This window comes from Ixodes scapularis, unplaced genomic scaffold (genome assembly GCF_016920785.2).
Source record: "Ixodes scapularis isolate PalLabHiFi unplaced genomic scaffold, ASM1692078v2 PGA_scaffold7__128_contigs__length_106722199, whole genome shotgun sequence".
Classification (NCBI taxonomy): Eukaryota; Metazoa; Arthropoda; class Arachnida; order Ixodida; family Ixodidae; genus Ixodes; species Ixodes scapularis.
The window spans coordinates 88,422,587-88,560,463 of record NW_024609882.1 but is presented as its reverse complement, the minus strand read 5'-3'; the positions used below and the strand labels follow the sequence as shown (position 1 = coordinate 88,560,463).

Here is a 137,877-nt window from a genome sequence, read left to right as displayed (position 1 = left end):
GAACTGCCTGCGTCGCGGGCTGCTTGACGTTCGCTCTCTTCGTTCGTTTTCCTGCGAAGGCCGAGCAGGCTACGAGCCCTGGTATTCCCTGGTTCTCACAGCGGAAGATAACATACAAAGGGTAAGCATCCTAAACAGGCGAATAAAGTAAAAACTTCCAAGAAAAGCCGGCGAACTCCGAATGCAAAATGCAGGTGGGGAGTCACGCTGACCGGGTTTCCACAGCTCAGGCGGGTGCCAGAAATTTCTGGCTGATAGGGGTCGCTCGATTCGCAAAATGGCGGCGGCCAGAGCGCTCTTTTTGCAAAAGTCTATAGACCTTTTCATTTTAGTAGTTGCCTCACAGGCGGATAGAGAGCGCTGACGCAGTCGGCGCCATTTAGCGCCATTAGGTTGCTTCAATTTGGTGGGTTTCGGTTTCAACGTGAACGCGTCTGTGTTGCTGTTTTACGTTGTTTTTGCTTAATTTTGTGATACGATTATTTTCCTTGTGGCACACAACCAATGAAATCGTGGTATTTAGCCACTTTAAGGACTACGAGGTGTATTTTAGCCTAAATTGTGGGCTTTGTTTTTCCAACCCCTTTGATGCATCTGATTATGGTTGGTTGCGAAACGTCTGACTGATGTACAGGGAAGATTACCATCGTCTACGGCCGTACCCGGTTACACTAGTTTCCAGTAAAGACAACCAATGAAGAGACTAACACGTTAATATAAAGAAGCATATCGACGGCTTGATTAGCGATGTGCTGAATCGGCCAGAACAGATGAACTCGCGAGTTTACTACTCACTGTTTGGTTTTCGTGGACACCCAACCCTTAGTTAACTTCGCAGACTAAAACCGTATCGTGTAATGACGCAGGTAATTGATATAAAAAAGTAGTATCGTCTCGGCCTCTTTTTTGTAATTCAATACTCGAGCATCTTTTGCCAGGCCGAGTAGGAAATTTCTTAAATTATCAACTCTGCTAAACTACTCATAAGGAGCATTTCGCGATATAGGCCCTAGGAAAGAAATTATTTTTATATTAACATTTGCTTACTCAAGATATGATGTAAGTGACAGGTCCGTCAAGTTGAATGTGGCATTTGTCTCCCGTAAAATTGGCCAAATAAAGATAAAAGGCGCAGGAGGAGAAATACCTCGGAAAGTTTTACTGAATTCTAGCGCTAGGCGCCACTTCACGGACCTTTGTGAACAAATATTTATTTGTTTGAACAGATTCGCGTAGTAAATTTCGGCATCGCCAGCCACCAAAATTAAACCTCTATTTGCCATCGACAATCCTGGACTCAAATAATCGTTATAAAAACGTCTCTTTTTTTTTTCGGCGTCAAGTGTTGTGTTTTTTAGATACAGGCAAAAGTTAAAACAACGTACGCAAAAAAAGAAAAAAAAAGAAAAGCGTTGTCATTATTGCCCATGCGCCGAACCCAAACTTCGTTTTGGATTTGCAAATAGAAACGAAGTTATTTCTTTGTGCACGCTATCCTAAAACTCGCTACTTTTATTTACAGAAAAAAAACCTGCTTCGCCGTGAGGCATTATTGCAGGGGGTGGGTTTCATACAAACACTTTTGTTTTAGAACATAAGTAATACACAAAAAAACAAACAAAAAGCAAAACACTTTCTATGGATCAATAATGAAATTAAATAAAAACATACTGTCTATAAAAACACTACACAATTGAAAATTCAAAAAACCAAATTTGCCGCAAGCACATCTTTCGGCAACCTATTCCACTCTTCAATGGTTTTCGGAAAGCAGGAAAAAGCAAAGGTGTCGGTGCGGCAAGAGTACGGTCTAATCCACAGGTCTAATCTTCTTGGGGTGATCTGCTCTTTCGGACACATAAAACGGTTCATGTAAAAACACATCTCTGTTAATTAATAGTCTATTGTTGTAGATATCATCTAAAAATTTCATCCTAAACAATTTTCTACGCTCACTGAGTTTCTCCCAATGTAGGGCATGTTTCATGTATAGTGACACTCGCTCCAAGTTCGTAATAGTTTAGTACAAATCTAGCACATTGATTTTGTATCTTTTCAAGTTTGTCTATTGTCGTATCTGCGTGTGTATGATAACAGCATGCCATGAAGTATGCACTTTTATGTATGACGTCAGAGTGCTGTGCGCCTGCGTCCGGTCTATCTTATCTGTATATATTGAGCCCCGATTTGATGTACCACTAGTTGTTGGTCCCGAGGCTGCCTGTGTTGCACTTCGCAATAAAGTGCTTTGCCAGACTTGCATCCCGGCCCCTAAATGTAACAATTGGCGACGAAGATGGCTGAAGAAGCCAAGGAACGCAAGATGACCGCAACTATCGGGAAGCCACCGGAGTTCCAGGCGGACAGCGGAAACTTCGAGATTTATCTGGAACGCTTCGAGCTGTTCGTCGCAGCCAATGACATCGCAGAAGAAAAGAAACTGCAAGTCTTCTTGACGGCTATCGGTGAAAAAGCTTACACCGTCCTCCGGAGCCTGCTTCTGCCGAAGACGCCGAACAAGGTATCGTACCAGGAAGCTGTCAGCATCCTTCAAAAACACTACGCACCTAGACGTTCATTGGTCACAGAGCGCTTCCGTTTCAATCGACGAAACCAAGGGCCTCACGAGACCGTGACTGACTTCGCCGTCGAACTGAAGAAGCTCGCAGCGACATGCGAGTTCGGCGCTTTCCTCGAGGAAGCTCTACGCGACAGACTCATCGCGGGTCTGCACGCCGACACCATACGCTGTTGTCTTCTCGCAATGCCCGACACGGAACTCACCTGGGACCGTGCATGCAGCATAGCTACGGCCATGGAAGCGGCGGCTCAAGACACAAAGGAAATGCTGACGTCAAGCAACGCGGGACAATCTTCGAACGCCGCGGACGTCAACTGGCAACAAGCACCGGCACCTCCGCGTCGGACAGCGACGACGAACGCGCCGACCAAGTCAAGGGGGCACGGAAAAAGAGCAACGAAAGCTGTGGACCAAAGGACTAAAAAACCGTGTCACCGGTGTGGAGAACAACACTTACCTGTAAGTTGTCCTTTTCTGAACAGCGCTTGTTATAAGTGTGCTAAAAAGGGACATGTTGCAAAGATGTGTAAAACAAAAGTTGTGCAACACGTAGCCGAGGGCGAGTGTGACAGCGAATTGCTCTCGTTGTGTCACACGAACCAGAGTTCGGGCACGCCTGCCATTGTAATTACAGTCTTGTTAAATGGTAAGAAAGTTCCGATGGAACTAGATACGGGTGCCGCAGTGTCGGTAATGTCCGAAACGGAGTGCACAAAGCACCTTCCTCATGCAAGCTTTAGGAAAGCGGACGTCAAACTCGTGACATACAATGGCACGCCTGTCGCGATGAAAGGAATTGTGGACGTGGAAGTTCGATACCATGATCAATGCTTTCAATTGCCACTGGTTATCGCAAAAGAAACTGAAGGCGCAAGAATGCCTACGTTATTTGGCCGAGACTGGCTCAGCAAAATAAAAATCAGATGGCATGAAGTCGTGCAAGTGAAGGCCTTGACCGCGGAAACGATACCGTTGACTGAAAAGTATCGCCACGTGTTTCAGCCAGGGTACGGAGAGATAAAGGGTTTTAAGGCTAGCATTTGTATGAAAGAAAACTCCGGCCCGGTGTTCTGTAAGGCGCGTCCAGTGCCATACGCTTTGCGCGAGCAGGTCGAGCAGGAATTGGCAAAATTAGAAAAAGCTGGAGTCGTGTACCGGGTAAGGCACAGTGAATGGGCTACGCCCCTCGTAATCGTGCCGAAAAAGAACAGCAAAGAGCTTAGGATCTGCGGTGATTATCGAGTCACTGTTAACCCTTGCATGGAAGTTGACCAGTACCCTTTGCCGCTGCCCGAGGACATTTTTGCCACCCTACGTGGTGGAACCGTGTTTTCGGTCCTTGACCTCTCGAAGGCGTATTTACAGCTCGAACTGGACGAGCGAGCACAAGAACTGCTTACTGTCAACACTCATTTGGGCCTATTTAGGTTCAAGCGCTTGCCATATGGCGTAGCGTGTGCGCCGGCACTTTTTCAAGCCGTCATGGATCAAGTCCTGCACGGTCTGCCGGGAACCGCCTGCTATTTAGATGACGTTGTTATCGCAGGAGAGACACGTAAACAGTGTCATGACAGACTTGAGCAAGTGCTCATACGCCTAAGTCAGCACGGCATAAAGGTCAACGCTGAAAAATGCAAGCTATTTCAACAAAGAGTGAAGTATCTGGGGCACGAAATTGACAAAGATGGGTTGCACCCCACGGCAGAGAAAGTAGAAGCCATAAAAAACGCGCCAAAACCGGCTAACGTGACTCAGCTGAAAGCTTTTTTGGGCTTGGTAAATTTCTATGCGAAATTTTTACCTAGTCTAGCTACAGTGCTAGAACCGCTGCATGATCTGCTGCGCAGGGAGACGAAATGGCACTGGTCACGTCAGTGTGACAACGCGTTTAAAACTTGTAAAGAAATGCTGACTGATGAAAGTGTTCTCCAGCTGTATGACGTCACGAAAGATATTCAGCTAACGTGTGACGCGTCAGAATATGGCCTTGGGGTTGTCTTGGCACATATGGTGAACGGTGAAGAGAAACCAATAGCATTTGCGTCGCGATCACTTTCAACATCTGAGCGCAATTACAGCCAGATAGAAAAAGAAGCCCTGAGCATTGTGTTCGGCATAAAGAAGTTTCATAAGTACCTGTACGGGCGAACCTTTAACGTGATGACAGATCACCAACCGCTGACGATATTGTTTGACCCTAAGAGACAGGGAAGCGCTGTTGCCACGGCAAGAGTGCACCGATGGCTGACCTTTTTGGCCGATTACCGTTACAAAGTAACGCACAAACCCGGAACGTCTATCGGCCACGCTGATGCTTTGTCGCGACTGCCACTTGCAGACACTGAGGAACACGCGGAAGATATTTTTTATTTTTCTCCGGTCAGTGATCTGCTACTCACTGCAAAAGACATCGAGCGTGAAACAGCCCGCGACGACCAATTAAGGGTTGTTCGCAACATGATATGGTGTGGATGGCCTAAAAGTGTGCCTGACGAACTGCAGCCATTTTGGACACGACGTCTGGAACTCTACATTGACGACGGTTGTATTATCTGGACAAACAGAATTGTCGTTCCAAAATCCCTGCAGAATGTTGTTCTAGGTTTACTGCATGAACAACATCTCGGAATAACAAAAATGAAAGCTGTGGCAAGGTCAATGGTCTGGTGGCCTGGTATAGACGAAACACTCGAGCAAACTGTACGGAAGTGTAAAATTTGTCAAAGTGTCCTGCCCGCAGCACAGCCTGCACCGTTGTCACCATGGAAGCTCAGTGAAAATCCATGGGAAAGAGTACACTTGGATTTTGCCGAGAAAGAAGGAAAGACGTTTCTTGTGGCGATTGATACTTTCTCCAAGTGGTTGGAAGTCAAGATAATGCACTCGACGACCGCATACAATACAGTTGAAACTGTCCGTTCTTTATTTGCATCGCATGGGCTGCCGATGGAAGTAGTGACTGATAACGGTCCGCAGTTCCGAGCCTCAGAATTTCGAGACTTTTTGAAAGCTAACGGTGTCAAGCACACGCTCACGCCGCCTTATCACCCGCAATCGAACGGGGCGGCAGAGCGTGCTGTACAAACAACAAAGAAAGCACTGCTGAAACAGTTGCTCGATGACAAAGAAAAAGGCAATACTAGGTCACTACAACATAGAATTGACAATTTTGTGTTTTCATATCGCACAACGCCGCACACGTTCACGGGAAAGACACCCGCAGAACTGTTCCTTAGACGGAAACTGCGAACTCGCTTATCGTTGCTACGGCCAAATATAAAAAGTGCAATGATTGAGAAAACTGAAAAAGTAAAAATGTGTGCCGATAAGCGTAGATCTAAGCCGAGATCTTTTGGGGTGGGCGACCGTGTACTTGTACGTTCTTTGCATGGTGATGTGGTCAAATGGTTTCCCGGTAAAGTGGTTAACGTGAAGTCGCCATCCACATACTTGGTTGTCGTCGGAAACAAAGTAAGGTTTGTGCACGCTGATCATTTGCGACGATCGTCCATTGAAAGTTCGGAGCAGCCGGAAGGTAGTCCCGAGTTAGACATGCCGCATGCCGCAGACATAGTCGCTACACCTGCTGCTAGTAACCACAGCGGTGATCTGCCTGCACAGCCTGCACGTCACCCAAGTGGGATGCCTACCAGTAAGGAACCTCCTTGTGTCATACGGAGGAGCACGAGAGACAGGCGACCTCCTGATCGCTTTCGGTTTGATAATTTTCAATAGGAGTGTTTTGAATAATAGTTGGGGAGGGAGTGTCGTATCTGCGTGTGTATGATAACAGCATGCCATGAAGTATGCACTTTTATGTATGACGTCAGAGTGCTGTGCGCCTGCGTCCGGTCTATCTTATCTGTATATATTGAGCCCCGATTTGATGTACCACTAGTTGTTGGTCCCGAGGCTGCCTGTGTTGCACTTCGCAATAAAGTGCTTTGCCAGACTTGCATCCCGGCCCCTAAATGTAACATCTATTAAATACTTTTGGTGTGGGTCCCAGACAACTGAGGCGTATTCCATACACGGACGGATATATGTAAAGTATAAAGTTTCTCTAACTTTCCTCGGGGCTTGCCGAAAATTTCTCCGTACAAAATTAAGCATTCGTATTGCCCTTAGGGCTATCATTTCAACATGTCCCGTCCACGTTAAATCATTAGATAACATAACACCTAGGTATTTTACATTCGAGCTAGGTTTAATTATTTCATTATTTATCATGTACACGGAAGTAGTGGGATTTTTTTTCTTAGTAAATTTAACATGCACGCACTTTTTAACATTTAGGTTAATTCTCCAATTTTTACACCATACAGAAATTTTATCTAGATCACTCTGTAAAGTATTAATATCTTAGAATCATTAATTAATCTATAAATAACACAATCGTCCGCAAATAATCGAATATACGATTGCATGCCAGAAAGGACCCAGTACCGAGCCCTGGGGGACACCAGACTCGACTTTTACATACTCAGATTTTTCCCCACCGAGCACGACACATTGCCCCCGTCCACTTAGGTAATCTTTAATCCAAGCCAGTACGTTGCTTTGCAGTGACAGTAAGCTAAGTTTATAAAATAACAAATCATGATCTACAAGGTCAAATGCCTTTCGAAAATCGGAAAACAAACAATCCACTTCGTCTCTAGCGTCAATGGCTCCAGCAAGAAAATGAAAGACATCAACAAGTACTGTGTTACAGGATGCTCCACTACGAAATCCGTGTTGATCTTGAATAAGAAACTTTTCGACGTTTAGATGAGCAATGAGATTACTATAAATGACGTGTTCCATTAGCTTGCAGCAAATGCACGTCAAAGAAATAGGTCTATAGTTTTCCACACAGTTTTTTGCTCCTGACTTGTGTATAGGCACCACATTTGCCATTTTCCAATCAGATGGAAGCTTTTGGTTCCAGTAGAGATTTATTAAAAAGAACACATAAGTAATTTGCCAACTCTTCCGAACAGTTTTTCAATATAACCGGAGAGATGTTATCCGGTCCGATTGCTTTCTGGACATCAAGTTCTCGCAACAGCGAGGCTATACCATTATATGTTATTTCAATGGGTGACATGACATGTTTAATTTTTTGTTGCACGTTTGGGTGATAGCACGTTGCAGCAGGTTTAGAAAAAACAGATTCGAAATATTTATTTAGATGCGTTGCCTTTCTTTTTTCATTCTCGATAAGTTCATCGCCTACTAAAAGAGGAGGAACAGACTTATCGTCCTTGTTATTTGCTTTTACAAATTTCCAAAATTCTTTAGGGTTCATTTTAAGTTTATTTTCTAACTGCTCGTAATACGAGTCTTTGGATCTTTTTATTGTAGCTTTAAAAAGACTATTTATGTTTTCTAATTTCACCCTATTGGATTCACTCCCCCTACTCTTATATCGAAGGTATGCTCTTCTTTTTCGTTTGATAATCTGTTTCACCTCTTTTGTCACCCAGGGCTTATTCTTAGTTTTTGAGGATTTTACTCCGGAGGGGATGTATTTTTCAACTAGGTCATGGATTTTACATTTGAATATGTTCCAGAGTGCATCAATACTAACGTTATCGGATTGTTCTAAAAAATACGAAAAAAAAACTAACAAGTTCGCTTCTTATGGTATCATATCGTCCTTTATCGTAATAAAATATTTTTCTAGCTTGACATTTATATTTATTTATTTTTGAATGAACCAAATCAGCTGTCACAATCTTGTGATCAGAAATGCCCGGTAGCACACAAACATTGTCTATGGCCCCCGGTAGGTTGCATAACAACAAATCCAATACATTTAACAGTCTCGTTCCCTCCATGACGTATTGTGTTAAGTCAAACATTTCCACAATGGCACTCAATTTAGTATGAAGCGTGCTTCCTGAGTAGGTCGCCTTGCCGTCCTCCCAAATTAAATCGGGAATGTTAAAATCTCTGCCCAGAAGGATATACTCTTTTGAGGATGCAAGGATCAAATCAGCTAGTTCATCTAAGCCGTTACTGTTCTCGTGTGGAGGACGATAGTATACACCAACCGATAAATGTTTACCGTCTAAACACATCTGGCACCATGCTGTTTCTATAGTTACATCTGGTATTGGCAAAGGTGTAGTCGGAACACCTTTTTCCACAAGGACGAACACGCCTCCGCCGTGCGAATTTCTATCCTTTCTGTAAACAGCATAATTATCTGGAAATACTTTGTTTGATCCTATAGTGTCATCCAACCAGGATTCCGTCGCCAAAACAATCGTAGGTCTGACCGTTTCGATTAAACCCATGAATTCGTCCACCTTATTTTTTATACTGCGGCAGTTAATAATCATGACTGTGCCCACCTCCGTGTTTCTCGTGGTCACAACAGGCTTGTTTGCCCCTTGTATGTCACGACGATTGGAATTGCCTAGGTATGATGAACGGTTTGCGCCGTTATACTTTACGTTTAAGCTTCATTGGATGGGTGCCTGGTTTGATGCCGATGGAATATCGATAAGTTCTCTAGACTGGATATCGTCGACCTCACGCACAATGTCAGATCCATGATCAAAGATAAAGCACCTATCGTTGATATGCAGTCGGTCCATTCGCAACCTGAACCGGCTGTTTTGCGTTTTCGCAAATTCCACTAGTTTCCTTCTTGCCAGCTGAACTGGCCTAGAAAAGTCATCACTAACAGCGAAGCCACTATCTTTAAGCCTGTATCCGGAAGATAGGACCGCTTCTTTGTGTTTAAAAAAACAAAACTTAACTACAATGGGCCTTTTTTTAGCTCTGTTGAACGCTCCAATGCGATGTGCCCTATCAATATTGTCCGGATTTATCTGTTAAGTGTCCGTGGAAGTTTCTTACGCGGGAAGACCCAACCTTTGTGTTAAAATAAAAGACTCAAAATGGGAGCGAGCACAGTATACAACTTCTTAAACTTCATAAGTAAACCGACCAACCGAATGATTACGCCGCAAAAAAAGATTGAGAACCTTATACACATGTAGGTGTGATATTATGAACAAACAAATCGTCTGATGTTGACGTACCATTACTTCTAGCCTCAAATAAAATGCAAGTTAAACGCTCGTTGTCGATCTCCTCCACGAGTTTCCTCACATCATGAAAACAAACTGTTTTGGATATATTATGAATACAAAGAATGATACTTTCAGGAAATACAGATAGTCTCCTTGCGCTGATTCATCGGTTAACTTTCAGATTATTCAAGTAATGCTTTAATTGCAATTTTTTTTCTGCTGGTTAATTGGAGTCTTGTGCTCGAGAAAGTCAGGAGTAAAAAATGCCTGCTTTAATATCTTTGGCGTCTTCATTTCTTTTGTCACACAGGCTTGCACGGTAAGCCACTTCAGCGTGCTTGTCATTTCACCGGGGGTGATTATACTGTTTAAATAATAACTTAAAAAATACTTCATTTTAAAAGGCTTCCCGTGTTCATATTTATGTAGGACTCACAACGCGAAGTTAGAATGGGAATGCAATATGCCATTTATGACATAGTAAAACCAGTGAAAAATGTGCAGTTTTAAGGTCTTTCACGCAATATGACCGGCGAAAAATCGACACACGGGTTTATTGATTGATTAGTATATTAAAGGATACCGATCAGTCGGGTTAATTTTTTAATCAAACCACAAACCCACTCAACATTCAATGCTTTATGAAAGCCACGGTTTGTGCGAGATAAAAATACGTGGGACCAGCTATTGTATACAAACCAACACGCTAAGATTATGGAAGCTTCTGACTTATTAATAATCGCTTTGGTGAATTTCTACGCATGGGAAACGATACAACACAACCTTTAGTAAAAAGAAACGGCAACAAAAACATAAAACATTTAATAAGAATGTCAAGCTCAGCCTGAAACAAGCTTGCCTCGTCGAGATCCATGCTTCTAAACGTGCGCCCGTAGCAGACGACGCACGGCGGTATCCCCGCTTTCGCGCATTTCCAATTTCGGCCGCACGGTGGCGACACGGTTCGATCTCGAGGCGCACTTCTTACTGAGAATGTTCCGTCACTATTAGTTAACAAACCTCGGTTTCATAAGGACCTTTGAACCCTCGTGATGTCTTAGCCATGGAGTAGTTTCCGAAGTAAGGCAAGAAAGCGCGGTGAAACGCAACGAAAAACACGGATATAACGCATCCGCCAAGGCGCGGAGGGGAGAGCGGAGCAGCAAGTTGAAGCAACCTAATGGCTGCCGCGTCACGTGATTCCAAGATGGCAGCGCCCATGCGGAGGAGGATGAAAAAGTCTATTCCTTTCTAGTATGCGTCGCTTTTTCCACCGCTTGGTGGCGGGTAATTCGACGGGTCATTTCTTGTTTCCGTACTTTATAAACTGCATTTGTTTCTTTATTGATCTAAAGTACTGAACAAAAACTACTTTTATAAATAATTGAAAAGTTTCGCGCCACTTATATTTTGTATTTCGACTAAAAAGAAGCTTTTAGCGGCTCTGACCAGTAGTAAGCCCAGGACCAAAGACGTCACATTTTGCGCGCTTTCGGTACCGCGGGCCGCCCTCGTCGGTGGAGGAGGTTTCCGCGTCGTCCGGTTAAAATATGACGCACTGATATTTAGTTACTCTCTCCGGGCCCGCTGGCTTGCCCGGACCCCAAGAGACGTGGAAACTGCAAAAAAGGTGGACGCTTAAATATGATTGCAGGGCCCCTTTAACGAGCCGCCGCAGACTGCCGCCGTGAAGCGGCGGAAACGCAGCGGGGGGCCCAAGCACGCGCACCAGTAGGTAGTTTAATAGCGCACGCTAAAGCTTTGCGTACGCAAAGAATAGCGTCGTCGCCACTGCGCATTCTCCGAACGCAAACCAGGTTTTGCGCTTTGCGTGCGTGCGTTATTTCCCGGAAATAGCCTGCGCACGCAAAGTGTCTTTGCCACTGATTTCTACACTAGGGGGCTGGATGGCGCATCGAGCACGCTGGCATGAAGCCACCGGAAGCGAGCAGCCTTGTCCCGGAAGTGAGTAGCGGTCTGCTCTTCGCGCATGGTTTCTAGGCTGCTGGCGCTTGTGGTTTCCATCCTTTCCAACCTTTTAAAGACGCCAGCATGCCAGCATGCTCTGCGGTAAACTGCACGAGTAGGCCGGAGAAGACCTCAGGCAAGACGTTTCACCTGTAAGTATGTATTTCGTTGATCTCAGTGTTACGCGGCCAAGTGGCACGCAGTTTCAGTTCTAGCTCGGGTTGATCAAAGCAAGAACCGGCGCTGCCACATGGCTCCTTCAGCAGGTTTCCGCGCTGTCAGCCGAAACTGTACCAGCAATGGGTCGTAAACTTAAAAAGGGACAAGTGGAAACCATCTCCCGGCAGCAGACTTTGCAGCGACCACTTCGATGATTCGTGCTTCGACCGAACAGGAGCCAGAACCCGGCTGCGAAGCGGCGCAGTCCCAATGCTCTTCAACTTCCCAGAACACCTGCAAAAGGTAGGACTGCCTTTTTCAGGCGGTAAACGAGCAGTAGCGTGGATACCGTTCTAGTTGTGCCGTGCATGATGTACGCGCGATTGGGTGCAAGTTCAGGTCGTCGCATCTTGCTTGGGCGAGGCAGTTCGTATTGACGTTTGTCTTGCAAAACCACGTGCGTTTTAACTTTTCCCAACGCACAGGTGAAATTCTGTTCCTCAGCAAACAACTTCAAGGCTATAATTGATGACACACTGCTAATGTGCCTGCAGATGCCTTGTGGCTAAGTGCGCATAACAGCAGGACCAGCAGGCAGCGCATGTAGGAACTGAAAAGCGAACAGGCATTTTTGGGAAAAGGAACAACAGAAATTTTGATCAAGCAATAAGTTAAATTCACTGACCCAGTGGAAGTGACATAGCAGCAATAGTTCTGCCTTGATTGATGTAATGTATAATCACAAACTTTTCCGGTAATGTCTCAGCAAGTTCTCGAAGATGATAAGATCCAATATTGCTGGCTTATTAAAAGGCATATAAATATCTGGGACTATAGATGCCATTTGTAGCATGTGCTAATAGCTAATGATTAAATATTATCTATATGCTAATATTTTTGCAATGTCTTGCATTTACGGTGAGGATTAATTTGTCTAACAGAACATGTTTATTACATGCTTATTTCAGAAAACTGCGACAAGGAAGCCACCAAAGCTGAGAACTCCGAACCTGGATGCGACACTACTTGACGGGGAAGCCAGCGGCTCGCCGAGTACACCACAAAAGGCCTCAAATGATGTAAGCTTACTTTTGAGCAAACTGCCTCAATGCAGAGACACCGTAAGTAGTAGACAAGAAAGGCTTTCATGCTCTATGGTTTTCTTTTGCTGCAAAGAGAGATTAAGCATCAAGGAGGAGTGGGGGCATTTAGATACCAAATCCTTTTGCTAACATTTTAAGTGGTTGCAATGCACAGTTCAGTTATGTATTACACTTGCATAATATTAATCTATCAAATGCATTGTTCTCAGGTTGCCGAGCACAGCTATGCTGTCAAGGACACTCCAAAAACCCTGAAAAGGAAGCTTGATGCCTGTGCAACTGCTGCAACCAATGCCAAGAAAAAGCTCAAGCTCAGTCAGCAACGAGAACGTCGACTGAAGAGGAGAGTAGAAACATTTAGTGAAATTATCGAAGACCTAAGAAAGAAACAGCTAATTTCAGAAGATGCTAGTGCAATGCTTGAGAGATGTTTCTCAGGAGTCTCCCTAGCAGTGATGCAGCGTTTGCTCAAACAAACTCCGGTCAGAAGTGACGAGCTGGCTAAGCTAAACCGAGAGAAATACTCGCCTGCACTACGTATGTTTGCGCTCACGCTGCAGTTTTATTCAACTAAAGGGTACAACTATGTAAGAGAGACTTTTGAATGTGCCTTGCCACATCCATCAACGTTGACCAAGTGGTACAGTTCTCTAAATGGAGAACCTGGTTTTACTGGTGAAGCTATGGATGCCATCCGGGCAAAAGCCAACGAAGTGAAGCAGAAAAACAAGGAGCTTCTTTGCAACCTTGTCGTTGACGAGATGGCGATCAGAAAACACATAGAATGGGATGGAAAAAAGTGCAGGGGCTACGTTGACATTGGTAACGAGCTTGATGATGACAGCAATGATGTCGCTACTGAAGCCCTCGTTTTTATGCTTGTATCACTGGATGCGCACTGGAAGATCCCCTGCGGATATTTTCTGATCAATGGACTTTCAGGAAAGGAACGCACAAACATAGTCAAACTGTGTCTGACAAAATTGCATGATGCAGGAGCATGTGTAACATCGCTGACATGTGACGGACTCCGTTGTAACTTTACAATGCTCAAGAATTTGGGGGCTTCACTTGAAGACAGATCGATTATGGTGACATCATTCCCTCACCCTGTCACAGACGGGAGGGTATACTGTTTTCTGGATGCATGTCACATGATAAAGCTGGTGCGGAATGCTCTCCCTTCACTGAAGTGGCTCAGAGATTCAACCGGCTCATTGGTAGAATGGAACTACATCCGACAACTGTATGAGCTCCAGGAGAAAAAAGGCCTGCATGCTGCAACAAAGCTCCGTGCTGCACACATTGACTGGCAGAAGCAAAAAATGAAGGTTAATCTTGCTGCCCAGACCTTGAGCTCTAGTGTTGCAGATGCCATAGAGTTCTGCCGGGAAGATCTGAAACTCCCACAATTCAAGGGATCGGAAGCAACTGTGAAATTCATCCGGCTCTTTGATCGACTCTTTGATTGCTTAAACTCGCGTAACCCCCTCGCTAAGGGATTCAAGGCTCCTCTCCGACCTGGCAGCAGAGGCACTTGGATTTCTTTTCTTGAGAAAGCCAAGGATTACATAAGAGCACTCACTGATGCTGCAGAAAGACCTATCTTCGACACACCAAGGCAAACTGCTTTTCTTCGTTTCCTGATCACCATTGAAAGCACAATCGGCCTTGCATCCTCCCTCCTTTTTGGTGAAACCCCACCACTGCGCTACCTCCTGACCTACAAGCTTTCGCAGGACCACATTGAGCTTTTCTTTGGTGCCGTTCGTTCCAAGGGAGGCTGGAACAATAACCCCACGGTGCGTCAGTTCATAGCAGCATACAAGCGACTGGTTGTCCACAATGAGGTAAAAGGTGGCGTGGGAAACTGTGCTTTACTAGATAAAACACGGATTTTGTATGTGAGCAGTCAGTTCTGCGCTCCTGATGAACTGGACATGACTACAGCAAAGCAAAATGATACAGAAGACCTTGTGCAAAGCGTAGACCTCCCTGACGAGAGTGAAATGGAAGGTGAACTTGAAAATCTTCCTCTGCTGTCACCCTACTTGGGAGATGTTGTAGGCTACATCGCAGGGTTTGTATGCCGAATGGTTGAAAAAAAGATACCTTGCTCAACGTGTCGCTCAGCATCTAAGGCTGAGGCGTGCTCGTCAGCACTTCTGAACAGAAAAAATTCTGGTGGCCTGACCAAGCCATCGCCTTCCACAACATACAACTGTCAGCTGGCGGAACGGGTAGTTCGACAGCAGGAGAAGGTGGATGGTGGCAGTTTTCCCAAGAAAGGGATGACTGCCGACACTCTGACAGCCAGAGTTATGAGGGAGCTTTCGGGGCAATTAAACATGCTCTATCCAGAGCTACATGAGCACATGTTCCAATCCGCAGTCGATTCAAATCATTTTGTTCGCCTCGTGAAATGTGTCATTGGATGCTACATAAAGATAAGGATGCACCATGCTGCAAAAAGAGCAACTATGAAGATCGCTGGTCCGAACATGTGTAAGCGCTTGACCAAACTGATTCTTTTCAACCACCAGTAAAAACCAAGCTGTCTGAAACTTGCTGACAAGCGTGTCAGTTTTGCACAAAATAAACAGTTTTTTTTTTTAAACCAGAATTTTATTTCCTTTTACATTTAGTATGCCCCCGGGGCCAGCAACCAGGTAATGGCCTTTGATGGGGCTCTTATCATTTCTAGTAATAGTATTATGGCCAGAGAATGCTAAACCTAAATCAACATTTATTCATACAGTACTAAGGAAATCAGTTAAAATGATTGAGAAAGCTATTATACTTTATAATAATTGCAGGCTGCAGCATATGCTGCTCCCCACGCGAGGTTGCAGACTGGTTCCCTGTCTCTAAAAGCAGGTAAATCTACTGGATACCGCGCAGACCACTTTACTGACAAAGTTGTTTTCTACGTTACGAATGCGTGCAGCGACTTACGCCCGCGACTTGCCCGGACATTCCTACGAGTAGCTGGCACGCGGCGTACGAAGCCCAGGTATCTCGGTTGCATATCTACGCAACTGTCAGGTCCGAGCCAGCCCTTAGAGCCTTTAGGTATAGGCCCTGCTCATGAATGTAATCGTGCATGGCATTTCCTTCTAGCACATCTAAGAACATCACTTCATGGTGACTATACTTCGCGCGCACATTCAGTTACTGACATTACAGTTACTGACGTTACGGGTTAGCCGTAAACCCGATATAGAAGGGCGGAACCCGTATAGTCTGATGTTACAAGCTGAGGAGCGGTCAATTCTTCTCTACTCTCCGGAGGCCAAAAAAGGCTGCGCAACACTGCCCCATTACGCTACCGTATACCGTACCCTCTGTCAACAACCAAAAAAACAGCGGTGACAATTGTTTAAAATCATGGTAGCGCTTTTAGACCAGGACGAAGAAGAGACAAGACACATACGAGCGCTCGTGTGTGTCTTGTCTCTTATTCATCTTCGTCTAAAAGCGCTACCATGATTTTGACATCCCAATACCAACTAGCCCAGCGTTCAGCTTTGACAATTGTTTCTTTGCAATTATTCAAACTTTCCTTCATTAGATTTAGATGTTTTACATTCAAGTGTACTATTCAAACAGTACGATGCTAAAAATCACAATTAGACCTCAAGAAATCGCGGGCAAAAACAGCGACTTCATATGTTCAGAAGCTCAGAGAAGTGTAGCAGACGCTCGACTTCCGGGACAAGCACCAGAACTTCCGGTGGCTTCATGCGCGCCCGGCTCGAAGAGCGGCTAAGCGCCATCCAGCCCCCTATAATAGAGATTAGGGGTGTCGCAAACCAGCCGAGGTTCGAGTTCGACCAGGTTCGACTTTTTCGACCTTTTAGTGGAAATTTCGACGAACCTTGTATTGAGGTCCGACTCGTGTGCGCATGCGCGACAAGCTGGCCAGTTGGCTTCGGATTGGATGGTGATGGCTAAGGGATGAATCAAGGGCAGCGCTGATTCGTTATTTCAGTTAATAGTGTACAAAAAATTAAGCTATTAACTTCTTCAGTGATTAGAACTGGTTTCTTTTAATTGCAACTGTTAACAAAATAAAAATAACCCTTTGCCTAAAAACAAAATTCTCCAAACCTAGACATGCTTGTATTAAGGTCTGGGCACACTGTCCACAAAGTCGAACCGGTCGAATCTGGTAAAAAGTTCGAAGGTTCGTCGGACCGGTTCGACCCAGTCGAACCCCGGAAGTTCGACCTAAAAATCCGGTTCGACAGAAGTTCGCGACACCCCTAATAGAGATCAGTGGTCTTTGCGCTTCTCCAAGGAGAATTCGTGATGAGAACTTAGCTAAAGCCAAGACGAGCAGAGTTAAAAAAAAAAAATGGCGGCTTCCAGGATTATGTCGGCGGCGTCGGAGGCATCCTCGCGACTGCGATTTTCAATACTGGAAGACATTGCACTAGGTTTGGCAACGATCCCCGGCAACCAGGGGGGTAAAGGTGGGTGAGGAGGAGTGGCAAATCCCGTGCACCAACACCCGGGGTCCCGAGTGAACGATCGCAAAAGAGAGCGACAGAACACGAGAGAAAGAAAGCAACGTTGCCATGGTAAACGCGAAGAGTGAAAACTCTCAGCAATATAAACAGTGATAATTTAACGTTGTAAACTAAATTCTGAGCTTATAAAAAAGCAATAAAGTCATTACACTGCATTAACTTCCCTTCTGTCGAAATCTCGGAAATCTGGTGGTTGCGCAGTTTCGTATTCCTCAACCGCGCCCAGCTGCGCCCCACCGGCGAAGCCGGGTATATGGTTTAGTTTAGCGTTAGCGCAAGGCCGTACATCTGCGCGCTATGCAAAAAGAAAGCTTCGAAAGGAACGCGAATATCTTTCCACCGGTAAGTTCGTGGATTGTTGAAGTTCACGAAACTGCTCTGATGATGTAACCGTGTTTGGGACCCCAAGGGTCTGCCTGCATGATCCGCCGCTTGCGGCAGCCAGAATGTATGGGAAAATGGCGGACCTTTTCCTCTAGAGTTAATATGTATGATCTCTATGCCGGCAACTTGATGCTTGCGACGCGCGAACATTTCTCGGCGAAGGTACGATGTGCGAAGGTCAGTACACGGATAGAGATCATACATACTAACAATACATGAGACCAGGGTGTAAGATAGACAGGTGGGGAAACGGCCCATAGAAGCCTACCGCAGCGCCGTGACCGGATTGTGTACTCGTCTGTAGGGGTGTCGCAAACTTTTGTCGAACCAGATTGTTTGGTCGAACTTTTGGGGTTTGACTGGGTCGAACCGAACCGACGAACCTTCGAACTTTTCACCAGAATCGACCGGTTCGACTTTGTGGACAGTGTGGCCAGACCTTGATACAAGCATATCTAGGTTTGGAGAATTTCTTTTTTTATGCAAAGGGTTATTTATTGTGTGAACAACTGCAATTAAAAGAAACTAATTCTATTTACTGAAGAAGTTAACTTAAATTTTAGTACTGTATTGACTGAAATAGCCGATCAGCACTGCACTTAATTCATCTCTTAGCCATTACCATCCAATCCGAAGCCAACTGGCCAGCCTGTCGCGCATGCGCACACGAGTCGAACCTCAATACAAGGTTCGACGAACTTTCCACTAAAAGTTCGAAAAATTCGAACCTGGTCGAACTCGAACCGCGGCCGGTTCGCGACACCCCTACTCGTCTGCTTCCGGGTACCGCCGATTTGTGACAGATGGCGCTGCGGCGAGAAGAAAAAAAGTCGGAATCGGATTTGCGTGGAACTCTCTGGGAGAGTGCACAAAATAAACCGAGGCACGGCAGTCCTCCATTGAAAATCCACGATAAACCATCTCCGTCAGTTTAGCCGGTCGCCACCGTTCGCCCACCTAGAGCACTATATAGACCTTTTCACCCTCCGCCGCAAGGGTGCTGCCATCTTGGAATCACGTGATGCGGCCGCCATTAGGTTGCTTCAACTTGTTGCTCCGCTCTCCCGTCCGCGCCTTGGCGGATGCGTTGAATTCGTGTTTTTCGTCGCGTTTCACCGCGTCTCTTGCCTTACGCCGTAAAGTGTCGTCCGATACTTATACTTACCATGCAATTGCATTACATCATTATGCGCACAACTTCTGTAGTGAATTTCGTTACACGTTTTTAATATTTTTTACCGTCGGCGTGCGGGATACGTGTGAAAAGGCTTTATAAGAACAGGAATAAGCGTTAGCACTTGCGCACATTGAATACATATATGACTTGAAGAGAGCCTCGAGAGTTCGAATGCTAATAACTTATGAGAACTGAGGTTTGGTTACTAACAAGGGCGGAACATTTGCAATAGGAAGCCCAATGTTATTATATATATGAGTGCGCATTGGTGTCAAGGATGGAAACAAAAACACTCAGCGTAATTAGCCACGTGTTTTTCCTGAAAGCATGATGTTTTGTAGTTACAACAGATCGAAAACAGTTTATTTTGATTACACTAGGGAACTTGTGGACAAGATGCGGGAACAAACGTTTAGTTTGACATATTTTTTTATGCTAGAAATAATGGTACCTTAACATTAGGCAACTTGTTTATTCGCAATATCACACCTATATCTGCTTCACGTTCTTAATCGCGTGTGCGGTATAAGCATTCGCTTTATCGGTTTATTTATGAATTCCACGGAATTGTATATCGTGCTTCGTCCCATGTCCATAGTCTTTCAGTTGCTTAAGTCATTTTTTTAATATAATGTTATATTAAAAAAATGTGGACTCCCCGCGTAAGAAACTGTCACAGACAGCTTGATAGTGCCTATGATTCACAAAATGTGACGACGAAACGAATCCTTCGGCATGAAAATCACCCGAGTACAGCCGGTTGTCGACGGCGAATAGGGAGTTCCTTTCAGTAGCTGGCGACGTCAAAATGTGCAAAGCGCATCGTTTCAAATCAGTGAACAGCTTTCTTCACAAGTCCATTGGGTGGCGTCTGACGTTCGACTTCAACCAAACTTATCGGAGAGAATTTCTTTGGCGCTCTTCAATTTCCTTCGGCAAATTTTACAGAAGATGAATATCAGACTTTATTTGAAGTCTGGCATTCACTTATCTCACCATTCTCATACCTTGAGAACGTCGTAAGCAAATGTCCATATAGCAAAAAGTTTAGTTCATAAGGCCAATATTTTGAAATGCTGTTAATGAGTACTTTGGTTAAAGAAATTTTCTAGTCAGCCTAGGCAGGTCTATCAAAATATTTCTCGAGCGCTTAATTTCTTTAAATCAAACCAGGCCGAGACAATATCACTTTTTTATATTATCTACGCGATTATAGGAAACTTTTCTAGCCATTATAAAAGACGTTTCCAGTCTCGAAGTTAGAAAAGGTTGGTGTACGGAAACCAAACATCGAACAGTAAACTTGTAAATTCATCTGTTCTTGGTGATTCAGCAGATTGTTAATCATGTTGTCGACCTGCTTTTTCACTAATCACTCATGCAATATAGCCTGTTGGAATATAAGGTTAGCAGTAGCAGCTCTGACTTGAGCGCGAGCTATCTACCTTCCGTACCGCTCGGCGCACGCACAGCCAAGGCACGGCTGCAGGCAACGAGCGCACGCTGCAGGCGGAGCTTGTCCTGCTCTTTATTATTTTTTTCTTCTGGAAATTAGTGTCCGCGGGTACGGCCGTGGACAATGGTACTCCTCCCTGTGCATCAGCGCAGTTGTTTCACCGCCGAACTTGGCCGAAATTAACGATGAACGGAATCAGACGCATATAGTGTTCGTAAAAAAAAAAAAAAAAAAAAAAAGATCGCAACTTAGGCTTGAAATTATTTCGTGGTTTGCCAAGTGGCTCAATACTATTGTTTCATTCGCTGTTTGCTACAAGAAAGAAATTTATATCGCAAAATTAATCAAAAGTGGCATCAAACAGCATCACAATCGTGTGCACGTTGAAACCGAAACCGACCAAATTGAAGCAACCTAATGGCGGCGAGTGCGCCAGCGCCCTCTACCCGCCGGTCAGCCAACTGCTGAAATGAAAAGGTCTATAGCTCCTTCGGAGCAGAGTAGCGCAATCTAGAACGCCGCCTCTCGGCGACTAGCGGCGAACGCCCGGAGGTTCCAACTGCGGTCAGAAATGCATGGAGAACGTGAGACAATCGCTGTTTCTTCAGTATTGTGGGGCTGTACGGAGTGGCAATTGTTTTTGACATAATAATGGACTATTTTAGAATAATTTGCGCTAAGTTTTGTGCCCCGCAAAGACCTGTCTCTTTTTTAAAAATTGCTTGAGCGGCATCATGCAGCAGACGACACGGCGACGTCACACCATTCACGTGACCCGCTCCAGCCAACCCGAAAAGCCCATCTCCGCTGCGAGCAAAAATCGTCTGCTTCAAACGCCATTGCCTTGGAAATTGCCTTCTCAAAATTTGCACACGCATCCGATATTATTAAAACTTTGATAAAGTGTTTAGTGCTTTACTAACTTCACGGCAGACTAGTTTTGAAAAGTGTGAACTCGACGTTCATTTTTTAATCAGCCGTGTTGTATCGATCTCCATGTATTCTCCCATAGGGCGGGCCGCCCCCTGGAACCCCGAGTACCACGTGACTCGCGCCGATCCGCTCTGTCGGCCATGTTGTCGGCAAAACACGGGGTTCAAAGGATTGCGTTACTCTGCTCCGTAGGAGCTATATAGTGCTCTACGCCCACCCGGGGTGACAGTTCACGGTGCTCCACGTAGATGGCGCCACAGAAAAAGAGAAACCCGAGGGGGACACAATCTGGTCGCTCATTTGGCTCTCGTTTCCCCCACCTGTCTATCTTATAGCGAGTTCGTTTCACGGCACTCGTGCCCACGCGTGCCCACTCGCAGCGTGGAACGGGTTCGTTTCGGCCGGCACTCCACGAGTGGTTGCACTCTCCGAGTTTGTTTCAGCGCTGATACCCCACGCGTGCATGCACTCGCTGCACCGAGAAAATCGGGAGTGCGCCAAAATGCAATCCCGTCATGCCTCGCTCCGGCGGGGCCGGCGAGGAGCGGGAGCAGACGACGAGGGTTCGTCTGCTACGATGTGTCGCGGAACCAAGCGGAATAAAAAGTAGATTTTCTGATAGAAATCGCGTCCCGTGGGCCACGAAATCGAACGCGAGCTTGAATTGTGGGCGTCTGCTATTTCCCGAAGGAAGCAATTGACAACCCGTGATTTATTTGCAGGTTTTAAATCGCTCTGTTGCCGTACAAACGCTGAAATATACCAGTGTGTAAAGAAATGCTCAGAACAAACGTAACAGCGGCCCCCGAGATGTCCATCATCCGTGTGCGGGTGAAAAATTTAACATTTGTCGGCAAAACTCCCCCAGCAGAAACCTCTGACTGCCCAATAAGCATCAGAGAAAGCTAAAGATGGTAACTTTACCCGAGGATTGGGCAACATCATGTTTAACATTTACCTACGTCAGCTGACTCGCCCCTTCGTATTTTGTTCGAGAAAGCTCTCGTTCTTGACGCCCTCACCAAGGCTAATATCTGATCCACCTATAATGACGATCCAAATCGAAAGTCCCAGTTTTGCTGGACATTCCAACAGGCTAGTTTTAAGCCGTACCCTTTCAGTGGTTCACGCATAATACCATGTTCAAACGGATCAAGCTTCTGCTCGGACAGCATCATCAGTTTTCTTCAGTGTAAACGGTTATAAGAATTGAAAGATCGCAACCAGCTGCTTTGTACACAACTGGGTGCGAAAATTTACGCCGTCTGTAACTATCTCCACGGCAGCCGAGCTGCTTGAAGTCATCGCAACTATAAACTACAGGTTGCAGCGACCAACGTTTGTAGATAAACGTTGGTAGCCGACTGCATTCTCGCGTTCCCACGGATCACTCCGAACAGAAAGGCGCCAGTTTCGGTTTGAAGCCGGTACCTTTTCTACAACATAGATGGCGGCAACATCAGTCTTCCGCACTCGGTGCATTTGGCGAGTTCGTTTTAGTCCAGTTTTCCGTGCAACACTCTGTGAGTGCGATACATTCTGGGAGAGAACTCGAACGGTGCCAGTGCGTGTGAAACGAACTCGCTATTACACCCTGCACGAGACCTTACGAGACCTCTCTTGCCGAGGCGACGCAAGCGGACACAACCGGTCAACCGCTCGCGTCGGATTCTCATGTTTAAACAAATTAAGACAATACTCTGAACCAAAAAATCTTGTTGTTTTTTTTCTAAAGTTGTAGCATTTCGTGTGTGAAATAAAAATTGTGACTGTATCTTGGTGGCGTCGCAAGCGCGAGCTGCTTGGGCTTTTGCGTCGCGACCATAGAGTTATTATAATGTACGCTAGAGGTTCAACTGGCGCTAGTGTGCTGCTGCAAATTGAAGCAGACAGCAACCAGTCCGAAATTGACTTCCGGTAATGCATTTCTATGGGAAAAAGCGAGTGCATTTTCTCTCTGCGCTCGATTATAAGAGCAAATATCACAAACAATTTGTACGTACTGGGCACATTCGAACATTTCTAAGTTACGCAGACGAAATAATTGGTCAGTTGCTGTGTTTTTATTTGAAATATGTGGCATGAAAAACGGTGCTTAAACCGCTTTGTACGTGTATTTATGTGCACTGTCAAACACTGTTAGCGCGAACACGGCGTCGGCGCTTTCAGCATGGGGGATATACGTGCCAAACGAACGAAGGACAAGTGGAAAACCAAAAGAGACGGCAAGAACTACGCAGTACCACTGGATAAGTACGTCCTGTGAATGCAGACGATCAAAATTAATTGAAAGCCACATAATATAGTCAGATCTGCAATGAATGAGTACTGCTTTATTCTTTCTGCTCACGAATATGTGCAAAGATGCATGTTCTGGGTTCAAATCATCAACCGCACGCTCTAAATATTTGCAAGTAGGGAAAAGTCGGAAAACAGGTGCCCGATAAAAACTGCCCGGCATAGGAGATAATAAAAAGGCACACCTTTTGCAGTCCACATACTTTATTTCTTACATTCAAATGTTTTTTAACCGTCGTAAAGATGCACGACGGAGTCATTTTCATAGAGCGACCGGACGGGCATATTAGCAATATATAAGTGTCACCACATTGCTAGCGAACCTTGAGCACACTCTACATTCTTTTCGATCGTTAGTTTGCTTAGAATCATCGCTTGTTTTTGCATACCTGCCATGGAACATAGGTTTGGGCCTGAAATATAGCGAAGCTTAACATCGTTCAGTGGTAATGAAAAATGCTGTAATTAAAGCAATTACACTTTTACAATATTAATAAATGTACATACTATCCGGTACAACCGAAATAATAAAAGTTATTCATGTCATTTTCCGGCGAAGAGACAAAATGCACGCGCGTTTTCCCATAGGAATGCACAGGAGCACCGCAAAAGTAGACTGGTTGCTGTCTGCTTCAATTTGCGTCACGGAAGTCACATAGACACTAGCACCAGTTGAACCTCTGGCGTACATTATAATAACTCTATGGTCGCGACCAAGGAGGTTAGAAGTACTAGGAGAGGGCACGTTGCAATATTGGTGAAGCCTAGTCATAAAAAGTTTAAACGATGTTGTGGCCAACGTGACCGTAGATCTCTCTGGCAATTGGTACGCGTGTCATGTCACGTGTGAGATGGAAGGTTGATTGTAGAAGGACTCCTTGCAGGCTTGCGTGCGCTCCGTCCGGTAGGTTTTATCAGATCGAAGGCTAGACTGTGGTGTATTCTAGTACCCCATAGCTAGACGAAGGCTAGCTATGGTCACGTGATGTGGTCAGGTAAGTGAGGAGAGTAACAAGGAAAATGAGAAAGAGGCGAGGCGTCAAGGGAGCATGGCTCGTGGAGGCTTTGCGGCTGGCGTCATGCCCTCTCCTACCCTTCTATCCTCCTTGGTCGCGACGGAGAAACGCTATTCTAAAACTCTCTTGCGTCGCGTGCGCTAATACAAGCGCTAAATTTAGCACTAGCGTACATTGTTTAGGACAGCCTTTTCTAAATAGCGTCTCCCTTTCGATAAACAACGTTTCTCTAAACTGAGGCTCCGCTTTCTTTAAACCGTGCTTCGATAGGACATTCCCGACATATCCAATTTACTACTACAAGCAGCGGCAAAACTGCGACATATGCTCGTCCATAGCTTGTCAATGCACACATTGATAGATGCCGTCCGGAGCAGCGTCAAAAGGTGTAGCCGACCAGTAAAAGAAAGCAGACGAGATGAAATCAGCAAGATCGCAGTCGTTATGCAACCGCATTTTATTTTTGTTACTTTTGCTATCATTGTCCGCATTCATTTTTAAACTAAAGGTACACTACAAATATATTCATATGTTGATTTTGATAGACCACAATCTTCATGGGCAATCATAGACATGTTCTTCATGTTTAAAAAAAAAAAAAAAAAGAGTTTTTGTCAATGTTACTAGTTTGTTGCAACTCAAGAAGGTAAAGCAAGAGTAAGACGGACCAGGGAGAAGGAAGCAGACGGAATGCTGGAGGAAAGAGGGGGAAACCTTGTTCTCTCTTTAGCGTTCTGCCTGCTTTTTCCTCCTCGCCCTACTTTCTTGAGCTGCAAATGACTATAGAACAACTCAATGGGGACACTGCCATACAGCCGGCTTTGAAAAAGTGGCTCCAATCCGTACTCGAGAGCCAACGTTACTGAAACGCTCAGTTGGGAAACCCACCCTTGAAACCCGGATGGCTCGCGTGCAAGAGCAAACTAAATACGAAAACAGCACCCCCTTTAGCGACGAGTCAAAACACGGAAGCTACTGCGAAATGGCACTACGAGATGGAGTCACCGACCGTCATCAGCCTTTGCACCAAGCGACCTGAACTGCCTGAACCAATACGTGCAGTTCCCGGAGTCGCCGCTGTGGGAGAATCGGCGGCGTTGCGATCGATTTTAGTTTCGTTCTCGAGTATGGATCGGAGCCACTTTTTCGAAGCAGGCTTTATGGCAGTTTCCCAACCGAGTGGTTCTAGTAACGCTGTCGAGAACTGAACTAAAGGCAATCACAATGCCGCGATTGCTCCCGCAGCAGCCACTCCGGGAAGTGCACAGCTGCACATATTTCTTCAGGTCGAGTTGCACAAGGACCGATGGCGCCATCTCGCAGTGCCATTTTTGCAGTATGGATACAGATATAAATAACAATAGGGACAGTAAGTTACAATAGTTCCTAGTTCTTACCTTTTTCTTTTCCTGATATTACGTGGCAGGGCTCTGTTTGAATATTTGGCAGAATAGTTGGCCGCACCAGAGCCGTGTATTGGGAGAGTTTGGCCATTCATTGTTTTGAATGGGCAAGCAGCTCGGGGCCAACCACAGGCCGCGAAACAGCCCCTAGCGGTGGTCGTGAGCTCTAAAATGCGACTCGACTAATTTAAGCCATTTTAGCTTCGCTAGAGTAAGAGGGCACGACTCTTGGTAACTGAAAACTTGCCGCATCTCAGATTTTCGTCACGTCCATATTCAACGGTAGAATAAACGAATGTGTGCTCCAAACCAGAGCAAACTGCATAGTTGCAATCATTGCTGCTGATTTGCTACTGACGCTATTCTCACAGAGACGCCGCGACTGAACGCTTTTATTTCACGCTTTAAATGTCGTTTTCAATATTCTGACGTCGCTGACTGCTGATTCGTTGATGCTGTGCCACACTTTTAGTTTACGCTCCAACTGCAGGGGGAATATTTGGCACTGGCAGCAGCCTTTGCTACGCCCATCAGCCGAACTCTCCCAATACACTTGCGCCAGTAGTTCTGTTAACTGCTTCCTCAGACTGTCTTGCCACTCGGTGGAGCACGTACCAGCTTTGTTGGCAGTTTTAAATAGCGTCGAGAATTTAGGTCAGCGTAGGCACCGGAGGCCGGGTGGGCCATTAGGGTCAGGCATTGCTTAGATTTAGGCGGGCTTTGTTCCGATTTTGGCGGCAGATGAGTCGCAGAGGATGGAAGGGTAAGAGGGAAGCAGAGTTGGTAGAGTGCGAAGAGTGCAAGAGATGGTGCTACTTAGAGGAGATGAAGAGCTTAGCTGATGTGGTGGAGGGCAGCGTCACTTGGCGTCTCTGTGAGAATCTTGAGGTCGGGTTTACGAGAGTAGAAGGGGAGTGGGCTGCTAAGTTTGAGCAGCTTAAGGAGGAGTTTGAGAAAAAGAAGCGGGCTGCATTCGAGACGCAGGTCGAGGAGCTTAAAGATGAACTCGGGCAGGAACGGGAGAAGTGGGCTGAGCTGGAAAATCTAGGGGCAGGTTTGAAGAAGATAGAAAGAGACAAGGCAGTTGGAGGAATTAAAGGATGTGTGGACGGAATGGAACAGAGAGAGAAGCAAGAGCTGCTAGAGGAGGCCTGGCAAGGGGCAGCTGGAGGAGCTGAAGGCGACGCAAACGTCCAACAAAGATAAACATGAAGCAATGGAATGGAAACTGGAGGGGGCGAGAGGCAGTGGAAAGGAGCTTGAAAGGGTGAGACGTGAGCTTCAGGATGGAGGGAGGAGCAGTTGATGCAGTGCCGGTTATAGAGAGGGCAGAGGACATAGACACTAGTGTGGCGATGAAGGCAGTGGGGCCATTGCACAGTACACTGGTGCCCCCTATTCCAACAGCTCCCAAACCTGTGATGCAGAAAAAGGAAGGGGGCAGAGAGTGGTAGGAAGATCTAATCAGTCTAGGTGGACAGCGGGGGTCGCCAGCAAGGTCAGGAGAGATGGGAGAGGCCCAACCAGGCAGGGGGATGAAGGAGGTGACGGACACCGCAGTATAAAGGTTGACCAGGGGGAGGAAAACTCTGTGGTGATACATGCTGGCTCGAATGACATCCTAGGTAGAAGGGACCTGGCCACAAGAGGTCGAGGAGGGTCTGAGGCAGTTGAAGGTCATAACCTCTGGCATGGTGCACATTGCAAAGTTCACTATCAGGGAGGTTAGGGGCCGGGGACTAGGTGCAGAGAGAGCAGTCTAGGAGGCTAACGGGACCGTCAAGAGACTGAGCTCTAAGAACCGATACGAGGTCACGAATGTGAACAGGGAGGTATAACAATTCAGCCCAGACAACATCCACTAAGGGGAACTGATGGTGATGCGGGTGGGGCGGGAGACGGGCTGTATAACAAAGGCTTTTTTAGGAGCTGGCAGAGTCTGCCGGTAGCCGAAGGTTTCAATGCAAATTGGAAGAAAGGGAGGAAGCCTCGCAGAAGAAGAAAAAAGCAGCAGCTCAATATATTATTTATAAACATGCAGGGGGGCAGAAATAGAATGAAGTGCGAAGAGATTGTGGAACAATTACATGATGAAGATCTTGTATTGAATGGCACAGATGCATCTTAGAAATACGGAGGAACCACCCTGCTTAAAAGGTTATTTTTGGGTGGAAAGCAATCGATGTGAAGGGGAACGGAAAGGAGGCAGATTGGGAGTGCTAGTGAAAGGGCAGGACTGGGAAAGGGTGAGGGAAAGCTGTGGAGAACATATGTGGTTAGAAAATAATATCGGAGTCTAGACACGCTCATAGGATTGGTATACCTGAAAACACAAACTGATTCAAGTGAGGAAAATGCGCAGCACTTGACGTGCCTTTCCTAAGATCTTGGAGAAATTGGCACTAATTGGAAAATAATTATCTTAGGAGACACGAATGCACACTTAGAAGACTTTGGCGGATATACAGATTCTACAGGGAGGATGCTTCAAGACTTCAGCGATGCTCTTGATCTAGCGCTTGTTAACGCCCAAGTAATATGCGACGGAAGAATAACGTGGGAGAGAAACAATTCACACTCAACAATTGATTACTGTTTAATGTCTAACAAATTGTATAACAGATTAAGACGCATGAAAATAAATCAGGAAGGCACGAAAAGCTTAGGAAGTGATCGTAAGGGAATTAAAATAAAGTTTGGTACAGGAGAACCAGAGACCCAAAGTTTTGAACGAGGAAGTATATCGACCCTAAACAATGCCCAACTACAAGAACTATCAGAACAAATTGAGACAATAGTATCCAGACAACTGGAGAGAGAATGGACGTATGACGATTTGGTGAACACTTTTAAAAGAGAGTTGAAGAAGTTCAACAGAAAGGAAACACACACAGCAGAAAGCTGGTGGGACGGTGAAGTTAAGGCGGCCATAGCAGGGTGACAAGAGGCCTCGAGGGAACACAGATGGACGAAGAAGAGGGGGTCACAGCCACTGAGGCAGCGTTGAAATGGAATACATTCCAGGAAAGAAAAGAGGCATCTGCTCTAATCCAGGTCACGTTGGGTAAAGAAGCTGGAGTGCACTGGATGATGGAGGGAAATCCAAACGATAGGAATGCAGCAGAAAGGTTCTGGGAGCACATGAATGCACAGGGGAGAGAAACAAAAAATCGCATTGGTCATTGACCAGAGATGAGAGGATAAGTGTAGAGGGCGAGGAGGGAATTTATTAGACAACGAGGCAACATTCTCAAAACTTGAACTGAGCGAAATTGGACAGAACAGAAAAGGCAACACGGCACAAGACGAGAACACTAGTAATGGCAGAACTCGGACAACCACGGGGGAAGGGGACAGAGCCATAGGCGTAGACTTCAGGGGGGCATCGGGGCTCGTGCCCCCCCTAGTGAGATCCGGGGGGGGGGGGGGGGGGGCGGGGGGGGGGGGGGGGGGGGGGCGGGGCGGGCCCGAACCATGATCCTTACCGAGACGCTATTTACGTGCTATGTAACGAGCTTCTAATAGTGGCAGGAAAATAAAATAACGCCCACGTTGCCTTTATTGACAAAACACATAGGAAATGGAATCCCAGCCAGCGTGCTTTCGTTAGCTTCAATCTCCACTTCTGGCGAAAAGGTAACGCGCAGCAGCACCCCCCCCCCCCCCTCCCGGGGAAAATGGAAAGTCTATGCCGCTGTATAGAGCAGAAAGTAAAGTACCTGCTGGAATGGCAACAGGCACAGATGGCATAGGAATGAGACTAGTCAAGACACTAGGTACAGAAAGCAAATTAAAGCTAAGACAGGCAACTGATCAAACAATAATGGGGGGAGAGGTGTGCAATGATTGGAGACTAGGCAGAACGGGATTGCAATATAGAGTCATACCACCCAATAACAGTAATTTCGGTCCTGTACAGACTAGCGATGCAGCAAGCAAAAAGGAGAATGGGCAGAAAACATTTTAGGGGAGCTACAGAACGGGTTCCGAAGAGATAGAAGGTTAGATGACAACTGGTTCATCATTACTCAATGTATACAGGTGCCAAAGATAAGAGAAAGAACCCATTATGAATAGCATTTTTAGACATTAAAGGAGCGTACGACAATGTCAGTCAGGGAAAACTCTGGCTGCGGAAGAGAAAGTAGGATTTAGATACACATCTGATTAGGCTTTTACAATAGGTATACACCAATAATAAGGTTGTTGTAACGTGGGAAGTAGAAATAACAGAACCGGCAGAAATGAAAAGAGGACTGAAACAGGGTTGCCCACTACCACCACTACTTTTTACGATATACCCGAGTAGAATGGAAAAGAAATTAAGAGTGCTATTTGGGTTTGAATGTGTCATGTGTGGAGAGAGGGAGAAAAGTAAATCAAGTTGTTTGCAGAAATGTTCTACGCATATGACATTGTATCAGCAGATAGCCGGAACAAGTTTCAGGAGCTGATTAAGATCAGTGGAGAAGAAGGAGACTCTCTGGGCCTGAAATTCAGTAGCGACATGTCAGGAATAATGGTTCATAACGATGAGAAGGGGAACCCACTGAAAATTCGATGTTTTAATAAAACACGCAGAGAAGTATACATACCTAGGATTATGGCTGAATGAGGGAAAACAATACGTAGAAGGACAGGAAGAAAATATGCTAAAGAAAGAAAAAAAGGAATGCAGCAATTGTGAAGCATAAGACAGTGTGTAGTTACGATAGATAAGAAGTCGTACGGGTTCTACAGAAAGGGGTCACGGTGCCGGGGTTGTCTTTTGGCAATGCAGTATTACGCACAAACTCTGAGGTCCAGCTGAGCATAGAGACCCGGCAGAGGAGCCTGGGTAGACTGGCACTGGGGGCACACGGGAATACACGAAAATGAAGGAGTGCAGGGAGACACGGGCCGGCCATCTTTCGAGGCTACAGAGGCGATCAGGAAGTTGAAATTTGAACAAAGACTGGACAAAACTGGGGACAAACAATAAGCGAGAAGGGTATATAAGCATCTGTACATGAAAAGTTTCAACAATAAAATGGACAAACCGAACCTAAAAACTGGGATTCAAATACCAACAGTCAAGTGCTGGTACAGAGCAGACTACCTCTGTGCAAAAGGAAGCAACAGAAGCCGAGAGAAAGATGTGGGAGGAAAGAATGAAGGGAAAATCAGCTTTAACTATGTACAGGGGATGAAAATAGGAAATGAGGAAGGAACATTGGTATATGATAACTCACGGGGGAGCTCTTCCAGGCTAGAACCAGAGTATTCAGGACTAGAAATATAGGAAAAAGTATAAGCAAATGGATACCCATAGGGGGAAAACGAGACTACAGGACATGTGGTGTTGAGGTGCACAGGGCTTGCTCCCGCCCTCCCGGAGGGGGTGACGGATTTAGCCGGAGCACTGGGGTTTGCAGACGAGAATGGAAGAATGCATGACAAGTGCATTTTACTAACAAAGAGGGGATTGGAAGACTGGTGGAAATTATCTAGGGTGAATTGAATCATGTACCACTAACTGACAGCTGGGGACAGGTGGGACAGAGGAAAATTGGGACTCCCTCCAGCATGGCTCGGGCTCAAAGTCCCCCGTGGGTCCGGTGCCAACGTAACATTGAGTAGGACTAGAAAAAAATTGGTGACTCCTTCGCTGGGGGGAAGAGGCGGGCGGGGGGGGGGGTGATGACCATAGTTTTTTGTCCGGTCTTCCAAAGGTCATCCTGGCGATATCCCACACCGCCTGGAGATAGTTACGAAATTGCGGAGGGCAAGCAAATCGGCGAACTAAAGAAATCATACTTTTGGTTCTTAATTCTAGGCTAGGTGGCGCCAGCTACCGCCTGTTATAAAGGGTACGGTTGTTAGCATCCATCCATCCATCCTTTTCATCTCAGTAGTTACCTGACCAGTGGGCAGAGGGTGCTGACATGCGGCGCCATAAGGCGGCTTCACATTGGTTGGTTTCGGTTTCAGCCCTGCCTTGGGCTGCTGCCTAAGACAGGGCTTTATGGCGGCAGCTGCTTGCGGTTATCTTTGGGGACTACTCGAATACGAAGTCCTGTATCCGACAGCGTGCCAGTGATAAGGTGGACTTCATTCCTTCAGAGCACGTTTGAAAGCGCTGCCAGTGTGATGCGCAGGCGCTATGTTACATGGTCTTTTTTTTAAATATTTCGCAGGCTTTCTCTCTAGGCTAATAAAAAAAAAAGAGCACAAAGCACATCATGTAGGAAACACCTTATTTGGCCGTTTCTCAATGTGCTATACAACTTTCCAATTCACCACCTCCACTCTTAAACAAATAATTAAAAAAATAGTCCATTAATCTTAATTAACTAAATAACTAGATGCACTAAAAGAAATTGTGCACTTTTCCAAAACACTTTCTAACAACATACAGTTAATTTCACTCTCGCAGAGTGCTCAGTTTTTTTAGTAAAATTTGGTGCAAGTTATCTGGGACACCCTGTGTGTATTTGTGTGCGCCATCCTTATCTTAATAAAGTGTAACAACAAAAACCGTAATATCCCGAGTCATTGCCCACCAACGTTTTGAGCGAATATCATTTAAAAAAAAACACCGAGTCATTGCTTACCCCTAAATACCCCAGCACGAACTTCACGATCCGTGAACATTCATCCTACCCAAATGATGCGGCCGCAGACCTTACAGTTGGAGGTCCGAAATATAACACAAGCGGTAACCCATTCAGGGATCGTGAGGTCAGCGAACGCACCCTTATCCTGGAATGTAAAAACGGAGTGTAAGGTCAAAGTATCTCTCAGCCGAAATACGGTCGCTGCAAACCTACTCTTTCTCCCGGAACGTCACAACCAGTAGTGCAATGTTTAAGACGAAGCAAATGGGTAAATAATAGGGATGGGCGAATATTCGGTTATTAGGAATAGTCAATCAAACTCTGTTCTATTCGGCATTCGCTTCGAATCGAATTTAAGTATTCGACAATATAGAATTATTCGACAATATAGAATTATTCAACCTTTCTAAATACGTAAACCCGACTATATCGAACCCGTTTACATCGAATTATTCCTTATATCGAACAATTTTTGTGCACAGTAATGTTACAGTGATAGTATATAGCAAAAACTATGGTTACATCGAACAAAAATAGCAGCCGCTACCGATATAGCAAACTGCCAAGAGCGCCCTTTTGCTCTGCAAGCTGGCTTTCCCCCAGCGCGAGCGGCCGCATTGGGGAAAAGCCAGCTTGCAAAGCACGCCAGCTTTTTTTCTTCTTTTTTTCTTTTTCTTTTACGGGCGTCGATTGTTTGGAAGAACAGAAAAAAATATCTTTTGCGGAGGGAGCGGAGAGAGGGTGCTCCGTGCTCCCTCTCCCCGCTCCCTCCGCAAAAGAGAATATCCTTTTTTCTTCCAAGCGATTAACGCAACCGCCCAAAAAAGAAAGAAAGAAGAAAAAAGGGCAGCTTGCCACTAAAGTCCCTCGATGTTTCTTCACTACCAGGGACGTTACTTGTCACGTGTCTTAAGGGGAAAGCCAACTTACAGAGCAAAACGGGGCTCTGCCGGAGAAGGTGCTCCTGCTCGGGCGCACTCTCGGCACAGTTCGGCGCTGAAGCGCGAATATAGAAGACAGCGGCCCCAGCATTTTGGAGTCAGTCGATAGCGTAGAAAAATATCATTAGAGCGGACGCAACGAAGAAAAAGCAACAAAAGATGCAAGACTACTTCATTGTGTAATATTTCAGCAGAAAGTCGATTTTTGAGTCAAATTCATTAAAACTTGTATATCGAATTACCCGCTATATCGAACTGGTAGACGTTTTTTTGAGAGTTCGATATAAACGAGCTTGACTTGCTCTGGCTCGGATTTCTGGTCAGGTGTCGCAAGCTTCCAACCATTTCGTGCTCCCAAATTCAATACAATTGAAATTAACAATTACGGTACTTCTAACACCAAATAAGGGAAAATATAAAACTGTAGTTTAAACGTATCTTGTGGTATTTGTTGCTTGTACTATTTGAACTATTCAATTCGAAATTATTTGGCCAAAATCACTATTCACTTCGAATTCGATTCGGACCGAAAATCCTCTATTCGCCCATGCCTACTAAAAAACATGAAGGACGAGTAGAAGAAGGACATACATCACAGAGCACTACCTTCGAGTGGTTTAATTTCAAAGAAAACATACATGCCGTGACAACAAGATACACCATTCAATGTTTACCCCCCAATCGCTTATGAGTTTTCCTTGTTTAAACCCTGAAAAGCTAAACACACACACACACACAAAAATAAAGAACCTGAGTGCATTGATGCAAGACATCACGGGCCAGGGTCAGAAAGTTCTGGGAGCGCTTTGTGCAATGACTGAACTCCAGACAAACAAGTGCTGCGCGGGTTCAGCGTGCAGACATTGCCTTCATTGCTTTAGCTCACTTCCCTTCACCAACTTTCTTTCACGGCAGAATTTTCACGTGCCGAGGTCCCTCTCGAAAGGAGGCCCACCGAGAGGAATCTAAATAATCGATACTTTGACAGAGCGGTCTTCGAGTTAGAGAGGAATTTTTGTAGTAACGTACGATAATTAAACGAGAACACGAACGTTGATGAACGTGCGGCTTTACTTAGTTTCATTTTAGAAAGCACCATATCTGCAGCGACATGGGGTTGGCAACACCCGACGTCGCAGGACCACGGTGACTGGAAGGCAGGAACCAAATATAGTTTTCCCGCGGCCAGTGCTTTAAGGAGTGAGTGCTTCAGCTCAGAAAATAACTCCCACCGCGCAAAAACGTGGTTTTGTTTCACGGCACGGCTGGTACCCGGCACGCTGGGTTCCGAGTGTCCGTAGAAACCCCCGTCTATAAATAAATAAAAAAGACGTCAGACGAGATTTACGAGAAGACGAGAGCGCAAAACGCGAGACAGGCGGAAAAGGCATGCAAGACCGGATGGACGATTAATGCGGGGTACTTTGCGCCGGGGGGCCGCTTGTGCCACATAACACACGCATGCTCAACTACAGTATGTACTGAGTTTAGTTCCGGTTTTGAAAGGCGACCAAAATGGGATTTTGGCGCAGGCTCGGTGCAGGTTACCCATATTTTGGCAAAGTGTAGCGGGATGTAGCAGGGTTAGCCACTTGGCGCAGTTTGGCGCAATTGGCGCAGCAATCGCATCACTGTTAATGAAAGGCTGAGGAAACACACCCCGTCGGTACGATCGGCCCCCTCGGATAATATTGCGATGTACTGTAGTAGATGCAAATGTGTACACTATTATTGACGACGCAGTTATCGTAGCAAAAAACAGAAACAAGAAGACAAGAGATATAACGGAAGCATCTTTTTATACCCTAGTGCAACGAAGGCACGTGTCAGTGCTCCTTCGATAAGCTGGTTTGATCCCGAGTTGTCCTATTTGCGACTGTTCGGGGTTTCAAAAAGGAAAAGGGATAAAACATTGGGTGGTAAAGATCGGATGAAGTGTTTTGTTATCAAGGTACATACGTCTTTCGCGAAATTAAACCAGTTGCAGAAATTAAACCACTCGAAGGAGTGCTTAGTGGTGTACGTCCTTCTACTTGACCATCACGTCTTTGTGGGACAAAATTTTAGCTGCATTTGGAGTGCAGTGTTCCTCTATCCCATCTTCCTCTCACTTCAGGGTTCATGCAAGGTCTTCGAGGAACACATACTGTAAATAGACGTAACTAAGCACAGCTATAGTTACATCAATTCCACATGCTGTTCTCCCGTCGTATAACACAATTGATTTCATGAGTCTGCATTGATTGCACGAAATACAACTTTCTTTTACCAAATTATAGTAGACATTGTTTTTCTCTCTTATTTCCAGAGTACACTAGCCTAGGTGAAAATCAGTCCGCATGCAGCTGGATTATGTAACTGGTCTTAGCCGGATCCAGCTGGATCATCAAGGTACACAAAAATACAGTCACCTCAAAATATTTCGCTTATATTTACAACCAAAATGCAGTTCAGATGGGACACTAGCAGCATGCATCCCTTGCACAAGAACCGTGATGAAGACACCTTTGAGCCCAGTTGAACATTGGCCGCTCCAATCACAGATCAGACCTCTGCTTCTCGGCGGTCAACTTGCGAGTTTACGGAACACATTTTCAATGGGCTTCTTAAGAAACGTTCGATTAGCACTGACGACACCGGACATGCTCTCCAGCTGGTCCGGAGACATCTGCGAAGAAACGGGAGAACTATATTCTACTCAATGCACGTCAGCCAAAACTCATCTGGGAAACATTTATGCTCGAGCAAAATTGACAAACCTCTACACGGGTCTTGTAAAATAACATCCAAATGATAGGTGATGCCGTTCGTCTATGTGCCGCTAATAATGCTGAGCAAATTACTAACCCCGCTGCAATTACATTGTGGCTTTCATTACACAAATAGTTTATACAATCCGCGATGCCTGTCCGGTACAACGTCGGACCTGAAAACGTTACGAGGTATCTGCCGAATTAAGCAGCAAAAACGACCCCGATTTTCAAAGTGTGGCAACCAGTACAGCTCACTGTCTCCTCCTCAGAAAAGACATATTCGTTTTCAGCTAGTTTCCTGTGAATATAAAATCTCGAAACCCCAGACAGGTGGGCACATCAAACAGAGCAGACGCCTTACAAGGTTAGTGCAAGTACGGTGTGTAGCGTCCTACCGCACTAAAAATCATTGAAGCTGGTACCGAAGTGGCAACAAATGACGGCCAAAAAGCCAGAGTGCCATGCTGTCGGATGTCGCGACCCTGGCAGTTAGGCGTAGAAGTTCCAGAAAAAAAGCAGGAAAAAAGGCAAGCATCGCCGTCGTCGCGCCCCCTGACAACGGAAATGTGCAATGGCTTCGTAAGGTGGGTAAAGAAGGGGCATGTTGTTTCTTGGGAAGAGGAGTGCTCGGTAATTTCACAGAACTGAAAGAAAATCATTTCCCTTTTCACAAATAGCCTGAAGCCAGATTTGGGGAACTAACCATGTTTTGTCTTGTTTTGCTAGAATGGGAGCGCTAAATATGGCGGTGGTTGACCGTGACTGAACAAGAATGACTAAGGACAAACACAAATCTCCATGCACAGCTAGGTGACTGGTGTGCGACCGAAAAAATCAGCCTGGTGCTGGTATCGAACCAGGGACCTCTTCATTTACAGTGGAGCGCTCTACCAACTGAGCTCTACTGACGCCTAACTCCTGGTTATCTCAGTTGGTAGAATCCTCCACTGGAAATGGAGAGGTCCCTGGTTCGATACCAGCACCAGGCAGATTTTTTCGGTCGCGCACCAGTCACCTAGCTGTGTTTGTCCTTTGTCCCCCTCGTTCCCTTTCTCCAGGAATTATTTTCGTGACTGAACAGTTTGTCTGCTAGAGGAGCAGAGGATCTTCGCAGCAATCATGGCGCTAGAACTTTTTGACGACGGGTTCAAATTGGCTTTATTAGGCGAGAAAAACTTACAAAATGTTCTAAAAAAACTGTTGGTGCCTTCTTCACGTTTCGTTTTTTTTGTTTTATTTTTCGCGCATTCGACTCGGTTCTCACCATTGCCATGACATTTCTTCCAGGCACAACTGCCAATACTTTCATTCACGTTTCATTCACAACGAAAGAGTCGTTCTATAAACGAGTCAAGATGTTTCTGATGTCGGCCACTCTGACCACACTATCCCAGATTCTGGTTCGGAAACTGGACTACAGTGAAGCAGCAGTGACCTCGACCATGCGCAGTCCATACCGGAGAGCCAATTGCATCGTTTCGTTTGTGCGAAAACGGTCCCCTAAACCTCTCTGATGCCTGCTACATACGCTACGTGCAGCGAGGTGAGCGAGCAAACTTGCGCGGCTGGGCAGACCCACCTGAGGTCCGCAGATGCTCAGGAAATCCACGAGCAGCTTTGCAAACCTGGCGTCTCCACTGTGCTCCTCCTTCGCAGCCAGCAGCCAGCCCACAAGCTCTGGGAGCACACCCTCCAGGGGACCCTGAGACCGAGACGTCCAAGCAATGCAAGAAACTCTAACACGCCCAGTTATAGATTCGGCGGCCTGATTCTGGTCACTGTGAGAGCCTCTTGCGGAGGTTTGTCTCTCGCAAACGGTTCATTTGCTGATGCGAGCGAAAAGTTTGTCCCCTACAAGGCGTGATTTGCAGACGGAAATAATGCAGTTTGTTGTCTGCTAACAGACCAGAAAAAATGTTGCACGTCTGCTACGAACCGAGCGCCACGGCAGGGCGAGATCGAACAAAGTCTGAAATCGCGATCGTCCGCTATTTATTGTTGGAGGTCAGTGGCAGCCCACGCTTCGTCTGCAAATCTCAAGTTGCTCTGCTACCGTGCACAAGCTGACATCGACAGGTGGATGAAGGAGTACAAAGAATGAGCAAATTAAAGGCCAAAAAAGACCTTTGACGTGATTGCTTGCTGTTTGTATGTTTGTAGGACATTCCCACCAAAAGATTGCCCAATTGTGAACTCGCAAAAGGGTCAAAAATGTCTTGCCGGTTGATTACACGCAAGCAGGGTACTGTGTCCAATCAGCAGCAGAGAACACTCTCACTCTCACTTAGAGAAAAATCAAACCACTGGCTGCTACTACCTTTAGTCCATTTGTTACAGGTGTCTCCTTATTCGTGTCTTTTAGCAAAGAGAGCCAACTGGTTCTCTATCTATTGTGTGAGAAAGCATAGACGATCGAGCTTTGTTCGTACAGAGACAGACTTGCACGCGAGTGAATACGCCTACCAATTCGTAACGTTTTAAAAGTTATTTTAGCGAAACTGCTCTCTACAAAAACCAGCAATAGCTAGTTGCCCCAAACTAAAAGACGATGGACACTTACCCTCTTGGAGACGAGGCAGTGGATGAGACCAATCATCGCCTCGGTGTTGGCTTTAGACTCCTGCAAAATTCGTCTGAAAGATAATCGTCTCTATAGTTTGGGACAGTTAATAAGAGATTGGGAGAAGCTTCTCCTACCGCTCTCCACTTTAGCAGAGCGGACACTGGAGAGGAGGCGACATCCTCTCCAGTGTTTGCTTCATACTTTGCAACGCAATGGCATTGCAATTCCAGCATTCAAAACATCAAACCCAACTGAAAATAAAACAATCCATTTCTAGTTTCATTTTTGCATCGCGAATGGGATCGGGCAAACGGGAATAAATAGAAAGAAATATTTTCTAGAATATAGAAATGTTGCTGCTTCGCAAAACCAGCTCTAGTGGCATCTTTTGATTGGGTGCAGTGTCATAAGAAGGGCCAAGATATTTAAAAGGTTTAAAAGCTTCCGAAGTAATTACGGTGTTCAGTTTAACAACGACATCCAGGGAGAATTGGTGGTCCAGTGGGCTGAGGCGCACACCCAGCTCGACGCACGTGGAGCAAAAGCTCGCGCTGCAGAACCGAGGGATCCTGCCCCACCCCTGCCCGTTTCGATCTGAAAGAGCACCGTAGCGGCGTGTGGCCGTGTATCACTACTGCGCGGTGCATGTTAAAGACCCCAGGTTAGCAGTTGGACTGTACTGGCAAGATTGCTCATCTGCAGTGTAAACCAGAGTTGCACCATCCTGGCAGACCGGCCTTACGCTGTTTAAACACTAAACGTCCAATTTGACTTCTAATTCTGACATCCAGAAATTATGTTTTTAAAGGGGTACTCCGTCGATTTGTAAACTACCTGAGCTATTTATGTATATTGTTTGAAGCCTGGAACTTTAACTTTTTCAGCCTGTATCTCTAAATTTACGAGAGCCATTGTGAAATCGGCAAATGAAAGCTATGCCAAAACCAACGTTCAAATCTACCCGCGCTTTTCAGTGCTGCGACGTCACTGGCAGGCACGCTTGAACACTGAGCAGGCGGTCTAAAAACAGAGTATGCCGCGTGTGTGTCTTGTGCTGCTGCACGAAGGGCTGAAGCAAGCTTCCAGAGCATTCATCTGAAACCCTTAAACTTCTTGTAATCAGTTGGAAACAAATTTTACAGCCGAAAGAACAAACTCCTGCTAGCTGCTGAGTGCATGGATGGATGCTAACGACTGTACCCTTTATAATGGGCGGTAGCTTGCGCCACCTAGCCTAGGAACTGAAATCAAAAGTATCATTCCTCCCTTCGCCGTTCTAAGCCAATTGGCTTCCACTCTGCAAGTTTGTAACTACATGAAGCAGCGATTTTGGGTCCATGGCTGGTAGAGACAAAACACACTATTTCAATGCATCGTATATTTCGCGATCATGCTTTGCGCGAGTGTCCAACAGCGCAGCATCAACTCTCTGCCTCGCTCCGTTCACCGAGAACCTGACGACGACTATCGATAATCACAGTTTCCAGCAAATACGATCAGAACCGAACGCACACATGCTCGCACCCTTTGAGCACCGCTATAAACCGTCAACAACCGCGAACGTCGGGGGAACGCTCATATCTACAAGGAGGTTTGTTTCGTTTTGTCGAGGAAAGAGTGAGAAAGCGCGCGAAAGGGGCGAGCGTCGAGAGGGCACGGCTTACGGGAGCTACGGGGCCGACGTCAACGTCATGGCCTCTCCACGTCTACTGCCTCCTTGTTAGAACTAATTAAATATACGTTTCCAAACAACTTTGAAGTCGTTCGGTCACTCTTTTCACGTGGTGATAACAAAAGCGTAGTTGGGTTACTTTCTCAAGTAGTGCCATTACTAGTAACCACTCCCAATTTTACACCCCCCGTAGTATTTCATTTTTGAGTCGCAAGAGTGAGACTGACACCATATGACTGGATGCACGTCCCCTTCTGACAGTGTCGCCAGACAACAGAAGGCAAAAATCAGTTCTAGAAATCCTCGGAAAGTAACAGGATCGTGCCGACGTTCGCTTCGAGACGAATATTCATATTCTTTTAAGCGTCGATTGTGTCGGGTAAGCCTTATCGGGTGAACTTGGAGCGCATATGCACTGTGGAGAGGCAAGACCCACGATGCTCGCTTCTGCGGGAGTTGCTTTTCTGCAGCGCCCCGGTGCTCGGTAAGAAGTATGCTCAACGGGGCCGCAATGAATTCTTGGAAAAGTGGGGATATTACAGTCCCACGCTTACTAAAAGAAGCTTTCAAAAAGGAATAATGTGTGCCTGGTGTATTTAGAAGAAAAAAAAATGGAAACTTTTTATTGTTGATATTGCAGTAAAAATTTCAAAATTGAACTCTGGCTATTATGCAACTTTACGTTAGGCAGAAATGCCCTGACAACCTGCACTTATCATTGGTGATCTTTTCTTTTCATATTAAAGATTGAAGAAAGGATATTTGCATACAGGAAGATTTACAAATACCTTATATTAGGTAACTGGGCACCTCTGCGGGTATAATTTTATGTCAGATGCGTCGTTTATTTGCGACCCAATGTGCGTATTGGACTGTCCGAGTCCACAGTCCATAAATATAGCTGGACCGGAATTCACTGAGCGTACTAATGGACAGGTGGAAGATTAGGAACAACCTTCGTGAGTTGAGCTGCGTTTCTGTTTAAAGAGCCCCTGAAAAGAAGAAAAAAAGTTTTTTCTATACAGCCTAATAAGGAGCACGCGTGCCAAAAAATTACGCAAAAAAAAAAAATTTTTAGAGCAATAGTGACTGCGAGAGATTTATTTGAAATTCTGTGCACGAAATCCATGACATCACTGGTCATTCCAGAATGACCATCTCGGTCGTGAGGGCAAAGCCGATCCACCTCTCCTCCATGCGCTCGAAATGACGGGAGAGAAAACAAGTGGAAAGGAGGGGACTGCCGACTAAATCGCGTCGTCAATGCACTAAAAACATTTTTTTTTCTTTAGTAAAATTTATTTTTTGACACGCGCGTCCCACCCAGAGTGTTTAAAAAAAACACAACTTTTTTTTTCAGGGGCCCTTTAAGCAGGGTGCAGTAGTAAAAGGCTGAGAGAAACTGTTCGACATTCTATTTGAAAATATTCGACCCAAAACGCTAGTATTCGCTTCTAACTCAAAATCCACTAATTGTTCATGCCTAGAAAGTAATCATGGCCGATATATGCTAACTACATTTCTTTAATAACATAAAAAATGGGGTACAGCCACCAGTGCCAAACTGTTCCCAATGAGCGCCGTTGCACTGCCGCGTTTCTTTAATCTCTTCGGCAGATCCATGTGGCTCCCGACAAAAGGAGCCCCTGCGTGCATAGCCATTCTAAAGATAACTCGTGAAACGAGAGCTTACCGAGCCTACGACAAGTTTGTTTCCCGATGCTTACGGAACAAAGTGCGTAAGCTGCGAAAGATACGAGATGTAAGACGACGCAGAGAATCCTAGCTCTCGTCGTGCACCGAGCGGCACACGTACTAGCTGCATTCCCGAATCGCGCGAAAAGACGAGGAAACAACGATTCACTGCGTCCTTTCCACGGCCTTCGTCCATTCTTGACCGCGATCATTCCGATACCACCTCCCAAGAAATTAACGAAGCTTGGCGAGAGGTTCTCATCACGCTTAGGGCACCGTCGTGGAAGTTGACTGCGCAACACCACCCGACGAGCCGTCCTTTCGTCTTGAGCACCTTATTTGTTTAAAGCCGGCACGCCGAGAAGCGTGCCGGCTTCCGGTGGCATCTGCTCCGCCGACAAAAATGCTAAACAGCGGGGGCGCTCCTCATCCAGGGGGAGGAGAGGCGCAGTGCGGCGAAACTTTGGCCGAACGGAAGTGGAGTACCTGAGGCAGAGAGGAGCGTAGTCCTTGGGGATGCCCTCCTTTGCTGCAGCCTGCAGGACCTCTCCCTGGGCCTTGCCTGGGAGCCAAATGATGATGCGCGCCAATGATGACGATGAACGTGCAGAGATGATCGTGAATATGTATTGATGGTGACAAATATGCATAAAAGATGATCATTAGTATAAATATGTGCCCAGGATGACGAATATGCGTAAAAGGTGATCATGAATATGAATACGCGATAAACATCAATTGCGTCGTACGCATTTTTATACAGCCGGAAGTTAGCCTGCCTCGACGAGTCTCTCAGCCGTAGATGAGAAATTTAGCCAGTGCGGTACAATCGTTAGTTTGGGGTCTTTAACGTGCACCACGTGGTAGCGATACATGACCGCACGCTGGCACAATGCTCATCCAGACTGGACACGAAGGTGTGCCGATTACGACGAATACGCATAAAAGACAATCGTGACTTTGTGCTGCCGACGACGAATATGCTTAAAAGGTGATCGTGAATATGTGCTGCCAATGATAATGAATGTGCATTGGTGCCGATCGTTAATTTGCGAAGATGACGATGAACGTGCGCCAATGCGGCTGCCGGCAAACTGAGGAGGGCAGGGCGCGTTTTTCGGACGCTGGGCGGGTGCTCCCCGTCTTCCGCCGTCCCTCGGCCAAGCACTCGAGGTGCCCGAGACGCCCGAGCTTTGCCGCGGGCGGGAAGCTGGCCCCAGAGGCAGGCCGACCAGAGCTCCTTCCTCTCACCTTGTCAGTGACTAGAGTCAGTTACAGGTTAGGAAAAGCTTTCGAGGGAGAGCAGGGGCGGGGGAAGCAGACAGAACACTGGAGAGGAGGAAACCTCCTCCTCTCTTCAGCATTCTGTCTGCTACCTCCTCCCCAGCCAAAAAGCTTCTCTTAACCTGTCACCGAGTATAGAGCGACTGGACTTAACGACAAGTGCCTTTGGAGGGTTCAAGACGTCCGTTCTACGTGCACGAGGCAACCGCAAAGGAAATAGTGCGACACTCTCTTCGACGTAGTCCTCTCGAAAAGTCACTTCTTCTTATACGTGACGACAACCAATACAAATGACAAAGCACATTTCGCTGGAACAAAATGGCGCCATTCAATTCAGTCCTCTGCTGTGCTCCACCATTCGCTTCCTAAAACCTGCACCATCACGCAGTCGCTGCTTCGAAGGATGACGCTACCAGTAAAAAGCTCTTATCGAGGAACTTTAAAAAAAAAAAGTCGTTGCATCGCGAGATTCCTCCGCACCTGGGTGGGCCAGCTGGGCGAGCGGCACAAGCAGTCCTTCCACGCTGACCTGCGGCAGCGCCGTCACAAACGCGGCGATCGACTCGACCAGGAGTCGGGGCGCCGAGCTCTCCTTCCAGCTTTCTATCTGTGACGGGGAGAAACCAGGGTAACCCACAACGTGTCCCATATCGCTTCGCGACGACCTTGCCGAGGAACTCTGTACTTATTTTATGCCTAGACGGCACGAACGTCGTCGTGCGCGGCGCCTACGCAAAAGATAGCTGCCAAAGTTGGCGCTCCAGCGCAAGTGGAATGCAAAGGTTGCACCTGGAGGTTGCGCATCCCAGCTTTGACCCCGCCATTTCGCGTGTCCCTGTCTCGTCCGAAGCGTGCGCCTGGTCTCTTCCCCTTTGCCCCCTGCATCTTTTCCCCCCCCCCCGACGCTAGGTACCTTCTAAAGGGGCCGATTGAAAAGCCATAAGACTCATTTTTTTGTTCGATATAAGATGACTCTACAGGTCTGAACATTCAACATATTTTTTAGAATGCATTAAAGATCATCTCATGAAATGCAAAACACTGTTTCGTGACATTTCCGAAGAAAATTACTTTTCATGCAGTTTTTCTTCTTTTAATTGGTGGGAATGCCCAAAAGTCACGGGGCAACAAGTCCAGGCTATACGAGAAAAGTTACAGTGCAGATGCTTCTTCGAAAGCTTAAAACAAATGAATGAATGAATTTTGAGTTTCCTGGCGCAGCAGCAACATGGGCCATAGTGCGCCAAACACAGGGCAAGTAAATATCACAAGACTAAATGTTTACTATTGCAGTGGGTCAAAATATCAAATATCACTTAAACAAGATTGTAGTTTAAAGTCGATGTAAAATATTAAACTTTTCTAAAAAGTTAAAAACTTGTCTGTACGGAGTAACGGGCTGATCCCAAGTAAAAGGGCCAAGTGGAAAGGTATTCGTTTTCTGAAAAAGATACAAAAGTAGGAGCGGCGTTCGTTATTAAATTGTGGGCAAACTAAAAGGATATGAAGTACACTTAAAGTTTCTGAGCAGCAGTCACACATCGGTGGGTCGTCGTTTCTTAGAAGGTAGCTGTGAGTCAGGTGTGTGTGGCCTATCCGCAGTCGACATAAGATGACCTCATAGAACCTTTCTCGATGTCTGGCGCTGCGCCATTCACTCAAAACAGGTTTAACTTTATATAGCTTATTGTGAGGGTCAGAGTCCCACTCTACTTGCCAAGAATTTTTGATTGTATTTCGTAGTGTGGTTCTATAATCTGTCACTGGGAGGGTGTGAATTTCAATGGACCTGTTTACACATGCACCTGCGGCTCGGTCGGCTTCCTCATTGCCGTGTATTCCTATATGGCTAGGAACCCAGCAAAAGTGAATAGAGATGTTTTGCTTTATAGCATTCATTAGTTTAACACGAAGCAGACAAACCAGGGGATGCTTCCAGGATGTTGCAGAGTTAAGGGCAAGGAGGGAACTGAGCGAGTCTGTAAATATCACAGATAATCTGTATTTTTGTTTGATTATTTCATCTACAATCACTAAGAGTCCATGAAGCTCAGCTGTAAACACAGATGCATTGGCATTAATTTGAATAACACGATGGTAGGATTGCCCAACTGCAGGGCAGCCAGCATAGCCAGCACCTTTCGTCCCATCAGTAAAAAAACTTTTGTCCGTCTCGTAACGACTAGCAATCTCAAAAAATTCTTGTTTTATAACACTAGCGGCTGCCACTTTCTTGTTGTATTTTGTCAAAGAGAGGTCGCATGTTATAGTTAGGTCGTCCCAAGGAGCAAGTCTTTGTTCAGTTTCCATGACAGAACAAGATATGTCAAAACTATAAGCCGCTGCAGCATCCTTCACACGCAGTGCAAAGGGACGCGTTACGGATGGCTTGTTTTGAAAGGCCTGCTCATATTTTATGCTTTCAATCAAAGAAAAATTTCGGTGCTGTGGAAGAGTACGGAGTCTTAAATAGTACTGCGTGCTAAGATAAAATCTACGTTAGTCAAGCGACCACTCATTTGACTCGGCATACAAGCTGGGCACGGGGGACGTTCGAAAGGCTCCGGTTGCCAGTCTGATTCCCTGGTGATGGATTGGGTCTAACATTTTAAGTGTAGAGGGTTTAGCAGAACCATAAACAATACTTTCATAATCCAAAACTGAGCGAACACAGGCCCCGTAGATTCGCAAAAGGCAGATACGGTCGGAACCCCAAGAACGGTGTGCAAGGACCTTAAGAAGATTCGACTTTCGCTGACATTTTAATCTTAGTTCCTTTATATGCGGGCCAAAAGTTAATTTACTATCGAATACTAGGCCTAAAAACTTATGCTCCGGTTTAACCGGAATGGGTGTACCTTTAATATACAATGATGGCTCAGGAGACATTCCTCGTTTTCAAGAAAAACAAACAGCTACAGTCTTCTCGGCAGAAAACCGGAAGCCATTCTGGTCAGCCCACCTACTCATCCTGTTCACCGTAAGTTGAACTTGTCGCTCACAGATGGCTAAGTTACACGAAGAAAAACAAACCTGGACATCGTCGACGTAAAGAGAATGAGAGATTGTGGGCGGAATTACTTGAGATAGAGAATTTATCTTTATAATAAACAAAGTGACGCTTAAGACACAGCCCTGCGGCACGCCATTCTCCTGGGAGAAAGGGTCGGAGATTGTAGCTCCCAGGCGTACCTGAAAGCTACGATCCTGCAGAAAGTCAGCAATGCAGTTGAACATTCTCCCTTTCATGTCCATAGAGATAAGGTCCTGGAGTTTGCCATAACGCCAGGCGGTGTCGTAAGCTTTTTCAAGGTCGAAAAATACAGACAGACAAAATTGCTTATTTATGAAAGCCTCGCGGACCGTCGTCTCAAGACGTACCAGGTGGTCAACAGTAGACCTGGAAGTGCGGAAACCACACTGGAAATTGCTTAGTAGGTTCTTTTCTTTTAGTATGTAGATTAGCCTGTTGTTGACCAGCCGCTCAAAAGTTTTCCCCAAACAGCTAGTAAGGGCAATTGGCCTGTAGCTCGTGGCTTTACTTCTGTCCTTTCCTTGTTTTCAGATGGGGATGACAATAGCCTGTTTCCAGGTGCTAGGAAACTTTCCTTTCACTTAGATGATGTTAAAAAACTGGAGGAGAATAACTAGAAATGTTTCAGGTAGATGAGAAAGCATGCTAAGGTGAATTGCATCAAGTCCAGGGGATGTAGGCTTTGCAGCAGCAAGGGCTCGACGGAGCTCGACGAGGGAGAAAGGACAATTATACTTTCCAGTGCAATCTTCTAATCTACCAATTGGAATTCTCTCGCGCTTGGACTTAAACTGCAGAAACTCTGCAGTGTAGTTTTCAGAACTAGAGACTTGTGCAAAGTGTCTACCAAGTGCGTTGGCTTGTTCATATAATGATAAAAATGCTTCTCCCTTCTCGTCTAACAGCAAGGGGATTGAGAAAGGATGGTAGTCACCATCCATTTTACCTACTCTGTCCCAGACAATCTTCGCTGGCGTGAAACTATTAATAGAAGATGCATATGAGCAAAAGGATCTCCTTTTCGCCCGTTTCCTAATATAGCGGGCTTTTGCACGTAATTGCTTAAATGCCAGGAGGTTTATGGAAGTGAGATACCTCCTAAATCTTGCCCAAGAACAGTTTTGGCGGTTTCGGGATTCTTTACACTCATTATCCCACCACGGTTTAGGACGTCTCGGCAGCTTGCCGGATGTCTGTGGGATGGACAGACGGGCTGCCTCAACAATTGCTGTTGTTATGAGAGCATTTTTTTCGTCCACGGAGGCCGCTTGCGAAAGATCCAGGGAAGAGGGGATATTTGACTGAAAAAGGTTCCAATCTGCTGAAGAGATCTTCCAACAGGGGGAACGACAAGGCAGCCTGGGCAGGACTTCTAAGGGAGTAAGATACACCGGAAAATGGTCGCTTCCATAAGGGTTATCCAATACATTCCAAATAAAATCTGTAAAAAGTGCAGCGGAACAAATAGTGAGGTCAATGCAAGAAAAGGAGTGATTAGCAGAACTGAAATATGTTGGTTCGCCTGTATTTAATACACATACTTCTCTGAGAGATAAAAACCGCGCCACAACAGCACCTCGAGTGTCAGTTCGGACACTACCCCAGAGGGGATTGTGTGCATTAAAGTCGCCCATTAAAATAAAAGGTTCAGGGAGCTGATCGACTAAAGTTTCAAGTTGGGCGAGTTCCAGGGCAAATGAAGGGGGGATGTAAATGGAGCAAATTGTAATAAGGCGTTGCTGTAGTAACCCCACCGCAACGGCCTCCAGGGGCGTGTCTAGGGGGACCTCATATGCAGGAGTGCCACTGTCTACGACAACAGCAACTCCACCGGCAGCGCCAGAGGTAGTCACGCGGTCCTTCCTGTAGACTTGATATGATCTAAGAAAGTTGCTGTTGGGTGGTTTGAGGTAAGTCTCTTGGAGGCAAAATGCAGAGGGTTCATGCCTCTGCAACAAGAGCTTCACATCATCTAAATTACAAAAAAGACCTCTGCAGTTCCATTGCATAAAGCAGGCCATAATTTAAAAGAGTGAAATCTAAAAAGCTAAAAACGTAAAAATGAAGAAAAGATTAAATACAGACAAGGAACATATTTTCAGGTCTTAAAATCAATCTTTATACGAGCTGTGTTTTTCTTTTTAGTGGCACCCTTCTGCTCACTGGTGGATCCACCAGTGCCGGGAAGGGAACACTCCGACCCTGACATGGACCTGTCCTCGTCGGACTTGAGCCCACTTTGATCCATTGGCTCGTCGGTGGTAGTCGCCAATGGCTGACCCTTGGATGTCGCTGGCTTGGTTGGCAGGCCAGGGATCGTCTGGGTACCAGAAGGGCGGGGTGCCATACCCCGTCCTTTGGGGGGCAGAGCAGTGCGAGGAGCAAGGGTCGCCAAGCCTTGCTCCTTACTGGGTGTGGGCACGCCCACATCTTTCCTAGTGCTCGGAGGCGGTGTTTGCCGCACCACTCCCGAGGTGGAGGGGGACCCCGACGGGACACGCAGGTCATCCGAAGATGTCTGCGTCCCCGTGGACACCATCGGCCGTGCAGGTCCCCTGTGCACAGCCTCTGCATATGAACCACGTGAGGCAAACAAGACACGCTTCTTTGCCTCATGGTATGGAATGTTCTCTTGGACCTTCAATGTAAGTATTTCTTTTTCTTGCTTCCAGAGAGAACAAGACCGAGAATATGCAGCGTGCTTCCCTTTGCAATTGGTGCACTTTGGTTCGTTCTCACAGTGATCTGCGAAATGCTCTTTGCTAGAGCACCTCGCACACGTGTCAGATCCGCGGCAGCTCCGTGAGCCGTGGCCGAACCCCTGGCACTTGAAGCAGCGCAGCGGGTTCGGTACGTATGGCCGAACGCGGCAATGCAGGTAACCTGCCTTGACAGCTGGTGGAAGGGTGGTCATTGCAAAGGTCAGTACGATGTGTTTTGTTTTGTCTTCCACGCCGTCGCGTCGAAGTGTGATGCGCCGTACGGCGATCACACCCTGGCTGGAGAGGCCCTCTACGATTTCCGTTTCTGGAGTTTCTAATAAGTCGTCTTCAGAAATTACGCCTTGTACTGTATTTAGTGTGCGGTGGGGGGTTACGGTGACTTTGAAATCAGAGATGGAGTTCAATGCTAATAGAGCATCACTCTGGATCTTTGTGTGAACCTCTATGAGGAGGTCACCTGATGTCATCTTCTTAGCCTGAAAGGTCTTTCCCACAACACCTTCTAGAGTTTTCGCGACAAGAAAAGGGGACAGTTTACTTAGTGGTTTCTCAGTTTCTGAGTGCATCACCAAAAACTTTGGATACTGCGGAGTAACTACTACTGGAACATCAAGTGTACGTGCTTCGGTGCGGACTCTTTTCGGAGCCCGATCGAGAAAGGTTTTGCTTTGCAGACCCATAAAGATGGGAAGGAAAGTTCAGAGCCCGGGTGCACCGCCCACCACGGAGCCCAACAAGGCGGTAGGTAATGTGCCATAGCTAAGAAAGGCTTGGCTGACACAATTACTCTACCAGTGCTACCCGGGCACTATACCCTAGTGTGGTTGCAGGGATAGGTCCTGTTTCCTTAGGCGGCAAGGTTGGCCCTTGCCGCCTAAGGAGGTGAAAAAGGAAGGAAGAGAGAGCAGAAGAAAAGAGAAAGAGGTGGAAGGAAAAGTGAAAGAAGGAAGAATAGGGTAGAAGAGGCGACTGACTGAATCATCCTGGTCGGGCCAAGCCAGGACACCCGCCTACGGGAAGCAGAGGCCGAAGCGGTGTATTGCCTTGCCCAGGGGGCCCCGAAGGGTCCAAACATACCCCGGGCTCAGCTCAACCACCAGGGTCCCCCTTTCCCCGGACACGGGTACGCCACGCACAGCCAGACGTGGGTGGGCAAACCCACATGGCTCGGGGTTCGTAGTGACGCCACTCACCAAGCACCTACTGAAAAGCAGGTGCCCCCTGCGTGCGGGTATGGTGGCCCACGTGGCTGGGATCCGTGGTGACGCTACTCACCAAGCACCTAGCACCTAAGGTGCAGGCGCCCCCTGCGGGGCTCGGGGTCCGTGGAGACGCCACTCTCCAAACACCTGCTTTCACAGGTGCCCCCTGCGGGGGCTTAAAACAAAATTCAATGCAGTACAATAATAATAATAATAATAATAAATAAGGTGCCTTCACTCGCTGTGACAGAATGCTGAGGGCTACGGTGGTTCAACTACAAATTTCGACATGTTGACAAAGAATTGTCACAAAACACCAGCACAGCGTTGCCAGCCTACCTCCTTGTAAAAAGAAAAAGGCGGGCTCATCACTTCCCAATCGGCCTTCGTAAACAGGGGCGGATGCAGGAATTTCCTGAGGGGGGGGGGGGGGGGGGGGGTCCGGTGTTGATCAGCGTACCATATGTTTAGGAACCCCCTCCCCCTCTCCTTCGTTTTATGCCCTAAATTTTACACATGCAGAAATCAAGAGGGGGGTCAGGACATCCGGACCCTCCCTTCTAAATCCACCCCTGCTCGTAAATAAGGCCGTAGCGCTGAAAACCGAGTGCGCTGCTGACTGAGCTACGGAACCAGCAGGCAGGAGCGGGAGGAGCTGAAGCGGGTGGTGTGGGCAAGCGCGTGGAATGGGGAGAAGTGGAAAGGGCAAGAAAGAGAGCAGCAGAAACAGGTGGTGCAGAAAAAATGTACGAAATAAGGACTGAAAAGGGCAGGAAAGTGCGCTTCCCCTCTCTCGGTGATGCACAAGGTCGCCAAGAGATGAGAGGCTACCCACTGGAGGCCAACACGAGGTACAGATTGGAAAAGAGTGTACGACGCCAATCGGCCGAGACTTGCGCGCAATCATTGAGGATGCAAGTTCAGGCCGAACGCGGATGCAGCACTCGTGGAAAGCTCTTTTGTTAGAGGCGCGCATTACAGAGAGCGGTTAGGGAGCAGTCACATGACACATTCGGCGCAAGAAAGAAGAGAGAAAAGCTTCGACTAGCAATTTTGGCGACTGCTTCATCAATCGAAAACGTACCTCTGGAGCGAGCACAAAGCTTTCTGAGCCATACCGAGCGGCGGATGAAGCTACCACTTAAGTTGTCTCAAAAATCGTTCGGTATATTACGGAAGACGACCTCGTTGAATGTGCCTCCGTCGGGAGTGTGTTCGCGCACATCCTGGGAGCAACGAGTGAAAATATATCCGGGGTTACGCGACGTTGGAATGCTCTGAGGAACAAGGAGAGAAGCCAGGAAAGGGAAGGAGAGGGGCAAAGTAATTTCAAAAGAAACAAACAAACCGGTACACCGTCGTACCGGTTTGTACCGCCTGCGTTGTAACCAGTTGTGACAGCTTACGACGAGAAAGTACGGTGTCACAATTTAACGGTGGCCTGGGAACATTTCCGATCCATGTATAACTACCGTAGAATACCGCGCATCCGCCCATTCCACGTTAAGCGCCCACTACCAAATTTGTGAGATCTGAGAAAATATGCGCGGTACATCTACACGTAAAACCGATGACTGGACAAGCGCCTGCCACCCAATTTTTCACGATTATCTCTTTGTTGAGCACGCACTTGCCCGGTATTTTACGGCAGGTCCAAGGTATTGCAGTATCCACGAGACCATACCTACGCACCATTTACGAGAAACTGTCGTTTAAAACGACGTTAGGGTTATTTCGAGCCCGGGGTCAAAGAGTGACGCGCCAAAACTGAGGAAATGTGCAGAGATCGGAAGTTTTCTAGGGCTACCCAACAGATGGAGCCAGTGTCACATTTCCGTCGTAAGCGGTTCCTCAGTCCTGCTGAAACGCAAGCATGTAAACCAGCCGAAACCCATGCACTGACACATCCTTTGAAAGACAGCCTGCAGCCGCCCTCTGAGGCACCTTTTTTCCTCGTCGAGGGACCTGCCATGTTCGCCATACAAAAACAGCTCTTAGACAAATTCACAGCATGCCATAAGTACGAAGGAAACATGCTTCCAATTGAGGCCTGTCCGCAGGTCATCGTGTCAGTGGCGAATGCCGTGTCTTTAGTAACCCCTATGAGCGTCGTGATTGCGGCTTTGAGCGATTCTTGATCGTCCCGACAGAACGCTACAACTATTCCTCGCCTTTGGCAGGAGGGCCCGTTTTGTGAAGACCACTCCGTTGATCAAGCTCGTCTCAGACTTGAGCTCCACGAACGAGCGCAGCAGGGCGGCCATCTTCGCATCCGAGACGGATTCCGTCTCCATTTCGTCGCAGACGGCTGCCACCTGGGAGCAAAACACAAAGACCACAGCCGGTTACGACTCTCTCCACCTTTCTGTAAACACGGCCAAGTCGGCTTACAGGGATGAGCCAGACAAATTAGTTGGCCTCTCTGTCTTTTTACCCACACGATTTGGACGAAAGAGCAGCGTGCTGGGATTAGTTCTTTGCGGTCCGAGGGTGTGTCTTGTGCCGACATTTATTGATGACTTTGTCCACGGTATAAAGGGGGTGTTTCGTCGCAAAGAAGCGTGTTTGAATGGATGCACAAGTTCAAGGGGGATGCACAAGTGTCAGGAAGGAGCCGGTCACTCGTGCATGTCCACGACTGAGCACGACCTAGAGCGTGCACGGTTCTTAATGAAGGAATACGAACGCTCGTCGACAGGTGGACGAAGTGCATTAAAAAGCAGGGTGTTGATGTTGAAGAGTTATCTATTTAACTTTTTGGAAAGTTGAATAAAATAAATCCCACAGCCAGAGCGCGGTTAATTTTCTCATCACCCTCATACATGAGGTTGTGCATACACAATGTCCAAGCTTTGGGAAAGTTTACCGTAGACTGCCCGATATGCAGTAATCACTAATGCAGATTCCTAAACTAAAAAGCCAAAAATAAACGTCACAATTTCGAATGACAATCACTCAACGTGGCGTGGCTTCCAGCAATGAATTTGTGATTACAGTCGCTTACGGAAGCTCTTCTAACAGGGAGGTATTAAAGCAGTGACTCTAGATGGCATAATACTCATTAACTTTGTCTTAATTGCAGGCAAACTTCTGCTCCCCGTAAATAAATTGTTGGCAGCAGCGTTACCGGCAGTCTTCCGCTGTTGCCTGTTTCTCTCCAACATTGTCAAATAAGTCAAATACAGCACTTAAAAATTTCTAGCAGAAATATCCTAAATGGGCATAGGCACTTTTATAGACCTTTTCACCCTCCGCCGCATGGGTGCTGCCATCTTGGAGTCACGTGATGCGGCCGCCATTAGGTTGCTTCAACTCGTCGCTTCGCTCTCCCCTCCGCGCTACTCCGCGTCTTGGCGGATGCGTTGAACTTGTGTTTCTCGTCACGTTTCACAGCGTTTCTTGCCTCACTCCGGAAAGTGACGTCCTTTACTTATATATATGTATACCATGTAATTGCATTACGTCATTATGTTCACAATTTCTGCAGTTAATTTTGTAACACGTTTTGACTATCTTTACCGTCAATGTGCCAGCTACATGTGATGAGGCTATATGAGCACATGAATCAGCGGTAACGCTCACGCATATTGAGCACATATATGTAGGGTTCGGAGTTTTCGGTTTAAACCGATAAAAGTACGCCGAATTCATTTTTGAAAATTAGGTTTTAAACGAAAAAGGTCCGTTTGTAGGTTCGGCGTTTAAGTTTAAACCGATAAAACTATGTCTGATCCGTTTTCTAAAACTCGGTTATAACCGAAAAAGGTTAGTTTCTTAGGGCTGCGTCAAGGTGGGTGGGGGTGGGGAGAGAGGGCTTTGCAAGGTTCAACGTTGTGTGACGTCTTCGTGATTGCCCTCTTCCAAGGTTCAACATGCAACAGAAGAGGTCGTGGATCGGCCTTCGCGGGACATCTGGGTCCTTTCTGTGATCGGGATTAGTTTGTCAAGTTCCTGTTCCTAAAAAAAGTTTGGGTGTCATGCACTTCAGAAGACATCGAGGAAAGCCGTTGATACCTCCTTATCACCGTCTCTCAAACTTCCCTGTGGCTAAAAACATAAATACAATAGATTTTGTTTTGCCATTTCACTGCTTTCTGTACGGTCATCACCTCAGACGGCCACGCCGTCAGAATGGGAAGGAAAAAGAAGCGTGCTGAAGATTATGCCCGCAAATTCCGCGATTTTGAGGTGTGTCCTGACGGAAGTTGTAGCGAAGACCACGTATGTGTATGTGCCGTTATTCTTTGAGTGATCATCTGATCCAGTGTCCGATGGTGTTTCTTTCATGTTCACCGAAAAAAAAACGGTAAATTTTTTTGAGAATAAATATACACCGAAAATAACCGAAAATCGAATTTTAAAATAAACACCGAAAAAAAGTACGCCGAATTTTGAAAAAATAAAAACCAAAAACGCAAAACCCTACATATATGCCTCTAAGACAGCAGGAGGGCTCAAAGGTGAGTAACTTATGAAAGCTCAGGTTTGCTTACTAATAGTGGTGGAACATTCACAATAGGAAGCACAATGTAAATATATATATAATCGCGCATGGTAGGATCTCAAGGCAGGAGACAAAATACTCACTGTAAATAACCACGTGTGTTTCCTGAAAGCATTGTGTTTTGTATTTATAACAGATCGAATACAGTCGCTTTCGATTATAGAGGTGAACTCGTGGACAAGATAAGCAACGAACGTTTAATTTGAATTTTTTTTCATCTGAGGCTAGAAATAATGGTACGTCAATGTCAGGCAATTTGTTTGTTTACAATATCACACCTACATCTGTCTGTGTCCTTAATCGTTTTTGCTATATAAACATTCGTTCGATCGGTTTCTTTATGAATTCCAAGAAACTGTATGCTGTACTTAATTAGTCCCATTTCTACAGTCTTTCGATTGTTAAATGATTTTCTTAAGATAACCAGTTCAATTCAGTTAAGTCATTTCAGCACAAAGGTCTTGACTTCCCGCGTAACAAACTGTCACAGACAGCCTTGAGAGTGCCTATGATCCACAATTTGTGATGCTGAAAAGCATCCGTCCGAATGAAAATCGCACGAGTGCAGCGTCGTTGACGGGGTATAGGCATTCACTTTTAGTATAACTGGCAAAGCCGAAATCTACAAAGCGCGTCGGTTCGAACCAGTAAAGAGCTTTCTACACAGGTCCATATGGTGTGGTGACTAGCACTCTACTTCAGCCAAACTTATTGGAAACCACTTCTTTTGTGGCCTTTAATTTCACCTGGCAAATGTTAGGGTCGATAAATGTCATACTTCAATTGAGGGGCCTGTCACTTATCTCATACCTTGAGAATGTCGTAAGCATATCTCCATATGACAAATAGTCTATTTCATAAGGCCAATATTGTGAAATCTTGTTAATGAGTACCTTAGTCAACTAATTTTTCTAGTTGGCCTAGGTTGGTTTATTACAAAATATTGCTCGTGAATCTAACTTTTTTTTAAATAAAACAGGCCGAGGAAACAACACTTTTTTATATCATCTATGTCATTATAGGGGACTTCTTCAGACTGCGAAGTTCACAAAAAGTTGGTCTACAAAATCCGAACAGTAAACTTGTCACTTCATCTGTCTTTCGTGATTCAGCACGTTGTTAATCATGTTGTGGACCTGCTTCTCCACTAAACGCTCATGCATTACAGTGTGTTACAATGTAAGATGAGCAGTCGAATCTCTGACTTGAGCCCTTCCATAGCACTCGGTGCACGCGCAGCAAAAGCCCGGCGGCAGGCAAGAAGCGCCTGGGGGGGGCGGAGCTTCTCCTGACCTTTATTTTTTGTTTTCTACCAACTACTGTCCGCGGGTACGGCCGTGGGCGATGGTAATCCTCTCTTTGCATCAGGCCAGTTGTTTCACCGCCGAACCTGGCAGAAACTGACGATTGGACGTAATCAGACGCATCTGGTGTCCGTGAAAGTGCTCGCAATTCAGGCTCAAAACCACCTCGTGGTTGTCCGAGTGACTCAGCACCATTGTGTCATTGCTTGTGTGCCACAAGAAAGAAATTTGCATCACAAAATTAAGCGAAAATGGCACGAAACAGCGACACAATGGCGTGCGCGTTGAAACCGAAACCAACCAAATCGAAGCAACCCCATGGCGGCGAGTGCAAGGGCGCTCTCTACCCAACGGTCAGCCAACTACCGAAATGAAAAGGTCTATAGGGTGCCCTGACAAGAGCGCCAAAATGTAATTTCGTAACAAAATGTCATTTATGCAAAAAGTGTGGATAGCTTTTATTTCAAAATAAAGCGCACATGCTGGAATTAATTGTGGAACAGAATATCCGACAAATGTTCCCCACCACTCTGCCGGCACATTGTCTCTCTTTTGAAGTTGCTCTCGACGACATTTTCGACATTGTTTGCCGACGACGGGTCAAATCTCAGCCTCAAGCCCAGAAATGTGTGGTGGTTTGTTGGCATAGACGCGAGACTTCCCGAACCTTCGAGGGAAGAAGTCGCACAGTGTCAAATTCACGACCTCAGTTGCTGATTTTGGTTGCCCCTGTGTAAGACGACCAGAAAATTGAAAAGCAATGGCTTTATATGGCCGCGCTGCATGAACCTTGCTAGCTTGTGTTGGCCGCACCACAGTGGGGAAGTTTCAGTAACGCAGAACAGCCAGCTGTTGGTTCGACGTTATAGCCCCTGCCACAAGAAGCCAAGTGTCATATTTTCACGGGTGGGGACCAAAGGAACAATAAATAAACGGGAAGAAATAAACGTTTAATGTGGCAAACTTGTGGCAAGAATAAAAGGGGTACAAAAGATAATAAGAGAGCGTCGCGGGCGTCCAAGTCGGCGAAAGAGGAGAGTCGAACGCTGAGGCGAAAACTGACTCGACAAGGTGGCGGGCGGCCTCTTATCTAGAGGGCGTCACTATCTCGAAGATTCGGCGAAAGCGGCTCGAGCGTGCTCGGGGCGAGAATGAGCACACACTTTCTAGAAAACAAAAACAGGAATTAATGATAGAAGTTACGTCTGGAACAAGAATAAACGATAACTTTCTAGAGGTCTGTGACTGAGCGTTGCTTTCTCAGCCCTGCGCGCGGCAATGTGATGTCAGGCGATGTTATGGTGGTGCACGACGTCACATGACTAAAATTTCGTGTTTTTGGCGTTCATTTTTTTTTTTTTTTTTTGTAAAATTCGGAGAGTATTTTTTGGCGTCGAATTTTTGCTGGAAGTTCAGGGTTTATGGGAGTTCACTTTTGCAGATTCCCGATTTTCCGAAATTCAAAGTTTCATTTTACTGTTTTAAAATTTGTCAAATTAAAAATAAGAGTATATGATTTCTCGACAAAAACATACCCTAAATTGATAAAAGCTCCCAGTATCGAAAGATACTTCTGCAGCAGCATTTGGCAATGACACCCTCACGATTGGGAGTGCTATACTACCCCATGACAAAACTTTCAGAAAGTGTTGCTTCAATAATCATCAGTGCTTTGAAATAGCCAAACTCCTGAACGTTGTCGCTGGGAAGCATAAAAGCTTCATCTGCCCTTCTGTAAAATATACAAGTTTTTCTTACCGTTATAAAGACACAACCCTCCTCCTCTATCTAAGAAGCACAAACAGTATGGTCCAAATTGAAAACCATAAAAGTGACATTTAACGTGGCCCAAAAGTACATTAACCCGTTGTACTGTACAAACCTGATGAAAAAAAAAAATGAAGTGGCCTTTTTTTTTAGGAGCACCTAAAGGCCCGTTCACACTCTTGCGACCTCTTAAACCTGGGTTCCTTAAAACTTCTTAAACCGGAGAACACACTGGCGCCATCTATTGGGAAGCAGTGTAAGCTCGGCGGTCCGGCATATTTTTTTATTTCTTGAGCATTATCCTTTCTTTCTTGGCTCGAAAAAATTTTTGCCAAGGTTATGAACGAGCCTTTCTATGGGTATTACGCACATTTGACCTTGGAAATCCCGCAAAACCTTCGCTCTTGTGAAATGCAGTTCCAGGGTCACCGCATAGATGGCGGCACAATGCCAGTGTGTTCCGTCATTCTAAAAACATTTAAGAAATTTTGAGAGATCTCGTCTCTCTCAGTCGTACTCGGTCGCAAGAGTGTGAACGGGCCTTAACCCTGCGCTTGACAAACTTTATTAGTTAAATACCATATTTTTTGCTTTTCATTCTGTACTGTGACCTTGAAACTGAGTTTTCTGGATAAATCCAAATAAATTTTCCTAACGAGTGTTTTTCTGAGTGTTTTGGATTTATTTGAAAACACGGAACTCTACGCATGACATAATGCTTTACATCACGACGTCATGTGATGTGAGAATGTCACGTGATGACAGTGTACAGGGACGTGACATCAAATTTATCGGACACGTTGTCCGATATGAAAGGCTGCTTGGTAAAACTTTGACGGTAGTCGACGTACATGTACGGCTGCGATAAGGCCCAATTCACACACTTGCGTTTGACTATGACTGACTGAAACAAGACCCGTTTTTAAGCCTCTTGCAATGGCTTAAGACCGGCTCCGCACCGGTGCATTTCGTCGTAAGCCGTTGCAAGAGGCTTAGACACTGGTCTTGTAGTCGGTTTCAAGTGTGTGAACGGACCATCACACATTAAGTGCCCGCCTAAATGCAAAACTGCATGCACAGTGGGAAGTGCTCTTTTTTATTATGTTGTTGGGAACTATAAATGTTATATTCACAGTGTTCTGCTTTGCTGGGGAAATTTGTAGCTTCAAACTTAAATGCTCCATGCATGTGATACGTATGAGATGGCCACTTTGCGTGTCCATTGACGGCGGTAATGGCAATTGGAGCACTGGCTCTTCCAATTCAGACTTTCCATGCTCCTTAGAATGGAGTTCAGAATGTGGGAGCTCATTAGCCAATGGAGAAGCTCCGTGAGGTACCTCCTGTTTGGCATCTAAGGCCGCCAGAAAGTCCTGGAAATGGGTATGCCAAAACGAAACCTATTGGAAAAAAGGTGACAATGTTTTGCCTCAACTTTAACAGCTTGCAGACACTGCACATGCTTACAAGCTCTTTCTTTCTACTATCCCATTGGAATTAAAGTGCAACCATTAAAAAATTTCTTCTGAAAAAGAAAAGATAAAAACTCCATTAACTTTGCACATGATCCTAAGCCAGGTGGTGTTTTCTTGCAACTCAGTTGCTTTGTGCACAGTGTGACAGGTTGCCCCATCCCATTGGAGTCACACGTCTTATGGATCCACAACATCCGACTGAGATCACACAAACTAAGTTGGGATGTTGCGATATTGTACTCCGCTGGTGCTACTCAAAATAAAAAGAATGTGCCGGCAGAGTTATGGTGGACATTTGTAAAATAATGTGTGCCACAATTAACCACAACTAATGTACTTTTGACCAAAAGAAGAGAAATTAACACTTTTCGAATAAGTGGTGCACTTTATGATACAACATTGGCTATTGCCCTAATGTTTGGACACCCTATAGAATCATTTTTCTTGATCAATGTAGACAAGACATGAGTTGGTTCACTATAGACTTCTACAAACTATTTAATGGTGTGAAAAAACTTGGAGCCACCAGGATGGCAGATAACGTCCGGGGAATACCATATAATCTAGGCATGTCCTAGATGCGTCAGGCTTTCGGTTCTAAGCCATAAATAATAACATTATGTATAGCTTATTATAGTAACTAGATCTGTCCTAATACTAGTGCTTAGTCAGATATGCAATCAGGGATTAAGCAAAGAGTTTTGTCATATGAAGGATGCTTACGGTGCTCTATGGTCTAGTGTGTTCATTAATCGTGAAAACAGACGATACACATTTTTTTTAGACACTACGTTCGAATTACTTGTGCATGAGATATCCTGCATCCAAAGAATATAAAAGTCGACAGTCGTCATGTTTACTTGTGTAGGCTCCGATCTGTCATGCTACATCACAGTCTTCTGAAAGGATCCTTCACCAGCCATTGGCTGTGGATCCTGATCACCGTGTTTATTGCCATTTGTATCGTTTCAGTAACAATAAAGATACGAGCCATTACCGTTTCGGGATTTGCAGTCGCCAGGAAGCGGAGGTCGAGCAGGTCGGCGGCCGATCCGTCGGAACAGTGCAGGCTCTCCTTGATCTTGGCAATGCCGAGCTGAGAGGGCAACAAACATTGAACCACACCAAGTTGGACCACAAGAAACACAAAACAGATGAAAATGAGGCAAGAAAGTTTGTGGCAGTACTTTGGTCGTACCCATGGAGTAAGATATCTACAGAGGTGTGGACGCTGCACGCATTGCAGTCGCCAGATCAAGCCCTCTCCTCACCTTGGTTGCAAGCGCTGCCACCAGCTGGCGTTTTGAGCAGCGGCTAGTGGTAGCCTGTCGCGGGCCGGTTTCCCATGCATCTCTATAGGAGAGATGCTTGTTTTTTCAGTTGTCTTCCGAGTGTGTCGCGTCATGTAGAACTTGGCAGCTGTGCTACGTTTGTTTTTAGACACAGCTTCATCATTGGCCCTAATTTAGTGCCTCAACAACGGCAAGAAATGTTTTACGAATGCGTTGAAGCGGAGAGATCTCTGGTGCAGTGCCCAGGTCGGCGTCTGTCAAGGTCAGACCGGACGTGCTGAAAGTGGAATTTGTGTGCGGATGAATGCCATGGCAAAGAGGCACTTTTTTATTTTTGTTTGTTTTTCTTTTCTCAGTTGCACCAACCAGCCAGCGGATACGTATATGAGGCTACTCGGGTGTACGCCAATAGGACTTCATCTGGTCGACTGCGTTGCAGCATTTGCTGTGCTGCACATTCTCGCCTAAAGAGTATATTACACAGTGTTCACATGTGAAGCACATTTTTGGCGAGCTAGATCTCGGTGCAAACATTTATGCGCCCAACATCGTAGTGGTGCGAATTCTGATGAGAATGTGACTGATCGTTGCTGTGTTTACACGATTGTAGGGATGTTGCAAGCCTGCCAGGTTTGCGACATCCCTACGATCGTATAAATGCATTATGGTTTAACAAACAAGGGACAACTTTTTTTAAATGTTTAAGCACAAAGTTTCACAAACATTCAACTCAAGTTCTGCTCCTACGCGCAAGCGCAGAAATTGAGAACGAGCTGGTGGACAAAGGTAACAAACTACTAACTAAATCATTAAAAGCTCATACATTTGCTTTTATATTGTGCAAACATTGGAAACCATTCTTTAAAATTTTATATAAACTACCATAAGGCGCATAGCCTCGTAACAGATGGCAAAACTTTAAACCACCCATTTTCCTTATAAAAAGGCCGTATACCCCCTCCACTTCTAAGAAATACACGGCAAATGAGGAGTCACACAACTAAAAAACACGGGAAGTTTGGCATTGTCCTTGCCCGGTGGATAACGACTGGTGCTGTGATCGCACATGGTCCGCGTCTTGCAGCACCTGCAAGAACGAGACCTTCTCTGCCTCCGACTCTACAGTTTTGGTTGCTTCACCGGGGGAGCAACTTTCATCATCGAAGGAACATGAGCCGGTCATATAATTGAGCCGTCAGTTACCTAAAGTGCAACAACGCTGTTTCAAAAGCCCCTTTGACCAGGTTGGTTGGTTGGTTGGTTGGGGTTTTATGGCGCAAAAGCATCTTAGGCTATGATGTGCCAGGTACGTACACTATTGCAGATAGGATTTCGAAGAGGAGAGAACTTTAGTAGTTGATGATAGGTTAAAACTATGTGAATGACTTGTAAGTAGTTATGGGCATGAAGTTGGGTGTAAAATCATAGTTGGAGTAAAAGGCCGATAGCTAAGCTAAAAACGCAGTGATGCGGAACTAATGGTTCGTTGCCAAGCAAAATAGGGAGGTTTAAAGACGTATGCTCTTTATATAGCTGAGAAAAATGTTTCCATTGGTCTAGGTCATAAGCAGGGCATTCTAGTAATATGTGTGCGATAGTTAAAGGATTGCTGCAATGCTCGCACTCTGGGGCTTCCTCCCTGTGCAGAAGGTGGCCATGAGTGAGGTGCGTATGCCCTATCCTTAGCCGACACAGGACAACCTCATAAAAGCGTTCACGGTGTCTCGCACTCTCCCACTCACTAAGCAGTGGCTTTACAGTGTGCAGCTTGTTATTTACTTCTTCATCCCCTTCTTGCTGCCACTTTTCTCTTATATGATGCCTTAAAAGTCTGTGACAGTCTTTATATGGAATGTCATGCAGTTTGACTTCTTTGTCACCAGCAGAACTGGCTACAAGGTCTGCTTCCTCATTACCTGGTATACCAACATGGCTAGGGACCCAGCAAAAGACTATTTTAATGTTCCTTTTGGAAGCATCGATGATTTTATTCTGCAACTCTACGATTATTGGGTGTTTAGATATATTTAGTGATGAGAGCGCTCTCAGTGAACTAAGTGAATCAGTATACACAACTGACTTCATGCTCTTCGTTTCTATAATAAGATTAACTGCCAGGCGGATACCACATAGTCCAGCTGTTAAAATAGTGGCCGTATATGCAATTCGTTGAACATAGCGAACAGAGGGGCCAACCACAGCACATCCAACGAACATTTCTGTCTTGGTGCCATCTGTGTAATACGAGCTCTGTCCAGCGTATCTACTTTGGATTTCATAGAATTCCTGTTTGATGCATTCTGGTGGGGTGTCTTTCTTTCTGTACTTGGTGAAAAGTCCCACAAAATGAGGCTATATTCCCACGGAGCTATTGCTTGAGGTACGGGGGTCATGGGCATTGTAGTGCTCAGTCCAACCGAATCTGCTGCTGCTGCATTTCTTATACTAAAAGGCGGGATTACAGAGGCTCGTTGTCTTCTACAGCCTCGCGTGCAGGGTGAATGAACGTATTCTAAGGGAATACATAAACCCCAAAGCAAACCTTCACTTCTCCAGAGGCCATTCATTTGTCTCGGCATAAAGCTGGGGATAGGCGACGTGCGAAATGCACATGGAGACAGTCACAATCCCTGATGGTGAATGGGGTCAAGCATTCGAAGAGCTGAGGGCCTTGCCTATCCATATACACAGCTACCATAGTCGAGGCATGAGCGAACCACCGAACTGTAAATTCGGAGAAGGCAGAGACGATCAGAGCCCCATGAGGTATGAGAAAGGACTTTAAGAATGTTTAGTGCTTTCTGGCATTTTACCTTAAGATACCTAGTATGAGAAAGAAAGGACAGTTTACTATCAAAAATGAGCCCTAGGAACCTCTGCTCCGGTTTTGTTGGAATTGGAGTGGAGTGCATGGTCACCGATGGATCTACTGTAGCTCCCCGTAAGCGAGAAAAGCAAACAGAAACTGTTTTCTCTGGTGAAAACCTAAAGCCGTTTTGATCAGCCCACTTGAGCAGACTGTTTACTGCTAATTGGATCCTACGTTCACAGAAAGAAATGTTACAGGATGAGACGAATATCTGAAGATCATCAACATAAAGTGAATACTGTACGGATGATGGGATGGCCCGGGCTATCGAGTTTATTTTTATTATAAAAAGGGTGACACTCAATACACCTCCCTGGGGAACACCGTTTTCCTGGCAGAACTCTCGAGAGTAGGTAGTGCCTAATTTGACACAAAAGGTATGTATCGCCAAATAGCTCTTTACGAATGCTAGCATCCTGCCTCGAATGCCAGAGCTATACATATCTTGTAGGATGCCATGCTGCCAGGCAGTGTCGTAAGCCTTTTCTAAGTCGAAGAAGGCAGAGAGGCAGTACTGCTTATTTATGAAGGCCTCACGGATGGTAGACTCCAAGCGAACAAGATGGTCCAATGTAGATCGTGACGAACGGAAGCCACACTGATATTTATCAAGAATATTTTCTTTTTCTAAAATGTACACAAGTCGCTTGTTAGGCATTCTCTCCAAAGTTTTGCTAAGACAGCTTGTTAGCGCTACTGGGCGGTAACTGGATGCACACGATGCATCCTTTCCAGGCTTTAGGAAAGGAATGACGGTTGCCACTCTCCAAGACGATGGAAATGTACTTTCCTGCCAAATGCGATTAAACAAATACAGAATTATGTTGAGTGTGGAAGGGTGAAGGTGAGTAAGCATACGGTAGTGAATTCCATCTGGTCCAGCAGACGTAGGTTTAGTTTCATGGAGTACCCGTTCCAGTTCATCCAGTGTGAGAGGTAAGTTGTATGCTTCTCGAGCTCCGCCAGATGTCCGCACGGATTGGAGTTCTGCTTGTCTCTTGTGCTTCAGAAAAGCAGATGAACAATTCTGAGAGCTAGAAACACATTCAAAGTGTTTCCCAAGGAGATCTGCCTGTTCTTCTAGGCTCCCAGGGCACAGTCCGTTTTCGGAAAGAAGCGGTACCGAGTAAGCCCGGTAATGCCCATTGACTTTATGTACTCTATCCCATACTTCCTTGGTGGTGGCGGTGCTGTTAATGGAGGAAGCATAACCTTGGAAACTTTGACGCTGTGAGACGCGGCGGATGTATCTCGCATGAGCCTTCATCCGCTTGAAACTGATGAGATTAGTCACTGTTGGGTAACGTCTAAATATGCCCCATGCTCTGTTCTGCTTTTTTTCTTGATTTTTCACATTCGGCATTCCACCATGGTTTAGGGCGGCGAGGTAAGCGAGATGAAGTCATAGGGATAGCTAAAATTGCAGCATTGAGGATGTGGGCGCTAAGCAAATTGGTGACTTCATCGATAGACAGTTTGTTAAGCGATGTACAAGCGAGCTGGGTTGTCTGGCTGAAGACGGACCAGTTTGCTTCCTCAAACTTCCAACAAGGAATTCGTGTAGGCACTGTAACAGTTGGATTTAGTCGGTTTATGAATGATAAGAAAGTGATCGCACCCATAGGGGTTAGGATCGACAGCCCAGGAAAACAAAGGAAATAATGTCGGATCGCAAAGAGACAGATCAATAGATGTAAAAGAATGAGTTGGGGCACTGAAATACGTAGACTCTGCTTTGTTCAGCAAGCATATAGCTGTTAAGGAAAGGAAACGCTCTGTCATCGTGCCATGTGTATCTCGTCTTCTACTACCCCAAAGAGGATTATGAGCGTTGAAGTCACCGAGAATTAGGGCAGGTTGGGGTAATTGGTCGTGAAGTGATTCAAGTTCTTCGCGGGATACAGGATAGCTTGGGGGAATGTAAAGCGAACAGACGGTTATTAAACGGTCCAACAGAACACAAACTGCCACGGCTTCCAGAGTGGTATTCAAAGGAACCTCAACACATGGGGTAGACGGCTGGACAACTATAGCTACTCCACCAGAACTGTGCGACAGAAGAGATCTGTCCCTGCGAAAAACCTGAAAGCGCCTTAGGATATTAGAGTGACTATTGTTTAAGTGTGTTTCCTGAAGACGAAATGCTATAGGAAGATGCTGGTCTGACAGAGAGTGCACGTCGTCGTAGTTTCAAAGCAACCCTCGACAGTTCCACTGCAGGAATGCTGCCATTATGCATGAATTAGAAGAAAGACCATTCATCTAGACCTAAAAAATCAATGTTGATGCGGGGTGCATTTTTCTTTTTAGATGTGTTCTTCAGCCTATCTGTGTTACCACAGGAGGTCGAAGGTAAGGACTCCAAGCTTGAGTAGGGCCTGTCGTCCTTGGACTTGGGCCCGCTCTCGTCCATCGGCTCATCGGGGGCCGCCTCTGGCTGACCCATAAGGGCCTGTGACCCCGACGGCTCACCAAGTTTTCGGGCGCCTTTCGAGGGACAAGAAGGAAGTCCCCGACCTCGAGGCACCTGGGTTTGGATGGCGCAGGGATTGAAGAACCCTGCGCTTGAATGGTCCCCGAAGCGATAGGGTCCACATTTCGTTTTGGGGTTGAAGTGGTTTGTGCCACTCCAGATGGGGTTGAGGGGGACTGAGGGGGGGGACGCAGGTCGTCCGTTGACAGCTGCGTTCCCGTTGACGCCGTCGACCGCGCCGGTCCTCTGCGCGTGGCCTCGGCATAAGAGCCTTGAGAAATAAAAGAATATCTTTTCCATGCCTCTGGGTACGAAATATTTTCTTTGGCCTTTAGTGAGAGAATTTCCTTCTCTCTCTTCCACAGGGGACAGCTGCGAGAATATGCTGGGTGTGTTCCTCGACAGTTGACGCAAAGATGGGTATTGTTGCCACAGTCGTCGGAAGGGTGGTCAGTGCTTGCACATTTTGCACAGGTGGCTTTTCCTCTGCAGGTTAGTGACCCATGTCCAAAGCGCTGGCAGCAGAAGCAACGCCTTGGATTGGGGACGTAGGGGCGAACTTTGCAGTTGAGATACCCGGCTTTAACCGTGGACGGGGGCGTTGTCGAGTGGTACGTTAGCACAATATGTTTTGTGTCCCGTTCTTCACCGTCGCGATGGATAGTGATACATCGCACAATGACTACCTCTTGATTTTGAAGTCGCTCGAGTATCTCGTCGGTAGATATTCCAAGGAGATCATCTTCAGAGATGACACCCCGCATGCTGTTCAGTGAGCGATGTGGAGTCACTGACACTTTGTAATCTCTTACTTGGTTGAGTGCAAGTGCTTTGCTTTGCTCAGCATTTGTGACCTCCACAAGCAGGTCGCCAGATGGAAGCTTTTTGGCTTTAAAAGATTTTCCTATCAGTTTCTAGGGTCTTTGCGGCCAAGAACGGGGAAAGCTTTGCAAGTGGTTGATCTTTGTTTTCCGAGTGCATTACAATAAATTTAGGAAAATTCATTACTGGCAAGGTAGGGTTTGTTGACGTTGTCTCTTCGGTCCGGACCCTTTTCGGGGCCTGATCAAGGAAAGATTTAGTTCCGGTACCCATATGAACGGGGAAAAAATTTCGGCACCTGCGGTGTGCCGCCCACCATGGAGCCCAACTTAGGGAGTAGTCAGCAGCCCATAACAAAATGGGCTTTGCTGGAACCGCAGATCTACTAGCACTTGCCCAGGTGCTATACCCAAGTGTGGTTAGGATAAGGGTATCTGCCACCACAGAAGGTTGGCCCTTGCCGCCAAAGAAGGTGAAAGTGAGGGAGAGGGAAGGGGAGAAAAGAGAAAGAGGGGATAGTAGAAGAAATGGTGACTAGGCTGAATCATCCTGGCCGGGCCTTACCAGGACTCCCGTCTACGAGAAGCGGGGGCCGAAGTGGTGTATTACCTCACCCGGGGGGCCCCGAAGGGTCCAAACCTACCTTGGGCTCGGCTCAACCACCAGGATGCCCTTTTCCCCGGACACGGGCTCGCCACGCAAAGCCAGACGTGGGTGGGTCTTAGCCACTTTTTACTCAGGGTTTGTGGTGTCGCCAATCTGGCTGGGGTCCGTGGTGACGCTACTCACCAAGCACCTGCTTTCACAGGTGCCCCCTGCGGGGCCTTTGACCAGATCGACACAGGTCGCATAAGAACAAAGCCCATTCCATTCCCACTCCACTCTGGGAAAAATGCAGCTAATTCCATTCCATTGCAGGGTCGCAAAAGGGCTGGATGATTCTGGAATCATTCCAACTCCAGAGTGGCAAGTCTGCAACACGAGTACACCACTCTACACTTTTCTGCACCGGTGCAGGTAAACGGAACGAAGCTACCGTTATAGGATGTACACGGGGCTAGGGCTATTTTTTGTAAGTAGTGCTCAACTGCTTTTTGCTCTTGCCACTATTCAGGGGAAAAGCTGTTTGAGAAAACCCGGAGACACCAACTTTTTTGCATGTGTGGAGAGAAGCTCACCAGCCTTTCGACACGCAAGGAGAAAAGCTCACGACGGATGCCTATGGATCAATAACGTACAATCAAAATAAAATATTTTGGAAACACCCGTAGCCCTCTAAATAAATTTGTAGTTGATTTAAAAAAGAGCTTTTGAAGTAAACTGCAAAATATACGGATGAAGGATCAGCTTAAATGTTGCTGCAGTGCCGGTCAATGCGCAAGGGGCACAACGTGACGAGAGGCACATCCTTTTCTTTTAATCCCAATGTGCGAGGTGAAAGCATAAGGACAAATAACTTTGTTTGTGTTAGGCTTATTTTAGGCAAAGAATGGGATTCGGAGAGTCACGTACCTGAAAGGACACTGTGTGGACATGCTAGCTATGTGTGAATAAGTAAGGTTGAATCCGTGGTAGGGATTCCTTCGGTCACCCTTCTTTGACGGCCCCCATAATGGCCACGGGACAGAATGGTCGGCCTCCTCAACGTAAGCTCCGACCCTTTCGTTGAGAGTCGGAGGGCCTTCCTCTTCGCACTCTCTCTGGGGAACCCTTTCCATTTCCCCGCTTGGACGTGGTAGCGACCGGCAGACGATAAAGATTCAATTCTTCTTCTTCCATTTTGGGGAAGAGGACTTGTCTGCCGACCCCGACAGTGATCAGACGTGTTATCAATAGAATTCTATGTTTTCGGAGTCCATTTCTTGTGAAATTTGGTGGGTGTTTATTGGAGTTTCTTTTGGTCAGATTCTAAATTCTTTAAAAGTCCGAGTTTATTTTAGTGTTCTTATATTTTAAAAATTGAAGAACAAAATAAACAAAGTCAGGGTACCATGACCCGTTGTCCTGAAGGCACCTCGACGTGCTAAAAGGCAAACAGCTCTCGTCAGTAGCTGTAGATTTTGAAGGAAACTGAAGTGGCATCTCCTCGGGATCACTGAACATCAGCTCTTATAAAGGTTATTTGTAAAACACCGTCTTTTCAGAGTGCAACTCTTAGGCGCCCGTCTCCGGGTTCTGCGGCGTCGGCAAAGGCGTAACCGCCCTAAATTCAGTGGGACAATTGACGTCACTTGTTCTCAACACCACTCCAATTCCCTGCTATATTTAGCAGGGAAATTCAGTTTCTCCACTAGATTTAGCAGACAAATTCAGTCTCTCCGCTAGACATAGTGGGGAAATTAATTTTTTCCGCTAGATTTGATGAACAAATTCCGTGATTAAGCAGGAAATTGACGTCACGTGACCTTAACGCAAATTGAATTCCCCGCTGAATTTAGTGGAGAAACTAAATTCGTTCATAAATGATGCCAAGTCATGTGACATCATTTTGTCCGCTAAATTTAACAGGGAAACTGAATTGGTGTTGAGGTCACAAGTTGTCAATTTTTCAGCTAAATTTAGCAGGGATACTGTGGGAGGAGGGGAGGGTATGAAGGAGGAAAAGGGGCGTGCCCTTTCTTCCTCCTCCCCAAGAGCCGCATTCTAAATTCGCATTACAAGGATCTGTAAACGTCTTTCCTTTTTTGCTCTTTATTTTGTCAGTGGGATCTCAAAATTCTAGTTTTTTTTTTGGATAAATATGAATTAACAGAAAATTTACCGGCGAGTGTTTTTTTTATTTTTTCAGATTTACCCGAAAACATGGGACCCCAGTTATCAGTAACCTCCCCAATACTTCCCTGATTTTGGCTATCCAGAACCCTGCATCTGGCAGGTAGGCACCCCTTTCCTTACCTAGCTGGTGCGGGCAGCATTTTGGATGAGGACACGGTAGTTCTTTTAGAGTATTCAATAAACAATAGACTTATCTTTGGCTACTAATACTTCCATTCTTTCCTCTGAAGTTGACCCCTCTCCCAGGGTCCTTCGCTCCCTCGACCTTCCCCGTCCCATGTCTTGACTTTCACGGTATTTCTTCCTGATCCTCGTCTCTACATCCGGTTGTCGTTTCGCTGTTGTTCCCTTCTCATTTTGTATTGTTTGTTCATTATCCTGGCATCATGTTTTCAACAGCCCTCGCATTTTCCTGTGAAGTCGACCCCCTCTCCCACTTTTGATCATTCCCTCGTTCTTCCCCGTTCGTAATGGTTTCAACCCTCTTCTCAACCTTTGTCTAGCCATCTGGTTGTCGTTTGCTGCTGTGCCCTTTTGGTGTTGTTTTGTTTTTTATGTTCTGGCATCATGTTGCGACAGCCCTAGCATTTTCTTCTCGGCTACCCTCAATTTTCTCATAGTCTGACGAAGGGCGTGCACTCAAAACGTCGCTTATTTCCTTTTTCCTTTTTGCATGTTCTATCTCATGCTCTTAGTTTAATGTCACTTTGCATTACTCTGGTATGTGTGCTTACTGTTCTATATTGTACGAGAGAGACAATGCAGAGGTTGTTGGCAAGACGGAGGTACTTATCGAACCTACCCGCGGTAATGTAGCCTGAATGCCATCTACATTGCCACAGAGATGTGGGACCACACTACAAAGTGGAGTGTCCAGATTTGCGATTGCCACCACTGTTGAAAGTATTCTTTGATTGCTCCGTCAGCATCTCTGTTGCTAGTAGACACACCACACGGTGGACATATTTGCATTTGTAGGTGAGCTCTTCCCTGCATCTGCAAAAAGTTCAGCGAGCTTCTCTCTGTGTCAGGCGGTTCTGCGGCGAGCTTTTCTCCGAACCCACTACAAAGAAATGTTATTAAACCCCGCAACGGTGCGGGGTGCGAGAGGCCAACAGTTTATGCTCGTACCTGAAATCGAATGGCGGCAAAAGGCTCACTGCAGACCGCGGGAAAGGAGCGCATTGGCCGATTACGAGGGTAGACAAAAAATAATTAGGGTGTGCAAACACTGGCTCGAGGCAAATGGTGCTGTGCCATCCTAGCTCCAGCACTGTAAAGAGAGCCGGTATGTTGCGTCTTTCCCCTGTGTCGCAAAAGCTACGAATGATTCAGCGCTATTCTTTTCGAGCCACTATTCACCCACCCCTATAACCATTCCACTAAAAAGAGTGGAAAGGGAAATGCCCTTTCTCCTATGATCCGGGAGCGTCGTCTGCTTCGTAAAGTGGGCATTATTAAACATGTGGTTGGAGCACTGACACGGTGGACGATCGCGTCATTTCGGCAATATTAGGCACAAATGTGCGGATTTAGATCTGAAAGTATAATGTAAAATGTTATGCACGATAAAGAGACTAACCGGGCACAATCCTGCTGCCACCTGCCACGAATAAAAACATAAAAGTGCATACAACCCTGGAAACAGTGCGATTGGTCTTTCGTCTCAGGCAAAAAGCGAAAGTGGTTGCAGCAGCTTTTTGAAAGATAGTGTTTGTAATGATTTAGGCCTTTAGCAACTACATAAGAAGTCTAGATTAAAAAGAAAAAAAATTGTTCAAATAAAAAACTGCATTTTTTTTTCTACAAACAAAGAATTTGCACATATCGCCTACTAGCCTTGGATCATAGATGTGTGGAGTGGTCTATTTGTAACGAAAATAACTTTATGTGGTGTTTACGCGTGGTGGTGCTTGCAAAGCAACTACAACGCGGGTCATCCGGCAGCAGGGTTTGTGCATGGTTGCTTATTGTAAAATATAAGAAATAAAAGCAAAACAGCTAACTTTGATGGGACAGCACTTCCCTAGCTAACAAAATTCTATTACATATGGCTGGAGACATGTAAAGAAAACCACTCCGGATTTTGCATGGCGTTTCACAAAAACCAAGAAAGACTTTTCTGAACTCAGAACTGCACAATCAGGGTTCTGTTTTCTGCGAAAGCAACAGGTGCAGCGATTGAGGGTAGTGCTGCCGGCGAATGCCATTGCTATTGAAGCAACCGAACGAAAGTGCGCTAGCCGATTGCTTCGTGAAATAAGAAGACAACAAAGCACAATAGACTCCTCCTGAAGTATCCATAAATGTTCTAGAGAGGAAAAGCACTTCACAGCGGCAGCAGGAAGCGAGCGTTAGATTAAGTCAGATATTCGGTACAGCCCAGGGGTACTGCCCAAACATGGAGAACGGCCAGTTTGCCAAAGAACTTTAGAACTTGGGCTAGTTGACAAATGTTAGGAAGCAAGGTACTAGGTACAAAAAATAGCGGACACAAGAAAGAAGACGCACGCAGGCACCGTCTGCCACCTGGTATCGGGTGCGTGCCAATTCCCAGCTGAAATTCCCACTAGATCCAATTGGAATTCCAGCTGGATTTAATTGGAACCAATTGATTTTAGTCGGTTCCAACTGGAAGCACGCAAGCCAATGGGTCTCACCAACTGGAATTAGTTTTCCACTTGAAACCTGAATCGGTTGACCAATAGACTTCTTCCAAAACACAAAGTGCCCCATCGTAGCGAAATACCACGCAGTGCACTCTGGGAACTAGTTGGCCACTCAGTTTCGGTTTTGAATAAGGAGCTTTAATTCATGCTATCACGCCGTGACCGAATGCGCTGCTTGCTTTTTCGATTGTCCGACTTCCCACGAATGTACAATACTCTAAGCATTCTCGAGCGATATACCCCCGTGTCCCCAGTAGCGGCCAGGCTTTTTAAATCGAACGCAAAAATTTATTTCTTAACCTATCGCGTTCCGATTTTGTACAGTGTTGGCCACAGGTGGTGCAATTTTTCTCTAACATTTGCAAAGAGCGAACTTACCCGAGGAAGAAATAAAAAGAGAAAAAGGCTTAACTCCTATGGAAACGCAGCAAAGTCACCGGTCTTCAAATTACAAGGCACCATATGGTTTGAACCATAAGACACCATATGGTTTCTTCAGGTAAGTTCGCTCTCTGCGAAGTTTATAGAAAAAATGCACCACCTGTGGCCAACGCCGTACAAAATCGGAACGCGATAGGTTAAGAAACCGATTTTCGCGGTCGATTTAAAGAGCCTGGCCACTATATCGGAGTTCACTCAAATTACGGATGACTTTGAGTTCTTGTGTGTCTCCCACAATAATTATGTTTTCGCTGTTGTGTATCGGCCCCCATCTGGAGATGTATCTAAGTTTGTTTCCTTCTTTGACACTTTTTGTAACTTTGTAGCTGAGAACCGATATGTTCTTTTTCTTGGTGGGGATTTTAATATTAACATGCTCGTAAACACAACAGCGCAACGGGACTTAGTACAGGTCATTGAAGTAAATGGGTTTGACTATATTGCGACTGAAGCGACGAGAATTACTGACTCCACCTCTACCTTAATTGATTTCTTTGTTACGAATTATGATGTCTCTTCCATAGCTGCTGATGTCATTGGCACCGATATTAGCGATCACCTACCAATATTTATGCTAATAAAAAAGTTACACAAAACAAGAAACAGGGCAAAACGAAAAACTTTTAAAAGGCAAAATGTTACAGACGCAACAATGGCGGTCTTTAGAGATGTTTTATCCTCAGTGAATTGGGACACCCTTTACTCGGAGACAGATGTCAACCGTGCATATGAATATTTTTTACAAACATTTAAAAAATTGTATGATGAGTGCTTTCCTTACAGAACCGTCAACTTGCGTAAAAAAATACGTAAGCCTTGGATGACGAGGGAGTTATTGCATAAAATACGTGAGAAAAACAGCATGTACCAGCGCTTCTTAAAAACAAGGGACTCCGAAGACCTCAAAGCTTTCAAGCGGTATCGTAATAAATTAACTGGTTTACAAAGGCGTGTGAAATCTGAATACTTTACAAGTCTATTCACTAGAGATGATAACAAAGATTCACGTGTTCTTTGGGATAGGGTAAACAATGTATTGCATCCAAACCGTGAACGTCAAATATTAGATAAAATAATCTGGGGAGATGTTCAACTGTGTGGCTGCGCTCTGGCGAATGCTTTTAACAGTTACCTAGTGAACCAGTCAAGTGATGTAGATCTGCCTCAAGGTGGACCCGATGCTTGTGGTTATATCAATCGTAATTTCGAAAATTCTTTTTTTATGAGTCCGACAGATGAGTGTGAAGTTCTTGCGGTTTTTAAAAACCTAAAAAACTGCAAAAGTCAAGACGTAAATGATTTCAATATCAAACCGATTAAGTATGTCGTCGATATTGTGACACCTGCGTTAACGTATATATTTAATCTATCGCTTTCTTCCGGTGTTTTTCCTAAAGCAATGCAGCGCACTAAGGTGGTCACTTTGTATAAAGGTGGCGATAAAAATGTGTTTAAAAATTATAGACCTATTTCATTGTTATCCATATTCTCAAAGGGTCTTGAGAAAATAATTCATCAGAGACTTTATTCCTACCTAGAGAGACATTCTGTTGTTTCTAATAGTCAGCATGGCTTTCGTAAGCACCGGTCAACAGAATCAGCGCTCTTAGTACAAAAACAGCAGATCATTGAAAGCTTTGAAAACAAGGAACTTATTTTGGGTATATATATCGATTTTTCAGAAGCGTTTGACTTAATTAATCGCACAATATTGCTGGAAAAGTTAGAGCGCTATGGTATTCGTGGAACTGCTCTGAATTTATTTTGATCTTACCTGCAGTACCGAACACAATTCGTTACCATTAACAACTATATTTCAACCACTCAAAAAATTGAAACCGGAGTACCTCAGGGTAGTGTGCTCGGGCCACTCTTATTTATTATTTTTATTAATGATATTGAAAATAGTGTACCACAGGCAAACCTTGTTTCTTATGCTGACGACACAACTATTTTTATTAAGGGCCACACAGCGGATGAAATAGAGAGCACGGCAATAAGAGTCCTTTCAAACATCGATTTGTGGACGAAACTAAACGGGCTAAAAATAAACGCGGAAAAAACTAAATGTGTGTTATTTCGACCACGAAACAGACAAGTACCTAATTTGCTTCAAATAACTTTAGGGTCTTCGACACTTCAAGTGGTAAAGTCTGTAAAAATATTGGGCGTTTATTTCACTGAATCGTTGTCATAGAATGAGCACATTGATTATATACATCAAAAAGTTTGTAAATCTATTGGTCTCCTTTGTAAGAATCGGGATGTCTTTCCAACAGGTGTTAAATTACTTTTATATTATTCTTTGATTTACACTCACTACGTGTATTGCCATTTAGTTTGGGGCCAAACAACGATACAAAATATAACAAAACTACTGCTAACCCAAAAGAGGGTTCTTCGAATTATCGCAAATGTACCCTTCTTGCACCCTTCTCGGGAGCTCTTTCTTAAACATAATGTCATTCCTATTGACCACTTGTACCAATTTCGCCTGCTGGTGATGTATAATATGGCATTAAAACATAATATTTCTTTCCTTTTCGCACTGTCGGGCTTAGCAAAACTAGACCATAAATATGTCGCACGTCACGGCGAAATTTGGAGCGTTTCAATACCTCGTACGAATTACGGCTTTACATCATTAAAATACCCATTACCATCTTTACTTAATAAACTCGAAGCCAATGATATCAGCATCTATGGGACATCAAATCGGATGTTGGCAAAAATCATATTACACACAGCATAATTTTTACCTCTTGTGCCTGGAGTTTTTGTATCTGTGGTGAAACTTTTTTCTACTTTAAAAATATTTGTTTTGATGCATTTAAGCTGAGTGCAACAATGTGAATAGTCGTTATTGTGTTTTAGTGCCCATTTTTGTGTTTGTTTTCGTTGTGTTTCCAATGCTGCTTTCCCGCCAAAGTGTGTTAGGGCGCCAGGACCTCGTCAAGCTGCAACCGCAGCTTTTTGTCCTGACGTCCTCCCTTTTTGTACCAAACAGAATGGGAAATAAAATACATTATTATTATTATTTGGGACACGCAGTAGAAGGAAGACCGGGGCACTTTCCTTGGTTCCCGACATGCCGGATATTGTGCCTGCGTATGCAAACGTATTAAGACTTAACTTAGTCCCCTAACCCCAGGATTGTATCTTTGAGCTCACGTTCAATAATCCTGTCTAGTAGCAGTGAACCACAACTGAAATTTGGTCACTTTGAGCCCTACACGTATTTTGTTTGCCAAACGTCCGCTTCGTGTTACTTTATTGAGCAAGAAACAAGCCGCATCTTCACAGGATACTCACAGTTGAGCCCAATGTTGGCGCATGAACTTACAAGGAAATGCAATAAACTCGCACACACTACCGCACAAAAGTTGCTACGAAGTCCTCCTCGTGTCATCATATATTTCCCACTAAACTTTTATGCCGATTGGAGGTTCAGTTTTCGCAAACGCCGAGATCGGCTAGCTAAGACGGAGTCCCTAACAAGCGTCCCCTACTCCTCGCGAAGCCTTTTTGGATTAGCCTTTACCGATGCCCAAGATCTGTGTCTGAACGGCGGTTCTGAAATTATCTCGGCATACTCAGTCAGGAAGAAAGCAAACATATAACAAATCTTATGGCTATTAGCAACCGCCAAATGCACTTGGAATTCTCTACCGTAATATCCCGAGTCATCGCCCATCCCCGAGCCATCGCCCACCCCATTTTTTGGGCCAATATCGATTTCCGAAAAAACACCGAGTCATCACCCACCCCTTCAAATACCCCAGCGCGGACTCTGCGATCCGCGAACACTCATCCTACCCGAATGACGCGACCGCGGACCTTACAGTTGGAGGACGTCCGTGACAAAGTAAAACGAAGGAGGGAAAGACACTTCTTTTTGTTTACGCATTTCCTCCGTGAGCGACCCCAAAGTGGTCGTGTATCCGTGCGAAAAGAAAACGATGGAGATAACAAAATAAGAGTTTGTTAATGTAACCACGGAGTGTTAAGTCAAAGTCTGTCTCCGCCGTAGTAAGGACACCGCGAACCCGCTCCTTCTTCCCGCCCGTCGCGACCACGGTTGTGCAATATTTTAGGCAAAGCCATCGCGTAAATAAAGCTTTGCTGGAACGCCCTACACAGACGTTTGCAGAGCGTCCCAACCGTGCATTGATAGCCCGCCGTGCACGGACGCACGTATGTACGCACCAAACAAGAAAGTTGCGCAAGAGCTTGCGATTGACAAGGCGCCCGACTTGGCCCGACGCCAAAGTATTTGCCAACGCGACCGCCGGCTTTCCCGCTTTCCCAGGATTGCTCTTGGTCGCTTCTTTGGTCCGCTCGTTGCGCCTGGTCGGTTTTCTATTTTCTTGTAGACTTTTCTTTCTTTCTTTTTACTAACTAGGAAAACATAGTGGTGACATTCTTTCACGGAACAAACGTTCGCGCTATATGCAGGTCGGCGGTGTTTCTAGCGCGTATGCAAGCAACGGACTTCGCTATAGTAGAATATTCTTTCGTGAGCATTTCTTCCTATAAAACAATGAAACTAAATCGAGTTTTGAGTTTGATGTATCTCTTGTGCATCAGCGCTAGATACGCAGTGAAAAAGAGGCGGTTTTTTCCGCTTTTTTTCAAGTGTTTGTGCTCACCCACCGAGACATGGCCCACCCCACTTTTTTAATGAATTTCAGGCGGTAGGGGGGTGGGCGATGACTCGGGATATTACGTAGTTCATTTGGTGCGAGCTGTCCGCCGAACTGTGCGACATTCTTCACGCATGTGCTAGAGTGTTGCTTTCATCAAAACGGTTTGTATGTGTGACTGTGCCTATATGATTGCAGGATAACTTCATGCGATATAGAATTAGTCGAATCCAAGCATGTAGGGACTTCACTTCGCGCAGTACTGTGGGACAGTATAGCCATAAAGAGATAAGAAGTGTTTGATTTCAGCTACTCGACGGCGTCTCCCAGATTTACTTCACGTACTTGGGCGTATTAAAAAAAAACTGTAATTGAAAAAGGGGCATCTTTGTCAATGGACGCATAAAACACGTTACAAACTTGCTGACCAGCAGCACTAATGCAAAGTTGCGAGCTCGGTGCAAGTGAACGTGTTGGTTGTTACAGTAGTTGACTCGTACACAAGCAAGATCCCCAAGCTTCGCAGCGTCGAGATTCCCAGCACTGGCTCGCCCACGTAGTACCTCAAAACGCTATCAGAAGAGCTCGAGTACAAAAATACAACAAGCACCTGTCAAGACGAACTGGTTCGGGCTTGAGCTAAAGCTTCGAAGTCGGTCCATTTGGTTAGTTTAGAGGCCCAAAACGATGAGCTCCGGACCAGAAAATATTAGATAACGGCTGTTTATAATCCACGCTCGGTGTATGATCTCTTCTCGACGTGTGGATCGAAACCGAAACTGCCCCTCTCCTCCCTGGCCAACTAGTTCCCAGAGTGCAACGCGCGCAGTGTTGCTCGCAGGGATTTATGGAAATAGTCTATTGGTTGTCCGAAAACCTGATTCTCCGTATGGCGCGCGCTTTGCCAGCTTCCCCAAGCGACCAACATGCAAGTGCTGTGGTTTTGTAAACATGAGACTGGAGTCACTGCCAGTATGAGAAGGACAGGGCGTCCCTTTCCGATGCCCCCATCAGGCACTGGCGGGCCTCCGCCGTGACCTCCGTGCACGCTCCCAAGGGCTGCAACTGCCCTTCTCTTCCTGCCAGAGACGGGAGAATTCATTTTTCGCCAGAAAGAAAACGTTTTCCGAACGCCCGGCCTCTTTGCTTTGGCTGCACGCTGCACTGGAAGCGTTGTCGAAGCTGGGAAGTTTGAACCTCCTGCATCTCGTTCTGGCAGCGACCGACCAAGAAGGTGAGAAGAACGAAGATCGGCACCTGGATTTCTTCGGGCAGTTCTGCCAGGTCGTCCGGTACACCGGCGACCTCCAGGCCGTCCACTTCCTGCCTGTCGTAGACCTCCTGATCCTGCCGAGCCACAGGCCGCTCGTCGAGTCCGTCCAGCGCCTCCATGCCCAGGATATCGGACATGGGTTCCGAGTCTCCGGGGTCCACGAAGTGCACCAGCGGCGTCGCTGGCTTCTCGACGTCTTCAGTCCGCCCGAGGGGCTCCGTCAATACGGAGTTGACCGCCTTTAATCTTCCCAGAAGTTCGGCGACCAGATCTTGGTTGCACTCGTCGAAGGTGTAGCTTATGTCCATTCTTATCGACGGTCGCTCGCCAGGCTCGCCAGCCACCGGCGTCGTTGCCGCCATCTTCAAAAAACCACGTTGGCTGCTTTTACGACTCTGGATTGGACAATCCTAGTCATCCTAGTGATGGGACGAATCTTTATCCGAATCGAGATTCGGAGCCGAATCTGGAGATTCGGAAAGATTCGGAAAAGTAGCCGATTCTCAAAAGATTCGGAAAAGTTCGGAAAACTTCGGAGCGTTGCCATGGTTGCCATGGTGTCCAGATCACGTTGATGAGTATTTCACCTTTTCGTGATATTAAATTCACTAAATTCTACAAAGCGCACAAATATTGTTGTAATATAATATCATAGTAATAAATAAACTTTTTCGCTCTGTTTATAATATTTCTGATGTTTGTCGAGAACGGTAAACAGACATCGCGGGAAAATTGGTTTCGGTTCCGGATTGCGACCAAAATAGGCATGCTTGGTGCACGTGGAAATATAAGGTCTGTTCGATTCGGCTAGAAAGTTCTGAACTAGTTCTGTCCGAGTTCAGAGGAGTGCAGGAGTCGTGCAGCGGCGGCGCAGAACCAGTGCAGCCACCGCGTTAGGACTGGCGCTGTGATCGACTTCCGGAGTACCGATAAAACGGATGCGCAAGACGTCGTCTGCTTTTGCCGTCTGGCTGCGTCGCCATGGAATTTTGTCTGCTAGCGCTTGGATATTTGCGTTAGTTTTATATTACTTTTTTTTACAAAAATATTTTCCATGTATGTTTCTTTACATTACAAAGTGCGTGCAGCATCTAATGAAACATGTCTGCATTTTATATCGTCTGATTTCGTGCTGCGATCGCTTTCATAGACATTTCATCGACCACGTACCTGGATACCTTCGCGAGATCAAGATGACGATGTCCCGTCAGAATTTACTGGCCGCTGCAGTAGCGCTCATCGAAGACGAGAGCGACGATGAGCTCGACGACATCATCGCCCTCGCCTCGATTGTTTCGGCACGGACTGACAGGAACAGGGTTCCCCTGTACTACGAAAAGGTGATCGACACCTACTTCGATTTCGAATTTATGCGCTTGTTCAGGCTTTCGAGAGAGACACACGCGGAGCTGGCTGGTCGATTTGAAGCTTCGGCGTTTTACCCGGATTCCGTTGGCGGACGACCGCAGATTTCGGCGGAGAAGACATTGCTGATTGTGCTTAGTTACGTAGGCACGAGAGCCACAATGTACCAGATTGCGGATCGCTTTGACATAACGGAGTCGTCCGTTCACCTCTGCATTGAAAGAGTTCTGAACTTTCTGAACAGTATCAGCGCACAAATAATCACCTGGCCTGACCAGGAAAGACGTCGGAGGAGCCAAGCCGGCTTCCTGAGGAAGACTAAGGGGAAAGGGCCCCACAAAACGATCGGGGCGATTGATGGATGCCATGTAGAAATCCTGCGACCAACAGAGTCTCCGAACTCCTACTACAATCGGAGCAAGTTTCATTCCATTGTTCTGCAGGGTATCTGCGATGATCAAAATCAATTCATCGACGTCTACATCGGGTTCCCCGGTTCAGCGCACGACGCCCGCATCCTGAAGGAGAGCCCCATCTTCGAGGACGCGGAAGCCAAGTGTGCGGGTGGGTACCTGCTGGGGGATTCGGCTTATCCCCTGCTGCCATACGTCATGACCCCCTTCAAGTCTTCAAAAGCGGCCCTGCCGTCCTGGAAGACTACGTATAACACGAAGCACGGTCAACAGAGAGTGACAATCGAAAATACTTTCGGGCTGCTCAAGCAGCGATTTCGGAGAATGTACTTGGTCGACAGCGCCAGCATCAGACAGTGCTGCCTTGTCGTTATGGGCGCCTGCGTTCTCCACAACCTCTGTAATACAGAGAGAGACTTTTTCGATGACCTGAACAACGCCCGCCCGCCTGACCAAGTCACCAACGACGACGACCACGCGATCCAACCGGACGACGCCACAAGGAGTCTCTCTGAGCGGATCCGAGAGGCCATTGCTAAGACCGAATGTTAGGAAGCGATATCTACACCTGATCCTCCAAAAATATTCTTTTTTTTTATTTTGTGTGTGTGTGTGTGTGAACATACAAAGATGGTACTTGAGCTTTGGAAAATGAAGCGTACCGACTTCATGAAAACACGATTAAACAAAGTAACGGGTTACTTCGTTCCTTCATTTCTGCGTACAGTATTATTTTGATCCAATATCCTAGTACGTTCGTATACCAGAATACATATATGCGGGCATGCACAGGTAGTCAGTGCCAGTGACTCCTAAAACGTAACATTGTTCCTAAAGCTATTTTCAACCTAACAATCAACAAAACCTAAAATAAAAAAAAAAAAACAAAAAACTAGATATGGCGGTAAAAAAAATACATGCTGCAAAACTCGGAAATAATTGTAAAAACTAAGAATGAATCGTGGGACTACAGAGGAGTGGCAAACAAAATCAGCAAGACAATTTGAACGAATTTATTCGTACGGCACATTTGTGCACCAGTCAAAATAATAACAAAAGAATAAATAAAACGGCCTGCGAAACAGTGAAACTGTAATCAAGTTATGAAGCACGTCTACTGTGCCGGCGCGCTCTTCTCGATTGCAGTCACGAGGCGCTCGAGAAGAGCCATCCGGTCCTTGTGTCGTTTCTTGCGACTCTCCTCCATGTCGGCGAACACCTTGAGCAGCGAGCCCAGGACGGTTTCCCTCTTTCGCTTGCTCGGTGTACCGGCCGGAGCACGCTGGTTTGAGGGCGGAGCCAACCCTAAGGCAAGGGAGGAGGGTCCTGCCTCTGTCCCTCGAGAGGTTTCAACCTCGGCGCTGAAACATTTTTTTTTTTTTTTATGTTACGTTGATTATACGTTTCTTAAGTACTTACCTGTCTCCTTCCTTTTCAAGCACTCTTCCCGGCGCCAACAACACAGTTGGTGAAATATGGTGCTCTTTCTCGAGGATGTCATGAAGCTCGCTAAACCACAGAAACAGCACGTTTACAAGTGATGACCTATATAAAAAAATTAGTGAACGTACGTACTCCTCGTATTCAAAATGCACCCTGGAGTGGCCCGACTTGTTGTTTTTCGATTTGGCGTTCTTGTACGCTCTCTCCAAGGACTTCCACTTGTTTTCGGCCTGGTCAGCGGTGACAACGCCGCCGAACTCTCCGACGACGGTGTCGGCCAGCTGCTGCCAAAGGGCTCGTTTGGTCCTAAACATGATGTTTACTACGTATTAGCATGTATTATAAAATATATCCTGACAAAGACATACCTGAAACCCCCCTTTGCTCTCAGACGCTCTTTTAGTTCCTTATAACAGCCGATAAAGAACTTCGTCTTCGCGGCACTCCACAGCTGCCCGTCGACGTCCGTTGTGGGTGGACGCGCAGGCTGCAGGACAGTTGGGTCTGCGTCCGGCTCAGAGGCAAAGACGAGCGTAACTCGTTCTCCGTCTTAAAGAATAGAATGCGAACATTGTAAACATCGATGTATAATCGCGAGGTGAATGACTGGCTTAAGCAAGTCATTCACGAAACGTAAGCAAGGCTGCGTAAGCAAGCCGACGCAGCCCTCTTACGATTTTTAACGTATTTAATTCGAGCTTATTCCTACCTTCGGTAACGTACACCATCCCGCTTCCGTCCACTACGGGCACACCATTTTCGTCCACAAGTGGGAAGACTTCCGTTTCTACGTTGTTGTGTATAACAAACATGCTTTAATGACCGAGCACAGCGAGCAAAAAAGAGAAGAGTCGTCTGCTTTCGTCGTCTGCTACTGCACGAACGCTGAACTGGCTTCGGAGCCGGTGCAAGCATTTCCGGAACTGGGACTGAACTCGTTCAGAACTAGGATGAATCGAACGCGCCAGTGCAGCGGTCGTGCAATTTCCGGTTGAATCGAATGCGCCAGTTCTTGCACTGCTGAACTAGTTCAGCCAGTTCAGGCGAATCGAACAGACCTATACACGTTTGCAAGTCCGGTCTCAGGGCGCCGCCATCTTCCTCAGTGGGTGCGCTCTTGGCGCGGCCATAATCCGATTACGACGCCTTAGCAAGGCTTCGTAATTGGATTATGACTCGTCCGAGCGCACCCCAGCCAAGTAAGATGGCAGCGCCCTGAAGCCGGACTTGCAAACGTGTATAGACCAGTGTCCGCGCCAATTCCAGGGCGCCGCCATGGATGGATGGATGGATAGATGAATACGGCTGAGCCCTTTGGATCGGGCGGTAGCTTACGCCACCTAGCCATTTTGTTTTACCATTTAAGCTTAGAATATTTAAATGTGAAATCTATATTCACTCCGCAGTGCAAAGAAAGTGAGGCTATGAAGCCCCCTTGCCATCAGTGAATAAGAAAATACCTAGTTTTCTCTCGATTTCTGCCACCATTCACTTAATCTTTGCTTGGTAATCTCTACAGTCTTGAAATCCACTCTCCCTTCGCTGTCTCTAAAACCGCTAAAACCCAATGACTTTATTAAATCTATGTTGTCTTCGGTAGGCATAGGGTGAAGCCCTTTACAGTAGAGTATCAAGTGCTCAGCCGTCTCGTCCTCCTCTCCACAAGCAGCGCACACTGTATCAATTTCCTGGTACTTCACTCTGTATGTTCTGGTTCGCAGAACACCCGTTCTTGCCTCATAGCGAGTTCGTTTCACACGCACTGGCACCGTTCGAGTTCTCTCCCAGAATGCATCGCACTCACAGAGTGTTGCACGGAAAACTGGACTCAAACGAACTCGCCAAATGCACCGCGTGCAGAAGACCGATGTTGCCGCCATCTATGTTGTAGAAAAGGTACCGACTTCAAACCGAAACTAGCGCCTTTCTGTTCGGAGTGATGCGTGGGAATGCGAGAATGCAGTCGGCTACCAACGTTTATCTACAAACTGTGGTCGCTGCAACCTGTAGTTTATAGTTGCGATGACTTCAAGCAGCTCGGCTGTCGTAGAGATAGTTACAGACGGCGTAAATTTTCGCACCCAGTTTTATACAAAGCAGCTGGTTACGATCTTTCAATTCTTATAACCGTTTACACTGAAGAAAACTGATGATGCTGTCCGAGCAGAAGCTTGATCCGTTTGAGCATGGTATTATGCGTGAACCACTGAAAGGGTACGGCTTAAAACTAGCCTGTTGGAATATCCAGCAAAACTGGGACTTTCGATTTGGATTGTCATTATAGGAGGATCAGAAATTAGCCTTGGTGAGGGCGTCAAGAACGAGAGCTTTCTCGAACAAAATACGACGGGGCAAGTTAGCTGACGTAGGTAAATCTTAAACATGATGATGTTGCCCAATCCTCGGGTAAAGTTACCATCTTTAGCTTTCTCTGATGCTTATTGGGCAGACAGAGGTTTCTGCTGGGGGAGTGTTGCCGACAAATGTTAAATTTTCCACCCGCACACGGATGATGATAGACATCTCGGGGGCCGCTGTTACGTTTGTTCTGAGCATTTCTTTACACACTGGTATATTTCAGCGTTTGTACGGCAACAGAGCGATTTAAAACCGGCAAATAAATCACGGGTTGTCAATTGCTTCCTTCGGGAAATAGCAGACGCTCACAATTCAAGCTCGCGTTTGATTTCGCGGCCCGCGGGACGCGATTTCTATCAGAAAATCTACTTTTTGTTCCGTTCGGTTCCGCGACACATCGTAGCAGACGAACCCTCGTCGCCTGCTCCCGCTCCTCGCCGGCCCCGCCGGAGCGAGGCATGACGGGATTGCATTTTGGCGCACTCCCGATTTTCTCGGTGCAGCGAGTGCATGCACGCGTGGGGTATTAGCGCTGAAACGAACTCGGAGAGTGCAACCACTCGTGGAGTGCCGGCTGAAACGAACCCGTTCCACGCTGCGAGTGGGCACGCGTGGGCACGAGTGCTGTGAAACGAACTCGCTATCAAACAGCCTCAAATGTTTATCTACGCTCGCGCCACCACGCGGAAAGAACTGGCAGGCAGGGAGGGGAGGGGGGGGGGGGGGGGGGGGGGGGGCTGCGTCGGCGGCGTTGCTTTGGGTAGCTGGATGCGGCAGGCTGTCCGAATGCACCGACACATCGCGAAAGATGTCTTCACCAGAAGCCTCTGCGGCCCGTTCTTCAACAGGCAAGATGTCGTGAACATTCGAGAACCCATCTCGATCAAGGAAAACCTTTCTTGTCTTAGATGTTCTCGGTGTCTGCCGACCCTTGACATCCGCGTTTCAGTCCGGGTTCATTGCGTAGTAAATATTTCGCTACCGCTTTCTTGTAGCTTTCAAATGCTTGATTGTTGGCTTCTTGTATACGACATTACATTCGTGGCACGTTTGAGACCGATTTTCGCGATCTGCTTGCCTTTCTGCGGCAGCGCGGCTCTGCCAAGCCGAAATAAGTGCGAGGCGTTCACTTGATCGAACGCAGTTTTAGCGAATGAAAACGAGACCACGACGTTTCATCGAATGGGTCTAGTTACATAGACAGCTCGGATTAGCTTTCTTTTGTAATGTGGCGCCTTGTCTGCCGCTGCGAAGCGGAGTAAACGAGGGCTCCGAGTATGTTAGCACGCGTCCCCCCCCCCCCCTCCCCCCCCCCCCCCCCCCACACACACACACAAACACACACTGCGAGCGTCTGGGTTCGAAACTATTAATTGCCAGTTCTAAAGGATGGTACTTACTTGAAGTGGGAGCTGGAATTCTACGAGGTACCAGGAGACACTTACTATCGGGCAACGAAGCACGGTGCCTGTGGGGGCGGAGTCTAGGAACGCTACTGATTAATATTGTGACAGGCGATCAGTTATGATAGCAGACGAAACTTCGACTCGTTTGTTCAGAAGTTCGCGGTGATATTTTATTAGCCCTCGTTACAGCACACCAAGGATCTTAGGCAGTGAAATTCACATCACGCAGGCTCGTCCGTCGTAGTCAAATGAGCGCAGTCGACGATGAGGTGTAATGAGCTACTAAGCTTCACAAGGAAAATGCGCGTGAGAAAGAGTTTTGAGGAAGTCCAAAACACCGATCCAGCAGACGCACGTACGTGCGTTTACTCCGGACTTCATGAACCCGACGGCGCAAGATCAAAGAGCACCGCCGCCATCGCCACCCGGTTTTCTCTGCACTTTGCGCGACGACGGCACTGCAACGGAGGGCACTCGCCTCGGCGTTAACAATCCGCGAAATAGATTAATTTCCCACTCTTGAAGCCATTCCAAATGATAAATGAAAATACCTCGGCGTTGTTGAACATCTGACGACACAACCAACACAACTGTGCCGCTGGCTGCGTGAGCCTGACACAAATGTGCCGAGCGCCTGCTCGGCACCGTTGTTGCTCGTGAAAGCCTGCTTATTTGTAGTTGAGACGATGATTCCACATCTTTCGTGGTGCTTGCAATAACTTCGAAGGGCAGGGGAACCTTCTCACGAGGACGTTGAAGACACTCAACACCGGAGCCACCAAAGCAATCGCACAAACCGTCGCCATGTTTGCTTCTTCTTCGTCACTCGCGGCGCGGTCAACTCGTCGCGAGATGTTTTCTGGCTCGGCTAGACGAAAACCAACAACGGCAAAGTGGCGTATGGACACACGGCTCTCACATTACGGGCACTATACTCACATACCGCGGTAAACAGGACCGATGCCGGCGAAACGGCAGTCGGCACACCAGCGAAGAAGCCCTCAACGGGAACCGGCGGCGCAAGCCGACGCAGCCCCCCCTCCCCGTGAGCGTCTGGGTTCGAGATTATTGTTCGCTTTTGCTCCTTGCGGTCGAGGCTAAAAAGAGCACTTCCGGACAAAGGTCTATATGTCTATATAACGCTTTGCAGCAGCTGTGCATGGACGCCGCCATAACTGACCTTCAGTTTTTGCTTCCTCTTATTTCGTCTATTTCACTTCATCTTTAGTATACACTCCGTGCGACACGACTGGCGCGCCGCCGCGCGGCCGGTAGCGAAGGTAGGCAGTGAGAACCTCGGAGAAAACGAAACCGAAACCATGCCGCGTACGTTGGTACGCATTGAAGTCGGAGTGGTGCGGTTGCGCTGGGTTCACAGCATGAAGTGCTGCCTGTGCTGCGTCATTGAGTGCTTCAATAGTTATGCGCCGTATCTCGTGGAGACAAAGTTTCACAGTTTTTCACCTCGCCGATATTTTGTGGGACAGCGACAACGATGGAGCCGTGCCGTACGACGCGAGAAATTTGGTCCCCCGATCATGTCTGCCACTGTGTCATCACGGCTGACATATTCTACACTGCCGCTTTGCGCTCTGCGTTTGTTTTCGTACCAGTAACGCCTATATGTGTAAGCGCCGATGGGACGAACTGAAATGCCATCCCACACTCGCGGGTATGAAGTGCCAATTTCGGTGGAGGAATGCCCTCCAAAGTAGTTTCGTCCCCATCGTACGTGTCATTGATATTTCCGGACAAGTATGGCGCGCAATCTGTACTTCATGAAGAAAGATTCGAACGGTAAAAAAAGTGACAAATATAAATCTAAAGAAAACAACAGTGAAACTCGGAATCACTGGATAATCGACGTTTGAGTATGGAAGTTTAAGTGGTGTGCTTTCTTTCTGGATCAGCCTCCTTTTGGATGTGAAAACGCTGACACCCTGATTTCTGTAGACAACAATTTTTTTTTCTCGGCTTTAGAGTTACCTATCCCAAAGTGGTTCGAACTGAAAGTAAACTGTGCACCTCCCACGATGAGTGATATTATCTTGACAGCCTTTGACGGTCAAAACTGGCTCCCATTTAGTTACGCCGCCCAAACTATATTTCCGCCTGGTTTCGCTATGCCAACTCTTTTTGTTATAATAAGTGTTGTGCCAAGTGACGGTCATGTCAAAGTACATGTGCGCCGAAAATCAGCACCTCGCACAACAGGTTATTACACAACAGCTGACCGCAAAAGTCCTTGGCGGCCAAACCGTGTGTTGGCCGACAGCTTTGTTTTCTCGGCTTTGGAACCACCTTCCGTAAAGTTGTTTCAATTGGGAGTACAGTCCACCAGTCCCTTCCTACCTGTAAAGTCTCCACCTCCCACAATCAGTGGTATTCTCTTGACAGCCTTTTCATGGTCAAAACTGGTTCCCATTGAGTTACGCCGCCCAAACCAAATTTTCACCTGGTTTCCCTTTGCCACCTTTTTCTTTTTGTATAATAAGTGCTGTGTCATGTTACTGTCAAGTGCAAGCACCTGTCTGCACAAGTCTGCACTTTGCACAGCCCGCTATAACACAACCTTTTGGGTCCAATATTGGATATCCCGTACAGCTTTATTTCTTTATTCGTTAGAAACATAACTTTCACACGTGCTGTCTTAAAGAAACTTGGCACTCTTCGTGCACAAACTTAGTGAACATCTCACTCGCCTCCAAATATCATCGTTCCAGCAGTCCTAGGTTTACAGCGACGAGCGAAATAAATTTCCCACTCAGAGCAATTATGGTGGCGGCCGTCTTGTTTTTCGGAAAATTGCTCCAACTCCTTTTTCGGCCGCAACTAGAGAAATTACCCCTAATAACGACTCAAACTCAATATATAAGAAGTGGAGAACAGCTAAATGCCCTTCTGCCCCAGCACTCATGCAACGTCATCCTCAACTTATCGGCTCAAAAAGCAAAAGTTTCGTCCGTACGCGCTTCCGCCGCCACAGTTTGGCATGCGAAAAGGCGCCGCAGGCTGCTGAACGCGCCTCACAGTCGAACGCCAGCTCCTCCGCTAGCCGCGCTGCGCGCGTTTTTCAAAGCGCCCCCTATAGTTCCCGCACGGAGTGTATAGCAGGCCAGGTTAATGCCACATTAGATTCAACTGTGTCCTTTTAAAAAGCATCGGCCTTTGTAGAGGATCGCCAAGTACCGTTTCGGTTGCTCGGCATCTCGGTAAGACAAGAGAAGGTCAGCAAATTACAGCCGCCATGGCTGTAATTTGGCGCGTGTGTAAAGCGTCTATAAGCGCATGTTTTCATCGCCCCGCCCGGCGGTTCGGCCAGTTCGGTGACAGTCGGTTGTGGGGCAGGCGGCTTGACGAGAGTTTCTTGGGCACCAAGAACCTCCGGCGTTGTTGGCGGGGTCATGGCAGTGACCACCGCGGCTGCCCTTGCGGCGAATCGCAAGTGCGATAAGTTCCTCGTGGATTTCGTCAGGCTTGGCGTGGCCGCCCCAGCCCGGCGGGATTCGGCGGACGTGCAGCCGGTGCAGCGGCGGGTCGACAGAGCGAGGTGATGTTTACACGAAGATCACGTTCTCGTACTCCGGTATCACGTGTCCGGGATTAACGCAGACCGAAGACGTCCACCGTGCTCGTCCGAGGTTCGCAGCAGTCCCCCCCGCAAGAGGTCGATGCCGTACGTGCGTGGTTCAAACCACGACCGGGTTCAAACACATTTCGTGCCCATAATTACGGTCATAGTAGCAGATTGTCTTCAACGTGTGTCCACTGCGGTATTGTTTTCGGAACACGGAAAACAATCTAATACTTCTGAAATTGGAAAACAGCGCGCAAAAAGACGAAGACGACGAGAGAAGAGCACAGGACAAGCGCAGCGCTTGTCCTGTGCTCTTCTCTCGTCGTCTTCGTCTTTTTGCGCGCTGTTTTCCAATTTCAGAAGTCATGAATCAACTCGCTTGCATCGCCACCTTAATCTAATACTTCTCGCACTGTACTATTCTCCTGTGCTGCATTTGTACCTTTCTGTTTAATGATACGGTGTCTGAATTAGCTGGTTAGTGTCTGTTTCTGAACAATAAAGCTGCGTTGGACACCCCGCTGCGTTGGACACCCCTGTGTTGTTTCTTTTTCATCAAATAAAGTTTACGTATACAAAACTTGCTGCCGAGAACGGAGAAACGATAGTGCGACGTTTTTCTTCGGCGGTGTCGGTACGCGGTCGAAGTTGGGATGAGCAACACTTTTCGTCGCACTTGCGTCTTACGCAGCTTTGGAGGAGACGGATCATTTCCTTGCCTAAATATATTTATTGCGCGTTGCGCCACATAATGCACAGCATTTTGCTACATTTTACTTTACCGATCACCGCGAAACCGCGCAGAAACCAAGACCGTGCATTGATTAGACCTACGCCAACCACACCGTATGATGGCTAGCGAGCCACCCTACACACCGATCAGCTCCGCGTGGCAGGGTTCAGAATGACAGTACAGTACATACCATACGTTAAAGTAAACAAGAGAAATCTGGTTATATGCAGTAACAATACCTAAAAAAAACCGCAACTGACCGCATTCGCGAGGTTTACGAAAGGGTTCACGCTGCCGTTGCTGCCGTTTGCAACCAGCGACGAATCTCCGAATCTGCCGAATATTCGTCGCGAGAAGTTCGGAAATTTCCAAATCTGTCCGAATCCGAATCTCCGGTGATTCGTCCCATCACTAGACAATACTAAAGTGAACTAGTTCACCTTTACAATACACCGTTCCAAGTTGGGCTTCCTAGCCGGCGCCATTTTAACGAGAGTAGCGCCGCCTACCCTCATCCGGGCATTTGGGAGAATCTGAACTCGCCCGAATGACCAGGGGGGTAAAGGTGGGTGAGGACAAGTGGCAAATCCCGTGCGCCGACACCCGGGGTCCCGAGTGAACGATCGCGAAAGAGAGCGACAGAACACGAGAGAAAGAAAGCAACGTTGCCATGGTAAACGCGAAGAGTGAAAACTCTCAGCAATATAAACAGTGATAATTTAACGTTGTAAACTAAATTCTGAGCTATTCTAACGCTTATAAAAAGCAATAAAGTCATTACGCTGCATTACCTTCCCTTCTGTCTAGGGATGTCGCGAACCACCCCAAGTTCGATTTCGAAAGGTTTCGATATTTGCGAAGCGAACTGAGGTTCGATTTCGAAAAATTTCGATATTTTCGTACCGACCGAGGTTCGAATTCGAAAAATTCGCAACTTTCGATCACAGTGGAGTTTCGAATTCGAAAAGTTCGAAGCTTTCACGGTTTCTAGAATTTCGGATTCGAATATTTCGAATATTTTTTTACTTCAGGTTCGATAAATTCGAAGATTTCGAAATTCTTTGGAAATAAAATTCGAAAACTTCGAACGCTTCGAATTTTTATAGACATAAAGTTCGAACAATTCGAAGATTTCGAATTTCTTGCTGTATAAAGTTCGAAAAGTTCGAAGGTTTCGATTCTCTTTTACCGCTAAATTCGAAAAAAAACAAAAAACTTCGAAGATTTTGAATTCTTTTCTAGTCCAATTTTTCAAAGTTCGAAGTCCAGTTTTCAAGTTCCTCCACAGTTTGTTGCAAATAACGTTTTCACGACTCACTGGTTTTCACAAAATCAAGTTTAGAAAAGTTAGGGTGTGATATCTAGACTCTTCGAAGTTGGTCAGGCAATTAAATGAGACGACGAGTGTCCCGGATGTGCTGGAATATTTGCCAGCGCAGAGTGACGTGTGACCATGGATCAGTAATTGTGACCGCCAGCTCGGGGTGGGGGGGGGGGGGGGGGGGGGGGGTCTTTAACCTGCATCACGCAGTAGTGATCACACGAACACACTGTTTTACGAGACTCATCCAGTTCGAAATGGTCAGGGACGAGCAGAAAGTTGAGGCTCAAAAAAACCTTGAAGAAACCTGGCAAACTACCTCGCCACCCCTTGCACGCTGGTAGTAATCTGATCGAACGCCGCCCGAGTGACGCTGGCATATAGTAAGTTAAGCTTGTAATTGTCCTGGAGGTTTATTTTCTGGAACGGAGGAATCGCCTCGCAAAAAGCCGACACAACTCGAGGTCGAAGAGCGTTCTACCATACAAGTGGCGTCGGAAGAGGAAAAACGGGGTGGAAGCGTCACATGCTTACTGGTTCGGAAGTTCAAAGCTATGTCTTTTCGACCTAAATACCTGTGCCAATAATAATAAAAAAAAAAAAAAAATATATATATGCGGGGATAAAAAGTTGGAAAAAAAAAACTATCAAGAATTCGCCGGAAGTGTTGTATTCTTGCGTATTCAGAGGTTCAGAACTTCGAAACAAGTTTCTTTTACCAAATTGTGTACAGGCTAAAAGAAACACGTCCCAGGATCGTGAAGCGAAAAAAATGAGAAAAGTTTTCTTTTAATGACGTGCTGAACTTGAACACTATTAGAAATCTTCTGCCATGAGTTAATTTATTCCTTAACGTGAAAAAACAATAAATACATTATTTTGTATTCTGCAGATGGCAATGATATGTACTGTCTGTGGTGTTAATTTAGATGCGATACCTCAAACAACTTAGACGAAAATAAATATCGAGTTTAGGTCATAATTGCATGTAGATACATGTTTGGACATTTCTTCGAAACTCACGTTGAATAACAATAATCACATCTTAAGATGGCACTTACCTAGGCTATACATAGATCATTCTTCAAAAAGTATAACATCTCTACCACAAATAGCTTCGGCTACAGCGCGCTTCAAATCTGGCACAAACGATAATCGTCAAAAAACCGTCGTCCTTCCACGAACCTTCGGAAATTAATTTCTTTAAAACTAAGCACGCCAGAACATTGAAACAAACGCCATTGTCTTTCGTAAGGAACGCAGCACCGCGTGTAAAAGTTCGAGAGAAAAAAAAAAACTGCGAATGTACCTCATGGCTTGAATTCAAATGAAGCCGTCCGCTGGTCTTTCGAAGTTCGACGAACGTCGAACTTTTACCCTAAAAGTTCGAAGTTCGTCGAAATTCTGACTTTTCAGGATTCGAAAGTTCGAAACTTTTCGAATTCTCTTGATAAATAAGTTCGAGAGTTCGAAATTCATCGAATTTTTTGGTCAGTCAAGTTCGGAAGTTCGACAAGCATCGAACTTTGGAGCGCAATAAGTTCGAAAGTTCGATAAAGATCGAATTTTTTAGCGTAATAAGTTCGACGGTTCGAAAAGCGTCGAACTTCTTAGCTCAACAAGTTCGAAAATTCGACTTCCGTCGAATTTTACGATGTAGACAATTCGAAAATTCGAAATCTTTCGAACCTTTCGAACCGCTTGATTCGATCATCGAAACTTCGATTCGAAAAAAGTTCGCGGCATCCCTACTTCTGTCGAAGTCTCGGAAATCTGGTGGTTGCGCAGTTTCGTATTCCTCACATGCACCCAACCGCGCCCCACCTGCCCCACCTGCCCCACCGGCGAAGCCGGGTATACACCAACTCAACTCTCCTACGTCACGCCGCGGTGGTGGCGCGCCGGACGCACTTCCGGTCTGGGGCGGTGGGCAGAAGTCGCCGTGCCAGACATGCATTCCCGTGTTCCTTTGGAAGAAACGAGACAAAAAACCTGCCTTCTCGTCAAAATGCTGCGACGAAGGTTGTACCAAGAGAGTCTGGAAAGGTTTGAAGATCAGTTTTCATGTGTTTCTGCCCCCTCCGTTCGTCCGAGAACGTGGATAGTAGCCGTGAAAAGGGCAAACCAGACGCTGTCGAACTACGATTGCGTGTGCGGGCAACACCTTGTGGTCGCCAGATGTATTTGCTTTGTTCCAACATAAACGAGAGAAAATCGTCAAGTTGTCCGAACCACCCACGGGTTCAGTGCGTCTTCAAATTCACACGGCCGCCTGATCGTTCGAACTTTCGTCTGCTCTTTCAAACATGTCTGCTTTTTGTCGTCTGCTCGTTCAAACAAAAGCGGCCCGTAGACCAAACTTTGACCCGGTGATTGCAATAAGAAGTAATTGCAGGCCTCAAAAAACTTAAGTAGGCTCGGTGTAAACAGTAGATACGAGATGTTGATCATTGGTACCGGTGGCCATCACCGACTTGTTACGCTTGGTCCGTTCCCGCTTCCGATTTTCAGTATCGACGTCGATCATCGCTGCTACCTTCTACACTTTTGCAACACGAGCGACGTCGCTACCGAAAATAGCTAGAAGAATCTCATCATGGTTTTGGCGTCCATTCTGCGGCGTTCATGCGAATGAATCGCCGCACGTCAAATTATTTACGGAAAGTTTAGCGGCGTAACGAGCCTTGATAATTTCGCTTAGGCGATTAAAGTGGTAAGACATTGCGATGAGGACCTAGAATCGACAATTCCAACGCGAAAAAGAGTACGCAGACTCACACAGACGCCGACAACGTGACATTCGAGTGGTTTGTCGACGCGGGACGCGGTGCTTCTTGCCCGTGCCCCATTACGCATGCGTTCGAACTGTCGTCTGCTCTTTCAAAATTGGCTGCTTTTTGTCGTCAGCTCGTTCAAACGACAGCGGCCCGTAAACCAAACGTTGACCCGGTAATTGCGATAAGAACTAAGTGCAGGCCTCAAAACACTTTTGAAGGTTGGTTGGGGTAAGTAGGCTAAGTGTAGACAGATACAAGAAGATGTTGATCATTATTGTTACCAGTGGATGCATCACCGACTTGTAATGCCCGATTCTACTTGCGGTTTTCAGTATCGACATCCACCATCTCAGCTACGGTCCACGATTTTGCAGTCCAATCAACGTCGCGTCTGAAAACAGCGAGTAGAATCTCATCGTGGGAGTCAGGCTTTAGCGCCTATTCTGCGGTGTTCACGAGAAATGAATCGCCGCACGTCACATTATTCACGCAAAGTTTTGCCTCGTTAGTTTTGCTGAAGCCGCTCAAGTAGTCAGACATTGTTAGGAGGACGTAGAATCAACAATTCCAACGTGAAAAAGAGCACGGGGACTCCCACCGACGCCGACAACAACGCAATTCAATGGTTTGTTTATGGGCGACGGCGGGCTTCTTGCCCACCATCCACCGCGCATGCGCGGCGCCGGTGGCGTCCGCTAGGGGCGCGCCGGTTTGTTTGTAAACATGATTTGGTGTATATGGTTTAGTTTAGCGTTAACGCGAGGCCGTACATCTGCGCGCTATGCAAAAAGAAAGCTTCGGAAGGAACGCGAATACCTTTCCACCGATAAGTTCGTGGATTGTTGAAGTTCACGAAACTGCTCTGATGATGTAACCGTGTTTGGGACCCAGAGGGTCTGCCTGCATGATCCGCCGCTTGCGGCAGCCAGAATGTATGGGAAAATGGCGGACCTTTTCCTCTAGAGTTAGTATGTATGATCTCTATGCGAATGACCGACCGCCATTACTGGACTGTTACCCTGCTCACTGAGTCACACCGATTGCAGCAGCTTCTGCGGCACGGCTGCCGTATTCGGCGTCCTCGGCTCATCGTCTTCGTCGACGGAGGATAGCACTACCCTAATTTGTATGTCAGGCATGGGGAAAAGTGCATCCCGCATTCGTGGCATCTTTTTGTGGGTAATTTTTAGCGCGGTTCTGGGGCAGTTGTCGCTCCCAAACCGAACTCGGCGTTTCGATCGCTAGCGAAATTGGGGATCGCTAGTGAAATTGAGGATCGCTAGTGAAATTGAGGATTGAACGAAGCCAGGATGGCACGAATTACGGCATGTGAATTTGCGCTAAACTCGAGTTGTCGCAGCTTGGGGGCGCCGGGAACATTTGAACTAATTGCGCGGTTAGCGGCTCAGACCTGCGCTGCCGCGTCTGCTTTAATTGAAATAGTAGAAACCTCAAATTTAAATATGAATCGATATATAAATACCGAGTACAGATAGCAAGTGTGACGGAACCGTTTTTTTTTTTTTTTAATTTGGAATCCACTGTTACAATATTGGCACATTGATGTGCATCTCTGTAATCGCCTCGCCAGAAAATTATTTGTGCGCAAACTGTGTCACAGCGTGTACTATTAAATCAGTAGACCACGAGTTAAGCAACTGTTTTCTTTTATCAATGTCTAAGCCGCCCTCCGCTTACCTTTCGGTCGTAACCCAGGCGAAGGAACGGCACGGGGTTCTCCGCAGCTCGCCGGCCGTCTAAGAAATGGTCGGAGCACACACGACTGCTCTTCGATGGCAAGAAGTCTTTCTTGTTTAAATTTGCCAGCCACCAGAGTCGTAGCTCCAGAGCAGCGGGGAACCGGTGCAGCATAGACATGCCGCACCCATATTCATCCTGTTTGACAGCTCGCACACTGAACCGGCGTTTATTTTTTTTTTTTTTGTTTTGTTATTTGCCCAACCAATTACAGCACAGTGCTGCCCGGTCGATTCTTTTCTTGCATAGGCCATGTCACACGCGAAAACACGCTATAATATGAAAGCGGCGCCTAACATTGTCGAAACAACTTACCTCCGTAGACTGCGCACGTGCTTTCTAACAGTCCACTCCGTGAAGCAGACGAGCTTTCGAGGGAAAGGGTAAGCGGAGCGTTGGCGCACCGCTCTGGTTCGAGAGTGTTTTTCTCTTTCTGCATCGACCTACTTGGTTTGCACATGACGTCATTTCCGATACCCTCCAGAGAAGAGGGGGAGAAGGAGCTCCCCTCTTATCAGGACCCTCCTTTGTGCCTTCCGGATTTGCACAGGCGTCGCTATTCTCCTCCCAGAAGATTATAGAAGATTAACCCGTCACTCAAAATTTTTACAAAAGCAGTTTCCCTCTCCTCCTTTTACTTGGTGTGCAAATGTGTGCGATGTGACGTCAATGCAAGGAGCCTATAGACCTTTTCCACAAGGGCGCCGCCATCTTGAATTGTCGTCACTTCCAGTATGGGGGAAAACATTGTTTTGCCGTCGCCACGCCAATAGAACACATTTAGGATATAAGCCTAACCGTACACATTCTCGTTTTGGCTCCCCTCTTTTTTTTTTACTATTTGCAGGTTGAAACGTTTAATTATTTTGTCGACACGACGTGCGGCCGCTGACGGCGGCCGCACGTCGTGTCGACGGCTCGAGATGGCGCTGCGAATGCATGGGCTGGATGAAGCGGGTGGCCAGGGCGGCTCGCAATGCATTTGCTGCGCGACTAAACACTCTTTGTTGGAGCTTTTGTTTGCCGTTTTAGGTCCGAACCCCATAAAAGAAATACGCGACACAAAACTGACGCAATTCGTCTGGCCGTGTTCGCTTTGCGCGGGGTACAAAGCAGAAATGCGCGACGTGGAAGTCAAACACCACCAGTCCAATTTCCTGGGCGGCGTTTCAAAACAAAAATGTTCGTGCAATTTTTTTTTTTTTTTTTTTATGGCAGGTGGGTTTGTTAGAAGTCTCTCATTAGAAACAGGGTGAAGCTATTTAATGGTAAGAAGTCCTTCAGTCGCGCGCATAAATGGCTAGTTGTAATATTGAGACAGGATCGTATTATTGTTTCCTAGACCACTGCCTACACATTTAAACAATTACGACTCAAGCCTCAAGAATGGAATGCAATCGTTTTAACAGAGCATTCCTTTTATACCTAGTTTTGAAACCGTGCATAGCTAGCCCCAAGGTTTAATCTCCTTTATTGATTCACCATTATGTGTCTCGTTAAGCCAATTTCAAAGAAACCTGTTGGGTAAATACTGCTGGACAAAAAGAACTCGTGTGACAGCAAACCCTGTTATTTATAGAGGAATACACTTTTTATTAGTTAAACTCGGCAAAAACACAATAATGTAAACGACTTATTTTTTGCGGGTTCAATATTTCGCGATTTAGGTCGAAGCTAAAATTTCGAAATAATTCGCGGGTTCTAATTTTCGCGATGCGGTGGGATCTCGTTATAGGTTCCAATGTGTTTACATTTTACCGGAATTGTTAGCGGGAGCTATTTTTCGCCGGCACCTCCACAGAGACGATGGGAGTCGACGTCTCGGGAAGGAACCTCCGCGCAGCTGACGACGCGTCCTCCTTCAGTCGTGCTCAGTCATGCGGCCACAAAGAGGCACAACACCAGGCATGCTGTCTCGTGAAAAAATCACAACTGTCTCGGATAAAACTTTATTGTCACACATTTTAAGTTTACAATACACGAAACCACTGAGGCTCGGAACTCGGTGACGGCTCCAGTACTCGGAGGGGACACGCAGCGTGGAGTATTCTTCGGGCATACAGGCTTCATCAAACGCCCCGATTGCCCCGGTATCGGCTGCAGCCGATGTGGTGCTGCCAGTGCTGCTGCAGGCAGTTGGAGAGGCAGTGTGTGGCCTTTTTTACCGTCAACTGAGAAAGCATCGGTGTTTTTTCGCTTTCTCGTGGAGCTTGGCTGCGACGCTTTCTTTGATCGGTAGCTCGGAGCAGTCGGAAGCAACGCCGGTACAACGCCCGGCAAGAGCTGCGGCTTTCCACGCGGAATGCGCACCTCTTCATCGTTTATAATGTGAACCAACTCTCGCGTTATAAACGATGGCTAAAAATTAAGCTCACACACCGAACACGTTTCGTCCAGGAGCTTATTCTGGCGATGCAAGTTCCAGTCCCAAACCTTTCTTTGCTCTTCCTCCTAAGGTAGTGAGAACAGCGACGGCTGCTCACCTTTCCGCCACTGATAGCGCCCCTGGCACCCCGGAGCGAAGCAGTGGCGTTGTCGACGTCGATTCGGCACGGCACTTCAGTGACCGTAAACGACAGCAGAAGCGGGTAACACGAGGTAAAGAGCGGTTCAGAATGGGGGCCACTTCGAGCTGGCAAAAACGCAAGCCAACTCTCCTCGTCCAGGGCCTTCGGAACGCTCGGAAGCGGTCGGATCCTACAGCCACTACGTCCGCAGCGCCACCGCGTACATCCGGGACCTTTCCACACGCGCCGTTTCACAGCAATGCATGGCGCGCCTCGGCGCCTGATCTCACTACCCCCCTCTAGTTCACTTTAGCATTGTGTAGCGCCAAAAAAAAATAGAAAAAAAAAAAAAAAAAAACTAGGAAGCACAAAGATGACCAGTTCTGAAACCAACCCGACCATAGAGATCATACATACTAACTCTAGAGGAAAAGGTCCGCCATTTTCCCATGCATTCTGGCTGCCGCAAGCGGCGGAGTATGCAGGCAGACCCTCGGGGTCCCACATGGTTACCAACTGCCCTTCGACTTCACAAATATAATTATATCATCAGAGCAGTTACATGAACTTCAACAATCCACGAACTTACCGGTGGAAAGATATTCGCGTTCCTTTCGAAGCTTTCTTTTTGCATAGCGCGCAGATGTGCAGCCTTCCGTCAACACTAAACTAAACCAGATAACCGAGATCACCGGCTTCGCCATAGGCTTCGCGGATGGCCGCGCCGTTGGCCGCGCCCCAGAAATACGAAACCGCGCGACTACCAGATTTCCGAGATTTCGACAGAAGGGAAGTTAATGCAGCGTAATGAGTATGCTGCTTTTTATAAACCTTAGAATAGCTCAGAATTTAGTTTGCAACGTTAAATTATCACTGTTTATATTGCTGAGAGTTTTCACTCTTCGCGATTACCATTGCGACTGTCGTCCTTCAGCTGGCAACATTGGTTTCTTTCTCTCGTGTTCTGTCGCTCTCTCTCGCGGTCTTTCACTCGGGACCCATGATGTCGGCGCGCGGGATTTGCCACTCCTCCTCACCCACCTTTACCCCCCTGCTCTGCCGCTTGCGGCAGCCAGAATGCATGGGAAAATGGCGGACCTTTTCCTCTAGAGTTAGTGTGTATGATCTCTATGTTCAGTACGGAAACAAAACATAAACAAAAGCAAAACCAGAAGTGACTTTTTTTTTTATTATTCGGTTCAAAGCAAATTTTAAGTGTACTATTTAGTTTTAACTTTATGTTTTCTTTTTTTAATTTGTATGATGACGGTTTATAGGTTGTCAGTTTGCTTTTGCGTTTATTTTTTCTTTATTGGCGTTTTTTTGTAATGCTTTGCCGTCCCCGTCAGTCGGGTTCAGGGGGGTAAAGGTGGGTGAGGAGGAGTGGCATATCCCGCGCGCCGACATCCTGGGTCCCGAGTGAAAGATCACGAAAGAGAGCGACAGAACACGAAAGAAAGAAACCAGTGTTGCCAGCGAAGGACGACAGTCGCAATTGTAATCGCGAAGACTGAAAACTCTCAGCAATATAAACAGTGATAATTTAACGTTGCAAACTAAATTCTGAGCTATTCTAAGGATTATAAAAAATAGCATACTCATTACGCTGCATTAACTTCCCTTCTGTCGAAATCTCGGAAATCTGCTAGTTGCGTGGTTTCGTATTTCCGGACGCGGCCACCCGCGCCCGGAAATACGAAACTAAACCAGATAACCGAAGCCGGTTAGCTGGTTTAAGGCGCATTCACACAGCAGAAAGACGCGCGTCGTGGGGTGAATTTTTTGCCTATTTTTGTATTGAAAAAAGTCGCGCGCCGAGGAGGACGACGCAGGGAGACGACGCCTCGGAACCCAATTTTCCCCTCGACGCGCGCGCTTGAGCCAATCAGCGAGCGTCCGGACGTGACGTGTCGCCCTTTTCCGGTTAGGACATTTTCGCTGTTTTTATTTTCGACCCACAATGAAGGCGAAAAGGCAGAGGGGTCAGGGGATTCGTGCACTCGCCAAACGTAGCTGGAAGCACTTCAGCGTGGAAAGAAGCAAGCCGATTGGAACATCCGACTGTGAGCAGTGTTTTATATGCGTGTACGACGCCGTGAAACTAGCCTTCATCGTTTGCGCGGAAGCTGAAGAAGCGGTGTGTTCCGACGGTTCCGACCTTCGACTGTGCGGGAGCGATCACTCCCAATGTGTTGTGTCTTTGTGTGCACCCGCCACTACAGAATACAACAGTTCTCCATCGAAAACACTCTCGCACAAGCTGCGTGCAGTGTTAAAGGTACGGACGCGAGGGCTCTGGGACGCGCCGGCGTAGCACCGTGCTTTGTTTCCACAAAAACGCGCCAAAAGGCACATTCTGAAGCTGCCCACTCGAGTCCGTGCGTTTCGCCAATGCTGCATTTAACCGGGGTGTAAACGTATATGTAGTCATCGCCGTTGTTCATTCAGTGAAGACGGTTGTCTCCCACCGCAGACGCAATCGCGAAGGCAATGCAACAACGATCGAGCGAAGCAAACGAATAAAAAACATTCCGTGTTCTCTCGACAGACGCGAGATTCCCCGAGACGACGACGCCGTCGGGTCGCCCTGTGTGACTGCTTCGTATTTTACGACGCCGGCGTCGACGTCGACCACAACGCGCGTTTTTTGCTCAGTGTGAATGCGCCTTTAGTTTAGTGTTGACGGGAGGCCGTACACCTGCGTGCTATGCAAAAAGAAGCTTCGAAAGGAACGCGAATATCTTTCCACCGGTAAGTTCGTGGCAGGGATGGGCAAAATGCATGCAAATATGTATCGAAATACAAATACAAAATACTTCCTCAAAAATGTATTTAATTACAAATCTAACTACATAGGGACCATGAAATGATTTTAAAATCGAGTTTCATCCACCGCACGTCGTAAAAGGTGTGAAAAGAAACACAAAAACACAAAAATAGGGAGCCAAAAAAAATTCTTTGCTATAGAACTTTTAGAAGAAAACTGGACTCTTTTGCGCCTTCCTTCCTTCGCCTGTTCACTACGATGCATCCGCGGAAATGGAGCACGTCAGCCAAATCCACGTCTCCTATTGGATAAGAGCCTACCTCACCAGCACCGCGACCGTAAACAATAAATAGCCGGCGAATGTTTCCTAAAAGTTTTGTTAACCCTATTGGAAAAACGTACAAGAAACAAACCTGCCGCTTTTACAATTCTGGTATGACACCACCATAATTTCTTGGTATTATGTATGCAGCTAGTTTGGTTTGGCGTTCTGCATAACTGGAGATACCGGCACCGCTATGGCTCCGGGTCTGTCTATACTGGCAGCCAGTTTGCTTGCCGATATGATTCCGTGTGGCTGGTATGATTTTGCGTCTGATGACGTAGGCGACCGCCTTCTTTCCAACAAAACGCTCCCACCACAGGACCACCGGTATAACTAAATCATACATGCAGAAAGACGACCGCCATCTTCCACCAAAAACGTCCATCGTTCACCACCGGTATCGTACATACATCATGTATGTCGAAAAAGAACATAAGCCGCGTTTACATGAATGCGACTTAGTCGCATTGAATCCAGTTGCCGCATTCAATATATGATCATGTAAACGGCATAATGCGCAAAGCGCATCGCATTTTGGAACGGGAAGGATAATCGCAAGGCGCTCGCTGCAGGAGCGAGTGAACAGCTGAGAACATGGCGGCGGCCAACCTCGTCAGCGGCGCGGAGAGCGGTCCCGCAATTTTTTTCCCCGAGAACAAACGCAAGCTTTTGTTGCGATCATAAGTAAGCGGAATATAGCGGAGCTGCTCGGTGAGGGCGGCCCCGTCCAAACCTTTGCGAAGTACGACTTGCGCGTCCGAAGGGGTCACAAAGGCTTCGGTGCAAGCACGAATGACACCGAGAGCTCCGAGCACTGTAGAGCACTGCATGGTAGCGCAGAACGAGCAGCTCCTACTTCGGTGCCGTTCCTGGCTGCGCAAGAGCCTCTCGGACTCGGGGTCCGGTTGGTCCTGTCGCGATCGGCGAGGTCTGGCGCGGCGAAACGCGGAGGCTTCCTCAAAGCGTGGGCACACACGTCGCCTTTCGTTCAGAGTGAACCGGCGGCCCGGCCTGGAGTCCTAAACGCGTTGGTTTTGATGCTTCTTCCGTCTCGCAACTTCTTCCACAGCACCGAAGACAGCGGACACGATCTTTACTTTCACTGAATGCGTCGAAAGGACTCCACGTGCGATGCACCGGAAAACGTGGTGCGGCTGGTGCCGGAACGGAACTGCGGAACTTCGAGCTTTGAGTTAACGTGCACGGCAAGAAACCGATCGTAACACCAAGCCGCGGATACCGCATCGCCGGTCGACAGCGGCAAACGGCCCGTTGCTCGTACTCGGCAAACTCGGCGTCTTTTCGTGGCCCCTCGCGTCCTCGCAACCAGCCACAAACTCACCAGCCCGCAACCGTAGCGACCGTAGCCGGCGTTGGAGAAAACCGAAACCGAAACCGAAACTTAAGGCTTCCGCCCAGTGGCTTCGGTGCTTCCGCTGCCGCGGCTTTTCTAAGTTCGTGGCTTCCACTTCCGGTCGTCGCGGAGATGGCGAACAATGGCGAAGATAGCGCGATGTGGTTCGTTGGCTCGTTTACGGTTACGGGACAGATGTTTTGCGGTCCGTTTCTACTGCGTCTCTGGTTCTAAACTCGACGGCGCCTCTCATAGTTCAACCAGGTGTGGTCGGCCTGGGTCAGCGCGGTCGGCTCGCCTCGTCCGATCTCCGGACCGCCGGCGACTTCCGAGTTCTTTAGGCCTGGGATCCGAAGGCGTCTGTCTCCGTGAAACGGTAAGCGAATCTCGTCCCGTTTTCGTTCTACTTTTAAATTACGTTTGGTGCGCTACTGTGTAAGCATGCGTGCCAAGTGTTCGTGACAATTTTGAACTAGAATAATTGTGCTTCATTGCGGTTTGTCATTTACCGCAAATGTAAATCGAGCAATGAACGAGGAGTAAATCGAGCAATGAACGAGGAGCCATGCTTGAAAACGATGTATGTACGATGTTAACTTCTACCTGTGCGGCTTTAAAGAAAGTCAAGACTGGTTACGGTTGGATGCGAGGCTGGTCCCAATGCAATGTTAAGCACTTAGAGCGCCTTTCTGAACGGCATGTAAGCAATATAGCGATCAACGGGACGAGCGACGGCGAGAAGCTACGAGTGCCGGCGCCGAGCGACGAAGATTTCTCACTCCCGCTGCTTGCGCCGCTCGGTTCTTGGGCTTCTAGAAAACGTCGCTCATCGCCTTGGTCGCTCGCACCAATCGCTTTCATAATGTGTGTGTCGTCGCGCGGCCGTGTTTATTCGAATATAAGTCGACCTTTTTTTTTTCTTTTTTTTTTTCGGAAATTGTGACTAAAGAATTTCGACACCTGTATTCGCGACCAAATTTTGCGACCCTACCGGAGGCATGAAGCTATCGAGTCACCGAGCCGGCGTTGCCGTAGAGCCGCGCCGCTTCTTGTTTCAAAAAGCTTTTGGTAACCGAAATGGCTCGCCGCCCGCGGTGGCCCGTGCCGCTCCTCGGGCGTCGGATGTCGACATCGCGCCTCTAGCGTTCCCCTTGCTGGGCAACGGGGAAGGAGAGGAACGCGATGCGCCACGCACTTTACCCTCCATCCTTGCAAACGCGCACACAAAAAAAAAAAAAAAAAAATTACTTTTGTTAGTTGCTTGAGGCGGCTCGGCTCGCGTGTTGCTCATGGCGACACGGCGGCTTTGCTTGCGTCTTTGTAGTTTGTCTTCCGTCGCTTCGCACCTTCTTTCGTTTCCTGTCGTCATTTTACAACGGTGTCAGTGAAGTATTGCTGCGAATACGCGAGGATGTCTACCCAGCTGAAGAAGCTTCGGACGACGATGACATGTCCAGAAGTTCTGACGGTGATGAAGTTTTTGGCATCGCCCCGTGATTTAGCTGAGAGTGATGTAAATAAAGGTTTGTTTCTTTCTTTTGCCCAAAATTTCCCCTGTTCTTAAAAATAAAAAAAAGTCGACCTATATTTGAATTACTTTTTTTTTATTCTCTATGGACCCAGTAAATAGGGTTCGACCTATTTTCGAGTAAATACGGTAACTTTAATTTTTATTTTGGTTTACGTCGGACGCAACTCGAATGCTTGACAGTTACGTTGGGCGTAACTTTAATTTTTATTTCGGGTTCCGTCGGACGTAACGTTAGACACTCCGTTACACTTAAGGAAAATAGGGGCTGCTGGTTCATCATATAAACCAACCATTTGTGTTTAATTAAAATGCATCACTGACCTCAAAAAAAAAAAAATGATACTGCTATCCTAGAGTTTATGCTATAGGAATGTAGCGCTTCAGATAAATTTGTTAATTTTTACTTTTAGTCCCTGCCCCCTCCAGATACCACATCTGGCCTAAAGCAGTGTTCCGGATCTCCTTCCAAGACCTCAGGCGGGTCGTCATTCAATCCATGAGTCGGCGGCGTCTCATGGGCGTGTTGCTGTTGCTTACTGGATGGTGCTACCGAGGGAAAAGTGGTCATGCTTGGGAAAGGCAAGTATGGCCGCCGTAAGTATACATATTGTCTTTACCTTTGCTGGAATCCACTTTTAAGAAATCCACAGTTCGCATGTGTGCATCTCTCAATGTTTCCACAGTCGGCTGTGTTTTTTTTTTTTTTGAGTGCTCCATCTCTGCTAGTGCTAGTTTCTCTAGATCATGCAAATGGGATGCAACACTAAACCACATATGCTCTCGCAACAAGCAGTGCTGTGCAGAAGCACAGTGGAATTTACTCTAGCTTTATAATGCAGCACAAAATAGTTGACTCCAAGTATAGCTACTTTTGTGACTCCGTTTAACCAAAAGCTCTGCCGAAACAAACTTGCCGCCTTATAGGTAGTGCAAAAGAACCTCGCGTGCCTAACCTGGAGAAGGGCATTTTTTTTATAGGTCAATTTTTTCTTAAACCAATACCTTCAGCCTCCTTGAAATGTTAACATCATGTGACACACGGAAGAACAGTAAACTCTTTAATGTTGGCGAACCTTTAATTTTCGCGGCCTTTAATTTTGCAGAATTCAGTGGCTGCGATTATGTGCTCTGTGACCGATTCGAGAAGAAATAGGGGCCACGAAGATAAGGGGGTTTTACTGTGCATCGGAGGAAAGAGGAAGTCACTTTTTTTTTGTATGCAAGAGTAAAACCAACAACAACAATCACGGTGTCGACACTTTGTGAGCCTATCTCTGTCTATTGAATGATATCAATTTTGTTTTAGTTCGTTAAACATTGTTGCCTGTACACTGTGGGATGTCGTCTTCAACACGAGCAGTGGTTTTCCCTGAAGTAGGCAGCATGGACGCGTGCCGCAGCGCAACATAGTTCATTTGCAGGTGGTACCGCAGGTTGAAGGATGGTTGGCACAATATGGGGGAATCACAATTCAATGTTCTACCTCGGGCGTAGACAAGATTTGCTCATTCTAAATCATTTTGTCTAAAAATCGGGGATTTGCGATGAATGTACCCGCATGGTTGGAAGGGCCAGACAAGCCTTGTGAGCGCTTCGTTTTCTAGCGTCTCAGTCCTGAACCCACTCACGCACCACATGTGTAGATGTTCCAATACATGGGACCACTTATTTGGAAAATGGTGAATGGCAACTGTTATCTTTATCAGACTTCTGTATTATGGTCAAAGTTGGACTGCATATTTGCAATACTTTTTCTCACTTAAAAATATGTCATACTAAAATATGTAGAATAGCCGATGACAAAAAAAGAATGGCTGGGCGTCCTCCAGCACGTGCTTGTGCTTTTTACCCCACTTTGGACAGATGTGCTCGCTCCAGGCTCATGAGGCGCTGAAACGTCATCGAAGGTAGCAGACGGGCTGGTGGTGGAACAATGGAGACTTCTCCCTGCCTTCCTCATGCTGTCAGTGAGCGTGTACTTCTATACTCTAACTTAGCTTAACCTGCACAGAGCTGAGGAGAATAGGCTTGGCGAGTGCCCTTACTGCATATGCATTTGTACAGCTGAGGCACTTTCTGAATCAAGAACATTGTGTATCTTACCTTCAAAAACACATCATTTTGGGGGTGCAAGAGGAATTGTAAGGCATATCTTTGTTTGTATTGTCCTATTACGTATCGCAGGCACGTAGCCAGGGGAAGGCTTATGAGGCCCGGCCCCCCCCCCCCCCCCCCCCGATATCTTCCATTTTGCATGGGTCCTCCTCTCCCCCCTCCCCCTCATACAGCATTTTGTTATGAGTGGGCCCTCCCTGAAACAAAATCCTGGCTACGTGCCTGACGCATCGACTCCAACTTAATGCGGAGTCGACCCACCTTGTTGATAAATTTAATGCCTGCCAGGTAATTTGTTTTGCATTCAGTTAATATATCAGTATTCAGTTAGGTATCCCAAGTCATTAGTCGTTGAGATGCAGTCTCTCTGTAAGTCAGTCATGTTTAACATTCATAAAACTGCTTGTCAAATAATGGCACTGTCGAGGACATGTACTCGGCTCGAGCAATCGCTGTCCACAAGCTGGTTGTGTGGATACAGGCAGCAAACATCCCGGTTGAAACGTCCTTCCTCGCAATGTAGCTCAAGACTAGGTCAGGGCCCCACTCACAAACGTCTATACTTTGCATCTCTTTAAGCTGGACCACTTTTTACACTACAAGCCATTGCAGCAAAAACAGTGTGACACATGATTATAAGCTCGACGTACCATGGCGTCCAACTTGAAGGTCACATGGCTTGCAGCTTCTGCCGTGGTTAACTTTAAACTGAGATAGTTTGGAATAATGCTCTCGGTTTTTAGTGTTGCCCGGCACGGTTAACAATTTGGTGATATAGTGCTGCATTGAAAAATCTGCATTCGTGACTGTATCACCTTATGAATGCATACTAGCTATTAAACTCTCCATTCTGCAGAGAAATGAAATGCACTTTGCTTCCAATTGCAGCTACTTCTGGAACTTCATGGTATGAAGCACCTTATGGCTGCAAGCTCTGACCGATCTTGTTCTCTGGTCTGCGCAGGCCCATTGCAGGGAGTCACTCCGAGAGCCTCACCAGAGGTTCCTGCCCGTGGTCGTTCTAAATTTTTTTCTTGTAGGTATGCATCCTTTCTGTCTTTCCCTAATGTACTCGGGCGTTTTCTTTTCATTGTCGCAGATTTGCCTCAAAATTGGTTCAGCACAGAAATGGATGCTGTACAACCGTATCCCGCATATTTTGTTCAAGATAACTTTTCTTTGCGAAAGCTAGATTTTTTTTATAAAGGTTAGTTTTTTTTGTTTTTATTTACAAATTTATTTGAGTTTCCATGGGCAACACTAAGACGTTATGCCAAGGGCAAGGACAAGTTCGCTGCTCTAACTTGTTCTCAACTGATTGCAAGAAATTTTGTTAATGTCGTGAAACCTCTTTCCAGCACTTGCTTTGCAGCATGGAAACAAATTATACATGGGACATACTCTTTTTTAGACTGCTTGCTCATTCTGCAGGTCTGCCTTCTATAGATGTCGTGCTACTGGAGAGCAGGCGAATTCGATTGTTGGTTTTGCCATTGCTTTTTTTTAGCTGTTGTCTTAATAGTTCTTGTAAATTTAAAAATTTTCCTAAAAAGCAAGTCGGCAAGAATATCTAGTTTGACTAGTTAGCTGGAAATAATGATCTAGTACCCTTTAGTCAGTAAAATAGATAGTGTATGCCGCTGTTAGTGTCAAGTAGAGATGCACGCTTTTTAGGCATTTTGCGCAGAGTGGTACCCATTTTTATTGGTTAGCCTCTTGGTGCGCCAACTAAACTCTTTCTATCCAGACACCTGCCCTTTGCTTTTATTTGGCAGGCTCTGGCAATAAAATAATATAGTGTTATTCCTCGGTGGCTTAAAAACCTAAAGAAAGAAGTTTCTCCATGTTTAAACGCAAAGTTTTATAAAGGCAAAAATGAATTAAGCCAGTAGCAGACGACACATAGCCTCAGCAGTGCTCCGCGCCAACAGCGTTGCGTCAAAATAGTGGTCGTCTCCTTTTTGCTGCCTTCTCTCTCCCTCCTTCGGCGCTCTCCTCCCTTTCCTCCTTTCCGCCACCTTTGTCACCACACCCACTGGCTAAACTCTCCCACTATACGGCTCTGCATTGCAATAGTAGTTTTTTTTTTATAGTCTTTAGAGTTAAATGTGAATATTTGACAGAAATCTCTCAGGTTGGGGTGAAAGAGGGTTAAATGAATGCATTTTATCATTCGCCTTAATTCAGTACCCATCATTTCAAGGCCTGTGTGGCCTTGTCCTGGGGTGTGTCTATGACTGTGGCTGTGAAGGAGCAGTTTTTTAATAGGTACAAGTACAAAGTATAAAAGCAAAAGGATCTATGTGCTGATCACGAAAGAATATGCTAGCCATTCTAATGTAGCTCTGCCAAGTACTTGATTGTGATTTGTTTTTATTTCCAGCTACTTGGTTGCCTCAAGATCTGGGGATCCTAGTGGCCACAAGCTTGGACTCAATCTTCTTCTGTGGTCTGGCCAGGACCATGGGGGAGGTAATCCCAGCAACAAGAGCATCACAGTATCTCCCTGCCTGTGACTTTCGATTAGCATCACGACAAGGGCGTGCTCATGTTACCAAGTGTTAAGTATGCTACTCGAAATAAGCATTCTTACCTATTCTTGAAGTGAAACAGCAAAAGCACTGCTAAGCCTAAAATGCAAAAAACATTCAAATCTCGGGTTGGATGGAGTTCCAATTACAAAAAGGCGTCTGCAGACATGATTCACATGTGAACTTAAAGCCCACGGATGTAGGTTCGACGGAGTCACAGAAATAACTTCCCGCAGATGGCTTCGCTAGTGCTATACCCAAACAAATTCTTAAAATAATCATTGTGTTACGTTGGTGTCATCAATCTTATGTACCTACCCCACCCAGCAGTCGGGAGATTTGAAATATAAAAAAATGGGAACTTGCACATTGTCAGCTCTGCAAAGATAATATATTGAACCGAGCATAGCACGTTCAACTTAAGAAAGCAATTCAGTGCAGGCCTAGTTTTAAGGGTCACATATTTGTTACTGCCCTTCATAATGAAGTAAAAACTGCTGAAGTTGTGGCCCACTACAGGCTTTCTATTAGTGTTAAAAAGTGTTATGGCAGTTTAAACAGCTTGCTCCAAATATTTTCTAGAAATGCATAGGTTTATGGAAATTATTATGTGGATGTTTGCAGACAGTCATGGTGAGACCAATCTTTAGTGCCAAGTGTTCCACTTATTCAGGGTTGGTTGAGTCTGTAAATATTGTAGGTCGCAAATTAAATTTTTATGGTATGCAATGGGCACAATCATACGTAATGACTAGCTCTACCTAGGGGAACTTTATATGTTTACTACGGCAAGATGGTTTCGCAAAACTAAGTATTTAGTTTATTCAACTCCTGCACTAACCTTATCTCTAGAAACTTTTTATATTCTTTACGATGCTGAGTTAGGATTCTGGAAGTAGTTTTTCTAGAACTACGCTAGACATTTCCAGTTGATAATTTTTCTTGCAAAGCATTCGAGAGAGCCAAACCCTGTAATATACGGATGGAGTTCCAGAATGATGCGACTGGCAGTTTGAAACATTCGGCACTGTAACAGTAATAATGCCATGTCACTTGCCTATGTAATGCTCATTTTCGCAGATCAAACTGCTTTTTCCGTCTGCACTCATTTTCAGTGGACTCATTCAGCGAACTCGCACCCGAGACTGCAGCGCTGGGTTCTGCGAAGTAATTTGAATGAATATAGATGCAACAGGTTTCTTTGAGTGTGCGTCTAACACGTATTCTTCACATTGAATCTGCTACTGTATTTATGACCGTGTCCTTAAATGTATCCACATTCCAGCTTATTTTTATTTTGACGTTTGAGTTTTCTTCAGTACTTTTCTCAACATCTGTGCTTGTTGAGCCGTACTCAAGACCATACATCTTGTCTTTCCCTATTACATTAATATATAAAACTGTTGATGCCGAGTGAGAATTCAAGGTACCGAATCTGTCGTGCGAGTTAAATAAGAACCAATAGAAAGCTCTACAAAGGAAATTTTGTTAAAGGAGGCTGTATAAACATTAAAATAGCACATGCCATGCTAAAAAAAAAAAAAATACAAATTCTTGTTAGGTATGCAAGGATGACACTGCTGTGCTGTTTCTGATGTGTCACAAAAAAAATCAGTGCCATACAGTGTTCCTTATGGAAGTACAAACTGTCGAATTCAAAGCCCAGAAGTTTTATTCAAGAATGTTCCTCAATACAAATGTATTTAGAGATCTGAGCCACTGACTCATACATGACTATGTGGCGAACATTCATTTTCATGTGCATTATACAGTCGACTCTCATTAATTCCAACTCTCTTAATTCAAACTTGCGGATAATTCAAACTAACATGCAGGTCCCATCCTATGCCTCTCTATGGGAGGGAACTCCTGGTAATTCAAACTTTCCCTTATTCAAACAAATTTTCGGTCCCCCTCGAGTTTGAATTAACGAGATTCGACTGTAGTTTACAAGGTCTAGTCTGCATTGATTTATTGCATTCACGCTGAAACTGGGAGGGGTTCTCTGGGTATGAATAAAGATATAAACATTTCTTAAAATCAAAACATTTGAGAACAGACTATACGGCTCTGCATTGCAGTAGTAGTTTTATTTGTAGTCTTTACAGTTGAATGTGAATATTTGACAGAAGTCTCTCAGGTTGGGGCGAAAGAGGGTTAAATGAATGCATTTGATCATTCGCCTTAATTCGGTGCCCATCATTTTAACGCCTACGTGGCCTTGTCCTGGGGGGTGACTGTGACTAAAATAAGAGGATCTATGTGCTGATCACGAAAGAATATGCTAGCCATTCTAATGTAGCTCTGCCAAGTACTTGATTGTGATTTGTTTTTATTTTCAGCTACTTGGGTGCCTCAAGATCTGGAGATCCTAGTGGCCACAAGCTTGGACTCAATCTTTTTCTGTGGTCTGGCCAGGACCATGGGGGAGATAATCCCAGCAACAAGAGCATCGCAGTATCTCCCTGCCTATGACTTTCGATCAGCGTCACGACAGGGGAGTCCTCGTGCCACCAGGTGTTAGGTATGCCACTTGAAATGAGCATTTTTCTTACCTATTACTAGAACAGCAAAAGCACTACTAAGCCTAAAATGCAAAAAAACATATTCAAATATTGGGTTGGATGGAGTTCCAATTACAAAAAGGAGTCTGCAGACATGATTAACATGTGAATTTAAAGCCCGCGGATGTAGGTTCGACGGTGTCACAGAAATAACTTCCCGCAGATCGCCTTGTTCGTGCTTTACCCAAACAAATTCTTAAAATAATCATTGTGTTTCGTTGGTGTCATCAATCTTATGTCCCTACCACACCCAGCAGTCGGGACATGTGAAATATAAAAAAACAGGAACTTGCACGTTCAGCTTAAGAAAAAAATTCAGTGCAGACCTATATTCATGGTTCACATATGTGTAATTGCTCTTCATAATGAAGTGAAAACTGCTTAAGTTGTGGCCCACTACAGGCTTTCTATTAGTGTTAAAAAGTGTGATAGAAAACATGATTGCGCTTGGAAGATGGGGACATAGGAAGGACAGACACAACAGAGCGCTAACATTCAACTGATTTAATTCAAGAACCTCAGCGTAGAAACGAACTTTGTCACCGCACCACATCTCAACCAATCCGTTCTGCCACGGACCGCAAGTATGCCAACTCCTTATCCGCCAAGTCAATTGACGCCATACTGACACAACTTGTGCCGGAACTATTTATAGTGTCAGCCTCCATAATCTCGCTAACAGTCCTATCTTTGTGCCTCTCAAGAACAGTAGACGAAGCAAATAATTGTTTGCACCCTCAGTCATGACAGTGACACGACAGATCATCACTGCGAGTGCAAACCATTATTTGCTTTGTCTACTGTTCTTGCTAGGCACAAAGATATGACTGTTAGAGAGATTATGGAGGCTGATGCTATAAATAGTTCTGGCACGTGTTGTGTCAGTGTGGCGTCAATTGACTTGGCGGATAAGGAGTTGGCGTACTTGCGGTCCGTGGCAGGGCCACGGATTGGTTGAGATGTGGTGCGGTGACGCAGTGTGTTTTTACGCTGAGGTTCTTGAATTAAATCAGTTGAAAGTTAGCACTCGGTGGTGTCTGTCCTTCCTATGTCCCCGTCTTCAAAGCGCAATTATGTTTTCTAACGTACCGTACCAACTTTCCCAACAATCAGCACTCGTTAAAAAGTGCTATAGTGTTTTAAGCAGCTCGCACCAAATATTTTCTTGAAATACATAGGTTCATGAAAATTATTATGTAGATGTTGGCAGACAGTCATGGTGAGGCCAATCTTTAATGCCAAGTGGTCCACTTATTCAGAGTTAATTGAGTTTGTAAATATTGTAGGTCGCAAATTAAATTTTTATGGTATGCAATGGGCACAATCATCCGTAATGACTAGCTCTACCTAGGGGAACTTCATACGTTTACTACGGCAAGATGGTTTCGAAGAACAAAGTATTTAGTTTATTCAACTCCTGCACTAACCTTGTCTTTAGAAACTTTTTATATTCTTTGCGATGCTGAGATAAGATTCTGGAAATAGTTTTTCTAGAACTACTCTAGATATTTCCGGTTCATCATTTTTCTCGCAAAGCATTCGAAAGAGCCAAACCCTGTAATGTACGGAGGGAATTCACAGAATGATGCGACTGACAGTTTGGAACATTCGGTACTGTAACAGTAATAATGACATGTCACTTATGTAATGCTCATTATCGCAGATCAAACTGCTTTTTCCGTCTACATTCATTTTCAGTAGACTCATCCAGCGAACTTCCACCTGAGACTGCAGCGCTGGGTTCTGCAAAGTAATTTGAATGAATAATGATGCAACAGGTTTCTTTGAGCGTGCGTTTAACACATATTCTTTATATTGAATCTGCTAACTGTATTCATGACCATGTCCATAATTGTATCCACATTCCAGCTTATTTTTATTTTGACATTTGAGTTTTCCTCAGTACTTTTCTCAACATCTGTGCTTGTTGAACCGTACTCAAGTCCATACATCTTGTCTTTCGCTATTACATTAATATATAAAACTGTTGATGCCGAGTGAGAATTCAAGGTACCGAATCTGTCGTGCGAGCTAAATAAGAACCAATAAAAAGCTATACAAAGGAAATTTTGTTAAAGGAGGCTGTATGGGCATTAGAATAGCACATGCCATGCTAAAAAAAAAAAAAAAAATACAAATTCTTGTTAGGTATGCAAGGATGACAGTGTTGTGCTGTTTCTGATGTGTCACGAAAAACAAAAAAAATCAGTGCCATACAGTGTTCCTTATGGAAGTACAAACTGTTGAATTCGAAGCCCAGAAGTTTTATTCAAGAATGTTCCTCAATACAAATGTATTTTGAGATCTGAGCCACTGACTGATACATGACTATGTGGCAAACATTCATTTTTATGTGCATTATAGTTTACTAGGTCTAGTCTGCATTGATTTATTGCATTCATGCTGAAACTGGGACGGGTTCTCTGGGTATGAATAAAGAGATAAACATTTCTTGATATCAAAACATTTGAGAACGGACAAAAGGAAGGATCTGAGAACGGTATCTTAGATTCTCTTCTTTTTCTTACAGTATATCTAATGTTCACTTTATTTCACCTGATGCATTTAGTTTTTAGCGCAGCTGTTAGCACCCGTTTCCGCGTTTCGCGGCGTCGCTGTCGGCGTAACCGTTTAACTAAACTTGGCAGGAAATTGAATTAATGTTGTGGTGATGTGACATTAATATTTCCGCTAAGTCTAGCTGAGAAACTGAATGTTTTTATGGATGACGTGACACGGTCATGCGACGTCATTTTCCCCGCTACTTTTAGCGGAAAAACTGCATTTGTGTTGAGGTTATGTGACATCAATTTCCGCGCTAAATTTATTGGGAAACTTAACCCGCTAAATTTAGTGGGGAAATTTCCCCCTAAATCGGAGGGAGCAGAAGAGGAGGAGGGGAGGGGAAGGAGGGGCATACCCTCCCATCTTCCTCTTCGAGAGCTGTACTGTATTTTCTCATTACAGAGAATTGTAAACGTCTCATATTTCATCTCATGTTTTTTCAACTTTTATATTGCAGGTGTGCTTGCAGCACAAATCTGGGTTGTGCTGATCCTCTACGCACAAGTTAGGAACTCCTGAGTGACAAGAGTGGGAGTTTGGTCTGACAGCTCAAGGGACACCATTGTTCAGTATTGAATTTTTAATTATCTTCTTTTGAGCAAAGTTAAGCTTTGCTGCATGCAGTTCTTCTAAAAATAAATACCTGCAACCAAATTTACCAGGTCACGACATTTTGCCTCTGCTCTTAGTGCTCCTGGTGAGCCTCAGATAAGAGCTTACTGGTGTGCAAACATCATAATTGTTTGAAACCACTCACTGATGTAGAGACTCATTGACATCCGGCATTCCCATGAAACGCTGGATATCCACAAGTCTTTCTTGAACAATGCAAGCGAGAAAGGAAGCATACAATCATATTGTATTGGGGGACATTCTATAGAGTGTTTTTTTTGTATATTTTACAGATTAAAAAAAAAAAAGCTGTAAAAGCTACATTTACGCAGTCTGTACACGTGAGTTATATGGCCAGGGCGGCATGGTATAAAAGGCTAATTTGTAATGATCAGTCGGCTTATTACAGAGATGTGCCAGACTTCTTTCAGAAAACTAGATGGAGGTTCATTCTCGCGTGGTTTTATCCCGCGAATCTGAATATCCCGTTCGTTTTCCACAAAGATATAACTAAACGTGAGAAAACACAAAAAAAAAAACATCCTACCAATAGTGACATCGTAAGAAGACCTTTCAGCCGCCAAGTGTGTGTCGCTTAAGGGCCGCGCGTCCAGTCGCAAGTTTTCTAGGTATATTCTCCCGCATTGGCACCAGTCGTGACACATTTTTCTGCCCCTTTAAAAAATAGCATGTGCGTGCATAGCTTTCATATGCGCTGAAGATGCGTGAACAAAGATTTTGAAAGCTGCTCTTGTGACGTCGCTCTCTAGGGAAGTGCTTTCAAAGCGCTTTAAAAATGACTATGCAGCCTCGATTAATTAAATTGGCAAATAATTTTGATATTTGAGATTCTGGAGGTCAAATGAAGATTTAAAAGTGTTTTCTCAAATACAAAACCGCTTCAGCCTCTCTCTAAGTATAGTATGTTCCTGAAATTTTTAATCAGTGAAAATAGACCCATGGTTCCAATTAGAAACTTCTAAGCATCATCAAAACACACTAAATCAATTTTCTTTGTGAAGATATAAGACAAGAGCAGCATTTTATGGTGTTCTAAAAAAATGGTCAATTTGGACGCGTTTCCAGACTTCGGTTTCTTACCAGAGCGCATCTTTGCACCTACGGTCCTGCTGCCCGGTGGCCGCAGTGCGAAGCCGCCCCCTCGCCTCCCTCGTAGGATGGAGGGAAGCAAGGCGCGCGTGTGTTGCGCGTCTAAGCCCCTGGGGAACAGGACCGTGGGCGCAAAGATGAGCTCTGATAAGAAACTGAATCCTAGAAACTCGTCCAAATAAAGCATTTTTACAGAACGCGTAAAATGCTACCCCTGCATTATATCCTTCTAAAAAGAGTTGATTTTGTGGTTTTCAGTGACTCAGCAAGTTTCCAATAGAAACCATAGTTTCATTTTCACTAATTAAAAAGTTAATTAACAAATTGTATTTAAATATCTGACTGATCGTTACGACTAGGTCCCTATACTACGTACGCCTGGCCATATAACTCGCCTGCACAAATCGCATTAATTTAGCTTTCACGACCTTTCTAAACATATATGTAAAGCTTAAAACTAAATTGCCGTGTACAACAGTGAAAAGGCGAAACCACCATGTTGGAGCCATATGGCTCCAACATGCCGGTATCGCCTTTTCGCTGGTATAGGATGTCCCATATTACGTTATCCATGTATGGTTCCGTCCGTCTACGTGGTTCCGCCTTAATCCACTACGCCAGTATAGGACGTCCCATAATACGACACGCTTGTATGGTTCCGCCTACCTGTATCGTTCCGCCGTAATCCACTATACTGGAGCTGCCTTTTCGCTTGTATAGGATGTCCCATATTACGGTTACGCTTGTATGAGCCTTTTCCATCATCTTTCCATCATCGATATTTTCCAACAGGGTAAATAATATTCAGATCCACATTTTGTAGCATAATTAGAGATGTGTGGCGAAAATTGCCAAATTTGATAATGCTGAGAGCCAAGCGCCATCTATCGTGTGGTAAACGAAGCAACTACTGCGCGTGCGCAGTAGGGCAGGGCCGACAGTTACTTGGGTGGCGGCGACCGACGAATGTTTATTTTCTTTGTTTTCCTTCCTCTCAAAACTCTGACTGACTGAACGTTTATTTTTCTACGTGTTCTTCCCGCGCGTGCCGACTTCAAGCAGCAAGAAAACAATACCTAAAACAGACCACGACGAACAAGAACGCTGGATCCACCGACTCCGACGAAGCGAGCTGCTCAGAATATAGGTCTAGCAGGCATTCCGACTCGGCGCTGCGTTGCTTCGTCGCAAGACCGTCTGCCTACGACCGGCTGGCGTGCTAAATGGAATATGGCCGCGCGACCCTTGTGGACCCTTCCCGTATTATAGTTTGATCGCTGACCTCAATTCTAGATTAAGAGGTGAGGTCAATCTCTTCCCCTTGTTTTCCGAGGCAGTGTTGACGAACACTCGTCGAAAAGGGACTCTCGTCGATTCTATCTTCTTGTTTTGTGTGATATAGAGCTGAAATAAACGCCGTATGGATTACCTTCGTAACACGGTATGTACACTTTGTTATTGGTATGCCATTTTTATTCTGACAGACTGCACGTCACTGTCGAGCTATAACAGTTCGTGGCAGGTATGCGTACAACCCCGGTCCAACCTTTCTTTGCCGAGTGTCGCGTCAGTATCGAGTTGCAATCGTAAAAGAACGGTCCCGAAGCGCTTACAAACAACGCGAATATAGGACTTCCATCAAGCGCGCGCGTCCGCTCCGAGTGTAAACAGGTATTTACGTGGCTCTTGCTGACACTCGTAGTTCAAACGTATCTTTTTTTTAAAGGGATTGTCCGGTCAAATTTTGTATTCGAGAAAACAATTGAATATCATTGTTATTGCCTCGAGAAGCATCGTACGTGCAATATCGGAATTTTATAAGCCTCTCTGCGTGAGTAATTGAATTTATACTGCTCATATCACATTCTAGCATAAACGCTGCTTTCGTTGGCAACATTGAAGCTCTGACGTCACAAAACACAAAGCGAGCAGTTTTGTCTCGTTGTTTTCCTGCGAGTGAACGCTTCAGCGTGCTTCGTTTTTGTTGTTGTGCTCGACTTATTTCGTGGTTGGGTGAGATTTTTGTTGCGCGGTTGGGTGCCACAACCACTGGGCAGCACATGCGAGCCAAGACATGACGTTCCACACTTTTCCGCGAGACTTGCAGTGACGAGCAAAGTGGATCGTCGTCGTGCGTAGGGACTGGGTTCCCGTCCAGATCGAGATCCTGCTTATGCAGCTATCGTCTCGCAGAAGAAAGCTACAAGCTGAGCTCTCAGCGGACAGAAGGCTTGTAAGCTGAGGTGTGATGCTGTGCCAACGATATTAAACTACGTCCACCCACTCCTCGCTTAAATCGGATGAGTCAATTTAGGTCTGTTCGATTCGCCTGAACTGGCTAAACTAGTGCAGCAGTGCAGGAACTGGTGCATTCGATTCAACCGTAAGTTGCACGACCGCTGCACTGGCTCGTTCGATTCATCCCAGTTGTGAACGAGTTCAGACCGAGTTCCTCAAAATCTTGCACCGGCTCCGGACTCTGTTCAGCGTCCGTGCAGAAGCAGACGACAAGAGCAGACGGCCATAACAGAACTCCTCGTCCGTCTCTGCTCGCGGTGCCATTTTTCGCAGCGCTTGCTCAAATATCTGCGATCTTTAACAATAACGCCGATACGGAGGTTGCATTTCCTCTCATTTATGATAATAACGTACCCGCGGTGGACGCGGAATTGAGATCCTAACTGAGGGTGAGTGTTTGCTTGATTATGATATTCTAAAAGCGTTTTAGGCACCTGCTCGCGTAGGTTTGGCTCCCTGTGGTGAGTGTGGTGAGTGTTGAAATATTGGCTCACGTAAATTGTTTCTTTTTGATGCTATGTGGGAATCCACAGTGTTGATATTCTTACTTACAGACACGGGAAATGTATTGCCCTCTTAAGTCTCCGCCTTCAGTTGCTCTTGGATGCATATTGACGACTCCGATACATTGCAGAGGTCCGATACATTGCGTTGGCACTCGCATGTCACCGTAGCTGAGCATAATACTGCATGCTTTGTCCGCTGGTATCTGTGGACGCCCACTAACGGGCCTAAAAAAAACACCGAGAATCGGTGTTTTTTTTTTTTTTTTTTTTTGCCGATTCTCGTTTCAACTTGACGCCAAAGTTACGGTCGATAATTGTCTTGGCCAAGACTGTATCGTCAGGCCTTCGTCTTCGAAGTGACCGGTATACCTACCGCGCGCTGCCGCCAGTGACTCCCGACGCAAAATCATCCTGATGCCGCGAACCTATCGTCGAAATGCAAAGATTTCCTTTGAGGGCATTTGCCGCTACCTTCTAGACCTGTAACCGACTATAGTTCAGAACTTCCTGGCCAAATCGAACAGACCTTGATTATGTAGCGAAACCGAAACGAACAGCTTGGCCATCTCGAAATGATACGAGAAGTTGTATTTAGCACGCGTGCAGCCCGATATCTGTTTGACCCGCGTGTGAAAATGGAGCGTAGCTACGATTCACCAAGCTGGTCCAAGTCAAGTGACGACATGCATTTGAACGGTTCGCCATTTGCCTTCGGCCCGCGGACGTCGCCTCTGAGGGAATGACCCGCAGCCTTTTCACCGATCCAGTGGATCCGCCGAAATGAGTACCCAGATGCCGCTTCGTGTACCTAGGTGCCGCTTCAGAGGCGAAATCTGCATCCTTTGCTTTGCAAGCACCCCTAGTTCGATCGGCGTCCGTCGCAGTTGTGTTTGCGCGAAACGGCATACGTTTGCTCGAAGCTTATGGCTGTCTGCGAGTAATATCCTGCTAAAAGGCGCGACATTTTTTGCACGTGCTTGGGAACTGCATTAAAAGAACCGTATTTCAGTAGGGTACTGCCTAGGAGACTATATAATTTGAAACAAAATACAAGATATCCATCGACCAACGCTTGTTATCCCGACCATCCGACAAACCTTTGCGTTTTGTGACGTCACGCAGCACCTACGGATGTCAGCCATTGACACTGGCGAAATTCAGGGTGCAGTTTCGTACATAGGATCATGAAAGGTTTAATTAATAACGGGAGATCATATATCAAAATAAAAATGACGTTTGTCTATATGAAGGCTCCCTCGACGTAACGAGCGCAAGAACTTAAGTACTTCCGGTTTCGACCGGACAATCCCTTTAACGTCGGCTCGCTCCTGCATCTTTGAGGCCGCGAAAAACGCCATCTACGTCGCTTTGCAAACGACTGACATGGGCCGCCTTTTACCAACAATGACAGTTGGGTTGACTTCTGGAGTCTTCACCGGAAGACTCGCTGCACTTCCCAACAGGCATACCGGCGTATGGGACTAGTCCCATGCTGTCGCTGTAGCGCAACATATCTCATTGCATTTCACTCAGCTGCGATGCGGCGATGAGAGGCGCCGATTCAGGAAATACGTCGGTGACATCAGCGCAGTAAAACCTACCGGCGCACCCCAACTCGTTGCCGCTAACACTCCCATTCTCCTACTGCCGAGAGAACTTCCGGTTCCGGAAACGGCCTACGTCACGGCTTGATTTGCGGTCAGTTGGAGAGAATGAAAAAGTCGATATTTCATTAATTTTTTTGTGTAGAAGTTAATAAACCGAGACGAAAACGGATGCCTGTTCGGCATTCAGTGAACATTGACGGTTTAATGTAAAAGTTATCTGGAAAAAGTAAAAAGGTCATTTCATGGTCCCTTTAAGTACAAGATACAAATACAACCAAATGTATTTGGTCTCCTTCAAATACTTTTCCAAATACATTCCTCAAAATTTGTGTCAGCGACTTCAGGGCACCTGCAATGGGTTTCTGGGTATCTCATTTTAATTTTGAGTCGCACACTCGGGAGTTAGTGTGCGAGGCTTTAGTAACGTATTAGAAACATAATCACAAAAAGAAATGTAATCAGCTTGGACGTAATTGGTGAAAAAAGTACAGAGCTTCAAGCAGCTTTTCTTGTCGATTACATTTTGGTACAGACCAACAAAGAACCGAGACGACCAAGACGCGCAGCACTATAGCTAGAGAATTTTTTATTCTTGCAACTCGCACCAGTTACTAAAATCTGGACGACCCGCGCATTTAGAATGTTCCAGGCAAAAATACGAATTGAAATCAGGCTGGAAAGCATCACAAGTTGTCACAGGCACTTATTTAGCCAGTCTGCCTGTGGACGTCAATTTCGTCACTATTCTTGCCCTGGACTAGCACCGTAATGACAAAGTCACTAAACGCTTGTGCTTGATTGAAAGACAATGCATTCGGTGCAGAACGTAGTTTTCTTCCTGCTCTGGGCAGTGACAATATATTTTGAGGGATGTATTTTCGCCCACAAAATTGTATTTAATTACAATTGTATTTGAAATATCCACGTTTTAGTATTTAAATACACACGTCAAATACATTACCCAATTTGTAATTAAATACAAATGCAAAATTTACAAAATATTTGAAATACGTATTTCAAATACTTGTATTTGAAATACTGCCCATCCCTGGTTCGTGGATTGTTGAAGTTCATTACACTGCCCTGATGATATATTTGTGAAATCGATGGCAGTTGGTAACCATGTGGGACCCCGAGGGTCTGCCTGCACACGACCTCCTCTAGACATAGAGATCATACATACTAACAAGGGGGGGGGGGGGGGAAGGGAAGGTGCCGCCGCTTCCAATGCACCCTCCTCAGAATTTACGGCGCTCCGTGGAGGCCGCCATGTTAAAACTTGATACCAGTGTTGCTGCATCTGTACGTCATCTTTAAGTTAGAGCTGACGGAGAAAAGGTACAAACTGCTCTAAACCAGGCAAAAGACTGGTAAGTCAGGGCGGTGCGGACTGCAATAAAATGCTTAGATGGGCCAGTTGGTACATCGTGGGAAAATAAGCGCCAAAAAAACACGGACAAAGAGTAGATTGACAACGACACAGGGCGCATTCTCAACTGAATTTATTAGGAAAAAAAAACACAAACTTATATACCAATGGGAGCACACTATCAGACACCACACGTCACGTTAGTCTCCGCCCAGACCACGTTTCAAATATTCAAACTCATTCGTAGACAGAGCCAATGATGTATCGCTAATGCATTTTTTACCCCTTCTCCTAATCTCAAATGCCTCGTGAAGCTCGCGTGACACTTTGTTTCTGTACCTCGCCAGTATTTTAGTGCTGTCAAATGATGGGTCGCAAGTGCATCTTTTGCAATGTACAGCCAAATGCCCTGACGGTGTAGTTCTAGTTGAAGCGGCGTGCTCGCGGACCCGATCATTAATACACCTTCCAGTCTGCCCTACATAGCTTAAACCACACGTCATTGGTATTTCATAAACGACGGCGGTTGCGCAATCAGTGTACTTATTCCTGTGCTTGGTATGGCACGGGTCAGTTATCGGTTGTGGATCATTAATTCTCCTGCATAATCGCGACATTTTGTTGGGCGCTGAAAATACGACCGGGACATCATAGCGCCCAGCCACCTTCTTAAGGTTATGGGAGACACCGTGCATATATGGTATCACCACAGGCCGTACGTTGCTCTTTTCTCTCTGAGTGGAACTCTGAGTGCGTCATTGAATTTTTGAGCAACGCTCACCATGGCATGCGCAGTGGCTTTTCCGTAGAGGAACTCTGAGTGCGTCATTGAATTTTTGAGCAACGCTCACCATGGCATGCGCAGTGGCTTTTCCGTAGGAACTCTGAGTGCGTCATTGAATTTTTGAGCAACGCTCACCATGGCATGCGCAGTGGCTTTTCCGTAGATGTCCAGGATTTGTTTTATTCCATCCCTTATGAGCCCCTCTTCCTTGCGGTAAGAGACTGCATCGACCTGAGTGGGGTTGCGGCTTTTCAGAGCTCTTGTGGTGTCAATGTTGAGGCTTTCCTTGAGCTCCTGTCTTTTTATTTAAAGAACACGTTTGTGACGTTTGAGGGAGGTGTTTATTTACAAAAGAAGGGAATTTGCATCGGTGCCAGTGTCGCGCCGGTTTTGTGCAATATCTTTTTAAGTAAGTGCGGAAAGGCGATAGCGGATAGCTCTGATATGAGTGATGGCAAATACAAGATATTTAGGTATGTGGATGATTTTCTCATCCTGGGACGCAATCCCAATCTCTCTAGCTGTGAAGTTTCAGAGACGCTAAAGGTGTTCAAGTCTTGCTGCCGCGGATTGTCATTTACGCACGAGACTCCTAAAGACGGAATTATACAATTTCTTGACCTCAAGCTAAGTTTTCTAGGTGAGCACATTTGTTGGGAGTACTCCCCTAGATCTAAGAAGGGGGGTCCTTCCCTTCAATTCCTGCCACTCCAAGCTAGTGAAGAGAGGCATCGCGAGCTCGTGAATGGAGGCGTCTCTCAGAAAGTCTTGCCTGCATAGCGCCCACGATAGCTTTGTCAGACAAGTAGATCGTCTGCGAAAAGGGGGTTTCCCAATGAGCTCATTGGTCGAAGTGGCTGGGAGCTTGATAAAGAAGTTCAAGGGGACGCAGAAACCACCGCGCGAAAAGAGCAACGTACGGCCTGTGGTGATACCATATATGCACGGTGTCTCCCATTTAAGAAGGTGGCTGGGCGCTATGATGTCCCGGTCGTATTTTCAGCGCCCAACAAAATGTCGCGATTATGCAGGAGAATTAATGATCCACAACCGATAACTGACCCGTGCCATACCAAGCACAGGAATAAGTACACTGATTGCGCAACCGCCGTCGTTTATGAAATACCAATGACGTGTGGTTTAAGCTATGTAGGGCAGACTGGAAGGTGTATTAATGATCGGGTCCGCGAGCACGCCGCTTCAACTAGAACTACACCGTCAGGGCATTTGGCTGTACATTGCAAAAGATGCACTTGCGACCCATCATTTGACAGCACTAAAATACTGGCGAGGTACAGAAACAAAGTGTCACGCGAGCTTCACGAGGCATTTGAGATTAGGAGAAGGGGTAAAAAATGCATTAGCGATACATCATTGGCTCTGTCTACGAATGAGTTTGAATATTTGAAACGTGGTCTGGGCGGAGACTAACGTGACGTGTGGTGTCTGATAGTGTGCTCCCATTGGTATATAAGTTTGTGTTTTTTTTTCCTAATAAATTCAGTTGAGAATGCGCCCTGTGTCGTTGTCAATCTACTCTTTGTCCGTGTTTTTTTGGCGCTTATTTTCCCACGGTGCGGACTCCCGTGTTTCGCGCTTTTCGCAAGGTGACTGGGTAAGTGCTTTTGCGAGGTAGGCAGAATACACAAACGATTTTGTTACGCCCGTCAGTTGCGTCTCCAGCAAAACGAATAAGATGATCTACAAAAGCGCAATCACAAGCCAATATTTACGATAACAGTGCATTTGATTCGGTGGTCCGTGTAGTTGTATTTTACCCTGCTTTCTGCAACACCGTGTCATGGCAAAGAGCTGGAACTTTCACGGATTGTGCTGGGCTACCGGTTGACTTAAAGGCGGATCCAGAACTCCGTTTGTTTGTTTTTTCTTTGGAAAAGGCGGGGGGGGGGGGGGGGGGGGCAGAACCACAGTGCACCGACGGCCCCTAGATGTGCGCCGCTGCGCCGACTTTTGGTTCTAAGCCGTGCTTTGAAATCGCCGCCGCGGACTTCAGTCTCGGTTGAAGCGACGGAGTGGTTCTCCAAGTTCAGAGTACAAGTGTGCCTGCTAGGGTGCGGCCTACCCTATTTCGAACCCTCGTCCTTGAGTACCGAGCCTCCTACCACCTGGCAGACCTGGCAGGCCGGCAGTTGGTGTTATTTCCGGGGATCCACCCATGTCAAATCGCCCTCCGAGAAGGGGGCAGGGGGGGGGGGGGGGGCGCCGTCCCCGTCGCCCCCCTCTTGGGTCCGCCGCTGGGTTGACAGAAGCCCGCGTCGCCCGCATCGGCACTGAGTGCACTTGGGCTGTTGTAGTGGCTCTAGGCTGTGGATGCTCAAGCCTTCCATCCGCGGCTTGCCGCCAGCTGATCCGGCTGCTCGACGGTGAGGAAGCGGCGAAAGATACCTCTGAAGTAAATGTAAATCCTTGTTCATACAGTTATCCGGTGTCAAAGTGTGGAAGGTGTCCAACGTATATTGAGGGCGGGAACTACGAGCGTTTTGCCTTGCTTTCGTAACCGAAACCAGAACAGCGAGATAACTGCCTTGCGTACTCTAAAATGATGAAAGTCGTCAAAAACCCGTTTCTAGGGTTTCAAACCAAGTAAACAAGACAAATATAATTCATCTTCGTTGTCTGTATGCAGGAGGACTTATGTAACACAACAATACATTCTCGTTCCAAAACGAAAAAGAAAATAAAACTCAGTCCGCCGTATATGGCAGCAACTTCTCCGCTGCAAAACCTATGCTGGCAACGTAAGCGGTTTTAATATGGCAGCTCCGCTTTGCGCCGCGTTCCCTTTCCCTCCTCCCCCCCCCCCCTGATACTAACCGCCGTATTCAGAAACCTCACTCAAACTACACTCAAACTGAAGGGCCCCTCCACTTCCTCGAGGGAGGCGCGAGGGCCGGCGCTGGCCAATCGCGAGGACGGATCCGCCGTCGCGATTGGCCAGCGCCGGCCTTCGCGCTTTCCTCGAGGAAGTGGAGGGGCCCTTCAGTTTCAGTGTAGTTTGAGTGAGGTTTCTGAATACGGCGGTAACTCTAGAGGAAAAGGTCCGCCATTTTCCCTTACTTTCTGGCTGCCGCAAGCGGCGGATCATGCAGGCAGACCCTCGGGGTCCCAAACACGGTTACATCATCAGAGCAGTTTCGTGAACTTTAACAATCCACGAACTTACCGGTGGAAAGATATTCGCGTTCCTTTCGAAGCTTTCTTTTTTGTATAGCGCGCAGATGTACGGCCCCCGGCTTCACCGGTGGGGCGCGGGTGGGCGCGGTTGAGGAATACGAAACTGCGCAACCAGCAGATTTCCGAGATTTCGACAGAAGGGAAGTTAATGCAGCATAATGACTTTATTGCTTTTTATAAGCGCTAAAATAGCTCAGAATTTAATTTACAACGTTAAATTATCACTGTTTATATTGCTGAGAGTTTTCCCTCTTCGCGTGTACCATGGCAACTCATGTCGTATTACACCTGAGACTGCGGTGGAAGAAATCGGAAGAACTTTCAGTAGAAGGAACAGACACAGAGAACGTCTCACTCTCACCTTTTGAGACGTTCTCTGTGTCTGTTCCTTCTACTGAAAGTTCTTCCGATTTCTTCCACCGCAGTCTCAGGTGTAATACGACATGATTAGCTACCACCAGCTCGCCTGCACTCTCACCGTCTTTTCACCATGGCAACGTTGCTTTCTTTCTCTCGTGTTCTGTCGCTCTCTTTTGCGATCGTTCACTCGGGACCCCGGGTGTCGGCGCACGGGATTTGCCACTCCTCCTCACCCACCTTTACCTCCCTGCCTCTAGAGGAGGTCGTGTGCCTGCATCAGGGGGGGGGGGGGGGGGGGGGGGGGAGGAGGAGGAGGGAAAGGGAACGCGGCGCAAAGCGGAGGCTGCCATATTAAAACTATGGCGGCTATTTAAAACCGCTTACGTTGCCAGCATAGGTTTTGCAGCGGAGAAGTTGCTGAGTTTTACTTTTTTTTTCGTTTTGGAAAGAGAATGATATCGTTGAGTTACATAAGCCCTCCTGCATACAGACAACGAAGTTTAATTATATTTGTCTTGTTTACTCGGTTTGAATCCCTAAAACAGGTTTTTGACAACTTATTGCTTCCATCATTTTGAAGTACGCAAGGCAGTTATCTCGCTGTTCTGGTTTCGGTTACGAAAGCAAGGCAAAACGCTCGTAGTTCCCGCCCTCAGTACACTTTGGACACCTTCCACACTTTGACACCGGGTAACTGGATGAACAACAAGGATTTAGATTTACTTCAGAGGTCACTTTCGCCGCTTCCTCACCGTCGAGCAGCCGGATCAGCTGGCGGCAAGCCGCGGATGAAAGGCTTGAGCATCAACAGCCTAGAGCCACCACAACAGCCCAATTGCACTCAGTGCCGGTGCGGGCGACGCGGAATTCTGTCAACCCAGGGGCGGACCCAAGGGGGGGAGGCGGGAGGTGGCAGGGGCGGCCGCCTACCCTCCAAACAGTCGACCTCCCCCCCCCACTTGCCCCCCTCTTGAAGAGCGATTTGACATGAGTGGATCCCCCAAAATAAAACCAACTATACCGGTCTGCCAGGTGGTAGGAAGCTCGGTACTCAAGGACGAGGGTTCGAAATAGGGTACGCCGCACCCTAGCAGGCGCACACACTTGGAGAACCACTCCGTCGCTTCAACCGAGACTGAAGTCCGCGGCGGCGGTTTCATTAGAACCAAAAGTCGGCGCAGCGGCGCACATCTAGGGGCCGTCGGCGCAGTGTGGTTCTGCGGCGGTTAAAACAAAAGGCGCAACCGTAGTCCTGTTTATCTTGCTTTAGAGTTTAGATTTTCCCTCCACCCCCCCCCCCCCCTCCTCGTTCCCCCCCCCCCCCCCTTGAAAAAAAAAAAAACAACAACAAAACTTAGTTCTGGATCCGCCTCTGGGTCAACCGGTAGCCCAGCACAAACCATGAACGTTCCAGTTCTTCGTCATGACACGGTGTTGCAGAAAGCAGGGTAAAATACAACTACACGGACCACCGAATCAAATGCACTGTTATCGTAAATATTGGCTTGTGATTGCGCCTTTGTAGTAGATCATCTTATTCGTTTTGCTGGAGAGACGCAACCGACGGGCATAACAAAATCGTTTGCGTATTCCGCATACCTCGCAAAAGCACTTACCCAGTCACCTTGCGAAAAGCGCGAAACACGGGAGTCCGCACCGCCCTGACTTACCAGTCTTTTACCTGGTTTAGAGCAGTTTGTACCTGCTAGTAGGTGTGTCTAGTGAAACTGCAACTTGAAACTAGGGGCAATGCCAGAGAGAAAAGAGGCAAAGTTGGGAAAGCATGCTCGCTCTCTCCAGTTTCTGAACTCTCAAGTGATTGTACCATAATAAATTCACCAACACCTCCTTCCAAAATAAAGAGAAAACGCTATGTTCACTACGTAAAAAATGGTCTCAGTTCATGCATCCGTAGGCAGGTAGGAAACGTTGCCCTAATTTATTCATATCGCATGACGAGCGCAACAAATTCGCACGAGATTTACAAGAAAATATCAGTGGCGACTTATGTTTCCCTGAAATTCTGTATGACCGGTCGTTTGCAGGACCGAGTCATCTACTCGGACGGTGTGCGACGGTGTGCGTCGCTGTGCAAACGCAGTCCAACACGAAGCATAAAAACGGCAGGTCTAGGTCAAGAATCCGGAGTCCATTGTTCAATTAAAACGACGTAATTTTGTTGAAAACGCCCGCAGCTTTTTACTCACGGTATGCGTCGAGAATCTTCCACATTTTGAAACGGAACGAAGGAAGGTTTACTTTTAAAGGCGCTCGCTGCGCCCTCCCGGACCAGCTGGACCGGATCAGCTGACGACGACGGAACTGAACCCGTTGAATTCCAACCCCACAATAACCAATTTGCGCTTCGTGCATAGAGTAATATAGTAAACGTAAAGAGAGGACACAGGAGCCGATTCGCGGCCCAGATAGTGCGTTTCATACCCTCCGCTACGTGGCGCTTTTCTGTAATTTGGTTAAACTTAATTAAAACTCTTTCTGTAAAATGTATTTATTTTTTAAATGGCAATGCTTTAAAATTGTTTAAAGTACTTAAAACGACTAAATAGTTTAAATCAAATACGTCACAAAAACCACGTGATGAATGGCGCCTGCCATGGCCTGCCTGCCTGCACGCCGTCGTCTCTGCATCATTCTGCATAGCCTCTGCTCGTCCCTGCGTCGTTCGTCTGTACCGTGCGTGCCGTCCATCTGTGCTTTCTGCTGCATCATGTTCGGTCGACTTTACATCAATCAAGGTGACGCATGACCGCCCGCGTGCTCGCATGCTCGACGTGAATTCGTGGAGCCGATCGGTTCGAGTTTCTCGCGCTGTTGTTTCTGCCGGGCTGTCTGGCTGCACTTGAACGTGTGTGCATGTTGATTTTCGATGAGATTGTTTTAAAAAAAGAATTTAACTTTCGACCCTGCACACGACATTGTCCATGGGTTTACAGTTGACGGCGTTTAACGAACCTCTAACACTGCAGATAGAGCATTGGTTGTTATGCTGTCTGAAATTTCCAAGAGATGCGTTTAGCCCCTTGCATACACTGTTGTGCACACTCCAAAAACGTCTTCTGTTTAACGCCGTCTCCTCGTTTCTCTCATTCGGGAGCTTAAGACTGTTGGCTTCACAGAAAAGTCTGTGGTCTGTGGTTAGGGGGCTTCAAACGTAAGCTTGGTGTATGTGGTGATAAGCCATTTTTTGAAGTTGACAACGAGCACGTTTACTTTGTCTTTGATGTTCCGCACCTTCCCAAAACAACAAAGAGCAGTCTCCAAGCCCACAAACTTTGCATTGGAAATGAGGTCATTGAGTGGTCTTCTATTGTTGAACTTTATTGTTCTATCCATGAGATGAGCTTGCAATTAGCTCCGAAACTTACTGAGAGACAGATTTTTTCAAGAACCTTTCTGTAACATGGAAGAAAATTGTGCCCCACACGTACTGAGTGTCTCACTCTTTCTTGCAATCATATCCCTTGTTTATGCTAAGGAAGTTCCTGAGGCAGCCATGGCTACAGCCTATTTCTGTGATAGGATGTACATACTTTTTGATTGTCTAAATAGCTAGAAAAATTCAAGAAGACAGGGCAGAAGTTGCGTCATGCCATTCTGAAGGGAGAATCTGAAATACTTGATTTTCTCCACCAGTAACTCGGACGGATTTCAGCATGGCAGTTCCAAAGTAGGAGGCAGCCATAAGCCATCTGTTGCGAGGTTCTTTGGGGTTAATAATCGACAAGATACAATGTCCTTCGTTTTTCATAAAAAAACTTGTATTTACAAAAAAAATCAAAGAGTTCATATGCTTATACAAAAAAAAAAAAAAAGAAAACTTAGTTAAAGAAATGAAAGAAAGGAAAACGCATCAGTCACCATGTCTTTGAGTCCCTGTGCAGCAGTGCGTCTTGTGCTGTCGTTGTCGGCCCACGGTTGTGGCTGGAAGTCAGGAGCGGGAGCGGTTGGCTTCCGTCGGCGGCCCCAGAGTTACCGCACCAAGCGCTCGCGCTGTAGGAAGCCGGGGGCAGCGTAGGTCTCTATTCGCTGCCCTCGCTGGAACAGGCTGCTGGTCAGACAGTAGGAGGCCGCCGATTGCCCTGGCCGATGGTGTCGTTCCGCTCTCTCTGCACGTTCCCTTCGGCCCGTCTCCTTTCACGCGCTCTCTGCACGCACTCCCAAAACTTCCCTTCTTCGTCATCTTCCTTTCTCCCTTTGGGCCGATCCATGGGTTGACTTGCACTTCTTCTTTTCCACATTGAGTCACATCATCACAAGGAGCCCCCCTTTAAGTTTTTTTTTTAAGTACCAAAAGAAATTACATACACAAAAAAAAAAAAAAACCAAGACCATGATGATGTGCGCAAGTTCATTGGAGCCTAATGAGATAACCCGCACCCACATTCTTTCTTCTTTAAATGTACTTCACGCGAAACGAGCACTCTTGAGGCATCAGACCTCAGCGTAACACTCGGCTGTTAAGTTGTTTCGCCTTGTTTCGATATTGTAAAGGATGGTGGGTTGTCTGAACAACAAAATGCGTTCCATACAAATGCACACGAACCTACTCTATTACCCAGACCATGACCCAGGAATGTTATTGTCCTCATACCGACTTCGCACTTCATGGGTTTACTGTAATACCGGCTTGTCGCATTCTCTCAAAAAACTGCTTTAACGCCTCCACATGTTCTCAAATTGCCTTGCAAATACGCTCCCAAATATGCATAACCCGAGGTATATTACTAAAGCAAATTCTAACGATAAATTATTACAGTTCATTCTACATTGCGCTCCTCTCAATCGTAATGAATGAATCGTAACGAAGAATCATTTGAATCCACTACGCTTCTTTTAACGCTCGGTGATAATGCCCACCATCGTACCAAAGCACTTCATACGCGACGAAGAATTTCCTGGCAGTTCTCGATCACAGTGCCTTCCGGACCAGTTCGTCGAACATCTTCTTCATGAGCTCCAGGTGCATCTTGTCTGTGCCGTCGCGTATCCGGCGCTCCTTCTCCTCCATGTCTAGCCTTCTGACCTTGACCGCCACCTCTGCTTCAAACTTGGTCCTCTCAAAGGCCAGGCGCTCTTCGTCGAGCTTGAGCCTTCGCTCCTCAAGCTGCAGATCTTTTTCCTTGATCATTTGTTCCCGGTCCACTTGCCTTTCAAGGAACTTCTGCCGTCCATCCTGACACTTCCTCTTGGCCCTTTCGTTTACGTGCACCATGGTGTCCCCTATGGACGAGACGGAAAGGTCGGCTCCTGCCAGGCTGTAGCCCTCGATGACCTCTGTCGGGACGCTGTCGTGAGGATATATCTCCAGCACGGGGTAGTTATTGGTCGTGCCCAGTGGCGAAAGCACTGTTTGAACCTCAGGGTTCCTCTTTTGGAGGCGCCGTCTCGGGTAGAGCACTCTGCGGGGATTGGGGCACACCGGCTTCTTCATGTCGAAGACCCGCTGCAGCAGCTTTTCCTTCTCTAGGTACTGCTCGTGAGTGGTTGGCCTGCTTTTCAAGCGCTCTTTAGCGTCGGTGTCACTCCACTGCGAGAGCCGCAGGTCCCCCCGTTCCCTGGCACTCCCACCGTTGTTACTAAGTTGGTTTAGCCTACTCGGCATACTACCGTCGACGGCAGCGACGATTTCATCTTCCGCGTCAGACACATTTTTCAGGGTTTGTTCGGTCAAGTCTTTCGCTCCATGAATATTCCTCACAATGACGTCATACAGAGGATGGTCCATACACTTGACAGTTACCTGTCCGGTTAGGAACGGCGACACAAGGCGAATGTTTGCCTCTGGCAACATCAGACACGTCCCGTCCACTAAAAATACGGGACTGACTTTGCCAGTAAAATATTCAGATGCGACCAGTTCCCGGCGCACTATCACGGTGTTACTCCCGGTGTCCCTCAACACCTTTACTGCTTTGCCGTTCAAAATCCCATCTGTGATTGGCATAACTTCCGACAGAATTGGTCTCGCCTTTTCAGTCATATTCATGGCGGGCGTTCTGAAGGCGTTTCTTGAGATTTTCTTCCTTCCCCGTGAGAACGCGTCCGTCTTACCAACAGGATCATCATCGGGTTCTACGAAACATGAAACTTCTGTCTTTCCGTTCTTTCCTTGCCGACATGATCTGGACTCGTGGCCTGACCTCTGACACACTTGACAGAATACGCGTGTTTCTGGCTTTGATCGGCAATCTGCTGCCTTGTGGCCCAACTTACCACACAAGAAACATTTTATCTTTGGAGCGGGTTTGCTGCCTTGCACATCTTCCTTCCGGGAATCTAAGGCTTCCTTGGCCTCCTTCCTGAAGTTGGCCAGATTAGGCTGGCCCCGCGCCTCCAGGAAGTGGTCCGTCATTTCAACCAGCGCCGATATGGTCTTACAGCTTCTTTCCTTTAAGAAGACAGCCAGCCTAGGATGGCAATTCCGAAGGAATTGCTCCCCGATCATCTGGTCACGAATCCCCTCATACGTTTTTGGGCATGCGTTTATACTGGTCCACCGGTCGAAGAACCCTTCTAGTCTTGCAGCAAACTGGCTCCCTGTCTCTCTGTCCAACGGCTTGCTCTCTCTAAATTTCTCGCGGTACCCTTCTGCCGTGTACCGAAACCGCTGGAGCAAAGCCCTCTTCACCTTATCATAATTCAGAGAGTCTTCAGGTGACATCCTACCTATGACCTCCAGAGCTGGGCCAACCAGGCACATGCTTAGAGCAGTCGCCCACTTCTCTTGCGGCCAATCTTGCCCCTGAGCTACACGCTCAAATCTCCTCAAATACGAGTCGAGATCGTCCCTTTTGTCATCGAAGGGAGGCATAAGCTTGTGCGGACTAGGAGATAGCGATATAGATGCGCGACGTGACCCTTCACTGCCATCTGCTCGTCCTATCTCGGTTGCGCTAGCCTCTGCAAGACGAATCTTTAGTTCGATAATGCGTTGCTCACTTTCTGCCTTGAGGCGCTGTGCTTCCCTCTCAGCAACCCTCTCTTCTCGTTGGCGTGCTCGCTCCTCGTCCACCCAAGACCTCAACTCCGCTCCTGCCAGTCCCAACTCAGCGCCCAAAGACATTAACTCTTTAACCTCCATTCTGATTAATTATTGTTACGTAGAAAAACGAAGGAACAGAGTATCTTGTCCTGTCGCGGACGCCAGTTAATTGTTGCGAGGTTCTTTGGGGTTAATAATCGACAAGATACAATGTCCTTCGTTTTTCATAAAAACTTGTATTTACAAAAAAAAATCAAAGAGTTCATATGCTTATACAAAAAAAAAAGAAAACTTAGTTAAAGAAATGAAAGAAAGGAAAACGCATCAGTCACCATGTCTTTGAGTCCCTGTGCAGCAGTGCGTCTTGTGCTGTCGTTGTCGGCCCACGGTTGTGGCTGGAAGTCAGGAGCGGGAGCGGTTGGCTTCCGTCGGCGGCCCCAGAGTTACCGCACCAAGCGCTCGCGCTGTAGGAAGCCGGGGGCAGCGTAGGTCTCTATTCGCTGCCCTCGCTGGAACAGGCTGCTGGTCAGACAGTAGGAGGCCGCCGATTGCCCTGGCCGATGGTGTCGTTCCGCTCTCTCTGCACGTTCCCTTCGGCCCGTCTCCTTTCACGCGCTCTATGCACGCACTCCCAAAACTTCCCTTCTTCGTCATCTTCCTTTCTCCCTCTGGGCCGATCCATGGGTTGACTTGCACTTCTTCTTTTCCACATTGAGTCACATCATCACACCATCATTGGGTGGCAAGTTACTATAAAAAGTGTCCTCATGCTCCGGGATGAGCTTTCAAGCAGCCATGACTTTAAGTTCTTACTTACACGACGCCTGCAGCAAGACACACTTGAGAACGTTTTTGGAGCTATATACGACAAATGCTGGGCTGCAACACAAACCCAAAATGTGCATCAGTTCACCTCAGGACTAAAACACCTCTGGATAAAGAAACTGTTCAAACTGTCGGACAATGAAAACGTAGAGGATGACAAGGCTGACCTCCTAAAGGAGTTGCAAATATCTTTGCACCATGAAAGTTTAATTTCAGACATTGTAGAACGTCTTCCAATTGATAACTTCCCGCCACATGGAGGATATTTCTGAGCTGGCATCAGACATCAGGTCTAACATAAATGATGACTCGTCCACTTTTTTATTACGCTTGGGGCTATTTGATCAAGCTTTTGCTTGAACAGACAACTTACAGCTGTGGCTGTTCTCAGCTACTATCGGATGAGTCTAATGACTTGACCAGGCCTCACCAGTACTGTCTTGTTCCTAAAGCATACCAAGTTGAATATGGTCAGCTGAACAATTTCAAATTAGAAAAAACCGTGAGAGAAAATACATACACACCGCTGACTATCAACTTGCTGCCTTTAATACTTCGTCTTCCTTTTTTTCCCCTTTTACTACAGCTAGTGATGACAGCCATCCGCCATGTCCGCGCGATGCCCCCATCAGGGTGTTATGCGGCTCGTGCCACGTCCCAAGTATTGTTTTTCTTTCGGGTGGATTGTGATAGACGGGGTGCTTACACATAGTTGAGCACTGTCTTCAATGGCCAGAGCTTCAATTAGTTCACGTGCATATGCGTTCCGGTGCCGCCCTATAATGGTGATGTTGTTAAAATTAGGAGAGCACTTGCAGGACCGGCAATGTGCAGAAAGATGTCCTGCCGATGTTCCTTTAACAGAAGCCGCGTGCTCTCTAGCTCGATCATTCACACACCGCCCCGTTTGCCCTATGTAACATCTGCCACAGGAAAGCGGTATGTTGTACACAACGCCGCTTTGGCACGGGGTGTATTGCGTCCTGTGAGCAATTGTGCATTGCTTCTTCTCTTGATTTGTTTTGCGATTAGTTCTCCGGCACATGGAGTAGGCCTTGTTTGGTGCCGAGCACACAACCCGAATATCATGCCTCTCGGCAATCTTTTTGAGGCTGTGTGTGAGACCATGGATGTAGGGTATGACAGCTACGTTCCTTCGATTTGTAGCTTGCGATGAAACCTCATACCCTGCATGCTCGCGTTTTAACTTCTGGCAAATGGTTTCCGAGACGGTCACCAGGAGAGACTCCGGATAACCAGACTCACGTAGACGTTTCATCTGTGTTTCGAAACTTGGTTCAAGTTGATGGTGGCATGATTTCTTTAAGGTGGAAATAAGAGCGGTTGTGGCAACACTCCTTTTGATGATTTTCCAATGCCCCGAGTTGTATGGAAGAAACCCTTGGCACGAGCGCGGCTCATATCTCCAGCACGCATGGCCTTTCTTAAACTGAAGCACCAGGTCAAGGAACCTGATGGATTTTTCAACGGGTAATTCATACGTGAAATCCAATTCGGGGCAACATTCTTGGAAGCACTGTATAACTTTTGCTTTGCACCCATCCTCTTCTTCATTCACTTCAGTGTTGCACAGAATAAAAAAGTCATCGACATATCGGAAGATGGCCTTGATTCTGGTTTCCTTTAGTTTGCTTTCAATGTTCCTTCCACACGCTGCCAAATATACATCGCAGAGGTGAGGAGCTACCCGGGATCCAATACATACTCCACTTTTCTGTACATATGCCTGGCCTTCATGTGACACGACTGTAGCTGTCAGGTAGCACCCTAACAGTTCCAAAAAGGAATCAACGTTCACTCCGGCCGCATTTTGAAAAGGTGACACTCCTTGCTTCTCAATGCTGTCCCGTAGAATTGGCATGATGCTTGCGTGTGGAATTGTGTTGACATAGTTGAGACAGTGCTCAACTATGTGTAAGCACCCCGTCTATCACAATCCACCCGAAAGAAAAACAATACTTGGGACGTGGCACGAGCCGCATAACACCCTGATGGGGGCATCGCGCGGACATGGCGGATGGCTGTCATCACTAGCTGTAGTAAAAGGGGAAAAAAAGGAAGACGAAGTATTAAAGGCAGCAAGTTGATAGTCAGCGGTGTGTATGTATTTTCTCTCACGGTTTTTTCTAATTTGAAATTGTTCAGCTGACCATATTCAAGTATGTACCAACTAGCTCAAGTAAAACCTGGCATACCAAGTGCATGGAAAATTCTTCGGGAACTTAGTGGTACCATCACAGGCTGCCTTTTATTTCATTCAGCAACTAGAAAATCACTTTTTTCCCACAATAGAGAGTGTGACACATGTTCGAGGAGTGTGTTCCGCCTTGTATAGCACACTTTGAGGTCTGGGTGGTTTTAGCCTTTGCCCAGAGGAGTACCACAAAGGGTATTTAAAATTGTTTTGCAGAATACGCTTGTGTTGAAATGTTTGATTTCTTAACCGGAATTCGGACAAAGTTCGGTTGCACTTTTCAGTGGCTAGTAAGAACGAGACAGGTTTAACTGTTAATAGTGTATTAACAGAGGCGGTTGCCAAACCAAAAACAAAAAGCGCTTATTAAGTGGGCAGTGCAGCTTGCTCTCCAAATATTTGTTTCCCCCTTTTCCAGCGAATGTGTATCACGGCTCCCTAACAAAAATGTTTGTCCACTTTCTACAAAATTTCGATATAAAATAGTGTATAGAGGCTAAAAATATTTGAAAGAAAATGTATCCACTTTTGTATCCACTGTCCATAGTTTTTTAGCCGCTTTTTTCTGAAGCCATATTTCTTTTTTGAACGATTTCGGGGAATGTTTAGGGGCGTTCAATCTTTTCAGATTTCGAATAGAGCTTTCATTGTTTGGTAATGGCCCGCCCGCAGTGAGTTTGAGGCTATGCAAATTGGTGTTTTTTATATTTGCCGGAAATCGGGAATTCGTACTATCCGGCGTATGCTTCGCACTGTTATTATACTCTTATGACTGGTAATGATAGCGATGTCTTATTTATTTTTGCACTTACTTCCCGCACCCGAGTCGGCGTGAAAGTGAATGCAGCATACAGCATGTTCTCCATGGAAAGGTTTTGCTAACTTGGTTTCGCTAAGAATCTATTACGAAGTGTACGCAATGCCGAAGTCCTTTATATTTATTTAATTTTGTGAGTATCGATCTCTTTCGTAAAAAAGCATACAGAGCTCCTGAAGTAAATCATGTCTACATGAATATATTCCAATAATATGTGTTCGAACCACTTACTGTTGTTGACCCCAAAATGCTCCACCAGCCAGCAGCAATGCGGCAATTGTGTAACTTCAATGTTTTACAATAGAAAAAGAACAAGAAATATATATACTTCTGCTTTGTGAAGTAAGTTGAAATATAGCTTGACACATTTTGCACGGATTATATCGTAAAAAATAAAGCAAAAATGCGTCAGTACTAAAAAAAAAAAAAAAAAAAAAGAACAGCGGTTTTGAGAGTCAAGGAGCTCCCGAGAGCCGAGCGAGGCGGGGAGGAAAGAGAGAGAGAAGGGTACCGGAGAACCGGAGCAGAAACGCCCAAACCGAAACCGAAACTAACTTGACCGGAAACGGAATCAGATTATACTTAATACCGCCCGCCAGGAGCGCTACCTGTCACTGGTCTATCTGGGCCGCTGGGGCCTATGGCAGTGTCCGCTCTTTACCTTGTGTATATTACTCTATGCTTCGTGTTAGTATGGGGTTCTACCTCAAAGCACCACACCACACGCCACAAACGTTTCAACTCTTTGTCGCCATCACCGTGTTGCACCAAACCAGTGCCTCCTTTACAAGTTGCACAATGCCTGTCAGCTCCGAGCACTGGCAAGCGGAAGGGCAAACAGTACGTGTGGTTGCGTGCGGTGGAGCCACCTAGGCGTACAAACCTGCCGTGTAGTGAAGCCAACCATCCCTTCCGTAGGAGGTTCAATGATGTCGCCCGAGCAGCACCGACAGCAAGA

The 137,877-nt window shown here is 46.3% G+C and overlaps 3 protein-coding genes across 4 annotated transcripts; 1 reads left to right on the top strand and 2 right to left on the bottom strand.

Moving 5' to 3' along the window:
* Positions 1-34,831: 34,831 nt before the first annotated feature.
* On the bottom strand, positions 34,832-79,207 carry LOC8043963. Of its 2 annotated transcripts, XR_003916495.3 has the most exons (9): positions 78,793-79,207; positions 60,549-60,647; positions 52,673-52,816; positions 44,023-44,149; positions 42,745-42,820; positions 38,889-38,961; positions 37,908-38,030; positions 36,081-36,243; positions 34,832-34,886 (listed from the first exon to the last, which is right to left on the bottom strand). XR_003916495.3 is itself a non-coding variant. In XM_002416472.5 (8 exons), exons 1-8 carry the CDS (start codon positions 79,168-79,170, stop codon positions 36,142-36,144), a joined length of 1,122 nt encoding a protein of 373 aa, XP_002416517.3. In that variant the 5' UTR covers positions 79,171-79,207; the 3' UTR covers positions 35,983-36,141. The 2 variants fall into 2 exon arrangements, 1 of the variants encoding a protein (XP_002416517.3); XM_002416472.5 differs by lacking the exon at positions 34,832-34,886 and having other exon boundaries at positions 35,983-36,243.
* Positions 79,208-79,899: 692 nt separating this feature from the next.
* LOC121833186 (protein ALP1-like) lies at positions 79,900-81,138 on the top strand. Its single transcript, XM_042286302.1, has one exon. It carries the CDS (start codon positions 79,903-79,905, stop codon positions 81,136-81,138), a length of 1,236 nt encoding a protein of 411 aa, XP_042142236.1. The 5' UTR covers positions 79,900-79,902.
* A 491-nt stretch (positions 81,139-81,629) lies between these two features.
* On the bottom strand, positions 81,630-83,030 carry LOC121833256. Its single transcript, XM_042286395.1, has 5 exons — positions 82,739-83,030; positions 82,398-82,578; positions 82,162-82,335; positions 82,006-82,095; positions 81,630-81,947 (listed from the first exon to the last, which is right to left on the bottom strand). The coding sequence occupies exons 1-5, from the start codon at positions 82,839-82,841 to the stop codon at positions 81,701-81,703; spliced, it is 795 nt and encodes a 264-aa protein (XP_042142329.1). The 5' UTR covers positions 82,842-83,030; the 3' UTR covers positions 81,630-81,700.
* Between the last annotated feature and the right edge of the window lie 54,847 nt (positions 83,031-137,877).

Excerpts from the sequence above, each read along its gene's own strand:
- LOC8043963 (XM_002416472.5), bottom strand. The coding sequence starts at position 79,170 with ATGGCGGCAACGACGCCGGTGGCTGGCGAGCCTGGCGAGCGACCGTCG. Across the intron at positions 52,817-60,548 it reads CGACTGCAAATCCCGAAACG|GTGGCAGCCGTCTGCGACGA; the intron begins GTAATGGCTCGT and ends TTTTGCTCCCAG. Across the intron at positions 38,962-42,744 it reads TACGCTCCTCTCTGCCTCAG|ACGAATTTTGCAGGAGTCTA; the intron begins GTACTCCACTTC and ends ATTATCTTTCAG.
- LOC121833256 (XM_042286395.1), bottom strand. The coding sequence starts at position 82,841 with ATGTTTGTTATACACAACAACGTAGAAACGGAAGTCTTCCCACTTGTG. Across the intron at positions 82,579-82,738 it reads GATGGTGTACGTTACCGAAG|ACGGAGAACGAGTTACGCTC; the intron begins GTAGGAATAAGC and ends CTATTCTTTAAG. Across the intron at positions 82,096-82,161 it reads GTGCATTTTGAATACGAGGA|CGAGCTTCATGACATCCTCG; the intron begins GTACGTACGTTC and ends TCTGTGGTTTAG.
- LOC121833186 (XM_042286302.1), top strand. The coding sequence starts at position 79,903 with ATGAAACATGTCTGCATTTTATATCGTCTGATTTCGTGCTGCGATCGC.